The sequence below is a fragment of the Lactuca saligna genome, chromosome 6, assembly GCF_052625555.1.
Source record: "Lactuca saligna cultivar CGN05327 chromosome 6, ASM5262555v1, whole genome shotgun sequence".
Taxonomy (NCBI): Eukaryota; Viridiplantae; Streptophyta; class Magnoliopsida; order Asterales; family Asteraceae; genus Lactuca; species Lactuca saligna.
The window spans coordinates 182757900-182902078 of record NC_136422.1 but is presented as its reverse complement, the minus strand read 5'-3'; the positions used below and the strand labels follow the sequence as shown (position 1 = coordinate 182902078).

At 35.7% G+C, this 144179-nt stretch overlaps 9 protein-coding genes across 11 annotated transcripts; 3 read left to right on the top strand and 6 right to left on the bottom strand.

The window, feature by feature from the left end:
* The first annotated feature begins 16465 nt into the window (after positions 1-16465).
* On the top strand, positions 16466-20343 carry LOC145000167 (putative receptor-like protein kinase At5g18500). The gene is made up of 8 exons (XM_078959360.1): positions 16466-16849; positions 17701-18395; positions 18501-18605; positions 18863-18985; positions 19055-19225; positions 19313-19442; positions 19535-19747; positions 19931-20343. Exons 2-8 carry the CDS (start codon positions 17743-17745, stop codon positions 20015-20017), a joined length of 1482 nt encoding a protein of 493 aa, XP_078815486.1. The 5' UTR covers positions 16466-16849; positions 17701-17742; the 3' UTR covers positions 20018-20343.
* Positions 20344-54746: 34403 nt separating this feature from the next.
* On the top strand, positions 54747-59548 carry LOC145001015 (squamosa promoter-binding-like protein 1). 2 transcript variants are annotated; one of them, XM_078960333.1, is made up of 12 exons: positions 54747-55104; positions 55216-56054; positions 56134-56315; positions 56393-56532; positions 56602-56973; positions 57126-57200; positions 57275-57382; positions 57451-57568; positions 57650-57791; positions 57863-58013; positions 58088-58627; positions 58816-59548. In XM_078960333.1, the coding sequence occupies exons 2-12, from the start codon at positions 55513-55515 to the stop codon at positions 59257-59259; spliced, it is 2814 nt and encodes a 937-aa protein (XP_078816459.1). In that variant the 5' UTR covers positions 54747-55104; positions 55216-55512; the 3' UTR covers positions 59260-59548. The 2 variants fall into 2 exon arrangements, with proteins under 2 accessions (XP_078816459.1, XP_078816458.1); XM_078960332.1 differs by having other exon boundaries at positions 54747-56054.
* A 1986-nt stretch (positions 59549-61534) lies between these two features.
* On the top strand, positions 61535-64515 carry LOC145003169 (uncharacterized). The gene is made up of 6 exons (XM_078962302.1): positions 61535-61600; positions 62084-62454; positions 62496-62826; positions 62875-62983; positions 63080-63738; positions 64357-64515. The coding sequence occupies exons 1-6, from the start codon at positions 61535-61537 to the stop codon at positions 64513-64515; spliced, it is 1695 nt and encodes a 564-aa protein (XP_078818428.1).
* Positions 64516-67253: 2738 nt separating this feature from the next.
* Positions 67254-69421, bottom strand: LOC145000787 (S-adenosylmethionine synthase 5). The gene is made up of 2 exons (XM_078960064.1): positions 69281-69421; positions 67254-68672 (listed from the first exon to the last, which is right to left on the bottom strand). Exon 2 carries the CDS (start codon positions 68660-68662, stop codon positions 67487-67489), a length of 1176 nt encoding a protein of 391 aa, XP_078816190.1. The 5' UTR covers positions 68663-68672; positions 69281-69421; the 3' UTR covers positions 67254-67486.
* A 1926-nt stretch (positions 69422-71347) lies between these two features.
* On the bottom strand, positions 71348-79074 carry LOC145000078 (protein serine/threonine kinase). Its single transcript, XM_078959225.1, has 16 exons — positions 78835-79074; positions 78636-78721; positions 76164-78194; positions 75749-76076; positions 75456-75671; positions 75292-75364; positions 74986-75191; positions 74838-74900; positions 74575-74762; positions 74397-74508; positions 73830-74318; positions 72911-73206; positions 72604-72835; positions 72157-72230; positions 71887-72013; positions 71348-71653 (listed from the first exon to the last, which is right to left on the bottom strand). Exons 1-16 carry the CDS (start codon positions 78958-78960, stop codon positions 71504-71506), a joined length of 4797 nt encoding a protein of 1598 aa, XP_078815351.1. The 5' UTR covers positions 78961-79074; the 3' UTR covers positions 71348-71503.
* Positions 79075-82702: 3628 nt separating this feature from the next.
* Positions 82703-92597, bottom strand: POK1 (phragmoplast orienting kinesin 1). 2 transcript variants are annotated; one of them, XM_078959528.1, is made up of 29 exons: positions 91972-92597; positions 91720-91875; positions 91553-91636; positions 91335-91454; positions 91120-91233; positions 90948-91040; positions 90701-90861; positions 90538-90609; positions 90159-90246; positions 89998-90056; positions 89845-89908; positions 89701-89766; positions 89439-89633; positions 89102-89295; positions 88960-89029; positions 88802-88870; positions 88662-88720; positions 88152-88218; positions 85440-87971; positions 85261-85368; positions 85017-85180; positions 84867-84924; positions 84709-84783; positions 84359-84598; positions 84179-84277; positions 84021-84095; positions 83877-83935; positions 83354-83465; positions 82703-83255 (listed from the first exon to the last, which is right to left on the bottom strand). In XM_078959528.1, the coding sequence occupies exons 1-29, from the start codon at positions 92425-92427 to the stop codon at positions 82986-82988; spliced, it is 5979 nt and encodes a 1992-aa protein (XP_078815654.1). In that variant the 5' UTR covers positions 92428-92597; the 3' UTR covers positions 82703-82985. The 2 variants fall into 2 exon arrangements, with proteins under 2 accessions (XP_078815654.1, XP_078815655.1); XM_078959529.1 differs by having other exon boundaries at positions 89439-89561.
* Positions 92598-94279: 1682 nt separating this feature from the next.
* Positions 94280-95102, bottom strand: LOC145003168 (zinc finger BED domain-containing protein RICESLEEPER 1-like). The gene is made up of 3 exons (XM_078962301.1): positions 94517-95102; positions 94380-94441; positions 94280-94309 (listed from the first exon to the last, which is right to left on the bottom strand). The coding sequence occupies exons 1-3, from the start codon at positions 95100-95102 to the stop codon at positions 94280-94282; spliced, it is 678 nt and encodes a 225-aa protein (XP_078818427.1).
* A 15225-nt stretch (positions 95103-110327) lies between these two features.
* On the bottom strand, positions 110328-112609 carry LOC144999684 (monothiol glutaredoxin-S15, mitochondrial-like). The gene is made up of 7 exons (XM_078958815.1): positions 112411-112609; positions 111902-111996; positions 111653-111787; positions 111473-111572; positions 111308-111374; positions 111107-111185; positions 110328-110453 (listed from the first exon to the last, which is right to left on the bottom strand). Exons 1-7 carry the CDS (start codon positions 112598-112600, stop codon positions 110403-110405), a joined length of 717 nt encoding a protein of 238 aa, XP_078814941.1. The 5' UTR covers positions 112601-112609; the 3' UTR covers positions 110328-110402.
* A 5119-nt stretch (positions 112610-117728) lies between these two features.
* LOC145003167 (uncharacterized) lies at positions 117729-118145 on the bottom strand. Its single transcript, XM_078962300.1, has one exon. The coding sequence runs from the start codon at positions 118143-118145 to the stop codon at positions 117729-117731; it is 417 nt and encodes a 138-aa protein (XP_078818426.1).
* Between the last annotated feature and the right edge of the window lie 26034 nt (positions 118146-144179).

Here is a 144179-nt window from a genome sequence, read left to right as displayed (position 1 = left end):
ATTATCTTGTTCTGATGAGTTGCTTAGATTAATAGAAAAGTTGAGTGAAATAGTTGTTTTCAATCCAAATTAATCTAAGAGTTGATTCTAAAATGTGTTTTTGTAACTTGTCCTCAAGTTATATGAAAAGCCACATTTAAGTTTCATAAAACTCATAAAAGTTGGCAAAGGTTACAAAATGAAGAGTCTAGTTCTAATTAATTGGAGTTATGACTCCATAATTTATCCTCAAGTTATGGAGGACCAAGAGTCTCTTCATTAAATAAAAAAAAATAAAAAAATGTAACCTTAATTAATTCCATAAGTTTTAAAATAAAGAAAAGTTAATTCTTTTATTAGTTTAAAGTCTTCCATAACTTGTCCTCAAATTATGGAACTTGAAGAGTTTTTGGATTAAAACTACTTTAAACACATAAGTTATGGAATTAATTAGTTTTGAATAGTTTCAAAAATTACCCTCAAGTTTTGGAATTTGTAAACTTTTCTCTTATGAATACTTTAATTCCAAGTTATCCCTTAGAATTTTAAAAGTTAAAATTCAACCCTTATACATTATAATATTATAAGTTAATATATATATATATATATATATATATATATATATATGTATGTGTGTGTGTAAGAGTAAAGTCAGTCTTACCGCTAGTACGCCTCATTCACGAAGCCAGTCTATAAGGTGGGTATAAGGTTGTTGCCTATAAAATGGCAACTTAATGGGTGTCCACTCTCACCCACCGCTTGCTTGACTGGTGGAGGGTCGTTAGCCGAATGGGTTTGACAGGACTAGAATTCTCCCTTCATTAAAAGTATTAATGATAAATACTAAGTAACTAAACTCTTATAAATACCCAATTTTAGTTACTTAGGAAAATGTGAATACGGTGCTAATCCATGAAATTACACTTTGCACTTTGTTTAAGTCGGTTAGTAGAGCGTGTGTGGTTAACCGACACACTAACTCGTATTTAACAAGGTAGGCAAAGGGTAACTTAATGTTTATCATAGTATCGATGGAGCGTGTGTGGTTAACCGGCACATCGATTGATAGGTAAACACTTAAGCGTACCAAGTAAATTGCATGGTTACTTCACACCTTGTTTTGTGATCCTCGGCATCCCAGTCACAAAACCTGAAGGGCACACTTGAGATTGAAACATGCCATTGAACAGTTCAATGAATCTCAAAAGATCTAGGAGTTTCAAAACCAATTAAAACCTAATAATGCATTTCGTTTATCTTTGTGGAAATTGGTGAATCGTCATTCACCTACCTTCAAATTGTTTTATAGCTTGGATTATGGCATACCTCTTCTAAGTTATAAAATAGTTTGTTGGGTCCTAGCCTTAATATTTCATATTGGGTTTCATATTAAGGACTTTAAGATCAACTATCTTGAATATCTCCCAAAACATGTCTGGTTTAGACATTTATGATCTTCCCAAATCTCTTGAAACAAGCTTTCCTAAATGAAGATGATGTCCCATGGAAATCATACTTCTTTCACCTCCTCCAATTATTCTCCCTAACCCACAAGTTCTTGAAAAGTTTAAGGTCACTTGAGCCCTATTGGCAAGTAAAGGTCTAGGTGTGGTCACATCTTGGAGATGTAGTCACATATTGACAAGCCGGGAGAGTTGGGTGTCAAAGTCTAGAGAAAGTTAGTGGTTCAATCACTTTCTAACTCACATAGTGAGTTCTTTTGGAACACCTATGAAACAGACTATGACAAGACCCTTAATGATCTTATCTATTTGTTAAGATCAACTTCCTCAAAACTTGATGGACATTGACAATAGTGACACAGGAAATCCAGAAAAGCATTCTCTTCCCAATGGAAAGGGACCGGCCATAGTCAACTCGGTTGACCAAATGATAAAGAGAAAAACTAAGTCTATGATAGTCCCGTGAACCATTATCAAAGGGTCCATATGTTTATATTGCCAAAGAAAGGGGCATTGGTAGCGAAGCTGCCAAAATTTACCTAAGGATGTTAAAGTCGATAAGTTTGACTCTACTTCAGGTAAAGTCCACTATCTAACTCTGCTAAGTTTCTATTCTGAGATTCTTGATACATGATGTGACTAGGTCACATGGTGATGTTTTAAGAATCAAAGAAAAGTGAAGAATAAGTTTTTCCGCTAAGTTCTTAGGAGTTATGAGATGTTGCTTGGGAATAGATAACAACAAGTTTTTCATATGGATTGTAAGGATAAGTTTTTCCGCTAAGTTTTTAAAATAAAAAGAAAAAAAATGATATGATGATTTTATTTTAAAATATCCTTACAATGGCATTTGAGGAAAAATTATTGCTTATATGATTCCATTAATAACAAGAGTGGAAATATGAAATTGATTCCTTCATTTGTGGTAATGTCTAAATTTACCAAATAAGGAAAGATTCTCATCACCCAAAGACTCAATTGGACCGGCACTTGGAATCATGCAAGTTGTATAGCATGATGAATGAGAACTTTCAAGTATTGGAAAAATTAAGACTAATTACTTGTTCACATGGATGTGTGAGTCAAGTAATGGACTAAGGGATCGAGTACATAGTCATGTGCACTGATTAAGTCCACCACAAAAAGATTGATAAGGCTATTCATCATAGTTTACTAAAGCTCAGTAAATATGATTATACTTACAAGCTTAAGTGTAACTCTGAGACATTGGAAAAGGTTCCAATGCATGGCAGAGCGAATAAGAAGAATCAAATTAGGCAGAAGGATAGAAGTTCCTCAAATCTGAAAAGATGGGAGAGTACTTTAGTATCAGTTTTGTGATCATCTTAATGATTAAGAAACCATATCAAAATCAGTTCTCTAAGGAAGTCTTAGTGCATTCTTATGACTAAGAAGAAGGGATCTTGAATTTTTGAAATGGTTAAATCAAGAAGATGAGTCATACTTCGTTCCAATACAAGTCTTAGAGTCATACTCCAAGATTGTAATTTGAGTGACATGTCTTTAAGAAGGTTTAAAACACGTGTCAAATGTAAGAGTAAAAGTGTCCTACTCTTGTTCATTTGAAGTTGGTAAGCTGTGATGTTTTGGATAAAACAAAGACCAACTTAGGACAACTATGTGAAGCGTTTGTCTTGATAAAATTAGCACCCTCCTTATCTCTATGCTCTTTGGATCAAAAAGGGTCTCTCAAGGGAAAGTGTGGCCGCAAATGAAGGCCATAAGAGCCTTTAAATAAGTCACAAACCTAGAGAATTAGGGTTTTCCTCCGCAGCACTGACTCGGCGAGTCAGATACCCGACACATCGAGTCCATCCATTTAACACGTCACTAACTCGCGACCCTACTCGACGAGTTGAGGCACCAACGCGTCGAGTCACCCAAGAAAACTCATACTTGCATATAGAAATGTTATTCCTCTGAAATCAAGATGTTACAGGTAGGCCCTTGTGCTGCCAGAAGGCAAGAAGTTAACATATCGAAGTTCGGTCAATGAAAGATAGCCGAATTTGAATTTTGTTTCTCCTAAACCTTGTCTTATGAATATAGGTTGGAAATGAAATTTATGCATGGATAGGAACGTATGTACATTCAAATCTAGGTGGAAAAGGTTTCACTCTAATTCATGTTAATGATTATGAGGAAACACTTCCACTAATAGATTTTTAAGATCTGATAAAGATCAATAAGGATATTGGTTATGTTAATTGCATTCTTAACTTCACAATATGATTACGACATCCCTCTTCATATTTTAAATTGTGAGGAATGGCAAAGAATCATTTAAATATTTGATAGATATATCTATCAAGTTTTGAAAGGTTTAAAAACACACATATGATATCCAACTAAGGTGTATAAGATTAAGAAGTCTAGTTAGAGACTTAACGAAGCATCGCGTAACAGAAATATGCACTTCTATAACAAAGTTAAAGGGTATTGAATTTTAGAAGTCCATTTGATTTCTAGGTACATATCAAAGATAGTAGGAGCATAATTATTCTGTTGTTATTGCATGCTGACAATACTATTTGTAAGGAACAATGTCTCCAATTCGCAAACTATAAAGTTCGAAATTGTTTCTCTATGGTGAACTTGAGGGAGAGGGCACTCATACTCTATTTCAAGTATAAAGGGTTAGATCAAATGGCTTAATAGAACTTAGTCAAATACATATATGAATATCATGTTGAAATGTTTGAACATAGGAGATTCGATATATGGAAATATTATACCAAGAAATTGAACATATATCAAGTCTTTATGTAGGACATAATGAATCGAGTCCCACATGCTTCAAATATAGGATCGATCACATGTGCTATAATATTCGTTTATTCTAAATTGTTCAAATTCCTTTAGCATTAAATGAAAAAGATTTGAATTTTGTGTGACTAAATTTGTTAAACAACTGTCAAGAACATTTTGAGTTTTTACCAAAGACCGGTTGCTTAGTATGATATTCTTGGTAAGGACCGTAGTGATACATTTTGGATTAAGATGATTCTTGGTCAGAATTGATGGTCATATGGAAATATGGAAACATTTTCATAATGGGAGATGTTTGTAGAATCTACACGTGAGTCAGAAACTTTAATGCAAGATAAGTGTTCAAGGAGCGTACCTTGAATTTGAGACTTCATAACCATGGAATTGTTTCTAGTAACAAGTTTAATGGAACATTATGTAATGTTGAAGGCTCGGTCTCTATGAATTTAGAACCTCGAGATCACAGAATGACAAAAGCATGGCAAGTTAGAATTTCAATACATCTTAGAAAGTGATAAGAATTTGGAATTGTGAAATAAGCATCATTGGAGTAATATCCAATCAATCTGTTCACAAAGGAAGGACTGTAGAGAGGCATAATATACATGTTCATAACATGGTATGCCTGATGTTTTCTAATTCAAGTGGTTAGTTGATTACTTGAAACATTATACAATGAACAAATTCGTAATTGTTATGGTGATTAAATGAGAGGGATTTATTTATATTAAATGGGTATGATACCATAGTTAATTAGTTTATTATTGTTTTTCACTTTTCATGTTTACTTCCCTAAGTAATTTAAATATTATTCAAAATTTCACAGTCGTTCATACTTTCGGAAGTAAGTAGTGAATTAAGGTTGTCATGAATCGATTGTAAATTGTCCGTAGTGAATGGACATTGCATGAGATTGCTCCAATATTCATGAGTACATGGAAATATGGATTTTAAGTATTGGATAAACTAACGCTTATAGATTACTTCATGGATTTGTTCACAAGTAATTCTAATATGATAATATCTTCTATTCTTCAAACAAAGATATATAAGTCATATTTTGCAAATCAGTTATGCATTGGTTTACTCCAATAAATCTTGTAACTGGGTGTTATAAAATTCCATGCATGATTTGGTGAGTAAAATGACTGATTATATAGTCAAATTTTATTTGTTCCTTTTTCCTTAATAGGAAAAGCGATATATTTTGGCCCTCGATGATTTGATTTGATTTATAAGAACTAGGTCTGGTCTGGACTAAATTGATGTGTTCAATTTTCTAGTCTGACATTTGATCACAAATCAGGAAATCGGGAAACAAACAAAGGAACATGAAGTTGATCATTTAATCCATGACTCTATTTATATGTTATCTTTTAGAATGATTGGATAACTGATCACTTATCTTAGGGCTGATGTTTGATTTGAATCAGATTTGGGCAGTGGCTTTGGAAAGCACTCTTTGTTGTTTGTTTATACTTGCAATTGTAGTTATAGACGTATCCAAGTGGGAGACTGTTGGATTAAGGTGTCTAAGCTTATAACTAAATTAGTATAAACTTGCAAATTGAAGCAAAATCCTTTTTAGGTTGCCCGCATCACCATAATAGCTAGAAATGATATTATGAGAGTAGAAAATGATTTTTTTAATATATTAATTAGAAATAGAAATTGATTTGTTAATTTATTATGTGATTAATAAATTAATGTGAGACCAATAATTAAATAACTGATTTGTTTATTTATATGATTAATAAATTAACAAGAAATCAATTAGAATTAACTTTTTATTAATCAGAATTAATTTGGAATTAGTCTGGGATTGATTGGAACTAATTAAAGGTGCAATGGTGAATTGTAATTGTTCAACAGTTGAACAAAATAGGCAATTCTAGAACCATCTAAGGGAGTACGGGTTTGGGAGCTCTTTTAGGGTTTCCAAAAGCCTACTAATAAAGAAATGATTTGAATTGAGATTAAATCCATTATTTAATTAATTCAATTTTTTCTTTGTGCCTAAATTGCCTAAATAATAAATAGGATCCCTTGGGCATCAAATTTCGTTCATGCTCTTCTCGTAAGGCTTAGGAACGAAATTTCTATCCCTCTTATCTCTCTTCTCTTTATTCTAAGGTTAGAGGGTTTTGGGTGTGAGCCATTAGCGGCATCAACTTTTTGGTGCTAAGCTTTCCGAGACCATCAACCACAAAGGATTGAAGTGATTTGTTTACTACAACAAATATGTAACCCTAATCCCATGTATATTTTGATTATAATAGGTTTCCCTTAGGGTTCTTGATGTTCATAGTTTACTGTTATCAATTAGAGAAAACATATATCCTTTATAGGTTGCATGTGAACTTAAGGGTTAATATTTTTCTTTATATGTATTTTAATAACCTATAAAACCCTTTATCCATAAATACGATTCGTAATATGAAGAGGGATGTCATAATCACATCACGAATCTATTTTGGGTAGGTAAAGCACTTTACTGATTTCAATCAAAATGAAACTCCTTGATATTTTGAGATTCATTGAACAATCAATGGTGTGTTAATCTTAGATTATGCTATTCGATTTGTAACTGGGATGTCAAGGATCACAAATAAGATGTGAATAACCATGAAAACCCCTAAGACATCCTCGAGATCGTTTATGATCTCACATTGATGTGCGGTTTAACCACACACGTTCCATCAACAACAATAAATATCGAGTTTGTGCCATCATTTCATCTTTGTAGTCCCACATTAGTGTGTCGGTTAACCACACACGCTCCACTAACTACTCACAAAGAAATGATGTGTGTTTTCATGGATTATCATGCAATTTCACATTTTTCCTAAAGTAAATAGAGTGAGATTTTTTATAGAAGGTTCTAGTACTTTTACATTATATTTTGACAAAATTACAAAAATGGTCCATGTGGTTTTCCAAAAGTAACAAACTTAGTCCCTATCTATTTTTCTTGATGCGTTTGGGCCTTGTGGTTTGTAAAAGTTGCAGTGGAGGTCCTTTTTCATAACTCCGTCTGTTTGTATCCATTTGGCTGATTAAGTTAAAAAAATATGGGGGTATTTTGGTATTTTCACATTACCTTCTCCACCCTCTTTAAAAAGCCGTAGCCAACGTCCAGAAAAATCAAGCTACCATCTCTGAAAAATCGAAGCTCTCCTCTCTTCCAAGAATGGTGATTTGTACGTGTGGAAGTGTTGCTGTGAGAGTCACATCTTGGATGGACCTCAACCCAGGAAGGCGATTCTGGTCTTGTGCTCGAAACGGTCGAATCTGTCCATTTCTTGGATGGGTGGACGATCCAATGTGCCATAGAGTTGTGGAGGTGAATCCTGGCTTGCTAAGGAAACTGAACAATGTTCAAATGATGTTGAGTAAAGCTCGTGCAGATGTTGTGAAGCTGAAGTGGATGCTTCTTCTGTCTTGGTTCTTTTTTCGTCTATATATATGCACTAAGTAGTAGTTGGATTTGGGGATGTATTTGGTCAATGTATTTTGGGGTGTATTTCAGATATGTAATGTCGGATGGGTGTATAGAATATTACCAGTTGATTTTGGGATGGGATCTCATGTATTAGAATCTTAATGTAATGTATGGTTTTGGTTAATCAGTTTAATGGTCTTTTGTATTGTGGTAATTCTAAATCATTGTTTTTTGTCATTGAGCAAGAATGTTGGAATGGAATGGAAAGAGTTTTGTTCGTTAATCAAACATTGGAATGGAATGAGAAAAATAAAAGATCAAAACATTATAAGTAAACAATGGAATGGAATGAGTTTTGGTCATTTATCAAAAAACAATGGAATGGAATGAGCTTTGTTCATTTATCAAACAATGGAATGGAATGAGAAACACATAAGATCAAAACATGATAAGTAACTAGAAATGTTCACCGCATTGATCATTACAACCAGAAATGTAGCATGACATAATATGGATAGTATCAACTTAATTACATCACTAATTTAGGTAGTTGCAAAAAGATGTAATTATCTAGATTTAACATGTTTGAAAAAAGCATCAATAAAATTTTATAAGCTTAAACAAAAGGTATCCAAATAACTTGATTAGTCATGCTTTCATGTGTATCCAACTTCACTTAGGTCCCACTTTCTGCACTTGAGGCTTTTTTCCCTTGTCCATCTTCTTTGCTATCAACCCACCCACTAAAGCTTCACTTGATCCACCCACTGAACCTTGAATTGTTCCACCAACTGCATCTTTACTTGATCGAACCACACCACCTTGACTTGATCCACCTACTACTCTCTGACTTAACCCCCCTTGTCCCTTACATGTTCTAGAATTATGTCCTCTATTATGACACTTGGAACAAGTAACAGTCAAGAATTTCCTAGATAGGTTTGTTGACTGGTTAGTAGGCTCATCTATAGCCCTCCTCCTCTTTTTCTTGGCCCTTCTAAACTACAAAAATAGTAAGGAAATCATAAATCTGGATGAATAATAAACTATGTTAACTAACATTCAACTTACTTGTATGTGATGTCTAGCGGGTATAAGAGTGGTTGGACATCTAGATTTTGGCCACATACTCCTGCTGATGTGCACGAAAGTACCCATTAATTTTAATATTTATAACCTAACAAACTTAGACTAACTATGCACTTATAGGCAGTGTACCTAGTCAGATTACAGTATAGCTTAGGTAAGTCGGGTGTCGATCACAGGGAACGGTGGATTAATTTAATATATTTGATTATAGGTTACAGGTCACACGAAAAGAATAAAAGAAATAGTTTAATAAATCTCAAACTAATAATTAATTAACAACTCTCGATAAACTAACAGGAAAACAAATCTCTTCAGGTACTTTGGTTTAGACAAGTTACACCTTAAAAACATAGACAATTGCATACACAAGGTCATTTATTCATGTTCACCTATTCCTAAAATGATTAGATTCGCGTTCACTATAACTAATCCTTTAGCAAACAACTCAATTCAAACAGTGATCAATTGATTAAACTAACATGCTTCCTAGTGTTCAGTTCGTATCAAGCAAGACTTGCAAATATAGTTAATCAAATTAGACATTCAATTAACCTCTTGTTGATGGTCATTAAACAAGGCTCACACATTAACTTACTTATTCCCAAGTTAATCCTAGTTTCACATTCGTTATTCCTAGACTTATAATCTCGATGGTCATCAAAATCATAAGAGACAAGCAATCAAGCATATGTTCATACAACTCAATTCACTTAATAATTAACAGCAAATAATTATCATTAATACGTAAGGATCTTTAACAAGCTTGGCAAGATAAATTAAACACAAACAAACTATTCAATATAGCAATTAGTCTAATAATCAAAGCTTCATTCAATCATAAACACAAAGTATAAAAGGTTTTTACACCCAAGTCAGAAACTAAATACAGAATAGTAACACAATGGAATGCTAAACATGGTCACGTTAACAACCCATATGATTACCGACACGTATCCGCTCTCCAACCCTTCCGATCTCCGCTCCCGTTAGCTTAACGGCCTTCCGGCCGCCTTCTAGACCCTCAAAACGGCTTAACAGAAGTTAATTATCGATTAAATTAGGTTAGAATTCGAATCCCCCCTCCTGGTTATCTGCAAAATCGACTTTTATAGCCTTTGTAGCCGACTTACGTACGTTGGGCGTAAGTCGGATTACGCGAGGCGTACTAAGGATCACTACGCGATTGAACTTATCCGAGACCAACCAGTACGTGGCGCGTACCCTTTAGTTACGCGGGGCGTAAGTTGCTTTGGTCGTTACGCGGGGCGTAATCACTCCTTCAACATTTTTAATTTCTTTAAGCTTCTAAGTCCGGTTTCCGCTTCAGTCTTTTCTTTTGTGCTTTATCGACAACGAATAGCTACAAAACATAATTCAAAGCATTATGAGTACTTTTTAGTTCTAAAAGAGAATAAATAAGGCCAAAATATTAAGATAAAGTGCATAAATATATATATATATATATATATATATATATATATATATATATATATATAAATACACATATCAAAATACCCCACACTTAGCCTTTGCTTGCCCCCAAGCAAATTTACTTTTATTTTACCAATATTGCACTAAACAATCCATTTAAAACTCAGCCATTATGCCAAGACCTCAACACATGCATTTGTGTCTAAAATTTTCCTAAAGTACCCCCCCATACTTTAAATACTCACAATCTTCATAAACATTTGCCCACTTTTTCCGAACAATGCTCATTTTATGCAACCCTCCGAATCCATCCGCAGAAAACCTCCTAACCTCAAGGTATTTTTAGTTGAGCAACCTAAGCATGCATAATCTAGAATTACAATTTATGATACCACTATGGAGCTTCTTAGGAATTCTTCACTTTCTTGACAATTTGATCTTTGATTTCTTTGAATTCACCACCTTATTTGATTTGATTTCTTGGTATCTTCAACTTTTGAATTTCTTGGAATTTTGATCTTTTGATCTTCACTTTATTTTCTCCAAAATTCTTCAAACTTTTTCGTAATTCTCTCTTCTCTTTTTTTTTTTTTACATGTACATCTCTTTTTTCACTCAAAACATACATGCTTAAGCAGAGGCGCTCAACCTCAACCTTTATTGGTTAATGATAATAATTTTCCTAGATACATTTCAGGTTTAGGCTGCTAAACATATTGCATCCTTCAAACCGAGCGGGGTTATGTTTTTGTTCCATGATTTCACTAAAATAAGGGAAGCCACAAATGCACTATATATAACGTATATTGGCTCAACTAAACATTTGAGTTCTCATCGGATCATTTCATACAATATTAGCAAAATTTTAAATTATCACTAGATTTTTCTAAATTAAACTATTATTTCAAGTTTTCTTTTAAATTTTTAAATTTCCCTAAATCTAGCAATTTCCAACTATTATTTCATTTTTATAATTTACTTTTACCGACCCCCTACCCCACACTTATTTCATACAATGCCCTCATTGTATGCTAAAACAAATTAAGAACATAAAAAGGGAGAAAAAGGAACAGACTCCCCTCGGTAGTTGTGGCGAGATCGAATGGGGCTACTACAAGTTGCTCCAAATATCGCTGAAAGACTAAAAACTGGAACTGCTGCTTCTGAATTTGCCGAAAAATAAAATCAAGACCGCCATCTTCAAAAATGTGGTGCAAAATATTGCAAATAAATGCAATGTATAATAACCATGACGTGGGAAAGTGTCAACCACGTCGTCTCGTCAAGAATGACATCCTCTTCTCGCGATGAAAAATCCCCCACAACATAGGAAAGTGTCAACCATGTCGTGGCAGCCGGGATGATACTTCTTCCTCGCATCGAAATACAACTCTAATAAATATGCACCCCACACTTATGACAAATTGTGGGTCTTTACTATAATCTTCGAACTCTCACACGGCTCTCTCTAGCAACAGTTAGACCTAGCTGCTGAACTTACTGCCAGCTTTCTAAGAGCGAAAATTCTGCAGAGATCTAAACAACCAAAGAGCATCAACATGGAAAACAAAAGTAAAACAAACTAAATTAAAGATTAATTACACACCAAATAAAAATACTAAACTAAACAAAAAATAACACAAAATAAAAATAAAAATAAAAAGGATAACTAAATCACTCATCATCTCTATCATCATGCTGCTGTGTCCCAGAAGTACCGGTACCATCATATCGTGATTGAAATGGTGGTGGGTAGGGAAGCGAATACTGAAACCCCTGGTGGGCAAAGAATGCGTTCAACGCATTCCCTTGCCACTGTTGTTGCCTATCCACATGTGCAACATACTCACTAAGGTTCTGGACCCTCGTGTCAAGACGATCAATGCCCTGAGCTAGGTAGTGCATATCAATCTCCGGATCAGGTCCCTGTTGCGCTCCCCGAGTAGCAGGTCTACGCCGCTGGACCCGTCACGGCTGTGGCTCGGCGGCACCCTCCTCATCCGCCACATCATCTGCTCGTACTCTCAAGACACCATCTCCACCCCGCTCCAATACACGCATCGACTCTAACAGCTGAAGACTCATCGGCCTCATGTCGTGGAACACCATCGATCTCGTGATCTCACGCGTCAACAACTAATATGGCGGGGCTAATCGCGTGATAAAATGCCCTCCGCAAATCGGGGTGTCCCCCCGAAGTCCCCTGGCCCTCCGTCCCAAATATACAGCTAAAGCAACTGGAAGGTTCAGGTGCCTCCCTGGAGTAACAAGCACCCATAGGAAATACAAGTCCGTCGAAGGCACTCTCTCACTATTCTTGTGATGTGTGAGAGACATAGAAATCAATCGGTGCAACATTCGGTAAGTAGTCACCCGAATCATCCCCCCTCGTACGGTAGATGGTGTATAAACTGCCCCTGTAATCTCGGCCCAAAAAGTGTTCTCGTTATAGTCATCTGGCCGCTCCGTAAGACAATCAGCAAGGAATGTCGGGAAGTGGACACTCCTCGTCTCATCGGTTGTGTAAATACCCACTCGAGTCGCAAGCTCTATCACGCTGCATTCCCGGCTCACTCCACCCAGTCTGAAGGCAAAAGTTGTCCTGTCATCGGGTGCCTTCCTAGGATCATAGGAAACTGTAGCGTAGAACTCCAGCAAAAACTCCCGATAAACAGGCTCCTGGATCCTGAACAAACGTGCCCATCCCTGACACACGAACAAATCCACACCACTCGCGTCCGAGTGTGTGTATTGCAAAAATTCCTGGATCAATGCAGCTAGTCCAGTCCTGGTAGCCAATTCCCAATCGAATGATGGTGCTATATCAATCTCTTTGGTGAGAAGCAAGCTCAAGTTGGTGACATAACGCGCCCAGGTAGCATCGTTCAGCGTTTGCGGAAATTGTAAAAAACGATGATCGGTCACATCCTCGGGTGGGTTGGTCCTTTGCGTCCTTCGAGCCATAATCTGCACAAATACACACAAACACAAAACCAAACACAATTTCAAAGAATTAACAAGTTTTTAAACCAAAAAATTGGGGTTGGGTAGGGTCTGTACGCTGGGCGTACGTCCAGGTGCACGAATCTGTGTTCCAGTCCCTTTGCTTGTGCTAAAGTCATAATCCATATCCAAATAAACACAGCTGGGGTAACAACACAATTAATTTTTAACATTGCATGGTCCAAAGGCAGTAGGAGAAAAATCGGGACCACCCTTAAAAATCAATCCTTCGTAATCTCTTATCTATTCAAAATTAGTAAACATTTAACAGGGAATCTGCATAGAGTAGTCAAAGAAATCGAAGTCAACAGGTTACGCTTGGCGTTCGTCCCTGAGGTCAAATCGATGGGTGTGGGACGGGATTAAGACCATATTAGGTCCTAGGGTTCAGTTAATTGACAGAAATCGATCCATTCAAGCCCTAATCAACACATACATATACCAATTTATTTAAGACCTTAGACACCTTAATCTAACGGATATTTCAGCGGTTTGCAATCCATAAACTCTTTGAAGGTACTACCTTGACAACCAACAACCCCTCCAAACAGCTCCCTCGTAACAGGCTCGCTCGTAACCGACTCTTAGGGAACCAAGCGGCTCCTGTAAATCTCCTCAACAACTCCCCCCCCCCCCCCCCCCCTCGCGCATCAGCACCCTCTACAGGTAGTAGTCATGCGGCTCACATTGCTCGCTGCAACTGAGCAATATGTGCATCTTTAGCCTCCATCTCATCATCACATCTCCTCAATTGTTACTTGAGATCAACAATTATGGTAGCACTCCTTATGATGCGCTCTCTCCGAGAAGGCTGGTTGTGTTCACCACGAGTCAGCGATGCTCGTGGTTGACGGCCAATCGATAGGTTCTGGAAAATAAGGATCCTAGCTCGATAATACAAGCCCATAATATATCCTCAAGTGTGTAAATGGTTCTCTCGCTCTTCCAATCGATATGGGATGATACGCAGTACTGAAATGAAAATGTGTTTCCAGATCCTTATGAAATCGCTTCTAAAACATGGAAGTAAACCTCACATCCCTATTAGATACCACGGGAACCAACACCCCATGGCGAGAAACTATTTCCTGAACATAAATGCCAACCATCTTCTCCGCTAAGGAACTCTCCTAGATGGCAATAAAATGGGCACTCTTGGTCAATCAATCCATGATGACCCAGATAGCATTCAATCCACAGGCAGTCTTGGGTAGTTTGGTAATAAATCCATAGTAATACGTTCCCACTTCCACAACAAGATATCCAAATGATGTAACTTGTCGTGAGGTCTCTGATGCTTAGCCTTGACCTTTATACAGGTTAAACACCTTTCCATATACCACATGGCCTCCCACTTCATGCAGGGCCACCAGTAATCATGCCTCAAATACATATACATGTTTGTCGGCCCAAATGAATCGAAAACTTCGATTTATGGGCCTCCTCCATCAATATCTATCGAGTCCCAACCGAATAAGGGACCCAAACTCTACCATGTGAAGTCAACAAACCCCGACTGTCGATATCAAAAGTTGAAACTTGATTCTCACTTTTCCGGATCTCTTCTTTGATTGCCTCAACCTGCGCCTCCTTAATCAATTCCAACACTAGTAATTAGTCTCCTCAGATAGGAGTGTTAGTCGCTTTGTGACTCAAAGCATCACCCATCACATTGGCCTTAACCGAATGGTACAAATTTTTGCATCATAATCATTCACCACATCAAGCCACCTACGCTACCCATATTTTGATTTGGTTGATCTATTAGATACTGCAAACTCTCGTGATTTGTATGGATAGTACACCAAACTCCATACAAATAGTAACGCCAAATCTTGAGGACAAAAACCATTGTCCTTGACTCTAAGTCGTGAGTAGGGTAAGTAATTCGCCTCATGAGGCTTCAATTGCCTCGAATCGTAAGCAATCACATGACCCTTCCGCATAAGCACCGCACCCAATCCCATAATCAAAGTATCGTAGTAAACCACAAAATCTTCAACACCCTTAGGAATGGTCAACACCAGTGTCTCATATAACTTTTGTCTTAGGATCCCAAACGATGCTTGCTGCTCAAGCCCCAACTACAAGTGACATTCTTATTCGTCAAACTAGTCAGACGCACTGTTATTTTCGAGAAATCCTAAATAAACCTCTGATAATACCCAACTAAACCAATAAAACTTTGAATATTGAATGGAGACTTTAGAACCTCCCACTACATCACTTCCTTAAAAATTGTATTTCCATAAAAAAAAAATGATGTTAGTAAACCAAAGCCAATGTTGTTATAATTATTGATAGATAATAAGATGAAATTAAATAATAGTTTATCAATCAAATATCGTGTGTATTATCAAAAATGTAACTTGGACTCTTGGAGAATGATGAGATGGTATATTGGTAGTTTTTCGTTATTGGCAACCAATTCGTTGACTTTGTTCGTATAAACACTAAAAGAGGATTGTTTGATTCCAATTCCGTTGTCCATGCCCATACCCATGCCCCCTTCAAGGGTATGAAAATGTAATTACACATAATCATATAAGGGTATTTAAGTCTTATCATGACAAGTGGTAATGGTGTCCAGTCTGTTTCCTTGACCAATGCACCCCCACTGAATTTACTCACTCCGATGAAAATCCATATTTTATAAATAAAAATTCAAATTTTCACAAAACTCAAGAAGATCATTTATTAAACTAAACTTCCAATTTCCAAATATACAGTAGTTTCCCTCTATATATATATATATATATATATATATATATATATATATATATATATATATATATATATATATATCGATTTCTTAATAATTCTTGGGTCATTAGTAAATATTTTTAATATCAATATGATTGGGATATCTCTAGATTATAAAAAATTACATAAATCAATATTTCTATAAATTTCTTTTTTTCTTTTTTTAGAGTTTTAAACGAACGTATGTGGAGGTGCTTAATGTGTCCAGTCTGTTCATTTGACCTCACAACCTTCAATTATTTAATTAAAGAATAAAACTTTTTCTCTAATTTCACTGCCAACCATAATTATTTGTATGACTTTTTATTCATTTAAAGCTTAATGCTTTTGACTAAACAATTTTACAAACTTTTTTTTTTCTGCAGTGACTGTAAACACCCATATCGGTTACACAAACGTTTATAGATAGAATCGATTTTTGGAAACTTTAAAACTAAAGAAAATTAAAAAGAAAAAGAAAAAAAAAAGTTGTAGAATTTGCCCCTTTCATTTCAATTTTCATGCTTGTGTTTTACTATTTCTTTCTTAGATATCACCTACTACTGATGAGTCCATGCCTTCTTATTATCTTCCCTACCACTCACATTCTCAGAATTCCATGTGAGTAGTTGTGTTTTTCCCTGCAACAATTCCCTTCAACTTCAAAAAAACACCCCTTTTTTCATTCTTCAATTCCAATTTAAGGGATCTGTTGTTCTTCATCATAGATACATACCCTTTTGCAAAACAAATCTCACACATTCTTATTTCATGATTCTTCAAATGGGTTCATTTCCAATTCGCTTCTTTTATAAGAGATCTAGGGTTTAGACTCTTGTTCTTCATTGTGTTTGGAGATTAAGCAAAAAACTGAATATTCTTTGAACTTCTCAGATATCTACACTTTCAGGTAAAATCTACAATTAATGTTCATTCTTTTTCATACCCTTTCAGATTCTTGTTATTATTATGCATTTAAACTATTGGTTTTGGTTTTGGTTTTGGTTTTTGTTTTTTTTTTATACCTTGGAAGATCTAAGTTTCTGTAGTGTGTGAACAGAGAAATTGTGTTCACAACTGATGTTTATCTTTCCAAACCAGAACTTGAATAATTTCGGGTTGTTTTGCTTTAAAGACATGGAAATTTAAGGTGATATTAATCTGCACAAACCGATTGCATATACATTGTTTGCGATTTGCCCAAATCAATAATCAATAGTTTGACTATAAAAATTTCTGGAAATTTACAATCATATTTGAGAATCTTAATTTCAAAACTTTACATTCTGATATGACTAAATTATTCATCTTTTAAAGATTGGCAAAACTAATCATCTGGTTATTTTCTAGGTAATCTTTTTAAAATTTCTCAAAAAATATTGTCTTCAAATTTCTTCAAGATTTAATTTAACTTTTTTTTTTTGCAAAGCAAGATTTAACTTGTTCGATGGTGCATCTTTGATGAGTTTATGAACTTGATATTTCTGTCGTGTGGTACTCATATTCATCTCCATGTTTCTTGTATATCGAGCTATAGTTTCTTCTTGTTTTATGATTATAATGTTTCTGAAATTGTTCAAAGAATTTCTTTACAAGTTCATAAAAAGGATTATGATTGCGAAACAAAAATTTGGTTTTCAATCTAAATTTCAAGAAATCAAAATCAAAATGGTCCATTTGGTCAAAGAAGTTCCTTTTGACCAAATTAAAAGAAAGAGTGCATCCTCTTCCTCACATAACACGTTTTTATCATTTTTTTAGTTGCAGGGTATCTATCTCCACTTATATATACATATTTACAAAATGGGTCTGAAGAAGGAAATGACAGAAGAAATCCCAGCTTTAAATCTTAAAGTATGGCACCTTATAGCAATATTCGTAGCATTATCTATCGTTATTGTTCTTTCATTACTTTGGTGTTACACCTTTTCAAAAAAGAAATCCAAGAACATAAAAGACAGGAGGCTTCCAATTACTCAAAAGCCAACTGTCGTATCAGCAGAGATCAAAGACATAAGAGTTGACCAAAATTCAGCTAACACATTAACAGGCCAAGACGCAAATCCAAATTCTCACACTTTGTGGGACAAGTTCAGTGACAAAGATAAAGATTCAGACAAGCTTTTAACACGTCCAAGTGTTGATAAGAGTAAATTCGGTGATAACAGCAGTCAATCGGGATCTTTTAATCATTTAGATAAAGAAGAAATGGGTCTTGATTCAGGTGAAAAGGGAAGATCTTCTTCACATCCCATGAGTGGTTCTTCTCCATTATCTGGTTTACCTGAGTTTTCTCACCTTGGTTGGGGTCATTGGTTTACTTTGAGGGATTTAGAGGTTGCAACAAATCGGTTTTCAAAAGATAATGTCGTTGGTGAAGGTGGGTATGGGGTTGTGTATCGTGGTCATCTTGTTAATGGGTCTCCTGTTGCTATCAAGAAGATTCTCAATAACGTGTAAGTTTCTCTATTCAATCGGGATCTCTCAAACGTTTGCTTCCTGTATATAAATTATGCCAAATTGTCGAGTGGAATTTTATCTTTTTGATGTTTGAATCGTAGAGGACAAGCAGAAAAGGAGTTTAGAGTTGAAGTTGAAGCAATTGGTCATGTTCGCCATAAAAATTTAGTCAGACTCCTTGGCTATTGCATTGAAGGAACCCACCGGTAATTTCTTATTTTTTAATATCTTTTCATATTCTTCAATCTTTGGATTTTGCGGAAATGGTTTCTTTGAAACGGCGAATAAATGATATTAATAACCAAAAAACGAATAGCAAGATGCTATGGAAACGTACAGGAAAACGAAACAGCAACGACATAGTTACAGCAGAAAAAAAAAAAAAACATATGGAAACCATGTAACAATAGTAATCAAAATCATAGCGCACATCTTTTTGTTGATGATTTTGATAATATTTTAGGTTGTTGGTTTACGAGTATGTGAACAATGGTAATTTAGAGCAATGGCTTCATGGGGCGATGCGACAGCATGGATATCTTACTTGGGAGGCTCGTATGAAAGTTATTCTTGGGACTGCAAAGGCGTAAGTGTATTCCATTTTTTATTATATTTATAAATAAAATTGTTAAATGATGGGGGGGATTTATTGCAGCCTGTCATACTTACACGAAGCGATCGAGCCGAAAGTGGTGCACCGAGATATCAAATCCAGCAATATACTTTTAGACGATGAATTCAATGCTAAATTGTCGGATTTTGGACTTGCCAAGTTATTGGGTGCTGGGAAAAGTCATATCACAACCAGAGTGATGGGTACTTTCGGGTAAGCAAGCTAATAGTAATAGTAGTAAAAAAATTGTTTGTCATATGTTTTCAAGTGTTTGGAATCGGTGAAATATTTTATTTATAGGTATGTAGCTCCAGAGTATGCAAATAGCGGGCTTTTGAATGAGAAGAGTGATGTTTATAGTTTTGGGGTTTTACTTTTGGAAGCGATTACAGGAAGAGATCCAGTAGACTATGGTCGTCCAGCAGATGAGGTATGTGTAATGTGTTGTTGGTTTGGTTGACTTGAAAAAAAAAAAAAAAACTGGAATGGAGTTTGATGTTTTTGGGATATTATTCTTCACAGGTGAATTTGGTGGATTGGTTGAAAATGATGGTGGGAAACAGGAGGTCAGAAGAGGTGGTTGACCCTAATATTGGTACCAGACCATCAAGAACCGCGCTTAAACGGGCTCTTTTGACCGCTTTGAGATGTGTTGACCCTGATTCTGAGAAGAGACTTACAATGGGCGAGGTCGTGCGCATGCTTGAATCTGAAGACTATCCCTTAACACGACAGGTGCTAACCTTTATTTTTACCTCTTATATTTGATATTCCTTTCTTTATTTCTTGTTTCTTGCCATTATAAGTGGCCTTCCTCTCACCAGTTGAGATTCAGCCAAAAAAAATCTTCCTCATATTTAGCTCTGGCACGCTTTGTTTACCCAATTTTTTTTTTTTTGTTTTGTTGGTATTGAGTAGGGGCGAAGGCGGCGTAGGAGTCAAGCAAATGCTCAAGAACCGGAGTCACAGACTGAGAACTCGGATGCAGAAAAGGGTACCAAATAAAACTTTGAAGCCATTTGCGGAAGCTCACAAGTACAAAAATTATGGAAAACGCAGAAGAACATGATTCATAAATTGAAACCTAATACAAAACACACGTCCTTTTGTGTCATTTTACGTGTAGATGTCGTTGGAGAGATTGATTTGTGTATGAAGAAGAAAATCAGATTTAAAAGATTTACTTGTTTGTGTGTGTACAGTTTCATTGTATTGGTGTGATCAATATTAGATTGGCATGACCATAGTTTTTTGTAGTATGATTTTTGATGCAATATTTCCTTCTGCCAACAAAGATTAATGGATTTCTTTATACAATATAAATTTCATTCTATTATTTTATATGGATATGGATAGTATACTTGCTTCTTCTTGAGCTTACTTAAGGTGCAATCTGGGCAAAAAAGTCATAACTTTAACAATATTAGTAGAAGCTAAGCAATTGTTTGAAAAGAAGCATTGTTAATGCTGACTACTGACTGCTCATCTTATTAAATTTTCAATCTTGATTACTACTACATTCCTAAATCAGCTCTGTTAGAATGTCAACATCTCATTCTGTGTTAGGTCTAAATATTAAATCTTTATTTCCAATTCTATGAATCTAGTTTTCAGGAAACGTCATTCATCTGAAATATGTAAACAAGAGAATATGCATTTGTTTCAGTTTACATTTAAGATTAATCATTAAGTAAAGGTTGACCTAAATACAACTTGTTTGGTTCGTCAAACAGGCAAACTTTATAAAATTGGGTTTTTATAAATTATAGTATTTTATTGATTAGACTTGGTTGCATGAATTGTACAAGCTACCTTTTTTAAGCCCACCTTTTTTTATTTAAATTTTAGTTGTCCACGTTTTGATCATTAAAGTATATAAACTTTTTCAATTAATCTTATGGTTTGGATATATATTTTTTATTTGACCACTAAACTATAAATGTGTGAAAAGAACTTGTATTTCACTGAGAATGAAATAGGTACATATACACAGAGATCCGAATGTATTGGATCTGTTACAACAAATGTGGAAGACTAGTTCTATAGTTATCTAGAAAATCAAAAGGTAATTAACATGTGTACAATATACATGAAAGATAAACGGGTTCGGATCCGGGTTATGTGTTTATATGCTCCCGCAAGATGGACGATCGTGAGAGGAGACCAATCTTGGAGGTAAGAGTGTTGAATCTGTGGCGGAGAAGGGGTTTAGTGAGTGCATCAGCTAGCTGATCGTCCCCATGGATGTGAGTTACACGAATAGACCCTTCCTGTACTTTTTCCCGGACAAAGTGAAAGTCAAGTGCTAAATGTTTCATTCGTGAATGAAAAACAGGGTTGGCCGAGTAGTGTGTAGCACTGAGATTATCACAGAAAATGGTTGGTGTAGTGTGAGATTTGTAACCGAGTTCAGATAATAAGGAGATAACCCATTGCATTTCAGTAGTGGTGGAGGCAACTGCCCTGAATTCAGCTTCAGTGGATGAGCGGGCTAGAGTTGGTTGGCGTTTAGAACTCCAAGCTATTGGATTAGACCCAAGGTAGACTATGTAACCCGAAGTGCTGCGATAAGTTTGCTTGTCACCTGCCCAGTCGGCGTCGGTGAAGGCATGGAGTTGTAGTGGGGACTTGCGCTGTATGAGAAGACCATGATGCATTGTGCCATGAAGATAATGTAGTAAGCGTTTGAGGGCTGTCCAGTGCATGTCGGTTGGGCGTTGCATGAATTGTGAGAGCTTGTTGACAGCAAAAGCGATGTCGGGTCTTGTAAGGGACAAGTATTGAAGAGCTCCAACATGTGACCTGTAATCTGTAACATTAGAAATAGGTGTACCATCATCAATAGTCAAAGGTTGAGAGCTGGACATTGGTGTGGTTGATGCCTTACAATCAGTCATATTAGCTTTGTGAAGAAGATCAAGAATATATTTGGTTTGGGAAAGAAAAAGGCCATGAGGATGATGAACAACTTCGACTCCAAGAAAGTAAGAAAGAGTACCTAGATCTTTTAGGGAAAATCGTTTAGCAAGTGAATTTATGAAAGCTGAAACATGAGAAGTGTTTGGACCTGTAATTATAATATCGTCTACATAAACGAGGATGTAAATGGGAGAGGTTTGTGAATGATAAACAAACAATGAGGAATCAAAGATTGTGGGTTTAAAGTTGGAATATAATAAGAAGGGTTTGAGTTCATTGTACCAGGAACGAGAGGCTTGGCGGAGACCGTAAATGGCTTTGTTTAGTTTACAAACATGATCTGGGAAGGTGGAGTCAATGAAGCCCGGGGGCTGGGTCATGTAGACAGACTCTGTGAGATGTCCTTGCAAGAATGCATTGTTGACATCTAACTGGCGCAAGCACCAGTTTTGAGAAGTGGCTAATGAGAGAATGAGTCTAAGAGAGGCAGGTTTAAGAATCGGACTGAAGGTTTCAACATAATCAAGTCCAGGTCTTTGATGAAAACCTTTTGCTACGAGGCGTGCTTTTAATCGATCAAGAGAACCATCAGGATGGTATTTACTACGATAGACCCATTTGCACCCAATGACATTTGGGGCTGAATCACGAGGAACCAATGTCCATGTGTTGTTGTGTATGAGAGCATCATACTCATTCTGCATAGCTTTACGCCATGAAGGTTGTTTCAAGGCTTGAGAAATGTTATGAGGTTCTGGAAAAGATGAGGGAGTAGCATGGTAAAGAAGAAAGTCAGCATTATGGTATTTTGGGTTGGGTTTGGGATTTTTGCGAGTGATTATTTCGTGAGGGTTGAGATGGGAAGTAGGTGCAGAAGTGGTAGTGGGTTGATTTGGAGTAGGGTGTGAGTTGGAAGACTCATTTGAGTCAACAGATAAGGATGGGGACGGGTGAGAGGTGGATGGAGAGGATTGAGGTGAAGTGGATGTTGAGGGAGGTGGAGATGGGTCTGGAGAGGAGGGAGGAGATGGTGGTGGTGTAATATGAGGTGGTGAAGTTGGGGAAGGTGAAAGAGGAAGTAATTGAAGGTGGAGCCAAGTGTCTGGTGCAGGGATAGATGGTGGAGGTGTATTTGTGAGTCTGGTGTACGGGAAATCAGTTTCAACAAAATAAACATGGTGTGATGTGTATATTCTGTTGGTTAGAGGATCTAGAAGGTGATATGCACTTTGTGAAGATGAATAACTAACAAAGATGCATGGTTTGGAGCGAGATTCAAGTTTGTGGTGTGTATAAGGACGTAACCATGGGTAAGCAAGGCAGCCGAAACTTCTGAGTTTCTCATAGTTGGGAGTTTTATGAAAAAGCTGGAAATATGGGGAGGTGTTATTAAGAGTGTTTGTGGGTAACCTGTTGATTAAATAGGTAGCGGTGGTAACAGCAAAAGTCCAGAATTGTAAGGGCATTTGTGCATGAGATAGTAGGGATAAAGCAGTTTCAACAATGTGGCGATGTCTTCTTTCAGCGTACCCATTGTGTTCAGGAGTGTGGGGAGGGGAGGTGAGGTGTGAGATACCGCATGATGCAAAATGAGAAGATAGCTTGATGTATTCTCCTCCATTGTCGGAAAAGAACTGTTGAATTTTGACCTGAAAGAAATTTTCAACAAGTTTTTGAAATTTTATGAATGTGGTTAAAGAATCAGATTTGTGTTTCAATGGGTACAGCCATGTATACTTTGTAAAATGATCGACAAAAATGATATAATATTTGTGATCATCTATTGAATGAATTGGGGAGGTCCAAACATCTGAAAAGATGAGTTCAAGTGGACGTGATGAAGTAAGAGAAGTATGATGAAATGGAAGTTTGTGACTTTTATTAATGCAACAAGAATTACAATTGTTTTTCAAGGAAATAATTGCAGGAATAGAAGAAGCTAAGTGGTCTAAAACTCTAATATGTGGATGTCCAAGCCTGTAATGCCAAGGGATGGATTTATTGGAGAGAAAAGCCAAATGTGGATGAGTGGAACGCAACTCATAGATTCCTTGACTAGCCATTCCGTGGAGTAGCATCTGATGTGTTTTGAGATCCTTGATAAAAAAATAGAATGAATAGAATTGGATTAGTATATGATTATCAATGCATAAACGAGATATGGAGATGATATTTTTGGAGATAGAAGGAACACAGAGGACATTAGTTAATTTGAAAGATGTATTGGAAAACTTAAGATAAAGAGAGCCAATATGAGAGATTGTGAGAGACGAACCATCACCAATAACCAGCTCATCAGGTTCGTCGTAAGGTGTGTGGAGAGACAATGCACTGAGGTCATTAGTCACATGATGAGAGGCTCCACTATCAAATAACCAAGATGGATTGTTGTTGGGAGTATAGGGAACAGGGGCTTGAGCCAAGTTGACAGTGTATGTGTTGCGAGATATTGATGGCAAGGCAATCTGAGGATACTTATTCTTGAATGAATAACAGGAGGATAAGGAGTGACCTTGAGCAAAGCAGAACTGACATTTTCCAAGAAATGGGCGTGGTGAGTTATTTGTTTTGTGTGGAGCTGATGTAGGGGTAGGTAAGAGGGGAGTGTTTGTGGCTGTTTGTCGGTTGTTCCAGGATCTGGTAGGGGGTCGTTTGTTGGCAACAAAGGCAGTGGTAGGTTGGTGAATAGAGGTAGGAACTGAGGGTGTCTGAATGAGAGAGAGTTCATGATTTATTAGTTTTTCATGAAGTTCAGAGAAGGAAATGGGGGTATCACGGGCATGAATAGCTTCAATAACGGGTTTGTAGGCTGTGGAGTCTAAACCTGTGAGGATGGCATCGGTAATGTCTTCTTGATCCATTTTCTTGCCTAATATGCTTAATTCATCAACAATGGTTTTGATGGTTTGCATATAATCAGTGATGGATAAAGAAGATGTTTTGGTAGTTTGTTTGAGTCGGTGCTGTAGCTGCTTGATGTGGCCTCTAGAAGGCTTAGCATAGGTATTGGATAAGATTTTCCAAGCTTCAAGAGATGAGGTCGCACCTGTGATCAAAGGAACAATGGCGGGGGAAAGGGTACCAACGATGGCGCCAAAAAGAAGGCGGTCTTGGCGGAACCAAGCTGGGTAATCAGCGTGAGGGGTGGATACACCTTCTTCGTTGATAGTAGGTGATGGAGGGAGATGGGTACCGTCAATGAATTTGTAGAGGTCCAATCCGTAAAGTAGAGCTTCAATTTGGGTTTTCCAGCTCATGTAATTTGTGGAGGTTAATTTCAGCGAAGAAGGGAATTGGACTAGGGTTAGGGAATTTGTGGAGAGGGGAAGAGAATTGACGACAGAAGAGGAGGAATGTGATTCAGTCGCCATGAAATCGGTAGTGGGAGAAGGTGATTTTTAGAGAGAGAAAGGAGACCTGGCTGATACCATATAAATGTGTGAAAAGAACTTGTATTTCACTGAGAATGAAATAGGTACATATACACAGAGATCCGAATGTATTGGATCTGTTACAACAAATGTGGAAGACTAGTTCTATAGTTATCTAGAAAATCAAAAGGTAATTAACATGTGTACAATATACATGAAAGATAAACGGGTTCGGATCCGGGTTATGTGTTTATATAAACAAACATGGATGAGGGGTTTTCTTTGTCACTTTAGATTAATCACAAAAATACCAGAATGGGATGCTTGATACAATAAAATAACCTAGATTTTGAACAGTGAACACAAAATATCCATATATATAACGAAAAGGGTTTTCATCAGTCGCAAAATGCAAACCAAAGGTCCTCCACTATAAACTCCAACTTCTTTGTTATAAAATTCAACTACTTTGTTGTTATTTTGACAATATCACGAACCACCTGCTAATATATCTTCAAACACATTTTGTCAAACGATTTTACACCTATTAGGAACCATCATCGAAACTCTTCTAAAAATCTCAACACATGTAGCAATGGTTTATTTAACATTATAAGTTAAAACGATAGTTATCTACATAATCATTATCGAGATGCTAGTAATATATCATCACATTTTTTTTCAACTTATCAGTAAACCATTTAACACTTTCGCCTCGTTCCCGAATTTAACAAAAGAAAAGAAGAGAAAAGAAAAGAAAGTCACGAGAGAAAAGAAGAGAAGGGAAAGGAAAACAAAATTTCCTTTTGTGTTCCCGAGTTGGAGAGAAGTGGAAGGAAAATTAATCATTTTGTTCTTTCTTTCCAAATCCTCCCAAATCGGAAGGAAAGTTAGGAGGGAAAGTGATCCTCCCATTTCCCTCCACTTCCTTCCAATTCTCTCCTTTAATGAAACTTGGAAACACTAATTTCTTTTATTTTCTTCCCATTTCCACCAATTTCCTTTCCTTTCTCTCCTTAAGTTGAACTCGGGAACGGGGTGTTTAGGTGGATATGATGGTATATCTACATAACCAAAATGAGTTTGTGTCACGATTGGTCCATGTAGTTTGCCATAAATGGCATGGAGAGGGCATCTATGAAAACCTTTGTGTGCTTGGTCCAAGTAATTTTAAAAAATTGTCCATTTAATCTTTTTCCGCATGCTGTTAAATGTGACTCAACATTTGAAACATTCTTATGGAGCATTTGGAGCACTTAGAACTCAATGGAGCACTTAAAGTTCATGAAGCATGTGACAAATGAACATATCATATGAGGTGGCTTTGGATCATCTGAGAAATGAACAAATCAAGTGCCAAAGGAACGGATCATGTAAAAGGGGATTTCGAGCAACTTGGAGTGACTTGGAGCAATATGGTCCAACGTGTTAAGTCATGAAGATGTTGAGCCATGAGGATGTTGAATAAAGTGAAGATGTTGGACCAACATGGAGAAGTTGAGCCATCATGGAGAAGTTGCGCCACCCTTGGGAGATGTTGAGCCTATCATGAAGGATGTTGCGTTATCCTTGCACAAGATGGGCCAACATCATACATGTTGCACCATCTTGGTGCAAGATGCGCCATCTTGGTTTCTTGATGAGCCATGATATTTCTGATGAGCCATATATGCTATAAATTCCTCTACGATGCTCAAAAGTTGATGATGCTCAAGGAATACACCATTTTGTGCCACCATGATGGATGTTGGCTCAAGGTGCTCCATCATGTGTGTTGTGTTGCCAATAGGCTTGGCCCATTTGGGTTTTAGATCTTATCTCTCAAGTATAAATAGGGATGCATGCTAAGTCATTTTGTATCTTTTATATCATTAGTGAGTAGGACGAATCTCTGGTGAATTGTACTTGTAACCTCGGTTTGAGAACTCGGAAATAAAGAATACTCTCATCCCACCCATGGATGTAGGTCACCTTGAACGAACCACGTAAATATTGTGTCTTTGTGTGCTTTTAGTTTTGCTTGTTATCCGCATTACTTCCTAACAAGGTCATCAGAACCTGGCAAGTGACATCAGATTTTTTCTGAATCTTTACAAGTATCGTCTGATTTCCTAACAAGTGGTATCATAGTTGCAATTTGTGATTTGTCGATTGAAGATGACATCTCACAAATTTGATTTGGAGAAGTTCAATGGTTCGAATGGTTTCACTTTATGGAAGGTGAAGTTGAAGGATCTTCTTGTACAACAAGGATGTGTAGCAGCACTGGAAGGTAAAGCAAAAATGCCAAAGGACATGACGGCTGAAAAAAATGTGGATATTCTCACAAGAGCACATAGAGAAATTATGTTGAGTTTGAAAGATGAAGTACATAGAGAATTCGTGGATCAAACGAGTGCATCTAGGCTATGGAGAAATTGTGCGACAAGTATCAGAACAATTCTCTAATGAACACGTTGTATCATAAGCAATGTGTGTATATGTGACAACCCAAAGTCTATTCCGTTACATTACTCCGTTTCCGTTGACGGAATATTCCACATTATAAAAGTTCCGTTAATTTGAGGTCGTAAAATAAATAAATGTTTTATTTATTTATTTTTATGTCGTATAGTCGTAATAAAATAAATAAAACAATTACTTTACATTTCCATATTAATTTGGAAAAAGTTAAATTTATTACAACCACTAGATCGGGTGCGACCAAAAGCCCCGTTTAACGGCAGTATCAGGTAAATTCCCACTGAGCCCCAACTCCAACCCCTATGTAAGGGAGAGTAAACTCCATTTCCACCTTTTTACTCTCTCTCTCTCTCTCTCTCTAAACTCTCTCTCTACAACTTTTTCCTGAGCCAAAAATCGTTCGTTTCGAGCCCCAAACGAGTAGGTAAACTATCCTAACTTGTTATATAGCTTATCTAGCCTGCAAATTCGAGTTTAAAACATAAATTAGGGACAAAATGATGTGTTTATGGCCCAAGAACACTCTTGGACCGTGAACACCATTTAATGGGGTTTTTAAGCCCCAAAACCCCTCCAAATTGTCCCTAAGGCTTAGATATGACTTGTAGGCTTATGGAATCGGACTTAGAACACCTTGAACTATCATTTTGGGGAGTAAACATGAGTTTACTGCCCAAGAATATCCTTGGGCCGTAAACTCCTCATTATGGGGAGTAAACTCATGTTTTGAGTGTTTAAAAGCCACTTAAACACACCAATGGCCTTAGATAAATTCAAGAAGCAACCACCAACAAGTAAGGGACCTTTAACATGATTAAAACAACTCCATAAGGAGCTTATGGCCATAAACCCCTCAAGAATGGGTACCTGGGCCGTAAACTCCTATAAAGGGGTTAAATGGTGCCCTAAACTCCCCATTTGACTTGGGAAAATACATAGGATTTATTCTCAATCACTTAAGCCCTTAAAACACCCAAGAAAGATGTCCTTGGGAGCTTACGGCTGTAAACTCCCTTGGTTAGGGCCGTAAACTCCCATTTGGTCCATTTAAGTGCCTTAAATCCATTCATACCTTTTATATTTAGACCTAGCAAAATTCCACAATTGAGATAAAGCCTTTAAGCATCCTAAAACACCCTCACCATGAGTTTACGGCCGTAAACTCATGTGGAGTTGTCCCAGGGCCGTGAACTCTATATATAGAGTTTACTCTTGAAGAGTAAACTCCATTCCTAAGCCATTCACACCCTTAAATGTTACCCGGGACACCCCAAACACTTAACCAAAGTGTTTTCCGCTCCTTCGAGTGCGTATACTTGTTTAATTAGTATTAAATGTACTAATTATATGTGAAAATATGTTATCATATGTTAAATAGGTCACTAAGTGTGTCCAAGTCTTTACTTGACACCGAGCACCCAACCGACACCTTCGTCGGATCCACTTACACAGGTGAGTTCATACCCCTGAATGAACCTTTTATATGTTTTTACATGTTTTATAGGGGGGAATACAAGTTAAACATGCCAGTTATCATATCAATCATATGTGATTGATAACCCGCATGCACAAGATTTACCACACTGTTAACTGTTTTACCGAGAATGACACTGTAAATGGTTTTCTAAAAACGTAGTTACTTGTTCAACTTTTACTTATAATGTTTAATCAAAGTTCATTTAAATTGTTTATGAAAGGTTTTCAAAGGATTTTTAAAGGTTTTCAAACTCAATTTACAAAGGAATACATGTTGGATTAGTGTCTAAGTCCATAACTATTTTGGTATGTACTTGACCCGATGGTGCATGGTCTTTTTGGGTTGCCTTCACCAAAGCAACTTGATTGGAGAAATAAATAAAGAGAGAGAGGTTATTATGATTTATTAATATGTTATAAGAATAATATATTAAAGGAGAAATCATATTTGTTTAATTAATATTGGTCAATAATTAATTAGGAATTAATTTTGTGATCAAGTGTAATTAATTAAACTAGAGGGGTTGATTTGTAATTATGTGATAGTTACAAAATAAGGTAAGGATTATCTTAAATATATGGTGAACGAATTTGAGGTGATAAGGCCTTAGAATTCGACTATGATAAGGATTCAAGGATTATCTTATGGGTTGCTTTGTGGATAAGCAACTAGATAAGGATAATGACTGAAACCCTATCTGAACACCTATATAAAGCCTCAAGGCTCATGAATTCGTATATCCTTTCCCAAGGAGTCCTAAGGACGAATTATAACCTCTCTCCTCTCTCTTTATACCTTCTCCATTTGCTCTTGGTGTTTGTAAGCCATTAGAGGAGTGACACTTGTGACTCTAAGCATTCCAAAGTCAATTCAAGGAGGAATTGGGATTGTTATTGCTACATAACAATCAAGGTATGATCTTAAACCTAATTACATATTAATATGATTACTTGAATGCTAGAATTAGGGTTTATAGTTTTTGATTCAAAGCATGTACAATAGAGAAACCTAGATCCAAGCTTTAGGGTTTGTATGAGCACATAGGATGTCTTATGACCAAAACCCATCAGTGGTATCAGAGCCATTGGTTTGGTTTCAATTGTATGAACTTGATATATTAGGGTTATTGCCAATAAACCCTATGAGGCTAGGGTTTTTCGAGATTAGGGTTTGCAAACCCTAATTTGCAAGAGTTTGAATAAGATCTTCAAATCCTTTCCTTAAACCCTTAAATTTCGAAATCTAGGGTTTGTTATAATCCCTTGATTTTCGAAATTTGCCTCCTCCCCAAGATAAGATCATAATTTTTAGGGATTTGGATTATCCCATATGTTGTAATTATCCTTTAATTGTTATATATGGTAATTCAAGATCTTGCATTATCCATCCATATTTTTGAAATCTATATAGATATTTAAGGGATTAGGATAACTTAAATGTATAAATGGTAATTATCCTCATTATTTAGATAATCCCTTATGATTTAATAATTAAATTAATAATCTAATTCAAGATAATTATTAAATCAAGAGTTTTAATATTTAAAATTTAAATTTAAATGTCATAAATTCGAAATTTTAAGATAGATTAAAACTAAATTGTTTTGAAATGTTTCAAAACTTGCCCTCAAGTTTTGGAATTTAAAAGTTGATTAAAAAGGTTTAATTAGGAGTGTTTAATTCTAAAACCCTAGTATTGTTTTGAAAAGTTCAAATCACACCCTTATGGTTTTATTAATTAATTAAGGTGTATAATTAAAAGAGATTTAATAAATCCATAAAAGTTTTGGTTTGCCATTTAATTGAATTAAAAGTGTAATTGTTAAAGTTAACCACATAGTATTTTAAAAGTATAAAATGCACCTTATACTATATATATAACATTAAAAGTCTAACATTATATATATATATATATATATATATATATATATATATATATATATATATATATATATATATATGTATGAGTAAAAGTCAGTCTTACCGTTAGTAGGCCTCATTCACGAAGCTGGTCTATAAGGGGTGTTTAAGGAAATTGCCTATAAAATGGCGATTGAATGGGTATCCACTCTTACTCACCGCACTCTTGACTAGTGGAGGGTCGTTAGCCGAACGGGTAGGATAGGACGAAACCTTCCATTATAAGTATAATGAAATACAAAGTAACTAAATGTTTTTTCTAATTCCCAATCTTAGTTACTTAGCCAAAAGTGAATTGATGCAATTCCATGAAATTACACTTTGTGCCCTTGCGAAGACGTTAGTGGAGCGTGTGTGGTTTACCAGCACACTAAATGGTTCTAAGCAAAGGTTGCAAAGGGTGACTCAATGTTTGTCATAGTTCGGTGGAGCGTGTGTGGTTTACCGGCACATCGAATGGGTGATTGTAACATGTGAGGGCACCATGTAAGTTTGCATGGTCATTCACACCCGCTTTGTGATCCTCGGCATCCCAGTCACAAACAAGGGGGGCATATCGAGATTTAAACATGCCATTGAAAGTTCAATGAATCTCAAAGGATCTAGGAGTTTTCATAGATTTAAAACTTAAATTTCTTTTTCGTTTTTCATGGTGGAAATTAGTGAATTGTCATTCACTTACCTTCAAATATTCTGCAATTAGGGTTACGGCATCCCTCTCCCGAGTTGTAGAATATTGTGTTGGGTCCTAGCCTTAGTATTTCATTTGGGTGATTTACTAAGGACTCAATCTATCAACTAACTTGAATTCGTTTTTCTCCCGTTTTGTAGATGTCAAAGTTCGACAACTATGGTGTTCCCAAATCCCGTGGAACAAGCATTCCACATGAAGATGATATTCCACGATTCGATCAAGGAACAAGAAATCATGCTTCACTTCCTCCTCCTCCTCCAATTATTCTCCCTAACCCACAAATTCAAAGGCTTGAAAATTTCAAGATCACTCAAGCCCTTTTGGCAAGTGAACATAAAGAAGGAAAGTCGGTGTGTGCACACGTCCTAGGGATGAAGTCACACATTGATAGGTTAAGAATGTTGGGATCCGTTGTCTGTGTGGAAATGGCTGTTGATTGGGTTCTTCAGTCGCTTCCTAACTCATATAGTGAGATCGCAAGAGAGTACTATATGATAAACCATGACGTGACCCTTATAGATCTCACCTATATGCTTATTGATGCTGAATCAACAATGGTTTGGCGCAATAGAAAAGCAAAGTTGATTGGTGAATCTGCCTTCAGGACCTCTATGGATATAGACAATGGCAATGAAAGACATGCAATGATCGAAAAGTTTGATCATAAGAAAAAGGCGATGTCTGAAGTAGTTCCATGTGTTGTTCCAAAAGAGTCAATTTGCTTTTATTGCCAAGAGAAGGGGCATTGGAGATGAAGTTGCCCAATTTACCTAAGAGATCTAAGATATGGGAGAGTCAAAAGTATGACTACACTTCAGGTAAAATGCACTATCTAACTCCGTTAAGTTCCTATTCATTGATTCTTAATACATGATGTGATAAGATTGCATTTGAATGTTTTGAAGGATCGGTGAAAAGAAAGGAAGCTTGATAAGAGAGCAAGATGAATCTAATCACAAGAGATGGATCTCGATCGCATGGACTTGAAGATTGGATTTTGAACTTAGATAGTTATGATAGAGTTGTTAGAAATTTTCCTTTTACGTAGTTTTCAATAGATTTTGCATTGTAAGGACAAATGTTTTTCCGCTGCTTTTATAAATAAGATAAATTTTGTTTGACTTATTTATTTATTTGTTTACTTCCTTGCAATGAAATCGTTATGAAAATTGATGTTTTCATATTTCTACAACGAATGGATATGATTCTTAGTTATGTTATTTATGGAAATGTCGAGAATTTACCAAATAGGGAGAGTTTCTCATCGCCCAAAGTTTCAATTGGACTGAAATTTGGAATCATGCAACTTGGTTGCATGGTGAATAAGAAATTTCATATTTGGAAATTAGACAAATTCGTTGACAAAGTGTCAAGTGAAGGACTAGGAGATCAAGTACACAAAGTTGTGTGTTGATCAAGTTCACCATAAGATAAACAAAGATATTTGTCATGATTTACTAATGGCTTAGTAAATATGATTACACTTACAAGATTAAGTGTAATTCTGAATTGATTAAAGGTTTTAGATCAATAGTAGAACGAACAAGAAGAATCAAGTAGGCAGAAAGATAAAAGTTTCTCCATTCTAAGAAGAAGGGAGAGTAGCTTTTATGCTTTATAATGGGTCTTAATGATTAAGAACCATGTATCAATTGATCCTCTAAGTAAGTCTTAGTACAATTGTATGTTTAAGAAGAGGAATCAAGTATTGAAGAAATGGTTAAATCAAGAAGTCTATCATACTTCGTTCCAATAACAAGTCTTAAAGTTAAGATTGTGGCAATGAGTGAAAAGTATTAAAGATTTATAACATTCATAAAATGTGGAAAGTTGTGATGTCTTGAATAAGACAAAGACCAACTTGGACCAATTTATGAAGTGTTTTGATAAAAGCTACACTAACTCTTGAATATTTGGTTGTCAACAAATGTTTATTGACAAGAGAATCTTATATGTCAAGGAGTCAGTGGGAGTCTTAATGGTCTTGAAAAGTTTCAAGAACAAATCAAATAAACCTTATCGATCATCACTAGCACACGAGTTGAGTTTTACAACCTATCGTGTTGACAATATTTTGATTCTGTGTTGTTCCAATTGAGTTAATTATGCATGTGAGTCCTGTGAGTACTCATTTTGAACGCATAAAAGGCAAAGCACCTTGATCAATGAAAGGTACATTGATAGGAAAAGGGTGAGATGCTTAACTACTTGGAAGACGTGGTGGGCATCTGTGCTACCATAAGGCAAGAAATCAAGATTAAAAGAGTTCGGTCCATATGAGTTTGATTTTGTCGTAAACTCTGGTTTTAACAAATTCACATGGATAGGAACATAAACACCGTTTAAAATCTAAGTGTCATAAGATTTCCTCCTTCATGAAAATGATTGTGAGGAAATGCTTTCACTAAGAAAGGTTTTAAGAAGATAGTGATTGTAAAATTGCATTCTCGAATTCGATCATGGTTACGGTATCCCTTTCCATAATTTGAATTGTGAGGTTTGGCAATTAGTCTTAATTGTTAAGACACGCATATGAACTATCTAAGGCAAAGGTGTATAAGTTCAAGAAGCCTTGATAAAAGATTATCAAAGCACTAAGTATTAGAAACATGGACTTAAGAAATTCAATAGGTATTGTCTTTCTGAAAGTTAAGATGTTTATGAATACATGTCGAAGCTAGTAGGAGCATAAGTGTTATGTTTTATAGTAATCATCATGATAGTGGGAGCATAAAAGTTATGATTGTATGATTATTATGGAAAGTATTGCAAGTTGGCAATATTAATTATAGAAAAACAAGAGTTATACCTTGCAAAGTCGTAAGGGTTGTAAAGTTGTTTTGCTATAATTAAGGGAGAGAATATTATGCTTCATTTCAAATCTAAAGGATTAGGTTGTGAAACGTTAAAAGATTTAGTCAAAGGTACATAGTGTGTTCTTAAAATTTCAATTATGATTACGACATTCCTCTCACAATTCGAATTTTGAGAACATAGCAAATAAAACATTGTGCATCGTGTCCCATACGCTTCGGGTATAGGATCGATTGCAAATGCTTTAATGTTTGACCATTCTAAAATTTTCCAAATTTCTAGCGCATTTAGAGGGAAAAGGGACTAGAATCGGTTTGGACTAAAATAATTAAGAACAATCCAAAGTTCGACGAGGATTGATTGCTTGTGAGTAGTTGGAAGCATGGTATTAATGGACCATATTGACATTACGATGAATAGAAAAGATTCTATTAAGAAATGAGTTGTCATATGGAATGTATGGAAATGTATCTATATTGGGAAGTAAATATTGATAATCTATGACTAGATTAGAAACTTTTATGCAAAAGGATGTTCAAAGGAATGTACTTTGAGTGAGAGACATCATATCTAAGGAATTGTCTTGTAACAATCTCCGTTAAAGGACTTTGTAATTTCATTGGCAATAGTCTTTGTGACTTTTGTGCAGTGACATTACGAAAGGATCGTTGCATAAAGTGTTAGAATCTAGCATATTCTATAAGTAACGAGAATTTGATATTCTTAAACTTATGAAAATGGATTTGGAGTTGTGAAATGAGAATGATTGGAAATGTGTCCAATGTGATCTATTTCACAAAGTAAAAACCATAGGTAAACATTGTGTGCATGCTAGGAACATGGGACAAGTGTAACAATTCAAGTAAGAAGTTGATTACCCAAAACGACAAATAATGAGTAATCGATATGGTGATAAATAAAACATGTTTTATTTATGCTCAAAGGGTTGAGGCCATATGGGATTAGTATTATTCTTGTGTTTCACATTTGCATGTTTTGACTTCCAGATTAATTGAGTTTATTAAGAATAATCGAATTATTCAAACGGGCCACAGTCGTTCATATGTTGGAAGTAGATATGAATGAAGACTGACGTGAATTGGTGTGTGGATTGTCTAAAAGAGTATTAGACATAAGCAAATGTTTGCTGCAACATTCATGAGTGCTTATGAATATGAATTTGAGCATTGGATTAAACCCACGCTCACTTGGATCACTCCATGAATTGTATCACGAGTGATTGGTGAGACGATAACATCTTATATTCTTGAAACCGAGATGTGTGAGTTGTATCTTGCTAATCGGTTGCACATTGATAATATGAAAACGCACTAGTAACTTGGTGTTATAAAACATATTGTTGTGTGTGATTTGGTTAGTGAGTGCAAGCAAGCATTGTATCAAAGTTTATCCGTTCCTTTTATCCAAAGAAGGATAAAAGCGATATCTTTGGGCCCCTCGATGGTTTAGTGATGACAAACGTAAATGCTCGGCCGGGCTAGGGCTAATTTGATTTGTTCAATTAGTCTGTCGTCATAAATCAGAAATCGAGAAGTAGTACAAAGAGAATGATTTGAAATCATATCTCATACGATATCTAGAATGGAGGAATATATGATCCGTTATCTAAGAACACGCGTATCTGATAGGATCAGAGTTGACAGCGGCTTTGGAAAGCTACGATTGCAGATCAGGATCTGAAGTCATACGCATAATAGTTCTTAGACTTATCCAAGTGGGAGACTGTTGGATTAGTGTCTAAGTCCATAACTATTTTGGTATGTACTTGACCCGATGGTGCATGGTCTTTTTGGGTTGCCTTCACCAAAGCAACTTGATTGGAGAAATAAATAAAGAGAGAGAGAGGTTATTATGATTTATTAATATGTTATAAGAATAATATATTAAAGGAGAAATCATATTTGTTTAATTAATATTGGTCAATAATTAATTAGGAATTAATTTTGTGATCAAGTGTAATTAATTAAACTAGAGGGGTTGATTTGTAATTATGTGATAGTTACAAAATAAGGTAAGGATTATCTTAAATATATGGTGAACGAATTTGAGGTGATAAGGCCTTAGAATTCGACTATGATAAGGATTCAAGGATTATCTTATGGGTTGCTTTGTGGATAAGCAACTAGATAAGGATAATGACTGAAACCCTATCTGAACACCTATATAAAGCCCCAAGGCTCATGAATTCGTATATCCTTTCCCAAGGAGTCCTAAGGACGAATTATAACCTCTCTCCTCTCTCTTTATACCTTCTCCATTTGCTCTTGGTGTTTGTAAGCCATTAGAGGAGTGACACTTGTGACTCTAAGCATTCCAAAGTCAATTCAAGGAGGAATTGGGATTGTTATTGCTACATAACAATCAAGGTATGATCTTAAACCTAATTACATATTAATATGATTACTTGAATGCTAGAATTAGGGTTTATAGTTTTTGATTCAAAGCATGTACAATAGAGAAACCTAGATCCAAGCTTTAGGGTTTGTATGAGCACATAGGATGTCTTATGACCAAAACCCATCAATACCAAGTCGTGATTTTCTTAATATATAAAGGTTTTCCAAAGTTTCCGTCTATGTTTTTATACTTCTACTTGGTTAAGATACTACTGCTTCACTTTTGTTTAGTTAATACCTCTCCTTCGTGATACACTTATACTTGAGAACGCCTCCACTTCATGATACACTTATACTTGAGAACGCCTCCACTTCGTGATACACTTATACTTGAGAAAGTCTCCACTTCATGATACACTTATACTTGAGAACGCCTCCACTTCGTGATACAATTATACTTGAGAACGCCTCCACTTCGTGATACACTTATACTTGAGAATGTCTCCACTTCGTGATACGCTTATACTTGATAACACTCCCACATTGTTAGATGTATGCCTGTGCTTGTATAGATGCATGTAAATAATGGTTGAAGGACTTAGGAAGGCTTGTTCGCCCTATTTCCTTTTCTTCGTTAAGATGTGGTCTGGTGGGATCGGATGTCCGTCCGAAGGTCGTTTGACCATTAATTATATATTATGTATACAAGCATGGTCATATAGGTTTACATTAGTCAGTTCGGTTATGAGTCTTTATCACTAGTTCAGTATTTTTACATTAGATCTCACTATACGAGATACATCCTCAGTACACGCCCTTCTCCGTTGTCGAGTTGGTAACCAGAGTCTCTTGTAGGGAGAGCGGACATTGTGTGTATAGATCTATACAGGATTGACACCCCTGCACCCTGACTGCTAGCTACAGTCCACGACCCACCAAGCCAAGGGGTGACTAATGTCATGTTTATACCAACGCTTGCAGGGCGTCAAGATTCTCTAGTGTCTATCAGTATGGTTATGAGTATCTCGGGGTTACCTTATAATTCATGGCTTTAAGGTAACGGGTTTTATACACAGTATTCACTGTATATACTGTGTTCACTGTATTGGACGTTACTAGTTGTATCTTTCATTTGATACTGTCTAGGGTTTGTCTCTATTTTGGACCTTGCTAGCTGTATCTTTCATTTGATACTGTCCGGGGTCTGTATTCTCTGTTTTAGACCTTGCTAGCTGTATCTTTCATTTGTGTATCTTTCATTTGATACTGTCTGGGGTCTGTATTCTCTGTTTTAGACCTTACTAGATGTATCTTTCATTTGATACTATCTAGGGTCTGTGTCTCCTTTTGTTAGACTGAGCTAGGCGTATCGTTCACTCCGATGCTCTCCTGGAGTCTATGATTCTTTCTGCCTTAGTCAGTAGTCCTCACTGCTGAGGCATATGTTAATTTCCCTGATATTCTCCGACTTTCTCAAAAAGCAAATTCCCGTATTTTGATAATGAAAGTGTTTAAGGAAAAACTACTTTTTTACCACATAACTCTGACCAGTCTTGGTAGAAGACTGCTTTTTTATTTGAAAATATAGGATTTTCTGGAAAGGACTCTATTTCACTATATACTTGAAAACTACTACTTATATAAAGTTATTTGTATAAAATGTCACTAAATGCTTATGAACTCACCAGCATTTGTAAAATTGTTGATACTCGCTTTTCAAATAACTTGTATTCTCAGGTCAGCATTAGACAGGTACATCCCAGGAGCTTTTGATGAAGATAGCTTAGTACCAAGATGTACTTATATCATTACTTTTATTACCTTGATGTATTGTAATGTAAAACTATTACTATTAATGCAATGGTTGTTGTACTTTGATTTACTATACTACATATGCTGTGATACTTGACATGACGTCATCCACCCCAGAACGTTTCCGTCGTTCTGGTTTTGGGGTGTGACAGTATACTCTCATAATGCCGTAAAGTACCCAAGTGAAGGATCATCTGGATAACTTCAATAGAATCATCTTGGACTTACAAGGTGTGAATGTAAAGATTGAAGATGAATATCAAGAACTTATCCTCGTATGTTCATTGTTGACTTCCTATGAGAATTTCGTTGATACAATCTTGTATGGTAGGATAATGATCACTGTGAATGATGTGAAGGATTATTTGATGTCTAAAGAACTATAAATAAAAGTTTCATTTGGAGAAGAAGTTTTCAGTTCCGTTTTGTTCGCAGGTAGAGAAGAACATTAGATAGACATGGAGGTAACAAAAGGAAGTCCAGTCCAGAATCTAAAGACAACATCAAATATTATAATTGCAAGGAAAATGGGCACTTCATAAGAGATTGTCCATTGCTGAAGAAAGGGAATAATGATGTTCGACCAAGCAACAAAAATGTTGTTGTGGTTCAAGGAAATTTTGATGAAGAGGATGATGATGAAGTTTTGACAGTATGTACATCTAGTTTTGATGATAATTGGGTCTTGGACTCTGGAATCCTATCATATGACTTGTAATTATGAATGGTTCAAATCCTTCAAAAAGTAGAATGGCACAGTCAAGATGGGTGATGATTGGGTGAGAAGTATCAAGGGTAGCGACATGGTGCATATCAAGATGCACGATGGTATGGTCAAGAAATTGGATTGTTGGTTCGTCTCGAAGCATCGAAAGAATCTGATTTCTATTGGCACTTAGTCGAAGGATGGATTGAAGTATTCTGGAAAGGTTGATTGGTTAAGAGTCACCAAGGGCGCTCTTGTTGTTATGAAGGAGAAGTTGAATCGTAGGATTTATATCTAGAAGTTCTGCAAGGCTTTGTTTGACAACTTCTGTAAAATAGAAGGTACATTGAGGCATCGCAAGGTACGACTAACACCACAAGAAAGCGGAGTGGGAGAACAGATGAACCAAACATTGGTGGAGCATGCTCAGTGCATGCGATTATCTACTAATTTATCGGAGCAACTTTGGATGAAAGCAGTCAACACTGCTTGCCATCTGGCGAATAGATCTTCACCAACTCCAGTTGATTGTAAGACTCCTCAAGAGGTGTGGTCTGGGAAACCCTCTGAGAATCCTAGTTTATAAATGTTTGGATGCCCTGCTTACACTCGTGTGAATAATGGTAAGCTGGAATCGGGGGAAATGATGTGCATATTTCTAGGATATGCATATGGAGGGAAAGGTCATCATCTTTGGTGTACATAAGAAGGAAACTCCAAAATTCTTTATTATCAGATATGTGACCTTTGAATCTGTTATGTGTAACCAGAGAGGAGGTGATACAAGTGTTGCGGGGAAGGTTCAGGATGTTAGCCAGAAGGTGGAGTTGGAAACAAAGACACCACACAATTTTGTGATAAATGAGGAACAACCTAGACTTGAGGAATCCCTTAAGAACCCAACAAGAAGTTTTTGGAGATGTTGGTGCCGGTAAAAACAACTTGAAGAAGCTTTTGGAGAATGAGCTTGTGATGAACGATTTAGGAGCTGAAAAGAAGATAAAAAGAATGGAGATTCGGAGTAATAAAAGAGTAGGATGGTTATACATTTCTCTTTATATTGGATTGATAGACTTGGACCATGAAAATGATATGGAGATAAGAAGATTATTGGCGGTTGGTCTTATTCAGAGTCTTCTTTTTGAAGGTGGAGAAACCTATCATGTTCTTTGACAGGTTATGCATTCAAAATTTTGGTGCGAAGGAGAATCCCGAACACATGGTGATAAGGTTGTTTACTAGAGTGTAACACCCTAAACCTGGTACGTCTTGGAACCCTCAAGAATTTACGTTTTAGCATAATTGGTACCTTCAGTACGCTGTGCGTACCTATGAGTATGCTTAGCGTACTCTGCATGAATGATCGCGGAGGAGCCTCACGTACGCTAGGCATACATGAGGGTACGTCGGGCGTATATGTGACAACCCGATATTTCGGTTCATTGTAATGACTTAAAAAGTCAAGTATTATAACCACTTTTGAAAATAATGAAATTAACTTTAAAAATAAAATGTACAAAAGTCTCTATTTTTGTTACCTACTATGTTAGATATCACTAAACCATGAGCGTACATAAAAAGAACGTCCAAATCTGACCTTGTATGAGGAAGTTATGATTTTTCCAAGTTCGATATATCGGTAGACAGCTAAGAACTCGAAACAGAGATCGAGCGACTTTTGGCCGGAATGACCTAAATGAGAATCAAAGGTCTCAACCGTGGTATTTCAACGGTAAAAAGTCTGGCAAAAACAGATATCGGATAAAGGAGTTATAAATTTCTAACGAACTTTTCTTACCTCGACCTTTTAGAAATAAATAATAAAAATAATTTCAAAATTTGTCAACGGAGTCTAAACGAAAGTTGTAGAGCGTAGTCTCCCTACGCATGGATATAAAGAACGTCGAAAACGAAGTTCGTATGAAGAAGATATGAATTTTTGAAGTTTACTAAATAATAAAAATATAAATTTAAAACAAAATTCGGTATTATCCGAAGGGGGAGTCACCGGCCCAATCCAAGTTACATCCGGGGTAACAGCGTACACGAGGACTAGGCCTCGGATCGTCCACGTCGCCCCCTATGCAAGGCTATGCCCCGTCCCATCTGAGCTCCGAGGCAGTCGAGGATGTGGTCACGCATGACGCACGCGTACGCCCAGCGTACCGAGGCGGTTCCTAGCCCCTATAAAAGGGATGCGAGGGTTCCGGGGAAATTACTCATTTTCTCTCATCTTTCTTGCGTTTTTGCCTAGTTTTCTGTGCACATGATATCCCGAAGCCCCAGTGTCCATACTCAATCCCCGAGTGTCGTTTGTGCTCCCGAGATTCCCGAGAATCCCGAGAAAATCAGCTTTCTCGAGTCAAAGTTCTGCTCGGTTTTTATCTCGCCTTCTTCAATCTTTCAGGTGAGTTCATACCCCTATAAACTACGTTTTTAAATGTTTTATAAATGCTTTTTTTACAATATTAAGTGGGGGGGGGGGGGGGGGGAATTCAAGTAAAACATGCGGTTATTATCGTGTGCAACTTAACGATTCACTATCTAAACTTTTTATCTAAGTAATCATATGTGATTCATAAACTACTACATGGGTATTCTCGTATGAAATATATATTTTCAATAACACCTTGTCTTGTGGAAATAAAACATGTTTATATATATATATATATATATATATATATATATATATATATATATATATATATATATATATATATATATATATATATATATATATATACAAATCAAATGCTCCATTTTACATTAGGTATATGTGAACAGTTAAGTCACTTTACGTGTTATACTTTACATACGGAGTGAGCATTACACTAGGATTTACTATATGAACGAAACACACTTTGAAAAACTATAATAGATATAGTTTACGAGGAAATCATGAACATTTACATACCAGGTACACTACATTAAAGAAGATATTTTCATATAGTTTACGAGGAAATCATGAACATTTACATACAGGTAAACTGCAGCTTTTGAAGAAGGGACGCTGCGGTTAGGCCTGTCAAATCGGGTCATCGTGTCGTGTTTTTGTCTGACACGACACGACACGATAATGTTTTTTGTAACACGAACACAACACGACACGATGTCGTGTTTTTTTTCACTAACACGAAAACGAACCAATTAAAAAACGACAACACGACACGACACGACAAAGATAATATTACATAACTATTATTTTATTTAATTCATATTTAATCATATATAACACGATAAAAACGACAAACACGAAAACACAACAAATACATGCTCACTCATGTCAATTTCGTGTGGATTTGTAAACACGAACACGACACGACACGACATCATGTTTTTTAAACTTGACACGAACACGGCACGAAAACGAATTCGAATTTTGATTTCGTCCCGATTTCGTTTCATGTCGTGTCATAAATTGACACCCCTAGCTGTGATGTTAGTTTAATTTCACTTTAAACATCATGTTGTAATTTTTTTGAAACAAGTACCTTTCAACAATGTAAACTTTTAAATGATATATGTGATGGTTGTATTGCTTTCTTTACTATGTATTCAATTGTTATGATACTACATGAAGTCATCCACCCTCGAACGATTCCGCCGTTCTGGTTTGGAGGTGTGATAGATTGGTATCAGAGCATTGTTTATAGTGAACTAAGTATATCGAACCACATAAGATATACAAACTATAAATTCTTAGGGACTCAAAGTCTCTGACAAAACGTTTTTACACCTAAAACCTCGTTTCATTTAAATAAATTATTTTGGGTCATAAAAGTACAAAATACATGCATACAACGATATATTTTCATGGTTAGAACTATACAAGAAGTATTAAGACGAGTTGGACACTACGATTAGTCCTCGATATATGTAATCGAATTTGGGACGAATATAGCCTGATCAACTATATTTACCCGAGATTGGACTAACGTATGTTGAGGAATGGTCGTAGTGAGCAACAAGTCAAAACTTACCAAAATAAACACTAGTATCAAACATACAAATTTAAATACTATAGGAGTATTTGGTGCATGCAATAGTTTAATCGACATGTTTAGTGTTACATGTTTTCAAATTTTTTTCAATTCTTATAACCCTATTCTCGTATAGTCAAATGGCTGGATTCCACCCACCAGGGGACCCCTACTACTCGAACCAAGGCAATGGAGGATGGGTTGAGGAGGATCCCGAATAGGATGAAGAACCTATCGAGTTGGATGAATGGGATGACTCTGGTACGGACTCAGAACCAGAAGTAGTCGACCCTCCAGCCGCTCAACCTCCCGCTATCAGGAGGAACTTTCAGGGATCGACTCCCGTTTGGGGAAGTCACCTCCACCATTGGAGCCAACAACAAGGGATACGTCCTCCCTACGGTATGTGTCGGAACTTCTACGACATCAGGGACAGAGGTTCAGCCGACCAAGCACTCCCGGTCATGGTGGGCAAACTGGCCAACCAGTCCTATCAATCCGGGCTCCAAGCAAATCGACTTCGCGAAGTCAACGTGGAAGTACAAGTTCACACGTCCGACATCCGTCGACTGGATAGGTTGCAGGATGACACACATCTCCGCACCGATGCATTCCAAGCACAAATGATTACAGCCCTCGCAGAAATGAGGGAACAGCAAGCCACCTTCGACAGGCGTCTTATGGAAGCAAAGCAATCAGACGCGGAGTCAAGCTCCAAGCGCAACCTACACCGCAAGTAGTGCTTGCTAAATCCCAAAATTTTGTTATAGATTAGGAACTCGGCTAAAAGTCTTACTTTTCTTTAACTTCTGTATCGGAGATCCTTAGAAGGGTCGAAAATTTTCCTAACTCAAAATGTAACTCGGCATGTATTTAATATATATGAAGAAATTCAATTGTGTATAAATTCTTTGACTACCACTCAGATTCATAAGTTATCTAAAATTGTGCCAACTTTTATTAAGAGTCAAACTCTAAACCATGGGTAGTTCAGTCGAATTTATAAATTGATAAAAATGACAAATTTATTAACACACTAAAAACTTATGTTCTTCATTCTATTTATTTATCAGCACAATGCCGCCCCGTAGATCTACACATCGTATCAACAATGCACCACCTCCACCATCACCCCCTCCCACAATGGAAAATGCCGCATTGATAGCTATTGTAACGGCTGCAGTAACAACGGCAATGGTACAAATAAGCAATAATGGTTCTGGTGGGGGAGTAAATAGTTCTACAAATGGCCAACCTCAAGGTCGCCCAGGGGATTGTACATACAAAGATTTCATGAATAGAAAACCCATTAATTTTAATGGGGCCGAGGAATAATGGCTCTATCCCAGTGGATAGAGAAAACTGAAGCGTTTTTGAAATTTGTTCCTGTCCGGAAGGGAACAAAGTGAAGTTCGCTGCCTGTACTTTCTCTGAAAGAGCTCTGACATGGTGGAATGGCCATGTCAAGTCACTAATGCTAGTAGTGGCTAACTCTATGGGCTGGGAGAACCTAAAACAAATCTTACTTCAAGAGTACTATCCACGGGGCGAATTGCAAAAGCTCGATTAGGAACTTTGGGGCCTTACCATGGTAGGCTTAGATATCATGACCTATACCAACAAGTTCAGTGATTTGGCAATCCTTTTCCCAGGAATAGTTGATCTAGAGAGCAAGAAGATCGAAAGGTACATCTGGGGACCGTCACCCCAAATTCGAGGGAGTGTTCTATCTTCCAAGCCAATCACCTTCGATAGCGCCAAACAGTTGGCACAAGCTCTCATAGACCATATGGTCTGCCAAAACTTCGCAACTACCGCACCGGAAGATATGCTGAGAGAATGTACCCTTGAGTTCCAAGGGAACTGGGATGAGCACTTACCTCTGGTATAATTCTCATACAACAACAGTTTCCACTCGAGCATCAAGATGACAACTTATCAAGCCTTGTATGGACAAAAGTGTCGTACGTCGTCTTGTTGGCTTGAAGCCGGAGAGAAGCAGTTTATGGGCCCCGAGATAGGCCATGGGATTGTTGAAGTTGAAAGTGATTAGGGAAAGGATGTTAGCGGCTCAGGATCGTTAGAAGATCTATACTAACAAGAAAAGACGACCAATGACTTTTGAAGTTGGGGATTCAGTTTTGCTAAAAGTCTCACCGTGGAAGGGACTTATAAGATTCGGGAAACGAGGAAAGTTGAGTCCAAGGTTTGTTGGACCGTTCAAAGTTCCTCAGAAGATTGGGAACCAATATTAGAAACTGGAATTGTCTGAAGAACTCGATGGTATTCATAACACTTTTCATGTGTGTTATTTGAGAAAATTCACAGGAAAAGTTCCTAACATAATTCCTATCTTAGAGTTAAGAATAGATGAGAATAAGAGGCTGATCGAAGAGCCTGAGGCAATTGTTGATCGTAAGACTAAGAAGTTACGACGCAAGATGGTCGACTTAGCGCTAGTCCGATGGAAACATTCGAATGGGCCGAATCTCACTTAGGAAACAGAAAGTGACATGATGAGTCACTACCCACATCTGTTTGTTGATGCATGATTCCGAGACGAAATCATCCTAAGGGGGAGAGAATTGTAACGCCTGGGTTTCAGGGCTTAGCATTTTTGGACGATGTAATAGTCTAGGTCAACTATTGTAACTCTTTTTGAAGTAATAAAGATGAAATATTTGAATTCTATGTGAATTATGTGTTTTATAAATATATAGTTAATAAAGAATAAAAATAAGCGTCAAAATTAAAGTGTGAGATAAGTCTGAAATCTTTACATAAAGTTTTAGTGGTCGAAACAAGGATTCCGGGGATATAAAGAACGCCAAAATCTCAGTTATAACGAAGAAGTTATGGCTCGTCGAAGTTTTACGGCAAAACCGGCACGGCACCGGGAGACGTAAATAGTGAATTTATGATGGAGGACTTTTTAGCCTTAATGATCTAAACCAAATCTGTAGTATATGTTAAACCGAGAACATCCATAAAAAGAACGCCCAAATCTGACTTCATATGAGGAAGTTATGATTTTTCTAAGATTCGGCTTAGCAGTGCACGACCCGAAACTCGAATTTTAGTTCAAGCGATTTTTGGCTTACGCAACCTAAATGAGAGTTGAAGATCTCATTAATAGGAACTCAACGGTAAAAAGACAGACGAAAACAGAGTCCGTATGTAGAAGTTATGAATTTTACGCGGACGTTTAACAGTATAATCTCTTTGTACTGTTAAATTTAAGATCGATCGAGAATTAGCCAACGGAGTCAAAATGAAAGTTGTAGATCTTATTTTTACCTACGCGTGGATATAAATAACGTCAAAAATGAAGGTCATATGTGAAAGTTACAGATTTTAGAAGTCGGAAGTGTGCTGTGCGAAAATGGGTGATGTGACACAATCTTGGCCATTGTTTTCTCCTCAAGTCTTGCCACTAGATGGTGACATGTGGCACCAAGATTAGCCAATTTTCACCCTATAAATAGAACCTCTCCCACCCTCATTTTCTTCACACCTTTCTCATTCTTTCTTCTCTTTACTCTCTCTCTAGAACCTCTCTCTAGCCCCGAAACCCCCGAAAAGCCTAGGGAACCTCCCTAACACGAGGCGGAAGCCCCGGAGTGCTAGACGGCTCCGAGAAAAAGAGCTTTTCGGCTCAGGAACGCTGCTCCAAGCAAAGCCCGATTTTCTATAAAAACCGCTGTAAGTGAGCTAAGCCTACGCTATTTTTAATATATTGTTTATTTAATTATAGTAACGTTATTAGGAACTTATAATAAGTATTTGGGCTATTATTATGGGTTATATAAGTATTGTTTGACGCTTATATAATAGTAATAATATCTAGACTATTAATTAGTCTCGGTGAATAATAGACTAAACTTTAGTGGTAATAATACTAGGTTTCGTTGAAGGAAATTATTTTTAAGAAGCGAAGCGCTGTATGAGTTCGGATTCACCATCTTTTCAGGTGAGTGCATAGTTACTTTCAGCTTACACATAGATATGAAGTATTTTATATAAATTACGTGTTGTGTGTGCATATTATCTGTATACTTGCTATCTATGTTGGATGAATGATTTTATACATTTTTTTAAAATGATATAAACTGTATATGTATTTTATTTCTACAAAATGTGTTGGGTAAAACATGGGTAGATGTAATAGTTGTTGTGTGACAAAATAAAATAATGAGAGGCCTCGTTATAGATGTTATTGATGATCCAGTCATCTAGCGGAGTATAGATGACGACCACAGACTATTCTAGACAGTCCAGTGGAACGCTAGCAGGCTCGCAACCTGTAGGTGTTTATTTGAACTGTGTGTTTAATTGAACTGTGTGTTCACCAGGTGTACTCCATCCTCCACATGGTTGCCTTAAGGACATTTATTGTTGAGGAATCCCCTTAACAGTAGTGTCCATCCCGATGAAAGTCCTTAGACTAGGTCCCTTGTGTTATATGTTTTAGGGACGTAAAGTGAGGATAACGGGAATGGGTAATCGGGTTGTTTGGTTTGATAAAGTTAATAAACTTATTTATTGTGGGTTGAAAACCCTATGTGCTCACCAGGCTCACAAGCCTGACCCACTCAGTTTCTTGTATTACCGGTAGTGGCGCATGAGCATAGATATGATATCTTGGGATGAGAAATTAAGAAATTTTAGGTCTGTAAATACAGAATAATGTAGTAAGGCCTATGTTGTATTGTTAATGCTAATGATCTGTATCGAACATGACATCCCGAGTCTTTTTAATGAAATGCATTTCTATGGAAATGCTTTTGATAAATCTTTATCATATTTTGTTTTGGGACAAATTCCACAACACTTTTATTTAAAATGTTACTCTGATTTTTAAACAAAACATAAACAAAATCGGTCTTTTCTAGCCATGAAAATGGCCATGTCACACACTCTGATGATTTGATTAAGTTGTAATGAATCGTTGATTGAAAACAAATATATTGGGATTTCATGGTTTATGCAATTGTGTTTTATTAACTAAAAGTGAAAATTTTCTTTAAAAATTTGTGTCGTTACATAGAGAGAAGTCCAAGCTTGATGTTCGCAGGAGGTAACCCCTTCGGGGCTTGATGGTAGGAAGGGAGAGGAAGTTCTTGTTTAAGGTGGAGTTCAAAGAATACTCAAGTCAAGGTGGAGATTCTTAAATGTGACTTGAGCATTTTGAGCATTCTTATGGAGGATTTCAAGCACTTACAACTCAAGGGAGCACTTGAGGTTCATTAAGCATGCGATAATGGAACAAATCATCTAAGAGGGCATTGGATCATTTAACAAAGGAACGGATCAAGTGCCAAATGAATGAATCGTCTAAAAGGGGGTTTCGAATAACTTGGAATGGCTTGGACCATCTTAGAGTGACTTGGAGCAACATGGTCCAACATGTTGAGCCATGAAGATGTTGAGCCATGAGGATGTTGAGCCAAGTGAAGATGTTGGACCAATATGGAGAAGTTGTGCCACTTTTGGGAGATGTTGAGCTAAGCATGAAGGATGATGTGCAATCCTTGCACAAGATTGGTTGCCATCTTGGTGCAAGATGTGCCATCTTGGTTTCTTGATGAGCCATGATATTTTTGATGAACCACATGTTCTATGAAGTTCTCTATGATACTCAGAAGTTTGTGATGCTCAAGGAATAGTGTAACGTCCGTGTTTCGAGGCTAAGCATTGATTCGATGATGTAATAGTTGTTTATAATGATATAATAAATTAAGAATGAAAATAAGCGTCAAAAATAAAATGTTATATAAACCCGATATCTATGAAGAAAGTTGTAGTGGTCATGACAATGATTCCAAACATACAAATAATGCCGAAATCTGAGTTATAACGAAGAAGTTATGACCTGTCGAAGTTTCGCGACAAAATATGCATGATTTTGTGTGACGTAAAAAGTGAGTTTACGATAAAGTTCTTTGTATCCTTAGCGATCTAAATGAAAGTCGTAGTATGCGTTAAACCAAGAGCGTGCATAAAAAGGACGTCCAAATGTGACTTCGTATGAGGAAGTTATGAATTTTCTAAGATTTAGCATATCAATGCACAACCCGGAATTTGAATTTTAGATCGATTGATTTTTAGACGACACAACCTAAATGAGAATTGAATATCTCATTAATAGGAACTCAACGATAAAAAGACGGTCAAAAATAGAGTCCGTATGTAGAAGATATGAATTTTAGACGGTCGTTTAACAGTGTAATCTTCTCGTACTGTTAAGTTTAAAATCGGTCAAGAATTAGCCGATGGAGTCAAAAGGCAAGTTGGAGATCTTGTCAATACCTACATGTGGATATAAAGAACGTTAAAAACGGAGCTCGTATGCAAAAGTTATGACTTTTTTTTAAAATTGACTGTTTTACCTGCGTCCGGCGCCACGTGTCAGCACCAGACGAAGCCATGGTGCCTACGGAAAGCTCACGACGTGAGAGCCAAGTCTCACGACGTGAGAGGCCCCATACAGCTTATAAATAGAGGCGTATATCACCACCAAAACCATTATTTCTCTCCGATTACCCCCAAAACCTCTCTTCCATTCCATAGTACTTCCTAAGTGCTAGAAGCGAGTCCCGGAGATCCCGAAGGCTCCAAGAAAAAGAGTTTTTTTGGCTTGGAACTCTACCCCTACAAAGCTCGGTTTTCAAGCAAACCTCCAGGTTTCATCGAAGCGAAGCGCTGTCCAAGTTGGAATCACCACCTTATCAAGTGAGTGTATGGTTATTTTCACCTTACACATAGATATGAAGTATTTTATACAAACTACGTGCTATATGTATATATTATATGTTTACCTGAGATCTATGATGGATGAAAGATCTAAACTTCTTTCCTTTCAGATCTTAACTTTTCTTTCAGATCTAAACTTTTTCCTTCAGATCTAAACTTTTTCTTTCAGATCTAAATTTTTTCCTTCAAATCTGAACTTTTTCTTTCAGATCTAAACTTTTCCTTTAGATCTAAACTTTTTCTTTTTAGATCTAAGACATTTCTTTAGATATGAACTGTATATGTATTTTTTTGTCAGATCTAAACATTTTTCTTTAAGATCTAAACCGTATATATATATATATATATATATATATATATATATATATATATATATATATATATATATGTTATACTTTTAGATCTATACTGGATGAAAGATTTAAACTTCATTTTTTTTCTCATATCTGAACTGTATATCTATTTTATATCTACAAATATATTGGGTAAAGCATGGGTAGATGAAATAGTTGGTGTGTAATGAAATAAAATGATGAGAGACCTCGGTTGTTATAGATAGTTGCAATGGCATAATTGGATGATATGACGAGAGATTACTGATTATAGGACAATAGAAAATAAATAGAATGTTGTAAGGCATATGTTGTTTTTTTAAGGCCAATTTTGTTTTATGGCATATAATGTTTTGTTTATGCTTTTGATCTGTATTGACAATGGCATCCCAAATTTTTTATTGTAATGAAAGTGGGTTAGATCTGATCCCACATCGGCCGGGAAGGAGAACATAGCATTCCTTATAAGGGGTGTGCGTACAATATTGTGATACGTGCCAGAGGTGGGTGTTACACTTACGTCCAAACTGTAGATCCAGGTCCTTTAAGACCTCCGAAACCATAAAGTCACAAAGTTTATGTGCTTACATGCATGGTTGGGGTCAAAACATAATTTTGGTCCATTTAACAAGCTTCAAGACCAACTAGCACTTGCATAGTTGTGGCTTAACCATCAAGATCCGATTTTTATGACCATATATGCTTCTAAGAGTCCAAATGAACAGCTTACATGCATGGTTGGGGTCAAAACATGATTTTGGTCCATTTAACAAGCTTCAAGACCAACTAGCACTTGCATAGTTGTGGCTTAACCATCAAGATCCGATTTTTATGACCATATATGCTTCTAAGAGTTCAAATGAACAACTCTTATGCTCTGAAGCCATCAATACTCAAGCATTCTCAACAATGGAGTCTAAAGGTGACAAAAATACCCACATAAACAAATCTAAGCATACAATGGCCAAATATGGAACTTGATACCTCAAAAGGGTCAGAAGTCAGGGGTGGATCTATAATGGTGCACGGGGTTGCACCGGCAACTACTAGATTTTTTTGTATTAATTTAAAAAAAAGTTTTTTTTATTATTATGCACCTATAAAGAAACAAGTTTATTATTATTGCAATCCATACATTTTATCAAAAGTTAGGATAGTTCAGTTGGTCAAAGGCGTAGATTAAAGTTCCCATTTGTGAAATGGCTCAAGTTCGAATCTGGCCCAAAACAAGTATTTTTTTTATTTATTTATTCTTACATTCACTTGTCCTTGCCCACAATAATTTTTTTTTATTTATTTTTACATTTACTTCTACTTTTATGTACAATTTGTTATTAGCCACCAAATATATCTAGCCAACAAAAAGGGATTGGTGAATATAGCTTGTTAAAATTTAAGTCGTTTTCAGTAAAACTCAATTAAATCATTTTCTTCGTTGTTTAAAATTCATATCTTAATCGTTTGCTTTTTCATTAACTTGACAACCATTTAGTAAAAAATCACTTTTTTTTCATTAGCAAACATATGCTCCCTAGAACTCAAAATCATTTCAACCTTCTTCGTATTTAATATATATTTTTATACACAATTGGATATGTTAGAGCTACATACAAATTCTTTGTGACCCATGACCTTTCATAATTTTCTATTTAATTTCTTTTCGATGTAATAGCTTTTACATCACAAAAAAAAAAAAAAAAAAAAAAAAAAAAAAAAAAAAAAAATCGATAAAACAATAATACAATAATATGATAAATTTTGTGAGAATAGTTTTATGTTTAAAAAACATTAATTTGTCGATATATTCATAGATTGAAACTACGTAATTTTAATATGTTCTATATGTAAGGTTTCATACACATTACACACATATGTGTATAGATGCATTACATATATTTTAAACTAAACAACTGCTTCTCTTCATAATTATTAAAACTAAGGTTAACTCAATTCATGTCTCATTCTATATTTTGAATTGATTCATTTGTTTTGTCAAGCAAAATGTATCGAACTTATACAAATGCATTTATTAGTTGGCATTTGTATAATATATATTGCTCCAATTGAACTTATAATAATGCATTAATTCATAATGAAATTTTGGTAATAAGTCTTCAAACCTTTGTACGACCACGACCAAAACGGAAATAAGCTCCACGTGACCAGGAACCTACCTATGAAAAAAACAGTTTGCCCTTCACGAAGTTTGTCTACAGAAATTTGTTTTGTTTAATGCACTCGTAACTTTTTTTGTTATATTTGATCGGAATTTTTTTGTGCTCCTACTACTACTTATTCCTGCGTCCGTCCCTGTCAGAAGTGATGCCAATCTCCTGGATCTATAAGCTCTTAGTGGATCCTTGCTTCTTCTTCAAATTCTACTCTTCCCTTCTTACTAACACAACACACAAACACTGTCAAATGGCTTCCAAATCACAAAGGCACACAAATATGAGCTAAGGTTTTCGTGGTGGCTGGCTATGGGTGAAGGGAGGCTGAACAAATAGGGGTAATGTTCTTTATATAGGGAGTAGACCCTAAATTTTAGGGTTTAAGGAGCTACACACGTACGTTGGGCATACGTGCATGGCTTCCGCGGTTCATTCTAACATGTACATTGGGTGTACATAGCAATGTACGCCCCGTGTACGCAGTTTCCTCAGCCCACTTGAAAGGCCCAAAGGTCAAAGCCCAACCAAACAATTCCACAATTTAATTAAAGATAATTAATCATAATGCCTAGAAAAATTCCAGATGTTACAAATTCTCACGTCATGAGTTTGGTTTTTTGCTAAAGTCTTCTTCTTTTAAACTCCGTTAAGCTCTTGTTTTAGCTCTAGTCCTTCCAAGCTCCAATATTTATCACTCCTGGTCCTTATTCTTCAAGAATATCATATTTGGCTGCAAAATGTAATTTAATTTAATAAGTATCAAATATCTTTGCAATTAACCAAAATATTACTTAAAATGTATTAAAATAATATCTAAATATATGTATAGATATGACAATATCAATGATTGATCAACACGAGAGCTGAGAGCTAAAGATACCTAAGGGGCGAACCAAATATAAGCTGAAGGTCAGGGGCAAAGCAGCTTCAAGCTGAAAGGCTATTATTTGTATGTATTATATATATATATATATATATATATATATATATATATATATATATATATATATATATATATATATATATATATATATATTGTGGCATGTGGTATTTTGAAAAACTCATTAAACTTTGTGTTTACTGTTATGGATTAAATGTTTTTCAAGTTGTGTTTCTGGCAGTGGGAAAGCTCCAGCTTGACCCTGTTGCATGTGCGTCTCCTATCTATTATGTTATTTAGCTTCCACATTTTCGAATACATTTTACTGGTTTATCATGATTCGAAGCTTTTGTCACTTGAGATTTTTATTAAAAAATAGTTTGGAATGTTTAATTTATATTTAAAAAAAAAAAATTGGTTTCAAAATTTAGAAATTTACATACCTTAATCTTAATACCATGTTTCAATCATTATATATGTTACGTACCGTAATCTTAATGCAAGGAAAGTTTCCATCATTATATATGTTACATACCCTAATCTTAATACCAAGAAAAAGTTTCAATCATTATAGATTTCTATTTCTATGCATGGACTTTTTCTTATGTAACTTTTTATATTGTAAATTTATTATATCTCTTGAGCTTTTCTTATCCAAATACATTGGTATTTTATAGTCTCAACAAAATTATGCCTAATTAATACGAAGCGTTTTAGGGGTTTTTTTTATTATTATTATTTAAAGGAAATTCATTTGCAAGATAAAGTTAGGCCAAAAAATAATAATCGTATAATAAGATTAAATTAAGGTTAGGTTCATCCATTTTATCACCCTTTTCTTTCTCTTTTGAGATGCAATTTTGTTTGTTTTCACATTAAGTAGTGGTTATACTTATACATTCTTAATTCCTTTATCATAATAAAGACTCTGAAAGTAAAGAGATTAAATAAAAGGAAAAAAAAAAAAAAAAAAAAAACCCTAAAGATTCTAAAGTTTGTTTACACATGATGTATCAACATTGTCCAATAAATACAAAAGTAAATATAAAAACTACGACATATGTCATATGTCCTGTTTATTCACAAGGACATTGCACTATGTGATATGCCCTCGAACCACAATAGAATGGTCTCCATCGACATGTCCTACAACCAGTTTTCTTTGGACACATACGTCCTTCAACTTGATCCTCTTCCCCACTTTTTTCATTTCCCCCCTCCAAATTACCCTTTTCTTGCAGCTTTCCTCCACCGTCCCCCACAACCCCGTCACCATATCGCCGGCGATCTCCCTTCTTTCTCAATTCTATCTTCAAGATCAACAACTCCTTAAGACTAAATCCTTTTCCTTGTTTTTCTCCATACGAACTAAAAAGATATTAACTCCAAGTAGTAGTTGTTGCTGCCTTGATGAGATGAAAGCTCTGTCCTTTTCTGATTTCAGGTAAATTCGTACTTTTGAAGGGGTTTCCTAGCTGGGTTTTTTTTTATTGTGGCATGTGGGTTGTCGTTTGGCTTCTTGGATGTGTTGATGTACTGTTTACGTGATATTTAGGTAGGTACGAAATGATCCTAACCAAGAGGATTTCGTTTCTTCGTAATAATCTAACAAAAGTTGCTCTGTTAGGATTCTTAGTTGATAAGTGCAGTTCAGGATTTGTTTGAAGGAAATTGAGAATCTTTTCTTGTGTTTGGTTGGAATTTCCCCCAAAAAAAAGATTCCTTCTTTATTTTACGATCAATTAAGCAGATCCAAAATCCGCTTCCATGAAGTTGATCTTAAGATCGTGAAATCCCCCCCAAAAAAAAGAAGCCATCTATTTGGTTAGTTGTGAGCTGTGAGTTTTGATCAATGGAGGCTAGATTTGGGGGAAATCCTCATCATTACTATGGTCCTGTGGTACCGGAATTGGAGGGTGTCGGAAAGAGAAGTATGGAATGGGATTTAAACGACTGGAAATGGGATGGCGATCTGTTCACTGCCACCCCATTAAACACAATTCCATCGGATTGCAGAAGCAGACAACTATTTCCTGTTACGTCAGGTGGCTCTTCGTCTTGCTCAGATGAAGGGAAAAGGGAGTTGGAAAAAAGGAGAAGAGTTGTGATTCTTGATGATGATGAAGAAGTTGGAGGTCTTAACTTAAATCTTGGAGGCCAAGTGTACCCTATAACAGAAGACGATTTGGAAAGATGGGAAGGGAAGAGTGGCAAAAAGACTAAAGTAGCCCCAGCTTCATCAAATCGTGCAGTGTGTCAGGTGGATGATTGTCAAACCGATTTGACGGGTGCAAAAGATTATCATAGAAGACATAAAGTTTGCAATTTGCACTCCAAGGCCACCAAAGCATTGGTTGCAAATGTGTTGCAAAGATTTTGTCAGCAGTGCAGCAGGTCAGTTTCTTGTTTGTTAAAAACACTTTATTATTATTTTTTTTTTTTTATAAAATGAATTATGGGTGTGTGTGGACAGGTTTCATGCACTTGAGGAGTTTGATGAAGGAAAGAGAAGTTGTCGCAGGCGATTAGCAGGACATAACAGGCGAAGAAGAAAGACACATCCAGAAAACACAGTTAGTGGAGTGTCACTAAATGATGAAAGAAGCTGTAGTTATCTGCTTGTTAGTCTCTTGAGGATCCTCTCTAATCTACAATGTAAGAAGATTTTTATCATGAATGATGTATTAGAATTTGTGTGGTTTATATAGTTGAAAATTTTGTTGGAATTGCAGCTAATACATCGGAGCAAAACAAAGATCAAGATTTGGTGACTCATCTTTTGAAAAACATCGCCAGTCTTGCTGGTAATGTGAATGAGAAAAACTCATCTGGAATGGATGCTGGAACATCTTTTGCAACGACCCCTGAAAAGGTGAAAAAAACTTTCATTGACATGTTTTAATAATATAATCCAATATCTAACTCATACGAGTCTCTGCAGCCTGTGAGACAAATTGAAAGTGTGAATCCTTCAATGGTGGATAGAGATAGAGGGACTCCAGCTGCTTGCCAGATCACACATCCGTCAAACAACAAAGCTCAAGCTCAAGCTCAAGCTCCCATTGAAGTTGAAGCTGCTAATAATAATAATAATGGGATGGAGGGTAGAGTTGGAAAGATGAAATTGAACAACATTGATTTGAACATGGTTTATGATGAATCTCAAGATGGTATGGAGAGGAGGTTTGAAAACATAGACAATGTGCCTTTGTGGTTGCGTGGACACCCTCACAAATCAAGTCCTCCTCAGACAAGTGGCAACTCTGCTTCAACAGCAACACAGTCACCATCTAGTTCCAGTGGGGAACCACAGGTATAAAATGTTAATTGTTGCTTGCAAAAGACATGAATGCCCTCATCATCCTCAACATTGAAATAAAAGCTTCTCCAAACCCTCTTTTAGCATGTATTATTTATATCTTTCATTAAGAGTTTGTTTTTTTTTTTTTTGATATTATAATTCAGAGTCGTACAGACCGAATTGTATTCAAGCTATTTGGGAAAGATCCTAATGAGTTGCCTCTTGTTCTCAGGAACCAAGTACTCTTCTTTCCCTTTTGTAGACTTTGGGTTTTGGTTATTCTTGGATTAGACTAATCTTGTGTAAATTTCAGATCCTTGACTGGTTATTACACAGTCCTACTGATATTGAAGGTTACATTCGGCCTGGATGTATCATATTATCAGTTTATCTTCGAATGGACAATTCCTCTTGGGACGAGGTAAATCAATCTATTCATCAAAAATCGATAAAACAAACTTACAAGTGTTTTGTTATGATGCACTGCAGCTTTGCTATGATTTGAGCACCCATTTGAGGAAGCTTTTGGATGCATCAAATAATTCTTTCTGGAGAACAGGATGGGTTTATACTAGGGTTCTTGATCATGTTGCCTTTTCTTGCAACGGTCTGTGTTTACATGTTTTTAATTCTTTCTTCTTCTTTTCACTAAAAAGTAAAACTCATCCAGAATTTTCATGTGTTACAGGTCAGATTGTTTTAAACACAGCTTTGCCAAATAAACGCCATAGAAACTCCAGCATCTTGAGCATCACACCCATAGCAGTTTCTGCATCTGCCAACACTCAATTCTCTGTAAAAGGCTTCAACATATCATGGTCAACCTCAAGGTAATGTCTTAATGAGAAAATAAGGGAAAGTTTGGTAAGCAAGTAATTTAATGTCAAAATGCGTGCTGTAGGATGCTATGTGTGCTAGAAGGGAGTTACCTTGTTCAGACAAGCTGTTCAGAGTTGTTAGATGCAACAGATTTGATGATGAAGCATGAAGATATCCAGTCCCTTAGCTTCTGTTGCTCTGTACCTAATATTTCTGGGAGAGGATTCATAGAGGTGAGGTTGATTTTGTAGTTGATTGAATCTTAGGCACTTGAATAACCTTTTGGATTGTGTGTGGATTTGATTAGATTGAAGATGATAGCCTCAGCAGCAGTTTCTTTCCATTCATAGTTGCAGAAGAAGATGTTTGTTCAGAAATCTGTACACTGGAGAGTGATATGGGTGAAGAGAAGACAGAAAGAGGGGCATTGGAGTTTGTGAATGAGATGGGGTGGCTTCTTCATAGAAGTGAGTTAAAACTGAAACTGAGAATGGAGGATCCAAACACGGATGGTTTCTCGTTTAAAAGATTCAGGTGGCTGATAGAGTTTTCAGTGGACCATGATTGGTGTGCTGTGGTCAACAAACTGTTGACCATCATCCTGGGTGGGACTGTGGTGGTGGATCATGATGGCTCGGTTGAAGCTGCTTTAATGGAGGTTGGGTTGCTCCACCGAGCCGTGAGGCGAAACTCCAACAGCATGGTTCGGCTGCTCTTGAATTACCACCAACAAAATTTGTTTAAACCAGATGCTGTGGGGCCCGCTGGGTTGACTCCTCTTCATATTGCATCTGGTAAAGATGGTTCGGAGAGTGTTTTAGATGCATTAACAGATGATCCTCAAATGGTACTTTTTCTTCTTTTCTCCACTTACAATGCCCATAAAAATAAACTTGTCTTGGATTTTCTTCTTCTTAAAGAAAGTTTGTTAGCTTTTTTATGAAATGTTTTGAGCTTAGGGATTTTCTTGGATTTCTCTTTGTTCCTGAAGAAAGAAAGTTGTTTAACCTGAATAAAATCTTGATTTTGGTTCAGGTGGGACTGAAAGCATGGAGGAACTCTAAGGATAGTAGTGGCTTGACACCTTATGATTATGCATCAATGAGAGGCCATTATAATTACATTCATCTGGTTCAAAGAAAGATGAACAAGAACAAGAACAGATCAGAGAAGGGGGGGCATGTGGTGGTGAACATGCCTCCTCCGGTGGTGGCTGAGCCGCCCCATAAAGTTGCCGGATTTGAAACGGAGAAGGCTGTGGTGGTGGTGGTGCAGAAATCGTGCAGCCGGTGTGAGCGGAAACTGTCATATTATGGTGGTGGGCGGTCTTCACTGGCGATATATAAGCCGGCAATGCTGTCAATGGTGGCAATAGCTGCAGTGTGTGTGTGTGTGGCTTTGCTGTTCAAGAGTTCACCTCAGGTTATGTATGTGTTCCAGCCCTTCATTTGGGAGAGACTCAAGTATGGAGCAAGCTAAAGCTAATACAAGTCTAGGATTTCAATTTTTTTTCTTCTTCTTTTGGATATAATTTTATTAACGAAGATATGGTTATGATCCTTTATATATATAATATATATATATTCTGACTGGAAAATTTATATGTAATGTGTATATGTCTGTATTGATGTTATTCCATCCAAATACAAGCTTTTCTTCCATAGGTGATTGGGTGATACGATAACTTTTTATATTTGAGGTAGGGTCAATTTATATGTAACGTGTATGCGTCACTTTTTATATTTATAGCATTTATGTTTGTACTTCAGACTTGTCTACCAATTTCCCTATATCCACTCATAAGGAAATTCCTCTCATGAATCTCAAAACATCATCATTACTTTGTATAATTACAAGTGTTTGGAACCAAGTCAAATCTCCATGACTCCGTGTGACATAATCTTGATCTCGTGATATGTTAACCGTTGAAACAATCATGATGTGATTGATATTAGAGAGCATGTTTATTGCAATAAAATTGAGTGGCTTATGAAATGCTAATATAATTTGAAGCATTTGGAATGAATGAGATGTGTTGCATGTATGATACTTGTATTACATCAGCTCACGTTTTGTCGTGAATTTTTACGTGTTTTTGTTACATACTAGAAAAGTAGAGGAGGAAAAAATGATATTATATATATACTATGGGTAGTGGATATTGTCCTCAAAAGAATTAGTTTTACTATACAAAAAAGATTTATCGATCCAACTTGTTGTCCGTTTGTTATCCAACTCGTTGTACGATGATAACGAAGTTTTATTATATATTGAATTATGGCTTTTATAAAAAAAATTATAAATATTGCATTTTTTTAATATAAATATGGTACTAAATACAAAAACTAAATCAAAATATCAAATAATTATAAAATATTCAAAAACTATTTTTCATAATAATTGAAAAAAGTTTAATGTGTTCAATATAAAAATCTAAATTAAAATGTCAAAGCAACAAAAAAATCAAAAAACTATTTTTTATCAGTGAAAATATTTCAAAGTGGGTTTTAAATTAATTAACAATAATAGCTAACAGTACCAATCATATATAATTTTTGTTTAAAAACGCAAGTAGTAATCAATTTAATAACATTACACAACTCAAATGTAATATCACAACCTGAAGCCTTCAAAATATCATCGATATCTAAGCAACTCATAAACCTTCAATTTGAGGACTAGTCAAAACATCTAAAATCAATATAAAATAATTAAAAGAAAAAATCAATGTAAACTTAAAAACTTTTCTCAATTGTTTTAAAAAGTCCCTAATTTATTTTTTATTTTTGTTGTTGTTGTTGTTGTTATTATTATTATTATTATTATTATTATTATTATTATTATTATTATTATTGTTGTTGTTGTTGTTATTGTTGTTGCATTCTTAGAGCATAAATTTAAGTTTAAAGTGCTAAAAAAGTCATTGAACCTGTTATAATATGTTTTCTCAACCACGTAGGTAAATTTATTCTGATGTATATGCATAATCAACACTTCGTTGGCATAATTCATCTTCCCATAGAAGTATTCCGCCGAACACTTTGAGGGCAAACTCAATGATGTTTAAAGAAGGTTGATTTGTTGGGGTAATCGAGGGTAAAGTTGTATAAAGCCAATCGGTTGTCAACCATACATAATCATAGTGTATCCCAATATTTTTATTAAATTGCCATTTGTAACGAGCCAAACCTTGTACTTATCATCTTCGTTTCAAGTGTTTATCCTCTTCTTGGATACCGGTTTCACTTGTACGGGTTGATGAACATTCGACAATTCCATAAGTTCCATGTTCTGTTTTCTTCCTGGACGCCAATCTAACACATGCAAATAGCAGTGGTTTTGAAATAATTTATAGTTGTATCCTTCACTTAGCATTTAATCTCTAGCCTGAGGTAGATCGGGGAAATCGACACAGACCAAGAAAAAAAATAAGGAGTCAAATCGCCAAACACTGTTAAAATTAAGAAGTTAAAGGCAACCACTCTTAACAATGGAGTTGTAGGAGAGAGTATCCTACCAACGACGATGGGTGATAGTTTTATTTTATTTACTTCTTTTCCTAGTTTATTTTAGCTAATTTCATCTCATTTTAGTTAATTCTAATGCATATTTTCTCTTTTTTGTTATTTTCATTTTTATCGGGTACTTTCTAGTCTTTTGAGCTTAATTGCAGGATTTAACAAGACTATTCAACACGGAGGATGGAAGGAATACGGAACTTTTAGAAACTTGCGATTTACTTATGGGCTAAGCTATGGAACTCTTGGACTTAGATTGCAACGAAGAAGACAATCAGGCTTATTGCCAATATGATGATGGAGTAAGTTGGACTTAATCTTTATTTAAGAATGATGAAATACAACCTTTGGACAAACTCCACAAGTGATGGTTTGTGGAATATGTGCAACAATGTGTCATCCCACGGATATGTGTCACATTCTTCAAGAGGATGTTGAACATGTAAATGCCACTAGAGAATTCCAAAACTACCACAATAAACCATCTGGTTACCAAAATATATACAATTAAAGTTGGAAGTCATATCCCAACATAAGGTACAACCCAAGACCATTACCTCAAAATGCATTTGTTGGACCTTCTAACCCCCCCCCCCCCCCACACACACACACACACAACACAACAACAACCCCACTACCAACATCTATAACCCCATTATCAACCCAAACCACACCCTCCACATCATCACCAACAACCTCCTCAATCCCAACCTAGTAGCTCTGTAATGTCCCTTGAATACATTGTCAAGTCTCTTGCCACTAGCACCCAACAATTCTGAAAATAGACAAGAACTAGTATTTCCAACCTTGAAGCACAAGTGGGAGATATATTTACATCCTTAAGCAAGTTGGAGTCTCGTGACAAACTACCTTCTCAAACTGAAAAGAACCCCAATGTCAATGTGGTGACCTTGAGTAGTGGCAAACAAACCGGAGAGAGTAGCTCAAAGAAGAAGTCAAGGGAAGATGAGGAAGAAATAGATATCACTCTTATTGAAGTTCATATTGTCAATAATGATGCACAAACTGAAGTTCCAAAAAAGACTACCTCTCTAGTGACTCCAGTAACCACTCAACCACCAGTTCCCTCCCGACTTGAAACTTCAAAGAAGAATGCAGAGGAGAAAGAGATCTTGGACACCTTCAGAAAGATGAGGTAAACATTCTTTTGCTTGATGAAATCAAACAAATCCCTAGATATGAAATTTTTTTGAAAGAACTTTGCACAAACAAAAGAAAATTGAAAGGGAATGAAAATATTTTAATGAATGAAAATGCATCCGCGACGTTGCAAAGAAAACTTCCACCTAAATGCAAAGACCACGAAATGTTTACAGTTCCTTGCAAAATAGGGGATGTCACTTTTAGCAGTGTCATGCTTGATCTTGGTGCTTCTATTAATATCATGCCATATCCAGTATACAAATCGTTAAATGTTGGTCCTTTAAATGAAATGGATGTCATAATTTCACTTGCGGATAAATCAAATGTTTTTCCTACAGGTGTTCTAGAAGATGTTTTGGGGCAAGTGAACCAATTGGTATTCCCATCGTATTTCTATGTGATTGATTTATAGGAACAAGTTTCCTCCAAATCGATTCTAATCTTGCTCGGAAGACCGTTTTTGGAAACGATTAGGACAAAAATCGATGTGTATGTGGGTAGTTTAACAGTGGAATTTGATGGTGAAATAATAAGCTTTAATATTTATGATGTTATGAGATATCCTAGTGATGTATCATCTTTATATTTTGTTGATGTTGTTGAACCACTAACCCAAGAGTTGTTTGAGTTGACAAATGGTGACATGTTGGAGATGATTCTAAGCAAAGGGTTCGATTGTGGGAAACTAAACAAGAAACTAAAGCTCTATTCTCTAGATCCGGAAGTTGAAAAGCTAGTTAACAACTTGGAGGTCAAGAAAACTACACAATTCGATGTCAAGCAAATTGAGTTGCCTCAAACTTACACAAAGTTGCCACCTTCCTTTGTTCAACCACCAAAAATGGAATTGAAGGTCCTACCTCAATACTTGAAATATGCTTATCTGGGAAAGAATGAGACTCTTCCAGTTATTATTTCCACTCATTTAACCGAATTCGAAGAAGAGCAACTCCTCAAAGTGTTGGAGGAACACAAAGAAGCCATGGGTTGGACGATCGTGGATATCAAAGGATTTAGTCCCTCTACTTGTATGCATAAAATTTTGATGGAGGATGAATACAAGCCAAGCCGGGATGCACAAAGAAGATTGAATCCGCCTATGATGGAAGTTGAGGAGAAAGAAATAGTAAAGCTTCTTGATGCGGGGATGATCTATCCTATCTCGGATAGCAAGTGGATGAGCCAGGTGCAAATGGTACCAAAGAAGACGAGAATCACAATCATCAAGAATAAAAAATGTATTATGGTCCCCACCCGTGTGCAAAACGGGTGGAGGGTATGTATTGACTACCAAAAGCTTAATGCAAGCACGAGAAAAGACTATTGCCTTTCATTGATCAAATGTTAGAAAGTTTGGCCAGTAAATCTCACTATTGTTGTCTAGACGGTTATTTCTGTTTTCACCAAATTTCGATGCCATTGGAAGACCAAGAAAAGACAACCTTTACATGTTCATTTGACATTTTCGCATACCAGAGAATGTTGTTTGGATTATGTAATGCCCTAGACACTTTCCAACGTTGTATGGTTAGTATTTTCTCAAAATATGTCGAAACATAATTGGAGTTTTTATGGATGATTTTACAGTATGTGGAAGCTCCTTTCAAGAATGTTTGACTAACCTCACACAGATTTTGAAAAGATACGTTGAAACAAATTTGGTTTTGAATTTTGAAAAATGTCATTCTATGGTGAGTCAAGGTCTTATTTTAGGTCACATTGTATCAAAGAAAGGAATCGAGGTAGATAAAGCTGAAATTGATGTTATTCAAATCTTACTTATCCGACTTGTGTTCGGGAAGTTCATTATTTTTTAGGTCAGGCAGGTTTCTACGGAAGGTTCATCAAATATCTTTCAAAGATAAGAAGACCAATGTGCCAACTCTTGCAAAAGGAAGTTGATATCGAGTTCAATGAGGCGTGCAAAAAGGCTTTTGACAAGCTTAAGGAGTTGCTTACATCCGCTCCCATCATACAAGCACCAAATTGGGATATCCCCTTTGAGATCTTGTGTGATGCAAGCAACTATGCTATAGGCGCCGTTTTGGGTTAAAATAATGGAAGAGTCGCCTATATCTACCCCTGAAGGTTAATCTGGGTTCTTCCCCATTATCTACCTCTGAAGGTCCTGAAAAATGTTAGATATCAATGAGTAAGTGAAACACTTAGTAAGCTCACAAAACTATAAATTTATCATATATCACGGAGCATACAATTCTTCAATTCATCAGAATGTTATAACCTTGATTCTAGTCTTACATCAATCATCATCATACATATTTTATAACTCACATAACACATAACATCATATATAAAAAAGTGAAACTCACCTAATAGTAGCAATCGAAACAATATAGGAATCACTACAATTAAGTTTCAAGGAGGATTATGCATCTCCGGAACAACTTATACCATATAATCATACACATGACCATGTATTGGACGTCTATACTTTTCCTATAACTATCATATGAGTTCTCATCAATTCAATGGGTCAAGTTGTCTCAATTAAACATGATGTATACATCCTGCTTAAACAATGAGTTGCATCTCAGCATCTCGATGTGTCGTGTTCTATACGTACTGGACAAGGCTCATTGGTTCCTAAGCCCACCGTGTCACATGTTAGAATCAAACACGTCACATTTTAGGGTCAGGTGAAGAGGAGTACCAGGGTTTCTTAGGGACTCCAAGACATGTAATACTAACCTAGGGTTAGGTGGAGAGGAGTACTTACTGGTATGAAGTCGAAAACTAGGGCAAAGCTCCAAGATTCTCTTCTTTTTTTTGTCCTATTCAACGTCTCTTTGGATATGTCGTTCTCTAGTCATCTCTTCGACGATTTTCTCCACCTCTTCCTCCCAAATCTCCAAAAATGTAGTTGGACTTATGATTTATGGAATATGCTAGGGATAATTTGAAAACCTAGTCCTTAATCTCATTGATTCTTTTTTTAATGACTCATGTATTCTACTCTTGAACCCCATCGATGTTCCTCCTTTTTTCCTTGTGTTACTCAGGTTCTTAGATTCCAGGAGGAGTTTAAGGCTTATTATACATATGAGATATAAGGTAAAAAGGCTTGGATTCCCCTTTTGGGGTTGAAGCTCGTTTTCATGCAAATAGACACACTTTTGACAACTTTGGTCCCGTTGGTTTAGGTTTATCACATAATAGTATTTATCTCTAAGATTATAACATTAATTGTTGGGAATTTGTTCAAGTTTAGGTATCAAAAACTAGTAAAATGACAACGAAAGCTTAAAATTTATTTCACCAAGGATCATTTTACATGATATTTGCAAAGATAAAATAAACAATCGTAGAAAGATTTAAGGATTACAATCTTTGAAGCCTTTGGATTTTTTGACAAAGATGGTTGTTGTAGATGGCAAGAACTCAAACAAGAGCTACTCTAGAAGTATCCACCATAAGCTCCAACACATATTAGGCTATGTTTGGCGTACTAGCTAAAAAACTAGTTGTTAGCTGAAAAGTTAGCTGATAGCTGAAAAGCTAGCTGTTAAATAAAAAATTAGCTGATAAAAAATAACGTTTGGTAAAACTAACTAAAAAGCTAGCTGAAAAATGTGAAATGATGTAAAATTACATTAAAAAGAATGTGTTTTTAATTAATTAAAGGGTATATTTGGGAAATTTTAAAAAACTCCTAAAAAGCTAGTCTAATTAGCTTTTTAAAAAGCTAGTCTAAGTAGTTTTTTAAAAAGCTAGCTTATAAGCTATTTGTTGGTTTGCCAAACATGACAACTTAAAAAAGCTCGAAAAATAAGCTAGTTGTGACGCACCAAACATAGCCTTAGTATCCTAGTTCCAGTCTTGTAGAAACTTCAATCTCTTAAGCTTGAAAACAAAATATGATTTTACCTTTAGAGGAAGGGATGAAATGAGCTTTTTCCTTCTAACACTTAAAGAGAAAAAAAAATAGAGGATGTATGTATATTTTTGGTTTTGGAAAGCATCCAAGTAATGTAACACCCTATTTTCACTTTTAAATATAATAAAGTATAAATGTTTGTTTATAAAATTCAAAGTGAAAATATGTTATTTTTAGCAAAAGTAATCAAAATGAAAGTTATAGCCGACGAAATTATGAACGTGCGGATATATAAAGAACGTCGGAAACCAAGTTCGTATGAAAAAATTACGATCATCTAAAGCTAACAAGAAAATAACATCTTCCAATCACCACTAGACGGACATTTAATGCAAAACTATTGTGTTATGAGTTTTTTTTAGAACCAAATATTTTCAAGGATTTGTAAATTTATAAGTTATCGTTATGGTCTTTTTCAATTATGATGGTGAATCCAATTTCTACCGTCTAGAAATAGACGACTTACACAATTTTTTAATGTTACAGCGAATTCATTATCAACCAATTATAAATTGACAACTTATATAAAAAAAAAACATTGTTACCCATAAAAAAAATTAGAAAAATAAAACTAAAAAGTTAACAAAAAAATCTTCAGTTATGGATGTTTAAGTTTAAACTAAAATAGAAGTTTCTCACATCAAGTCCATGGAAGACAAGGACAAGCGAGTCTTGAATCCTAGTAGCCATTAAGCCATCTCCATCACATCTAACAACCATCCATCACCATATTATAACCGTCTCAAGCTGGCCTATACTCATTTAGTATGAAAGACTGCAGAAATTATTAACATTTAAATCTTACACTACACGCTGCAATCTTTGGATAAAAAATGACACACCCAAATCAAAAGCTGCTTCTATCTCACAAAACAGCTAACTTATACAAATGAAGATGAAAGCAAAACCAGATTAGATTTTTGTTATTAATGGCAATGCCTCCAAATACACTTCTTATACATCATATATTATATAGGCCCTTCCACCTTCTTCCTCTTTAAACAAACACTAAAACAAATCATATATTAAAAAGAAAAAACACATACACACACACACAGACAATCACATTTAACCAAGCAACCAACCAAGAAAAGCGAAAACACCACATAATTGAATTTCCTTCTTGTTTTTATGGCTTGTCCCACTTAAGTTCCTTGACGACCTCCCATGTGAAATCCGGATCTGTCCTACCAAAATGTCCATACGCCGCCGTTTTCAAAAACCTCCCATTTCCACCTCTTTTAAGATCAAGATTAATGGATATCATTCCAGGCCTGAAATCGAAGTTCTCCTTCACAATCTTCAAAATCTCCTTATCAGGAATCTTACCAGTTCCATAAGTGTCAACAAACACCGACAATGGCTCAGGGACACCAATGGCGTATGACACCTGAACAATCGCTCTCCTCGCCAACCCACAAGCCACAATACTCTTTGCCGCCTGTCTCACAATATACGCCCCACTCCTGTCCACCTTCGTTGGGTCTTTCCCGGAGAAAGCACCACCACCGTGAGCACCCCAACCACCGTATGTGTCGATGATGATTTTCCGTCCAGTCAGTCCGGCGTCACCATGAGGACCACCGATCACAAAACGACCAGAAGGGTTGAGATGGAAGATGGTTTTTTCATCAAGGTAGTTTTCAGGGACGACTGGTTTGATGACGTGTTCCTTGAGATCAGCTGCGATTTCATCGTTTGTTACAGTTTCATCGTGTTGGGTGGAGATGAGAATGGTGTGGACACGAAGAGGAACCATGGCTCCGTTGTCATTATGGTATTCCACCGTCACTTGTGTCTTTCCGTCGGGTCTCAGCCATGCACAGGTGCCGTTTTTCCGGACTTCAGTCAATTTGGCGCCAAGTTTGGTGGCGAGGACGTGACTGAGGGGCATCAGTTCAGGGGTTTCATCAGTGGCGTAACCAAACATATGGCCCTGGTCACCGGCGCCGATGTCTTCAGGCTTCTTGGTTAAATGACCATGGACACCTTGGGCGATATCTGGGCTTTGTTGCTCGATGTTCACAAGGACCTTGCAGTTGTCGGCGTCCAAACCCACGTCATCAGAAACAAATCCAATCTCCCGGCAGGTGTCACGGACGATCTTTTCGTAGTCGATGTTAGCTTTAGTGGTGATTTCCCCGAAAACCATCACCATGTTGGTTTTCGTGCAGGTTTCACAGGCGACCTTGCTGTCGGGGTCTTGAGCTAAGCAGGCGTCAAGAACTGCATCGGAAATCTGATCGCAGAGTTTGTCTGGATGTCCCTCGTTGACAGATTCGGATGTGAACAAGAAGGTCTCCATTATTGCAAAGCTGAATATTCGATCAAATTGGTCAGTAAGTAATTAAAACAAAAAAAAAAACACTTAAAAACGAAGCTACAAAACCTTTAATTACGAAATTGTGACATGATTTCAACTCAAAACTTGGAACCCTAAACAGACTGAGTAAATAATAGGTAGATCAATGAAGCATACGACACGGAACAATTCCTAATTCAAAGCATGATGAAGTGATAGATCTGTGCTAATTTGGTGTTAGAACAAGCAGAGTAAACTATGATTCAGCTCCAGATCTGAGTAAATTGCTAGAATAAATCAAATTCAACCTAAGATAAACAGTTTTTCATATCAATTTCAAACCTAATGGAAACTCTAACGAGAAGAATCAACAAAAAGCACACACTTCAACAGCAACTTAGCATGTCATAGAGATGATTAAAAAACCGGGAGAATCAACGTAAGCATATAATCCACGGCTAACGAGTTAAACAAAACCACAAATACATCGCAAACCGACACAGTTTTAACATTTGGCCTTGGATTTTTCAATCACCGACAAACGTAGAAACTTTCCGGCGTTGCGGCGGCCGTGAATCCAGAGAAAGGGAGTAGATTATTAGATTAGATTAGTCCAAATACCTTTGGGAAGAGTAGAAAGGAGAGGATGAATCTGTATGGTTTGATCTTCCTCTTCTTGCTCTTCTGAAAGCAAAGGAGCTAAGGGCGAGGAGTAAAGGCCGTGGAGGTGTTGCTTATATAGGCGGGGATGGAGGTGGGAGTGGTGTAAGATGGAACGTACGTGCCAGATTCATTCTGTGTGTGTGTTGGTGGAATCTTAGATTAGATTATATCTTGGCCCTTGGTTTGCATTTTTCTTTTCATATTTAGGACTTAGGAGTTGGTGAATGAAAATGATATTATTTTCTTTTAATTTCTTTTTGAGAATGCAAGTGATATATGAATACTTGTGTGTTTTTAGTCTGTATACTTAAACCAAATAAAAAACTAATAATCCCATGTTGTATTGGTAATAATGATATTAATTGTATTATTGCTATTTAACTATAAGCAGAAGAGCCTTGTTTCAGTTAACCTTTTATCCTTTTTCTTTTCAGTTAAGCATTACTTATCATTCCATTTCATTTTTTAATTTTCTTTTTTTTCAAATATGATACACTCGTTTAATACTTCATTCATAATTTAATATTTAATACTTAAAATTAAAAAATCATTCATATAATTTATATGAAGCACATAAGTTCTTAAATACAAATAAAATCACACATTAATATACACTATTTAACACATTCGGTGTTTAAACTTTTACACACTTCACTGAGATGAAAATCGAACACCATGTGTCATCTTGTTTTCATAACTTTCTTCTCGAAACTCTACAATCGAAGAACATGTTAGACAAAACGAGGATAATGAAGGGGATAGGTAGAGGTAGTGTAACATATTTGATACGTCAGTGGCTTAGCCACCGGCACCAGTGTCGCTGCTAAGCTCTAGATCTATATACATGAAATGCACCAAACACAACAAATTTGAGAGTGTTATCTTCCCTAGATCTAGATCCACGAGAACCGGTGGTTTTCGCTGGTGGTCAGGAAGCGACGGTGTGGTGTGGCTCCAACAGTAGGAGGGAGCAAAGGGGATGGAAGGAAAGCAGTGGTTTCATTAATGGCGGTGAAGGGGAGGGTGGTCCTGGTGGAAGCAGTGATTGTGGTAGATGCAATAGTAGTGTTAGAGTTTTGATCTCTTGGTGACAGTTTTGAGTGTATGAAGCATCAAATTTGATTTTTTAGATATGCTGTTAGGATCATCAAAATGACATGTGATTCTATGCACCATTTTGTTTTTGGTTATTGATCAGAAAGTAAAAGTGTTAGTTCCCATTTTAAATATTCTCTCTCTCTCTCTCTCTCTCTCTCTCTCTCTCTCTCTCTCTCTCTCTCTCTCTCTCTCTCTCTATATATATATATATATATATATATATATATATATATATATATATATATATATATATATATATATATATATATATATATATATATATATATATATATATATATATATATATATATATATATATATAAAGACGTTGGTGATTGATATGAAATTTTATCCTATTTAACTGTCCCATTTTAAGAATTATGTCAAAATAATATGATAAACCGCAAATTGTAAGTATTTTATTTAATGATGAGGTAATATTACATCCGAGACGCACATTTCATATTATCCGTGATAAAACAAAGGGGAAATCCATTTTATATTTTAGTTTGTAATATAACTACTTTTTTCGACGTTTCTAAATAAAGTTAAAGTTTGATAAATATTGTATTCCTTGAAAGTGCAACATGAGTCAATTACTTAAACCACTCGGTATGATATGCATATTTAATGCTTACAGATTTCGCATGCAGCACGACGTCAAGAATATAATATTAATGCAACAAATATCCTCCGTGGGTGCCTTTAATTACAGTGCATATGCAATTATCAACCAAATAAGCTGTTTAAAATATGATGTAATGATTGATTACCGATATAATCTTTTGGTTGGTGAATTAGTCGAATATTTACAAGTAAACGATAAGGATCTAAACTAATATGATTCACCATTTTGACTTTTTCACCGCTTACCAGGTTTGACCAACCCAAAAGGCCAATTACATACCCACCCGTTAAGCCTTTGACTTTGACCATCCAAGATGCTTGCTTTACTCCATATCCACAAGTATTATTTATATACAGTAAAATCTAATGAACAAACATTTTGCTAGTAAAAAAATGCGTCTTTAAATGCAATTCTTTAAACGAAGGTAATATACAAAAATACAGAAACAAAAAAATCTAACAACAAACTTTTAAATAACCATCTTCAGTTCCCACTAAGAAAAGGCGTGAAAACGGAAAAATGGTTATATTGGACAGCACTGACATGTTCCTCGATTCACGGTCCGCCATATACAGGTATTGTGGCGTAATCCGATGTTGCCCGTCCTGTGCCACGTGTCAGTGTCATATGGTTTAAGGGCATATTAGTCATTTTACATGGACTTACTTAGCACCATAGTAGTTAAGGTAAATACAGTATTGAAGGACGAAAAAGGATAAAAATTTATTTTTGCAGGGACCATACCATATCCGTACAATTCTACAAAGTACAGGGACGAAAACTGTAAATTAAAATAAGAGCACATGCATGATGCATGATGCATGAGTGAAGAGTTTACCTGTTGAGATAAGGAAGAAAGTCCGATCTTAGTTCTGGATATTGAAATAACATCTTGTCCCCAGACAGAAAAACCAGATACACCATCACTGTGGCCTCTGAATAGAATCAGAGGTGATGCCAAATTCCTGAAGAAAAAAAAAATGCGAAATGTTGGTTTGCTTTCATTTTTTAAGGTAGGTAAAATGATAATTTGCATATAAAAATTAATATTATTATTATATATGTATGGTATGGTTAAGACTTAAGAGAATTGTGAAGATTAGATTACTTTCTGAGGTCCCAAACTCGCAAAGTCTTGTCAAGTGAGCTAGAAACAAGCAAGTGGTCCTCCGGAGAAGCTATCTGCATGAATTGGATTTGGAAGGGAAAATAAGCATTTGTTTACTATAGCATCCTACTTTCATTTTTTCCTATTACAGCGTTGTACTTTGAGAAATCTACCAAGTTCTCCATATTCAGAGCTGCTATAATTTGAATAAACTTTCAAAGTATGATGTCCTAATATGAAAAATAAAATGCTATAAACAATTACGTAGAGTTTTCAAAATACAATACCTTAATGAGAAAAAAAGATTGGAAAGTACAATACCATAAAAAAAAAAAAAAAAAAAAAATTTAAAGTAGGATGCTATGATAAACAAATAAATGAAAGTACATTGGCATATCTTGTGAAATTGGCAAGAAAAGTAGATAACCTAAGCAACCAATACCATACCTTTGTGACATATCCATCATGAGCTTGCCATGAGTTGATGAGATTTCCACTCCTAATATCAAGCAACCTGCAGTGACCAGAACTTAATCCAGCTGCAATCCAAGATGCTCCATTAGATTGCATCTTTGAAGAACCACAACAACATATGGAAGAGATTAAAGAAGGAAAACTTGATTCAACAGAATCGCTCCTCCATAAATGAAGCTTTTGACCTTGTTCAACATCAATGAATCTGAATACCACAATAAAAAAAAATGTTTAATTTGCTTGAAATGATATGTTGTCAGAAAGTGATTTAATTATTTACCTGAGAGAAGCGTTTCCAGTGCCTACCACAAGCCTATTTAGTGTTTGTAGGTGATGCATACAAGTATATAAACTCCCATCATAACTAGTGCTTAGAATCCCATTACTAAGGGAGCTGAAATCAAGCATATTAGCTTGCTCAGAATGTATCTTCGATGTAGATGTCAGGGAGGAGGTTCCGGTATTTTCACCAATGACGGATATAACCTTTCCTGATTGGCTATTCCAAATGTGAATTGTGCCATCACAAGAAGCCATTCTTTCTGAGGAACCCAGGGCACAAATGTCATTCACAACCTGACCAATATCAACATATACACTAACATTAACCTTTACCCTAACCCAATATAATAAAACAAGGCTAGATTACAATTTTAGTCCCTATGCTATAATAGCCTATACTAGGTTTTTGTGGTACTATTTTTGGTCCCTGATCGTTTATGTTTAAAGGCCATCATTTACTTTTATAAAAATACACCATATTGCCCTTCTCTCTCCATTTTCTTCATCTCCTTTATCTTCCTTTTCAAGAAACTCTAACCGAATTCAACCAAAACTCCATAAATCAAAACATTGGATATCAAAATTCAAAATCACATAAATTATATCATTTTGTATTGTCATGTTTTGTACTTTACAGTGTTATTTTACATAGGTTTAATAAAATTAACAAATATATATAATGTAGGGTAAAAAGGTCAATTTGCATGTGTATAACGTACTTCTATAAACGGCATCAGCCTCGGACCAGAAAAGGTTGATCAACTAAGTCTAAAAATACCACAGGGACCAAAAATCCTAAAAGATACTTTTTTTGACCACAGGGGGGTGGAAAGGTAATGTGCTCAAAAAAGAATGAAAAGATTTATGACAAAAATTTAATAAATAAGATAAGAATTAGGTATTAAGTAGTAAGAAACCTCTTCATGGGCATGATACCCAGATGAAGAAGCAACTCTTGATAGATCCCACTTGAGGACAGATCCCTTGAACCCTGGACCAACTCCGGCCGTAAAAAACGTAGATTCATCTTGGCAAACAGCAAACGACCGAAGTGCCCCATGGTGGGCACGGATCGAGTGTATCACAGACGCACTGATTTTCCATGGACCTTCATTACTCGAAGCCCCAATTCGACCAAGAAAATCAGGTCCATCCCAACTAGGTGCAGGACTAGGGAACCAAACCCACGGTTCCTGCTCTCTAGACATCGATGATGCTGATGCTGATGTCACCTGCCGCTTATGATGATGTGGCGATGAGTTTTTCGGACCTTTTTCTCCCTGTGACTGGGGAACTGACCATCCGAATCCATGAAGCAACATTTTAGCAGGACTGTATTCAGACATTGGATTCTTCTTGTGATTCCCCCTTCTCCCACCACGACAACTTTCCTCTGTGTTTTCCCACTAAGGCGTGCAACTAATGTGTAAGTAAGCAACATACTGTATTTTTTTTTTTTTTTTAAATAAAAAAATACATCCCACCTTCCAATTATGATTCCACAGAAGAAACTGTTCAAGAATCAACCATGTGGTGCAACACTTACGAAGTGTCTCTATGCCAAGAAGTGAAGCAAAAGGTGGATACAGAAGCAACCTGTCAACATGAAAATGCATCATATTCATATTTATTAGTTAAAGAGGGCAAAAATGGAAAACCTACACAAGATCCATTCTGTTTTGTGTCTGCTCTTCCTCAATTCTAATTTTAGAAACTTTCTGGCTTCCACTGCGAGTTTCCTCGGAGAAGGCGAGTCTTTCAAAGAGTTCTTTAAGTTTTGGCATCACATACATTGATGTTAATTCTGGTCCAATCTGTTGGGAAACTGTAACAAGACTTGTAGCAGCCACCTGCCAAAAATAAAACCCTATTTTTATACTTCTAACTAAAATAATAATAAATAAAAGTAAGAAAGACTACAACACCTGAAGTGCAGGGATTCCCAAATTGGGTATCATGAGAAGCTGAATATAGAGGCAACCTCCATCCTGGTAAGTCATAAATGCAGCCGTCAATTCATATCACTTCTTGAATCAGGAATATATTATTGACAATTTAACAGTGTTTACACACCTCGATTAGCTCTTTGACAACCACCTCATTTGGCAATAATTCCATTATTCCATCTAGTGTCATCAGACAATCCATAAGGGCCAATGCACTCCAACTTTGCATAGGTTCAGGCCTACTCACTTTACAGACATCCATACATGATCGTATAACGTTTTTTAATAATGGAAGAATCTGTTTAACAATGAAAGTCTCCCCAAAAAGACCACCTGAATGTTAAAAAACAGTTAGTTTTATAACATTAAAAAAAAAAAAAAAAAAAAAACACAATCATTTGTTTACAAAAAAAGAACCATGGTTAACACTTACCAATTCTAACAATGACATCAATTCCATCACTGCAAAGACCCTTTCCGAAGCAGTGAATCAGGGGCAATATTGTCTGGATAAGGAGTGATGAATTAGTTAACTGATATGGACAGATTGTATAAGTTATAATCAAGAAAATTTGACAAGTTTATTGGTTATTAAACCTGATGAACAGTAACTGGAACACCAAGCTCTTCACTTGAGCCAATCAAAAGCACAGAGGCAGCCCCAGATGAAGTCTTATGAGGAGAAACATATAAATTTGATAAAACCACAGAATGTATGTACTCTAAATACATCTGTTTACCAATCTTGCTCCATAACTCACGTACAAATGAGTCTTGAAGAAGAGAGACCTTCATATGTGAATAACCTGTCGTCTACACAAGAAGCTTTAAGTCAACAAAAACTTAAATTTGTCCAAATCAAGAATCAAAGAATAAGATTTGAAACCAGCCTGCAGAATTTTCTGGATCACAGGCAAGATAAGTGTCTTCACGGATACCAAATTCAGACACCTCAAGAATTCTTTCAGCATTATATGCGCGCATTCTGCTTCTGTGTCAGTTAAAGGTGTGAGTAAAAGAGGTAGGCAGTGGGGCGCACACATTTCAGCTGCAAAACTTCCCATTGATTTCAAAGCTCCAGATTTTGCATAACTTGCAAGATAATGGAGTCGAGAACCAGCTTTTGCTAAAAGTTGAAGTGGGGCAAGAAACAGGTATGATGACCTCACTGTTGATGAGAAGTAGGGAGATTCCAAAAGAGACTTAATAGAAGGCCTCCTGATTATTATTATAAAAAGAAAGTCATGTTCCTAATTATTACCTGAAAAAGTTATAGAAAAAAGGATAGTAATTCAAAAAGGGTACCTCTTCCAGTCCTTCTGAATGCATGCTTCAACAATAATGTTCACTTGAGGGGGCAGTTCATGCATCAATTTAGGCAGAACACCACTAAGTAAGTACTGTGCTAATGAAGTTGGATTAAAAAGTGGCTTTCTCAAATGTAGTTCTGCTAAAATACAACCAGTTGAGAATACATCATTTGCAATATCTACAGAAAGATTTGCTGAAGAAGATAGTTTTTGTCTCCACAGAAGGAAATCTTGGTACCCTGAAGTACTATCATCTGTCTCAATCGTCTGAAGAAGGAAATTTATATCAATAACTGATGCCAATTTCGAGTCTCTCCCATTTTTAAATGTGTCAGATCCGACTTCTTCTAAATTGTCCTTTACAAGATCATTTCTGTAGATAGGACTTATATGGGAAGCATGTTCAATGAATGTAGCTGCTTCCTCTAATGCTTGCAAGTTAAATGTATCATGAAGCAGATTCTTCTCACTGTTATGTTGACTAGTCTTCTTTATAACACACCAACGAGGTGGATGGGGTATACTGAAGAGCTGGCGCCGACCTGCTGACCTGGCATTTGTAGGTTCTGAAGGGGGCAACATGACATTTTTTGCAGAAATGGCTGCTTCCCCTGACATTTTGTGGCCAAAGATAATATCTATCCAATGATGAATCTGAGTTGATACACGATCACTTTCCAAAGCCTCCCGATGCAATTTAATAAACTCCTCGGGCCCACCAGCCCATGAAGGTACTGCCAGATCAGACATTCCAGAATGTATAGAACGGAAAATCTGTGGATCTTGATAAAATTCAGGAATGCATTCATCAGGGGTCCATTGATAAAGCCTGTGCATTGTAGAGGGGTATTCATTTGGTTCATAGACCGAACGGACAGCTGTACGCAAAACACTTAAAGGCAACCTTCTTGCTTTGTAACTACAAACAGCAAGTTCTGAGAGGCATTCATCTGACACATGATGTGGGATTTCTGATGTTAAGTATGTAAAGTCCAACTGTTCATCACCTTTTGCCAAACGCCATTTACTTTTACTTAAATTTCTCCAACCCATGTCGTTATTTTCATCAGGTTTTACACTAAAGTCAATAACCCATGGCATAACAGTGTGGAAAGTATGATCACCCCATCTCCTACCAGCTATTCTGTTTAACAACAGGAGATACTCAAAGTTACTCATTTCTCCACTCCACCAACGAATAAAACCAGTATGCCAATCGGTTAGCTTCAAATCAGCATAGACTTTACTTGACTCACAGGTGTCACTGCAACAACCAATCTTACTTCTGGATATGTTGGAGTTTGATTGTAGGGTATCACCAATATGAAGCCAACACCATAACGAATCAGTTAGCAATACGTTTGATGGAGATATGCTGCCATGGGCAATCCCTAATCCGTGCATGTATCTCAAGGGAGAGAGTAGTTGATACATCAAGAACTTGATATGCCAGTTTGACTTTAAGGCGTCAGGGCTGTAGTGAAGAATGTTTTCCAAGGTGTAAGGAGTTTTTGGTAGTATTAAACTGATATGGGTGGATGATTTCATTATGCTCAAGATTGGTACTATGTTTGGGTGTCTTATGCATCCAGGAAAAGTGGTTTCTGTAAATGAGGGTATCCCAATTAAATCAAGAAAGTTAATGCTATCTCTTCCTGTTGGTTTTCCTTGTATCAGAAGAGTAAGTGAGTGAAGTAAATGATCTTCTGTAATCCCAGATGAGAAATTTGAAGCTAGATTCTCTAAAGCAGGAAATGATATGGGACCAATTTGAGAGATTGGAACCAAGGCTGTAAGTGTCCTCAAGCAAGAAAAACTTGTTGAGAAGTAGCAGGTTGAACTGTTGCACTCTAATCCAGGTAAGGATGTTTTTCCCCCACTATCTGCCAAAAACAGAGCTTCATTTGGTTTATCATGAAGATCCCCAGTGGTAACCTCGTGTTGATCTTGAGGTAGAATTGATGAAGGCGTGTTATCCTTTGCTTTATAGTCATTTCCAGTTGGTTTTTCTGGACAATGCTCGTTACTGTAGAAACAAATGGAGATCCAGTTGTATTATAATTAAATAAACTCTATAAGATGGAAATTAGTTATTAGTTATCTGGTGGTACAATATTCTTGAGAGCTATAGAAATTTGAAACTTCCAAAGATGAATACTCACTCATGTAACAATACAAACTAGATGCAAATCAATAGGGCAACTTTATATGATGTGTTATTGTGATCTATTGGTAGAGATTTAGGAAGTTTACTTTCATTCGGGAAATCGAATTAGTAAACTGTAATGTACAACTGGATCATGTAATGTACTAACCAACAGTTTAACTTAGTGGGAGAATTCGCCACAAAAATGGATCATGTAATAGCAAAATGAACATGTCAATTCTAGTAAAAGAAACAAAAAAATAAAAGCTAATTCCTAATATTAAAATCCCCAAATTATAGAAATGGCGCAGATGATCATACATGTAATTGGTGAAGCAATCATCTTGATTAATCGGCAAATACATCAATATGAAGTGAGGTGAAACCTCCCCATCAGAATTTAGAACCTGCATCAAGACCCTCAAATTTTAGCAATCATACATGACACATAACATAGTTGGCTGACTGTATAATATATATATATTAACATAGACAGACACAGCGAAGGAAATGATATCACCTGAACAACGGCGTCGGAGCCGAATGGAAGGGCGGAAGCAGCAATGGCATAATTGAGAAGGAGTTTGTCAGAGAAATCGATTCGAAGTTGACGTTGAAGACAGTCGAAGCACATTTGAAGTTCCATTTACTCGATTAATTTCATGGGAGGGGCATGTTAACACTGCTGATTTCAATGGATCGTTTGTTTATTTAATTTTGGCTGTAACACCAAATTAATCGATTTTGCTACTTCAGAAATCGTGAAACTTGTACAACCAAAAATACACACAATTACCGATTACTTTTTCTTTTTCCTTAAACATATTGTATAACAATATATTGACAAAAATAATAAAAACAAGATATTTAAAATTAAAAATTAAAAAAAAAATAAAAAATAAAAAAAATAATAATAAAAAGGGTCATATATGCTATTTTTTATAGTGTTGATTATTGAACCTATTTTTTTATAGTATTGAACTTTTTTTTTTTTTTTTACTATTGGTGGAGCTTTATAAGGGTAAGGGGCTGAGCTGTAGACCCTCTGAGTTTTTAGTTATAAATAGTTCTCATATTTTCATTTTATACATTTTTTGCCCAAAAATATAAAACTTTGACTGTGACCCCTCCGCTTAACAACTAACAAATAAAATATTGTTGTTAAATTTGAAATATATGGAACGGGTAACAAGAGATAAATAAAATCAAAAAACAAAAACTATGAATATTTAATACTAGGGGTAAAGCAAAATGAATTAAACAAAAAAGATGGATTTTTGAAGCTTTTATAATCTTATAGGGGTTAATTAAACAAGAACATATATTTGAATAAAATAGGATAAGTTAAAATAAATATCAAATGTTTGAAAATATTTAGAAACATGGGGTGGAAGTTGTATAAATTAAATTATAATTTTAGAATTTTATATGATGAAAACATTATAGACTACTCTTTGGAGAAGAAAAAAAAACATTATAGATTAAACTAAGAAATTGAAACTTAAGATATTAGAATCTAAGGGTAAAACAAGATAAAATAAACTTAAATAATGAAAAAATTAGTGGAGGAGGTCAATATATATAATTATTCTTATTTTAATATAAACTACTTTATATATATATATATATATATATATATATATATATATATATATATATATATATATATATATATATAAAGTAGTTTATATTAAAATAATAATAATAAATTGTTATGTTGCTTTTTGTTAACATTTATAATATGATATGAATGTCTTATGTTTACATCAAATATTTAATTAAAATTTATTGGTAGGTCTTTGTTCTAATGGTATGGTTAGATTCTTCATTCTATTAGGATAAAGTATCAATGAACAAATGGTATGGTTAGATTTTTCATTCTATTAGGTTAAAGTATCAAATCATGTCTATATAAAAGTAATTTATGAGCATATTAGAATGTGTGTGGATTATCGTTCTAAAAATATAATTAAAATATAATTCACTTTAATATTCTTTTGTGCTTGTGGGTCGTATTTTGAAACATTTTAATTGAACTTACTTTACGTTAATATTTCTTTTTTAATATATAATTTGTTTGATTCTATATTAGAAAATAAAACCGTTAGTTATTAAAATCACATTTATTTTTCAACAAAATTTACATAAATGAAAACAAAAAAAAGAGTTGTAATTACAAATTATAAGTTCCTCAATGTTTTATTTAATTAAATTAACACCATCAAATAAACAATCATATACCAAAAAGTAAATATGCAAAAAAAACTAGTTTCAGTCTTATCATAAACTGTTCCTCTTTTTTTGTACAAAAACAAAACAAATCTTTTTAGGAGCAGACGACGGTCTATGTCCAGTGCTTTTCAATTTTTATAGTTTTTTCTCGACCAATTGATTAGTTTCAATTCAATATTTTTTATTGTTACAAATTTTTAGGTCAAAAAGGTTGATAACCGATTAGTTTTAATAAATTGTATAAAATATAATATACTTAGTAGTTCGTAATATAATAGATTTAAAAAGAATCCAACCAAAAATAACTTTTTATATAATTAACAATTACAAGCTACAAACAAAAAATAAAAATGTGATCATATATTTTTAATATTTAATTCTCCAATCTTAAAAATATGTAAAATATTAATTGTCTTTTATATATTCTTTTATATATATATATATATATATATATATATATATATATATATATATATATATATATATATATATATATATATATATATATATATATAGGGAAAAGTGAATATACCCTTAAGGGTATATAAGCTTAGGTACCCAAACTCACCATACTACATCATTTTGTATCATATATAGACATTGTAATTGTCCAATGTTCTTATAATTCAACTTCTAAATTGAATTACTTCAAAGATTTTTATAAATTTCATATTTATCTTCCTATTACATAATTATCATTTTCAACAATAATATATATAACCTAGTAATTGTTCGATAAAAAGATGTGATGTAAAAAGCAGATAGTAGTGAAAACTTAAAAATATTGAATATAAATCAAGTTAAGAATTGAAGTTTAACAATATTATAATGAATATATTAAACAAAACTCCTTATTATTATGAGTTTGGGTACTTAAGCTTATATACCCTTAAGGGTATATTCATTTTTCCCATATATATATATATATATATATATATATATATATATATATATATATATATATATATATATATATATATATATATATATATATATAATTGTTGGAAATAATTTGTTGCCTTTTTTCTATAATATAAAAGTAAATTGGTGTATATTTTATTTATAAAACTTGAAAGGTCTAGTTATGTATTAAATTACGGTTTGAAAAGTTATGATTAGAATTTTGGTATATAATTATTTTTAATATTTATAGATTAGTTTAGTTGTGAAACAAGATATGAGTCGATCATGTAATTTTTTTTCTTTATTTCTTTCTCGTCGTTTGAATCTCACATAAGAGTGTAAGTAAACCAAGCTACTCGTGAGTTATTTGGAATCAACTCGTTAAAAACTTGACTCGAACTCGAGTTAAACGATCCTGAACCGAACTTGAGCTTTACTTGGGGCTCATTTATTAAACGAGCTCAAGCCCGAGTTTTTCTTACCGAGCTCGACTAGACTCGCGATCTTAAATGAGCCTATATGTATTATAATATAAATATATTTTTTCACTTTATATATTATATTATTAATAACTAGTTTTATTAATTCCTTTGAAATCAAAGCAATGAGCCTTCATTATTGATTCTCTTGTTTCCATTTCAATTTCTAACTTTCCGCATACTTCACACGACATACCATCTAGGGCTTTGAGTATTCAATGATTGATTTCATTTCAATGATTGATTTCATTCCGTCTTCGACATTGAATTTTGTAGACATTAAAAACCATAAATAATCAAACGGGCTCAAAAACCATAAATGAGCTCGAGCCGAGCCTAAGCTCTCTAAGCTCGCCTGACAAATGAGTCGAGCGAAGCTAAGCTCGAGCATGTTATTTTTACAACAAGCCGAGTTCGAACTTTGAAACTATGCTTGAAAAGAGCCAAGCTCAAGGTCGAGCCTAGATGAATTCAAATGAGTTGGAGTCGAGCTTGGGTATGTTGAGGCTCGGCTTGGCTCATTTACACCATTCTCACATTTCTATCCTGGACTAGAGTACCGGTCTAGGACTGAAGTTTGTCTTTTTTAGGACCATCTTTGGGCTAGTTGAGCACAAGTTTCAGTTTTGAACTATTTTCTCCATCTCTACCCAATCAGAAGTCAAAAAAGCTTAAATTAAAATTAGAGAAAATCCGGTCATGACAAATCATAATTTTATGACCGTTGATAGACCAACAAAAAAAAAACCATATCTCATGGTGTTTCATGAGTGATTTGTTAAAATACATTGATTGAAACGCAAACCTTGTTACATACATACATGCTGCTTAATAAAAAAAAAAAGCATTGATTCGAAATCACTGTACAATTACATACCAATCATATACATTCATTCATTAGTCCTTTTTAAGTGTAGCAAGAATAAAGTCTGTAACCCAGAATTATGGAGCTCGCTTACTACATAAATAGATATTGACACATTCTCCCTCTGATAACCAATAATAAAAAACACTCCCGAATCAACAAACCAATCTTAACAACAACCTCAGTCACAGGTCACAACCCGTGCCTTTTTTCGGTGCCATTTCGATATTGATATTGATATTGAGCAAGTTCATTGTTGACACGTAGAAGCAGCCTCTCTGAGTCAGCCACCCTCTTACCAAAACCAAACTCACTGCTGCTGCTGCTGCTTGCTGTTGGTTTTGGTTTTGGTTTTGGCATGGGAATGGGAATGGAATTCTCATGCTGCCCTCCTCCTCCGAAAAGCTTCTTGATCATGTCATCTAACTCTGCAGCCCGTTTCTGTAGATTGGTTTTATCAGCCTGCAATGCATTATGAATTATGCTTATGCATCATCAAAAATTCAAGTGCTTCTGCTTACAGAAAAAGAGAGAAAGAGAATGAATGTACAGTACAGTACCTTGAGCATTTCGTTTTGTGCTGTCAGCAACTGGTCCCGCCCTTGCAACTGTACCACACTCATTTTACCAGCAAGTATGTCTGCTTCTTTCCTATCTATCTCCGAAATGCATCTGTAAAAATAAATAACTTTATCCCCTTACACTTTTTTTTTTTTTGCTTTTATAGAATGAAAACTATGTTTAAAAATGGAACAAACTTTCCTTCATTTCTTTATTACAATTTACATTGCACCATCCTACTTCTTCTTACAACTTTGTATTTGTATTTTAAAAAACCTATCCAGCTATAGGCTATAGCATTGTCACCCAAATAAACCAACTTCTTTTTTCCACCATAATTGGATAAATTTTTCAAACTATAATGTCCATGTCCTAATAACAAAAAATTGAAATTATAATAATTGGCTACATTTTCAAAGTAGAATTAATGTCACAATAAGGACAAAAAAAAGGTTTCAAGTAGAACGTTGTAATAAAAAAATAAATGAAACTACCTTTTACTACAAAAACAAAAACACGCACCTGTCTCTTTCTTCATGTAAATCATTAATTTGTCGCTTGAGTTTCCGAATCTCTTGCTCCTGATTCAGTTATTAAGCATTATATTATATTATACTATTAAATTCAATTTCCATCACTCAAACTCACAAACTAATTGACACTCACCATGGCTATGAACTCCTGTGTTTGCTGAGCAGCATTCTCAATCAGTTTTTGAAGCTGCTTTTGGTTTATCAAGTTCTACATCATTCACACCAACACACACACACACATTACTTAAAACTCAAAACTCAAAATTAAAAATCAACAAACTCAAAACTTACTGCATATTTAGTCATGTCTAATTTCACCCCAAGCAGATCCCTGATCACATCATGTGTCATACTCTCTGCTGTTGCCAGTTTAGTGTTTAGCATACATATCTGTTAACATAACATAGCTTACATCATCATTCATAGATGCAACAGTGTAAGAGAATCTATATGAATTATTAAAATGATCACCTCTTTTTGTCGACTTGATGCTACTGATTCTAGCTCATGTAGACGAGCCTTGGCCAATGACAACTCCTGATCCTTCTCTGTGTTCATCTGTTGGACTAAATTCCCAATGCATCTGAATGGTGAACTACCCCTTCCTCCTCTCACCATGCTTTTTTCACTCTTCTCCAATAACTGTGCTTCTAAGCTAGACTTTGATGGACCTGTCTTCATTAAACTAACCATTGCTTCCAACGACTTGTACTGTTCAAACAAATTGCATAATGAAAACATTTACTTTGTATCGTATTGTTATGCTTGGTATTAATGCATAACATTCAGGAACAACATAAGAAAGTCAGATGCTTTTCTACCTTCTGCTGATACTGTAAAGCTTGAGCTTCTGCATGGATTACAAGTTCAGATATATACTCTTTACATTGCTTAATCTGCAAAACAATTCCCAAAAATGTGATAAGAAATGAATCATATAAGTGATGGTTTTCCATTTTTTAGGGTCCAAATGTTCCACCTCATTAGCTTGTTCTGCTCTTTCATCTTCAAGATCTTTTATCCGTGCTTGAAGTTTCCTGTGACCCCACCAAACATACCATTATCCAATTAAATCCAACAGAAAAAGAAAAGGATCCTTGAGATTTTACAAGAGGCCACAAATCCAGACCTTGAAATTTGATACTCATATTGGTCAAGGTTACTGTTATCAGAATCCATGCAGTCTCTAAAGCTTTCAACAGTTAACAGTCTTTGACTTAATGATTGGAGTTCCACTTCCAGTGAATCTCTTATCTTGTGTTGTCTTTGTAGCTCCTCTTCCATGTCATTCACCTAAAGGAATGTTAAAAGTATAAGAAAGAAAACCCAACAGCTTCTTGAATTTTCTTCATGTCAAAATCACAGAAACTAACCCGTTTCTCCAATACGTTTATGGTACTGTCAAGTTCTTCAACAGAATTTTCTAGAATCTTAATCTCCTCATCCTTTTGTTCAGCATATATTTTGTTTGCCTCTGACACCTGGAAAATGGTAAAGAATAAATAAATTATAAACAAACACTGATATAATATGTGTCACAAAAACTGGTTACCTGGCGTGCTTCTACAGCAATAGCTTCGTTTTCATCAGCTATGGAGTACGCCATTTCAAGCTTTTCTTGTAAAGAATTAACTTGTTCACATAGCTGATCTCTCTCACTGGAAACCCTCTTCAGATCATCTGTAATCCCTTCTAAAGAAAATAAGAACTGTTCTTGTACCGAAGAAGCTCCACAATCAATTTCCTTTTCTAAAGATTTAACAATCTCCTTTTGTTCTTCGAGTTTCTCTTCGGTTTCTGACTTTTTATGATATAAATCCTCTAAAAGACTTCTCAATTCACCATTTTGGTATGACAGTGCATTCACAGTTTCTTCAGCATGTTGTAGACAAGATTTTGAGGCCGAAAGAGCAGATTCGGTATCAGATAAACAAGATTCGAGTTTTTCATATCGAATCAGCATATCATCAAGCTGAGTCGTTTTCATCTTTAGCTCATGTTGTACTTGTCTTAAATCTGCGAATAACTTTTCAGCTTCATCTTTCATGTCTTTTCTTGTAGAAGCTGATTCTTGTAACAAGCTTAAATCGAAAAGTAAACCATTTAACAAAGTGTTTTTCCGTTCCAATTCTTTATTTAGCTTTAAGTTTTCACCAATAAGATCACGTTCACCCAAATCCTCTGATTCCTTGCTAGCAGCCAGTGCACTATAATTAACCTCTTCTTCACTATCATTAATCGTTGAAGGGTTTTGTCTGAATCGAAGGGTTTCAACATGTTTTATAAGCTCTTCATGAAGTCTGGATCCCAGTTTGGATTTCTTGTTATATTCTCCAATCTGGCATTGTTGTACCACAAAAGAGGCAAAAGAATTTTCCATTCTTTCGGCATAGATATCTTGCAATGATGATCTTGATTCACTGATGTCATGGCGGACACCATGGAACATTGCCAATGCATCTGAATACATTAAGTGGCATGAATTCTCAGCCTCCTTTTTCAGGTGATGGAAAGAACCTTCTAGAACAGACACCGAATTTGCAAGTTCTTCAACTAAGCTTGCCTTATCCACCATTACATCTTCTGCAGCTTGTTTCCATCTACCAGCTAACACTTTTGCTTCTTCATTTGCTTTCATCAACACATTCAACATATTATCAGCTTCATTCATGGTTGCACGCGCCTCCTCAAACTTGCTGAAAAAGCTATCCGCTTTAGGTGTCTTTTTCTCATCGATCTTCATACAGTTGTGTACATATTCTTTGTCCTTGAAGACTGAAGCCAATTGAACATCTAATTTGATGAACGCTTCATAAGCCATCGTGAATTGCTTCTTCAAAAACAAATGTGTCTTTTTATCTTGCTTCTCTGATTCTTGATTGCTTGAATATTCTATGTTCTCTTGCAGATCTTCGTCATCAGAAAGATTAGAGCTAGAAGTAGAAATATCAGTCGAAAAATCATCCAAGTCTTCAAAATAAGCCTTCATGTTATCAAGTTTGTAATTTATTGAAACAAGTTCAGTTATTATACGCTGCACCATTAACAACTGGTTTTCTTGCATTTGATGCGTACATCCCCTTCCCTCCACCATTTTATTAGTTTCTTTGAGCTCTAATAAGTTTTTCCTCATCTCACAAATCCCTTCCATGAAGTCTTCAACCTGATTTTCAATTTTGGTCCTTTCATCATGTTGTGTTGACTGAATTTCGGTCAAAGCAATTGTTGCAGTCCTTAACGAATTCAGTTTCTCCTGCATTTCTAGTATTGTAGTTTGAGCATCCACCAGGTTCTTTTCCAGTCTTAGAATTGTTTCTTGTTTCTCAATACAAACAATTGCAGCCTTCTTAACATGTTCAGTAACCGAAACATTATAGTGTGGAAATGAACAGGCAATAGCTTCTATTTGACCAGATGCATCTTTGAGAGATTTAGAACCATCTAACAGAAAGCTTGTGAGCTCTAAACTTGCCCTCTCCCACTCAGTATGCAACGTATACACCTCATCCTCTTTTGCTTCTATAATTCTTCTTAGCTTCTTGTTTTCTTCAGACATGCTACACAATCTTCCGTGATATTTCACCTGAAGAGATGCTAATTCTTCTTGTAGATTAAGAATCGCGTTAGTTGCTTCGTTCTCAACTTCCTCATCAACTAAACGAACTTCGTTCTTGAGAGATGAATGTGATGAGCGATCCTCAAGATCATCTTCAAGGTCTTTAGCCATCTTGTCCAATCTGGCTTGTAAATCCATCATGCTGTTGTCAGTGACAGGTGGCAGGTTTTGGTTTTGGTTTTCTGAAGTATGGGTCTCATGTGTTTGTGCATTGTTGGTGTTGTTTAAGGTTTCCACCAACCTATCATTCTCTTGGCGAATATATTGTAGCTCTTCAACCAATCTGGCCTGCTCAGATTTCATGGCACCTAACAAGGCTTTTGCTTCCATTAGCTCTTCTATATTGTCACTCGATTGCAACATGTTGTCCCTTTTGAGACAATTACTACCAGGTACTACTCCTTTCACTAACTCGTCACAACCTTCCATCCCATCTCCTAAACCAATGCTACTCAACAAGCTTCCAACCTGCAAAATCAATAAATTAAAATTATTGAAGCTAAAGATGCTTTGAATTGATATAACAAGGATTTTGAGCTAAATTTGGCATATCAAGAATTCTTTGGAGTTTAGATCTTTTAGCTTCTTGAAGAGAAATAGAATCCATAAATATCCAATTTAAATTAAAGTTGAATATATCGTGCTTACAGGATATGCTGCTGTTTGGTTATAGCTTATGTATTTGCTCAGTTCTGTTTTCAGTTCATCAACCTTCCTGCAAATTACGGAATTAAATTTGAAGATTAGCCACAAGCCTCAAGATCATATACAATCTTAGGCCCAGAAAAAAGAAAGATAATCAACATAAACTAGGAAACTATATCAATCAGTATCACCCTGAGATTCAAGCTATATCACCATAATTAACAGCCTAAAATTATGTAACCAAGTACATACGCTATATCTAACAAAGACCAAGATCCATATATTTATTATATATGCTTCAGTGAGTTTAGTCAATAATTTAACGCACAGAGCAAAAGACAAAGTAAGATGCACAACTTTATGAAAAAGTTCAATAGGTAAGAAGCAAAGAAAGTCAAAGCAAGTGAAAACTGTTCAGGTGTGTTCATTGATTGGCAACTCAAGAAATGTATAAGGTAAGCAACATAAACTACATAGCAGAGATGCTAAAGAAGACTATAAGTTGAAACGCACCTAATCAATTTGGAATTGGCACACTTGTACTCCTCTAACTCCATTGATGATTTGTCATCCTGCATTAACTCAACCTTAGCGTTTAGTTTTCAGTGAATATCCCAAAACTAACGTTAACCATGAGAGGATGCACCACAAACCTCGTTTTGTCTTTCAGTTGGAAAATTTTGCTCTACATAACTTTCTTCAACCTCCAGTGTTTTCAGAAGCTTTGCATAACAAGAAAAAAAAAATGTTTCAGGGTTCTTTCTCAACTGTATATGATTTTGTATTTCTATTTTTTTTAAAATCAGTGTACCTGATCATGCAATGCTAAAACTTCAGCTAACAAAGCTCCACGCTCACCGTGTTCATAGCAATCCTGGAACCTGATGACAATAGGAAAAGATGTTGAGGATGTAAAAAAAATCAAATTTTTGAGGCATAAAGGTGATGCAAACCTTGTTACTTGAGAATTTTTATCAATCCTAGCTTGTAGCTGATGAATTTCTTCCATTAAAGCCATATTTTCATCCATGAGATAATGGTCAGTAGAAATGATGCCATTTGCAAGCAATTCCAAGCGTTTAATTTTTTCCTCCCGAAATCTTAGCAACATTTTGGTACACTGAACATCTTTTTCTTTTGGAAGAGCCTGCAGTATGAATATGATGAGACCATAAAATATATTCATCTCCTGTGTTATAAAAACATGACATCAAGCAAAATAATGACACAAATATCAATTACAATAGATAGAATTAGATGGTAAACTAGAATGAAAGAATCATAACGTACAAGTCCATTTATGGGTTTGGTTTGAGAGTGTAAGGTCCTAAAAGCTGGAAAGTTGTCACAGACATCTTCGCCACAACCACAAGCCTCTTCTTGTCTTTCAAAAGACTCATCACCTAAGCTGGGCTGGAAAGTCGTTCCAACATGAAATACAGGTTTTAAGATTCTTTGATGTTTCACTAATAAGGACATCTGCTCCTGCAATTTCACCAATATAACTTGACTCAAAAAATCCCAACACATTTGGCTCAGCTTTTCAGCATACCTTTAACATTTGAATTTGTCGTTGCAGTGCTGTCACATCGCCTGATGCATCTTCATTTACTTTTGCCTAAATAAATACAACAAGTTCATGCATTTGGGATTTCAGATTTGTATTGGAAGAGAGATAAGACTTGAATGTTCGTACATTGTTCTGAATAAGCTTGGCACGCTGAGCAAACTTTAGAGTGCTTAATGTCTCATTCGCAGCACTGCATACAAATATGTTATAATCACACATACAAATAATGCCCTAACATTCACATAGATATAGCCATATTTATAGGAAACAAATACTGACCACATTGAGGGGCTGACATTTGCTATGATTGTTGTTTTTGAGTTCCCACCAAGAGAATCCTGCATTTAGATAGAAAAAAAAAAAAAGTGGTGGTGTAAATGAGCATGTGAGGAAATCATATTATGGAAAGACAATGTGTATTCATGCTTTAAGCTGCTGACCTGGAGGAGGAATGTAAGTCTTGAATCCCTGTAAGGTACATGTCTATGTTTCCCATGTGCAACATCAACCAGGGACATTATTACCAGACTACAATCACAAAAACCTGTGTTTAAAATCTTGTCCCAAACTCAAGAGCATGCATTGTAATTGTATGCCTCCATGTATACATATATACAATATTAGTTCTAAACAAAGAAAGTAAATCAATCATTATCCCTCTGAATGGCAACCTATTTACAACCTATATTACCATAACCAACAGCCGATAATTATGTAAGAAGATACATACACTTTATCTAACTGTCAGTAGCTCATAGTTCAGTAGTGTTTTTCATAATTAATTAATATATACATACAATTGAAGTGTTGACCACCTACCCGAGAGTTGATAGTGATTTGTTTATATAAGATGCCTCCTTCACACGTTCTCCTGCTGCAGAGCTTCTCTGCCTAAATGACAGGTAGTTTCAGTTAAGGAATGTCATAGTTATGAAATATATATATATATATATATAAAAGATGGTTTAAGCTACCAAATTACCTTTCAGAACCAGCCAGGTCTACCAAATTCAACCTTCCAAACCGAAGGTGAGTCACGGAATCCTTTTCCCACCGACTTTCCACAATGCAGGTGAAGACACTATGTGACCGGCTGCTCTCACTGTTCATATCTGTTCCTGCCACTTTCCTGTTTGCAGCACCCTGATACACCATGCAAACTAATTTTAAATCCGATATAATCATAAATAAGCAGTAACAAAGTCTAAAGTTTCACTATATTGACACACCTGCAGTAAAAGCTTGAGGACTTCATCAACGTTTTTAACATTATACTCTGTAAGATTTTCAACATATACTCCTTCCTTTAAATCCTCTCTCACCTATAAAATAAAGAGATCATCATGTTGGGCAAGAAAAACTGACATTTATGCACAGAATGAAGAGATGAATGATACTCACTTGGAGATTAGTGGATGAAGGCTCCAGGAGATCAGTGATTTGCTCATTGTATATCTCCAAAAAGGAACATTTGCAGCTATATTTTAGTCTTTCATCCCTCCTGTTCTCCTCCTCCTACAAATAATTGCCCGATACAGTTTAGGCATCAAAGGGAATGAGGGTGTGTTATAGAATCTAGTCATACATGGTACAATGTTTTATAATACATATCTTACCAATTTAATCCTTGTGAATAAATATTCAAAAAGACGTGGAGTTATCCCACAGTCGTCAACAAGCTTGCCATCCTCTTGACTTATCTCACCCATCATCGTATATGTTTTGCCACTACCAGTCTGAGTTCATGATTCATGAAATTGGGAGATTAAGAAATCAAAACCAACCACATAATACATCAAAACAATATAACAGCATTAGTTTTTCCAAGCCATACCTGACCATAAGCAAACATACAACTATTATAACCAGACATGCAATTATCAACCATGGGCAATCCAGCAACCCTGAAAAGCTTTTCCTGAAAATAACTCAAACATGCGGTTAGTTTTCGTTATTAATGTAATAAGTCAAAAGTGGAAGCAGATTATGAGATTATAGTACCTGTGATATCGTCTCACTCACTATGTGATCGAATGTGAATCTGACTTCAGGTTGGCCAAGCCACGCTAAGGTCTGCAAACTCTCTTGCTTCAAGCACCGAACATACCCTTGTCCCATCTTCTCCATATTGCTCAATGGTCTCATCCTGATTAATACCTGCACATTAAAAAAAATCTCACCCCATCAAGACATGGATATACATTTAATAAAGTTTCATCCATGGAAGGTATAAAAAGTAATAATGCAACTGACCTGAACATTGTGATCGTTCCAAAAGGAAGGATCCTCGACAAGCTCAAAATGTGGAACCTCAGTAGGTGGCGGCTCGCAATTCACGTTTGAAATCCTTCTCGAAACCCTAGAGCTGTTCGCTCCTCTTTCCCCTGTACTTTGAAGAGCCCTTGGCCCTGTACAAGCCCCCAATTGACCGACATAAGTGGTCCTCGAAACACTCCTAGCTGGTGTACTATGCGCCGAATCAAATTTCCTTCGGTTAGAAGTAGAACCAGCTTCTAGAGATTTGTCCTTAAATCCATTATGAATCATAACCTCTTGAAGAAATTCCTTGGAGAATTGTGACGGATCTGGTATCGCATTCAATGGAGTTCTTGAAAAGGGGATATCTAATGGATTCGAGTTCGACAGTGTCTTATCGAACTGATTCTCATTTCCCTCAGCTTGACTGCTCTTCAAACTGTCTTTCACCATTTTCAAATTAAAATGAAATAATCTATCTTCTTGAAAACTAATGATCTTGAAGGATTCAATAATGATGAATCATAGTGGCGAGCATGAAAGCAATACAGGAAACACAGAAAGGTATCATCATCAGCTAAAAAGCTGAAAGCGGGACGATGATAAGAAAGAGAGAGAAGCGCCTGTTTTCAAATTAAACAGTGATCGATCGGCTGGGTTTAAATTGTTTACTTTTAACCCTTAAAAACTCTCTTAATTGTAAAATGGACCCCATCTATTTTAAACGTTGGATTATATAATGCGGCATTGGATTTTCAAATTTCTTATCATGAGTGCTTATGCTTTTAAATATGTTTATTTTAGATTGAGTAAATTATAAGCTTTGTATTTTGAATTATATGTTTACTTTACAAAATTGTTATTTTATAATTATCGTTTAAGTTAACTTTATTTTATATTTATCAAGCACTTATACTTAATAATATTAGTAACGTTTGTTAAAAATAACGTATAAATGGATGCCATAATATCTAGTTATATTTCTTTTTTCATCTTCAATTGAAAAAAGTCAAACGAAAACTTAAATTCTTGAACACATCTTCAACACAAACTAAAAGAAAAAACAAATAAATGTACAAAAACCCAAACACTAAAGGCCATTGTATGTAGCATAATAATTAACTTTAGTCCATTTTACAAATTTGATTGGATAATCTTTTGTTCATAGATACGTTGTAATTCCATGATTGGAAACTTGATAATTGCTTCTTTAATTTTGGTTTTGAAATGAGTTGACTTGTTATGCTAATAATTTTGTGATAAATGTGTAACGACTCAATTTTTCAAAAGAAATTTTTCATTTTTAATTAGTCAAAAACATTTTCAATATACCATAAAATCTTAAGTACATTTGTTTTCAAAGTCATAACATCAACAATATTATTCTAAACATCAGAGTGCCCTATAAAAACGTTTGAGATAGAATGCATGTCGCACCATCAAGTCTTGCCTTTGCCCTTAGGCTCAAAAATACATGAAACAAATCAACAAATTGTAAGTTAATGCTTAGTAAGTTCCCCAAAGCATACTCCACACAATCCACATAATTCATATTAACTATAAAAGGTACATAAACCATATAAGTCATGCATACAAACATATAAGGATGCAGTGGGCTCCTCCCAAGGTCTTACTCCAGGATGTCATGGCCTCCCCCACATAGTCTTACATCTAAGTGATATGGACTCCCTCCATGGTCTTTAGCTGGAAAGCCAAAGGCTCCCCCACATGGTCTTACATACAGGTGTCATGGGCTCCCCCATAGTCTTCCCAGCAAGAATCACACATATAACTAGCATACCACTTAGCATAACTAACTATCATACAACGTATCACTACAACAACGAATGTACCACATATCACAAGTAGGTCGGCCTTGGTGCCTTCGACCCATAGGTATGGTGAGTATGGATGCAAACGGGGGCGGATAGTGGCGGGTATTGCGACCCCGTCCCTGTCCCCGACCTCCGCTTCCAGCATCCATCCCCGCCCCCACCCCACTAAATCCCTGACGGAGTTGGGTAAATTAATCTCCGTCGGGTTCGGGGAACCCAATGGATATCCGTTTAGTAAATACATTCCATTTTTTATAAATATAATAAATTAAAAAACGTAAACAATAATCACAATAACTAAAAATTTCAATGATACATATTTCATTCTCAATGATGACAAAATACAAAAAGATGATCACGAAATTCTTAAGTTTTGATAATAAACTAAAATAAAAACAACTTCACTTGAATCTTATTCAAAAAAAGTCTTTGGTCTTCATCACCATCAATCGCCAACAAATATTCATAAACTAAGTATCAAAATCCACGTAGCTTGGACCCTAAACCATCAATTAAAATTTGAAGTCAAATATTTGATTACTAAAAAAAAGATAAGCATGACAAACTTACCAAATCATTATCTTTAACAACTTCAAACTTTGCAAGATGTTTCTCTCTATTGGAATGTGTACCTAGAAATAATCAAATAATTAGATATTAGTATGTTTATAAAGTAAAGTAAAAAGTTTAAAAATAAAAACCCTTACCAAGCTTATCATCCCATAGCCAATCTTGAGCACAAATTAATGTTTCCAATAGATCGGGATGAAGCCTATTTCGATGAGGAGTAACGTGTCTTCCACCGGTACTAAATGCTAATTTGGAAACAACGGTAGACACTGGTATAGCCAAAACATCTCTAACAACTTGTTGCAAATTAGGATACTTAATACCATTACTTTTCCACCATGCTAAAATGTCAAAATCTCCGGTCCTTGGCAAAACATTCTCCTCCAAGTAATAATCTAACTCGGATTTGTAAGTATCAACACTTGAAGTGAAACTCACAAATAAATCAAAACCAGCCAAAGAATCTCCAAAATCATCAATATCCATGCCAAAATCAAAATTAGTAAATGAAGAATGGGTTTCATTGGCATCATGTGGCTTGTATTTGTTTACCAAATCATAAGTCAACTTTCTAATTCGCTCAACTTCTTTTTGGGACTCACCACCATAAATTTGGGGGAAATAATACTCAATCAATTGCATTTTGAATCCTGGATCCAAAATAGTGGCTATGACTAATACTCCATGTATAAGAGACCAATATTGGTCAAACTTCTCGATCATATTGGTAATAATTGCCTTAATCTCCACATAAGGTGAGGTAAGACACTCTTTGAGCAACAACCGAATCTCACAAATTTTTGGGAAAAAATATTAGCAGTTGGATATTTGACACCAGAAAACATCTCGGTCACACTATAAAACACCTTGAGTTTTTCACACATCAATTTTGCCAAATGTCAATCTTGATCACTGGGTGCTTACTTGTAGTTTTTATCTTTGTGTACTAGGCGATTGAAGACCTCCTTGTAAACAATTGCACTCATAAGCATGAGATAAGTGGAATTCCATATGGTTTTACAATCCAAAACTAACTTTCTTTTACTAGAAAGAGATAATCCATCTTTCGCTTCCTCAAAAGTTTCCACTCTCTTTGGAGTGGCAGGCTAATAAACAACACTCTCACGAATACACTCAACCTCACTTTGAATTGCACTTTATCCTTGTTGAACAATCAAGTTCAAGATATGTGCACAACATTTCATGTGAATAAATTTTCCTTTCAAAATTAAGTTATCAGGTCTTAACTTTTCTTTCATTTTTTCAATCATGGAATTATCAACACTACAATTATCTAAAGTTAAAGTATATAACTGTCACACCCCAAAACCAGAACGGCGGAAACGTTCAGGGGTGGAGGCCGTTATGTTTAGTATCAAGAGACATGTATATGGTAAGCAAGTAATAAACAACCATTTCATTTCGAAAGAAAGTGTTTAAAATGTGTGTGTTCACAAAACATAGAAGTCATAAACAAATAACAAAACAAGACTTGAAGTTATAATGCTCCATCTTCTGAAATTCCCAGCACGAGCACCTGTCTAATAGTCTCCTGAGAATACAAGTTATTTGAAAGAGTTGATCAGCAATTAAGCTGGTGAGTTCATAAGATGTTAGTGATGTGAGTAAGTTGTAAAGCATTGTGGAAAATGTATAAGTAAAAGTGATGTACGTTGTAAGTTCTATTTTGAAAGGTTCGTTTGTTCTTCTAGAAAATCATATATTTCCTACTCGAATGAAAGTTAAGTAAAATGACACTACAAGCCTTTCTATGGGTACTAAGTGGGTATAAGTTATATATACTCAGAGTAAACAAACAATCGATTGTGCGCATCTGCCCCAATCTCACAACCCAACGGGGAACAGAAAGTAAGGCGGATAGCACACATTCCATTGGTTGTTAGATCGTTGTCATATATAACCCTGGTGTATTCACTTGTTACTCATGGAGTTATTTGTAATGGTTGAAAAGTTTTTTTAAGAAAACCTATATTCCTTATAGTAAAATAATGACTACGGTGACTACTTTTATAATAGATTTGTTTATACTGCTATATATAATCTGATACCGGGTAGAAAGTTAATTAAGTGAATCTGCCCTACGCCCACAATCCAACAGGAACAGGAAGTAACGCGGAAAACACACATTTAACTATCTATTGGATATTAGTTTTATATATAAACATGGTGTATAAACTAAGGTGTTATAGAGTTACTCACCTAAAGTCTCTAAAAATGTACTGGCTTAATAAAATGGATTAAGCCCTTATTTGGGAAAATCTCTAGTTTTGTATACCAAAATACTGACTTTGAAAAGTAAGTTTTGTACTAGAAAAGTTGTGCGTTGACTCTGTGTCCTATAACCTGATCCATACCCGGTACCCTTATGATGACTTAATGGATACTAAGCATATATATATATATATATATATATATATATATATATATATATATATATATATATATATATATATATATTCGGGTAGATAATAGATTGGGTGACCTCATTCCAAGCCCACATCCAACGGGAATAGGAAATGAAGCGAAGAGCACACATTCTATTAGTTATCGGAATCTATTAGTATATATGTATCCTATAGTGTATACATTAAGGAATCATAAAGCTAGCATTATGATCCTAACCTTTAATCGTAGCCTTCTACCAAGGCATCTTTTGTTCTGTGTTAAACCCGACCATTCCTTTGTCAAATGTAAAAGTATATTCTCCCTAGTTTATAACTATCTTGACTAGAAAATAGATCAACTTTCAAGTGGTACTAACACTTTATGAAAGTAATGGGAAAAGTAAGTACACAGATGTCGTTTATAATGACATGCGGATGTACTAATAACCTAAAAACATATCTGTTTTATTACAGTCATAATGTGAAAGCTAGAACCCCTACTAAACGCTCTCAATGTAAAGAGATTTAGGGAACCAAACGCGACCCCAACAATTTCTTGCAAGCCGTGTAATTCACATTTAAAGTTATATGATCATGTATACCCAATATAATTATCACTAATGCGTTAGTGATTCATTGATATAAATAGATCATGTTTGTGTGTTCTCATTCTATAGCAACTTAACCCGTTTGTTATGTTCTATTTTGCTATTGTTTGATTCTCTTCACTGTTTGTTCTGTTATGGTACTGTTTGATTCTCTTCACTATTTGTTCTGTTATGGTACTGATTCTTTGTGTGCTTCATTGTACTAGAAGTAATGAATAGCATTCTCCTAAACTATACCTATAATAGTTTACTAATGTTCTACCTAGACTGTTACTGAAAAGACTCATTTATCTACTAAGTTATGCTTATGCTTTAAAAACAGAGTTTTGTATAACTATAAAGTAACATAACTTTAAAAGAGTTTTGAAATGGTTTGACAACTTATAAATAGCATAAGTAACATTTTGAAAATTGTTTAAAAACAAACATTTACACAATTATCATTGTGTTCAACCTGTATCCCCCCCCCCTAAAACAGTTAAAATAGTTAAAAGATTCATTACGGGGTATGAACTCACCTGATGTGGGTGATTCAAACGGGTATGCGCGTACGGATGAGAAGTTCCACGAATGAAGTCCTGTGACAATCGTCAAACTTGAGTCAAGTCAAGTCATCAAGTCAAGCCGGTCAACTCTATTAAACCTTGTGTATTAGGGTTTGTGTTATGTTCGTACTGTATAACTTGCTATATTAATGGGAAAACATCACAGGAGAAAAGTTTTGTGTTAAAAATTTCCTAAGCCTTAGTACTAATCAATGAATTAAACTGATGAAAACCATGTTGCATACTCATTAGGAGTGTGTGGGATCCTTAATCATGACTTAACGGGCTCAAGAGACTCGCATTACGGAACCAAACACTCACAAATGCCACACTTGAAATCTCTCTCAAATATCTCTCTGTATGAGAAATCTCTCCAAGAATGTCAAATCTCTCCTAAATCTCTCCAAGTATGTGAAATCTCTCTCAAATATCTCTCTGTATGAGAAATCTCTCCAAGAATGTCAAATCTCTCCTAAATCTCTCCAAGTATGTGAAATCTCTCTCAAATATCTCTCTGTATGAGAAATCTCTCCAAGAATGTCAAATCTCTCCTAAATCTCTCCAAGTATGTGAAATCTCTCTCGAATATCTCTCTGTATGAGAAATCTCTCCAAGAATGTCAAATCTCTCCTAAATCTCTCCAAGTATGTGAAACCTCTCTCAAATATCTCTTTGTATGGGAAATCTCTTCAAGAATGTGAAATCTCTCCCAAATCTCTCCAAGTGTGAGAAATCTCTCCCAAATCTCTCTCAAAAAGTTTCCCGTAACTTTTTAGAATCATTCGGGTCATTCCGGCCCTTAACCGGGTCAAAAACGGCTTAAAACGGGGCGAAAACGAGAAAATTGGACATTAGGAACCGAAGGTCCTCTTAGGGACCAAGAGCAAGGAGGAGCCGAACCCTCCTGAGCCGAAGGACCTCTCGGGACCGAACCTCGCCCAGGAGGAACCGAAACCGAGAACAAGAAGCAAGAACCGAAACTACTGTTCACGACAGAGCGCTCGGTGCCTCTCGGTCCGCCCCCACTCTCTGTTCGCTATTTAGCCTCTCTGTTCGCTAACTCCGCCTCTCTGTCTCTCGCGCACTCTCGGTTCCCTTCCCTCCGCCTCTCTGCCTCTCGCGCACTCTCGGTTCCCTTCTCTCCTCTCTGTCTCTTCGTGCTCTCGGTTCTTCCCTCCTTCTCCTCTCCTCTCGGTTCCGCCTCCCTCTCTCTCTCGGTTCAGCATAAGAGGGCCGAGCCTCGGCCAGATTTCGCATTTTTGTCATTTTCAGCCCATTTTTGATATTTTTAACATTTTAAGCCCGTTTTTCGTGATTTTAAAGCGGGATTTTCTCCAGAAATTTTATTTTAACATAATAAACTCTAAATATTCATAATTTAAACATATTTTTATAAAAATCATTAATTAAATAATAAAGATCTAATGGGGGATTTATTTAAGGTAGAGTGTTGACTTTGCCTTAACTTATGACACAAGCAACCACCCCACACCCACTCTATGACCAGCCATACCTCCCCACCTTACCTATGTCACTTCAATGTTCCCTTACACTCAAATTTCACTCACTCCCACGTTTTTGAGCTGGAACAATCAACCACACTCCTCATTTTCTCTCATTTCTCTCATTCCACTAAGTAACAAACATCACTTTTTCTCTCAAACTCTTCTACACAAATTTTCGAGATCCAAGGCTGATTTCAAGTGTTCTTCCACACTTAGTAAGTAAAAAAATTCATCCTCCCTATTATTATTTCACTTCATTCTACTCAAATCTTTGGTTGCTTACACAAACTCCCTAACTATGATGTTAGATTCTCGAAAACCTTCAAGGCATCTCCAAGTGTTCTTGAATTAAACACTTCCATTCTTCAACAATCATCTACTGAAATCACTCAAGGTGAGTTCATACCCCTACATTTTCATGTTTTCTCAAGTTTTTAGGGGGGGAATACAAGTTAAAACACTAAGAACATAACTAAATTTTGCTAACAGCTTACATCAGAAAAGTTCAACTCCATTCACGGACTGTTTTGGGCATCTTAAACATTTTTGTTTTCAAAACTGTACAAGGTGCAAATAGTTCAAGTTGTTAGCTTTAAAATGGCTACTTGCACATCTCCATACGATTTTTCTACAATTTATGGTGATTTTTACAAAACTGCCTATCATTTCAAACAACAATCCGGACCAGTCTGTGATTTTGGACTTTTTCACCCAAGTTAGAGGTCATTATAAATTGAGATAAAATTTATGAGCAAACTAGACACATTTTGTGAACTCTCAGAATTTACGGATCTAGTTTTCGACTTCGTATGATTTTTCTATGATTTTTCCAAATACAGGGCAGAATGGCTAAAGTTAGCCAACAGCATGTAAATATCATAACACTTTGTATTATGTTGAGCAAAGTGTATAATCATAAGTTCTAATATTTGAATGTGTTTCCATGTTAGTTTATCATTATGAACTGAAACTAAGACATTCATATTAAATATTATTCTTTCATTTTAGAACACGGATTATTTAACTATAAAAAGTATAGTTTGATAATTTCATAACACTAATACATTTCCATAAAAGAGTTTATACATATCACATACACTTTAGATAAACTATAATAGGTATAGTTTGTGATACATCACTCACGCACTCGTACAAAAAGGGTACATTCATACAAGAAAGATTTATATTCACACCCATTTCAAGTAAACTTGTTAACCTATGTTGTGAGACTCTCTCTCTCTCTCTCCCCGTACGTCCGAGTGCGGGATATAATTCCTGGTAGTTATAATCAGAATCTCCTTGAGGGAGAACGTGATACTTGTATATAGATCTATATTGGGTTTGACACCCCACACCTTGCTGCTAGCTACAGTGGGACCTGCAGGTCTACGGGTGACAAATGTCATTTCATTTTCGCGACGCCTGAGAAACGTTGTGGCAGGTTCACATAGTCACAGTATGATTATAGCGACTCACTTAGGGAGACAACAATTCATAAAGTTTACGGGGTTTCATAAAACCGAAGTAGGTTTTAGGTTGATAAAATAAATTTACTTTCCATTTCATTTTAAACTCACAACATCCCTACTAAGAAACGATGATTTCTCATACATTCTAGTCTTTGGTTGTAAGGCTACATTTTTCGGATTTCAAGGAAAATATCAGATTTTTCTGAAACAACGCGACATTTACATGTGAAAGACTTCTACTAAGATTATTAATAAAAGCTTATGAACTCACCAACCTTTGTGTTGACACTTTTCGAATAACTTGTATTCACAGGAAAACACTAATCAGGTTATCAAGTGCTTTTGAGGATGGGACGTTAAGGCGTCAAACTTTTCATATTTTGACAACATATTGTAATTGATTTTGAAACATGTAATTCATACAAGTGATGTAACTTTTTCAATTATATATATGTTGGTTGTGTTTGCTTGAATTACTATTGAAATTATGGTTATGATGCTATACATGAAGTCCTCCACCCCCGGACGTTTCCGCCATCCTTGGTTTGGGGGTGTGACAAGTCCCGAGACACAATAAGTCCTAAATGATATATAAGGACACATATTGACATGAATATAGTGTTTATAAACAACTATATGAAAGGAAACACCTTCCGGGACTAGGAAAGACCTTGACCAAGTGTTGGAATCACATGTGATTCAACAAAGGAAGGTAGAATAGCACTCACATGAGTTTACTACCATGGGTTTACGGCCCAAGGGAGTTTACGGCCGTAAACTCATGGTTACTCATGTGTAAGTGCAAGTTTGAAGGCTATGGGATGCTTTAGGGACCTTAGCTCTACCCTATGATGAGGAAGACCACTTTCTTTGGAGTTTTTGAGGTGTTCACGACCCTAATGAGTTTACAAACGTAAAATCATGGCCATTTATGTTTATTAGGGTTGTTTAGGGTCCTAAAGGTCATAATGAAGCATCCTAAATTCAAGTCTAAGCCTTAGGAAGTGTTTGTGGCATCAAAACACCCCTAACTTGAGTTTTCGTCCCTTGGACCATTTTGGCATGTCTTTGCGGCCGTAATCACCTATGGGTGATAGTATTTTGATTGTTTTGAGTCCTAAATACATCAAGGTAAAGTGTTAGGCTAGTCTATTGGCTTAAGGAAGGAATTTGGGGCATCTTGGCACCATAAAAGGGAGTTCACGGACCAAGAACATCCTTAGCCGTGAACTCTCTTCTAACCCTTGTTTCTTAATGTTTTTAAGGTCTAGACATGTCAAGGGTAGTTATATGTTTGGTTCCAAGGTCTATAGGGACATAGGGCACACTTTTGGCCTTATTTTTAGTGTTCACGGTCCAAGAGGATCGTGGGCCGTGAACACCTTTTCCTTGGGATTTATGGATGATTTCCATGTTATCTAGTCATGTAGTACCCTTTAATACACTCTAGGGTTGAAGTACTTACAATTGGGGGTGAACGGATGAAAATCCTTGGGATAGAAACCGAGTTTTCTCTAGTTAGAAATGAAAGAAATGAACCAAAATGGCTAAGTCTTACTTATATAGTCATTAGGGTTTACGATCCCAATACCATTTTTGGACCGTAAATTCCAAACTCTTGAAGTTTTGGGCACTTATTGCTACATAATAAACCTTAGGGTATCCTCTCTCCTGATATCTTTTAAAGCACTAACTTTAAAACACTCAAACTTATCCCAAAAGCTTGAAAATTAGCAGAAACAGATTTGACTTCAATCGCAGTGGATGGTTTTACATAATGAAAATTTTTGGGTTGTCACAATAATTTGCAATCAATTGACCATGAAACTAAACACCCCATTAATGCTTTAGTTAGTGTTTTAGAATTATGAGGGGCTTGAACATACATAAACCTGCAATTCAAAATAATAATAAAAAAACTAATCAGAACACAAGTAATCAAGATTGTATCTACATAAAAGAAAACTAGTTGATTACCTTAAAATTTCATTGCACGAGAATCCATGAATCATCAATGTAATGTGCAGTAACAACCATGTAGCCTCTTTTTTGGTTAGAGGTTGTCCACATATCAGTAGTCACTGCAACTCTACCTTGGTTTGCACTCAACATCTTTTTTATCTTTGTTTTCTCCCTGTCAAAAATGTTCATTATATCACTCCTAATGGTAGTTCGTGACACATGTTTAAACAGCAGGTTAACCGAGTTAACAAAACTTCGAAATCCAACATCCATTGGTGCAACATTATTTGTTCCAGTTCCAGCAGCCTTAGAACTTGGTTGAACAAGTTGTTGATTTTAGTCTTGAGTCTCACTACAAGAGCACATCAAACAAATAACATTAAGTTAATATCATATAACCAAGAAAACATGAATTTCATATCATACAGATTACATTAAGTTAATATTATGTAACTAAGAAAACAGGAAATTCATATCAGATAACTAAGAAAACAATATGAAGCAGATAATAATCAAGAAAAAAAAAAGCAAACAGAGAATCTGGCTACAGGAGAACATCAAACAAATGACATTAAGTTAATATCATATAACTAGAAAACATGAGTTTCATATCAAACAGATTACATTAATTTAATATTATGTAACTAAAGAGAACAAGAAACAGATAACAATCAAGAAAAAAAAAAACAGAAAGCAAACATATTACATTGGTGAGTTTTTGGTAAATAGCAAACGAAAAAAATCCTAAGTTTTTTTCACAAACATGAAACTCATATCAGTTATCAATCACTATGATTAAAATAATGGGTTCAATGTTTATATTTTTCTTAACTGGATTGGTAAAATAAAAATAAAAAGATTGTTTATGTATTGTTCTTATTATATACAACAAGCCAACAACTAACTTACCGATTGAAGGATGATCGATTATTGAAAAGACCAAGTAGATGAAATCGATTATTACAAAAAACGGATTATAGAAAAAAAAAAGTTACAGATAAATGATTACAGGAAAAAACGATTATAAATAAACCGATTACATGAGATCGATTATTGCTTAAAACGATTGCAGAAAATAGATTACATGAAATCAACTTTAATAAATAAGTTTAATAAGAAAAAGAAACTCACCGATGATAATCGTTCATGGTAACAACCATTGGACAATTTTGCCCTCTTGGTGATCAATCGGAGAAGAAGAAGTGCAGCCTGAATCAGATTTCTTGAGTCTTGAATAAAAGGATTTTGCTAATTGATTGGAGAATGGAGAATGAGAAGGAGAAACGCAGAAGTGTAGAAGTAGAGACTAGAGAGTAGACTGGAGTTAAATCGAAATGCACTATAGAGAAGTATATGTATTCAATTTTTATAGTCGATGTGTTAACTGTTAACCCTCTCTCACAAGTCAGACATGCTCACAGATTACTAAGAGGTACACGACGTTTCACTATTCTATGTATTGTAAATTGAAAGCTACTAATAGTAATAAATAAAATTGAAAAACTATTTCGGATATATATATATATATATATATATATATATGTATATGTATATATAATATCGGGTCATAAACAGGGCGGATAGTACTATGCCCGTCCCAGACCCGTCCCCGCTTCGAGTAAGATATCTTATCCCCATCCCCGATCCGTTACCCATTAAGGCGGGGAATCCCCGATCCGTTTGGGTCGGGTCCCTGCGGGTAGCAGGGAATCCCCGATCCGTTTGCATCCCTAATGGTGAGGAGACTCACTTCTCAAGAATGTTAAATTGCTAAGATCAGATAAGTCCCAACGTGCAACTCCAACTCAACTGCCTATAACCAACATGTGATTAACTTGTCAAATCCCGGAATACCGTAAATTCCCTCACATTCAAACTTGGTCAACCCTGGTCAACAGTTAAGGTCAACAGTCCATGTTTACCCAACTCGTCGAGTGCATCTACCAACTCTTCGAGTTCCTTCAAGGTCCATAAAACTAAAATCTCGAGTCAACTTGGCGAGTTACCCCAGTAACTCGTCGAGTTCTTCAGTGTCTAAGGGCCGAAAACTCTAAGTCGAAATCTCTAGTCCAAAACCCTTAATCAGCTCATTGAGATCCCTCAGGATCCCGAAAATGGGTGAACCTTGCCTGACTCGTCGAGTTGGCTAAGCAACTCATCGAGTCCCTTCATTCTTTTTCATGTTCAGTCCTTTCCAGTGGAATTCAAGACTCCAAACTACAAATCTAGCCCCCTATGGTGTAGTTTCCACCTAAAGTTGCCAACTTTACGTGCATGCATGGCCTTAAGAAGCTAAAACAATCAAAACTAAGGTTTATACCAAGTTTAAGACATGGAGAAAAGGCTAAGGTTGGATAAAGTGAGCAACTTTATGTCCATAGAGGTCTAAGGATGTCCATATATGAACCCTATCCTCATAACAAGGTCCAATCCAAAAAGTGACACCATTGTACATCAAAGGTGAACATTTACTTCCATGAAATGAGATCTAAGCAACTAAAGGTCAAGATAGCGACTTTATACCTCAAGATGGTCACCAATACAGAGTAGATGTCGGATCTACTGCTTATCTCTTTACTCTTTCTTCTTCAAGCTTCAAAATTCTTCACAACCACACCAAAATCACTCTCAAAAGCTCTATCTCGCACTCAAGAAGGTATAAGACTCGAACTAGGGTTTCTCTGGGTTGTAAGGACGATGGAAGAGGCTACAAATGAGCCAAAAGTTTTTTAAATAGGGTACAAATCCCTGAAAATTAGGGTTTCTCTTTACAGTGTCTATTCATCGAATTGGGGCCTTCCAACTCGTCGAGTAGACCCTAAATCCCGCGTCCAAAATCGATCTCTACTCGTCGAGTCGGGTTCCCCAACTCATCGAGTCCTAACACAAACCCTAAAAAATTATGCCATTTGAACTAGACTTCATCCTCGAAGTCTACCGACACAGATAAGTTCGGGTAGTGATCTCACATCTCCTATTTCGGTTCCCATGTCCATTAGGAGCCTCTTCGGTCCATGCATGTTCTAGTTGGAGTTTATTGGGTCCTTTATGGATCAAGATGATTATTGGATCCCATTGAGACATGCAAACTGATAAAGTCGACAACTTTATAAGTTAAGAGCTTATTATGAGGGTTCCATGAGGTTTTGGGGCTAAGTGCTTAAGGGATTACGTCACAAGTTGTTTTTGGAAGAAATCGCAGTTACGCCCAGCATAATTGACTCTGCACCCCGCGTACTATGGACTTTGGGTATACGCCCAACATACCGGTGTGTGTATACCCAGCGTAAATGGTCCAATGCCATTTTGGGTCTGTTTGTCACCTTTGGACTTTGAGCCTTGGTTTTGGGTCTTGTGCTTTGAGTGTTGGACTTATGGATTGAGGAATTGTTTTTGGAATTGGACTCATTCTTGGACTAGGTTATAGGAATTCTTTGTTGGGCCTTGTGGCCCCAATGGGCTTGAGCCTCGTGGTGTCTTTGGGATTTCTGAGATTTGTTATTGACTAAGGAATTATTGGGCTTTAGGATAAGGCCCATATGGGGTTGGGCCCAATTTGGAAAATTGGGTAATTAATGGGCTTTTATGGATCTAGCAGTTTTAGGCCTTAATTTTGGGCATGGGCCTCAGTTTGGTTCAAGATGAGTCAAGGGTAAAATGGTCATTTTACCTTAATTATGGATTATGGATCATAGTTTGGAACCCAATTTCTAATTGGGTGTTATTTGTTTGATAGCGCATGGATTTTAGCGGATCTGCAGTTGGAGAGTATCTGTGGGATTCAGCTTCCCGAGGTGAGTCTTTTCATTATATCCATTAGGGGTGTGCGCGATGCGGTTTGGTGCGGTTTCGAGTCAAAACCGCAAACCGCACCACAGATGTTCAAAACCTCATGATGCGGTGCGGTTTGATGCGGGCGGTTTATGCGGTTTAGTTGCGGTTTGTGCGGTTTGATGTGTTGTTTAACATTAAATCTATCAAAAAACTAAAAACCTGACCAGGTTAAAAAAAATGATTGCTTTTATTTTATAAAAACAAATACAATTTTCAAGTTAAATCGTTTTTTAATAAATTGTGACTCATGTTACTATAGTTTTGTAAGTATCATTGTTATTGCTTTATATTGCCGTTATAATTTATATATTATTGTAAACCATGAGATCTTGATCTAATAGTGATTTAATGTTACGTTATAAATATTTGGTTATTGTAAGAAATATATTTATATACATCATTTCTAAATCGTGATTTGAAGTTATAACAAAATAAAGAAAAAAAAGTATATATAACATGCGGTGCGGTGCGGTTTGAACCGCAGTTTTATAAATACAAACCGCAAACCACACCGCATAGTGTGGTTTGATAAAATGATGAACCGCAAACCGCACCGCGAAATTTTAAACCGTATTATGCGGTGCAGTGTGGGCGGTTTGTGCGGTTTTTTGCACAGCCCTAATATCCATGGGTCGAAGGTACCAATACCGATCCATTACGTGTTATGTAATATGCTAACTGTCTTTGTGATACTTGCATGGAAGACCCCGGGGTAGCCCATGGTATTTGGATATCAGACCATGGGGGGAGCCCATGACATTCCTGGTAAAGATAATGGGGGGAGCCTATGACATTCCAGATAAAGACCATGGGGGAGGCTATGGCAGTTATATATATGTTGAATGATAATTTGTGGTTGTATGTTGTATGGTATTTTGGGGAACTCCCTACGCTTTGTGCTTACGGTTTTCAGTTTATGTTTCAGGTACTTCAATTTTCAATTGGGAGAGCTCTGGATGATTGCAGAGCACACACCACATGTTTTCATATTATGCGAACTACTGTGGTTTGATGATGCTATGTTAAAGTTTTGTTACATTGGTTTTTGGGAAGAATATGTATTAACGATTTATAAATCTAAAAATAAAATATTTTATGGCATGATTTTTCGGATCGTTACTCGCACTCTATAGCCACGTGTCTCGGTGACTCGTCATATGTCACGTCGTGATGCTCAAAGATTGACCTTTGACTTGACTTTCTTGAAATAACAACCTACCTTCATCTCAACTTCAAGTAGTCGTAACTTTCTCATACGAACTCTGTTTCAACAAACTTTATATCTACGAAATCATCATCACACGAACTACAACATTCCTCAACTATATTTTGTTAAATAACATTTCTCGAATTAGAGCAACTCTGGGCTTTATCTCATTTGTTCATCACACAACAATCTATATCTCTTATGGTAGTGCCTGTTTAGAAAATAGGTATTACATATATTTTGACATGTGTTCAGATCGAAGACTATAGAGATAGAGTAGAAGATAGCAAGTTTATTTTGAAGACCACGACTTGTGTACTAATCTTGAATTATGTTATAATAGTGAATTGCCGCAACCTCTATTTTTTCACTATTAATTGTTGTTTTGGTATTTGGGATTGTATTTTGCGCACTAATAAACTTAAAAACCATTTGGAATTTAAAATTAAATGATTTCAAAAGTAATTTAAACTACCATAGCGATGGGTGTTTCATTCTTAAAATCTGATAAACAATGTAAAAAGTTTTCTTTTTACGTTGTTGATTTATTGTTAAAAATATTTTTTATGTGTTATGTGTAGCAAGACAAAGAAAAAGAAGATAAATTTAATTAGTATTTTTCAGTATTATGCGGGTGAGAAGTGGTTGTCTTAAAACTAAATTTAATTATATAAATTACTTGTTAAAGAAGTTAAACCTATATAGGTTGGGATAATATAATTTATGTGCTCAGATGAGAACCAAAATTTTAAAAATCTTCTATATTTAGGGACCGCAAATGTAATTTACTTTTTTTATCTAATATTCTATTAAAGATTCTTAATGATATATTTTGTAGTTTTTTATACATTTTTGTAACATAAGTATGAGGGTATCAACACCATGTCCATGTCCGTATAACTGTTTAACACACGATCGGAGGATATTGACACTAACTAATATGATATCAATATTTGTTTGGTTTCTACCCATATCTTTCTTTCTTCTTACACATATGTGACTAAATTTGTGATTTTTGTGAACTTGGTGATAGATCGAGGGCCTATTTGAGCATTTAATGTTGTGCGAGGGCTATTGGGCAAAGAAACTTGATATAGATTGCATAACCGTTTCAAATTAGCTATGAGAAAGTTGACTACCTCATCCTCTAAGTAAGCTGGTTTTTGTAAGTTTGCTCTAGAGAAGTAATTTTTCTTGGTTTTTATATTGAGGTTTCTTAATGATTTTAGTCCATGTGTTGAATTTCAAAGTACATTGCCTTAAATGGGTTAGAAATGCAAGAAACAACAATGTGGCTTTGTTGAAACTTGAAAGTTGTTTTTAGCATAAATTGCAAGAAATGGCAACATAGTTTTTATGCTTTTTTCTTATGTTATATATCCTACTTTTGTGTCCGTCAATCTAGGTGGAGAGCAACACCTTCAAATTGATGCAGTACCACCCATACCAACCCATATCTAAGAGGACTTGGTCATATTCATTCCACTATCCATTTTTTTTTTTTTGAAATAGGTCAGAGCTGTTTTTCTTTTTTATCTGATTTTTGGTTTTCTGCACATCACTAAAACAAATAGCAACGTGCTTTTGTTTGTTGTCTGCATGGAACTTTCTTTAAGCAATCCATTACTTTCTTGCTCACTATAAAGTAGGATGCTATTTTATAAAATCAATTGCATTATTTTTATAATAGCATCCTATTTTTAATGTAATTATTCACAACTAATAATCAGAAATGACAAGAGGTAGAAGTTATAAGGCAACCGCTGAAGTTTTCTCATATTGGCTCATCCTTTTGGAGCTTTGTTTGGTTGTACTAGAATAGCATCTTCTTTCTTTGTTTGAGATATAAATAGTGAATGTGTTCTCTTAACATTGTACTTGTGTTATTTATCCGATTATAACAATATTATTTTACCCATTATATCAATGCACTTATAACAATGTACTTATTTTACTTAACCGATTATAGCAATGCATTTCAACTGCTCTAAAACTTCATAGAAAATGAGTTTAAAACTTTTTGAGTGTCTCAATATAGCATCTAACTTTCAATTCTAATTGTTAATTTTTTTTTTTCTGTTTTGTTTTCTTTTTTTATTTAAGCGTTATACTTTAAAAGCACAATGCTTTAATAAGAAAAAACATTGAAATAAAATTTTAGAAAACTAAGAAATAGAAACAAAAGTATGATGCTATATTAGACAAACAAATGGAAGTACATTGTTATATTTTGCATTTAGCCCCTGGTTGGGCTACATGCAAGAAATATCAATGTATTTTCATTTGCTTATCCAATTTTCATTTCTAATTCTTAATATTTTCTTTCTTTTCTTTTCTTATATAAGCATTGTACTTTGAAAGTACAATGGTTTAATAAACATTAAAATAACAGCTTTATAAAAACAACCAAAAAAAAAAAAAAAACTTTACACTTTATCTGATACAAATATCTAACAACTTGAACACAAGGACTCTATATTAAGACCGGTCACTGCTTTGATGCAACTGCTACCTTTAGCTTTTCCTCTAACTCACCCTTCTGCAGACAAATTTGTAAAAAGTTACAACTTAATGAGAAAAAAAAACACCTCTATATAGCTTATTCTCTATTACAGGGTTGTTTCTTTTTTACTGAATGGGTTAAGCACTTAATCTAGACAGCAATACATGGTTGCTTCTATTAGACTTAATCTGGACAGAAGGACTAAAGGGGTTAAGGAAAAAAAAAAAACTGGTTTAATGTATTAATACACCACCTATTTTCCCTTCTTTTTTTCCCTCACATGTTAAAATTGATGAATATAGTAAAAACTATTTGGTGGAATGTAAGGGTAAAACGGTCATTTAGGTTCATTCTTTCATTAAGATAGTTTATTTAGTCCAGAGAAAAAAAAAAAAAAAAAAACAGACCTTATGCATGCAAAATTTTATCCATATAGAGTTACAAACATCATTACCTATACAGGACTTTGTGTGTGTGTGTGTGTGTGTGGGGGGGGGGGGGGGGGGGGGCACAGCAACTAAGTATTGTCCCCATTAAGTCAATAAGAAACGGGAACAGTAACCAACCTTTTCAATTGCTCAAAAGGCTAGCCCCCAAAAAATAGGAACCTTGATGATGTGAGATGGAATGTAAGGGTAAAATGGTCATGTGGTTTCATTCAGATGGTTTATTAAGGAGAGATCACTTGCCTTATGCATGTCAAGGATAATATCCGACCCTCCACTGAATTCTCCATTGATGAATATTTGAGGAAACGTCGGCCAAGTGCTACAAAACAAGTAAATATATATCATGAATTTTGGTCATTTAAAGATTACTATGAGTTCAGAAATCAAAGAAAATACCAAACTATACATTAGCAAAACAAAATTTAAGAAAGTGTATATTACCTGAAAGCTTTTACAGCACTCTTAAGCTCAGAATCTTCCAATATGTTCCTGGAACTTATGGGAACTCCTACAGAAAGTCAAAAACAAATGCACATTTTTCAATGGTTAAGCAATTTTAGCCAAAAAAAAAGTAAAGCAAAATTGTCATGTGATTTGAGCACTTACTGTATTCTTGCAAGATTTTGACTGCTAGTGAGCTGAATCCACAGAGAGGGCGATTAGGATCACCTTTCATGTAAACCATCACAGGGTTGTTCTTCACATCCTACACACCAGGTTCATGTTGTTCAACAACTTAACTAAATGACAACTTTATCAATACAGTCACTTGCAACTACAGATTACCTGTTCAACGATGTCTTTCAGAGTGACTCCTGAATTCTCAAGCTTATTAGTTGGCTTAAAATCATCATGTGTATCAGGATCATTGGGTGCAGTTGTTGAGAATCCCATTCCATAATGATACAATGATCCAGAAGCCTGAAAATTAGAAGAAATACGAATTTTAATCTTGTGTTGATTAGAAAAGGTTACATGGATATGGACGACATGATTTTTGGTAAAGAGTTCAATGACTACTATATCATGTCGTACCATTGATGTTGCACGAGAAGATTTGAACGATACAATCCCATTTAAGACCATCTTAGATAACGCCTTTGCCATCTTAAGAGACAAAATCGGTGAATCTACAGCAAAAAAATCAAAATTCTTTTCAACTACAGAGTTCAGAAATATGAGTAGATTGTCGTAGTTCAGTCGAAGAAAACGGAACAGCTGAATAATCGTATATCAGAATTTGAGAGATTCGTAAACCTTCACGAGGAAACAGAATAATAAAATCCACTCTCTATTTACCTGTCGTGAGAATATTTCTTAAATCGAACATTCATGCTAGGAATAAATTCCTAAACTAGAATAAGTACCAGAATACGAGAATATTGTCCATGAACTCATAGCAACGAATAGTAATTGAACACTGAGGGGGAAATTGAACATGTATGCTTCAGCGTTAGAACGATATGTGCCAGGATTTCACTAGCCATGTTTATGTTGCAATGATTTCAACAAAAAGAAGATGAAAGAAGAGGGAAAAATGTTACCAACAAACGACGGAAAGGTTGTACAGCCAACTGATCCTGCTTTGCTTCTGCGTTCTTGGAATGTGGTAGATGTTTCCCTTCTCCTTCTACCAGACGTTTGTTCACCTTCTATTGGAAATGAAGTGGGCTTTAGGTCGAATTTTTTGAAAAGGAAATCACAAAAATGCCATTTTTTTAAGTCCATGTTCATGTAAAATTGTCATTTTGTCCGAATAAGTTTGGACTCACAGTTGCGGTACAAAATTTTGATTTAATGGTGAGTTTGGTTTAATTATTTTGAATTTTTTTAGATAAAATTGAAAAAATGGTTTCTGTGGTATGTAATTTTTCGGGGTTTAAATCCAAATCCCGAGTTTTTTAGATTTATGGTACTTTTGGAGTGGTTTGTACGTGAAAATAATCCCTCCGAAAATTGAAATGACTATAATATCCTTGGGGTATTTATTTTTCATTTTTTTAAAATTTAATCTTTATTTATTTATTTTAACAATTAAAAAAATAATAAAGAACATCTCTCTCCCTGATGATGCATCACCCAAAACACCCACTCTCATTGTAGAACCAGCGAAGAAGAAGGAAAGGACCGGTGATTCTTCGTCGGTAGTAGCAGGCTCAACTGTCTCCGCCTATTTCCACCGAGCACCCGCTGTCAAACACCCCCAAAATTGTTGTTGTATTATCCTGATACCCCTTCACAACCCTCTTAATGACTGTCATCCCGTTCGTCTCCTTCCCCTGTCGAAGAACTAGAATCACAGGTGATGTTTTCGCGATTCCCCACTGTCACCACCTCCATATCCCCTTCCCTTCCTCCTTCCGCCGAGAAACACTACCACATGCACCCTCTTTGATTGTTGCTACCCTTCTCAACCCCCACAACCCCAATTGAAGGCTTGAACCGTCGGAAAAATCGACTCCTCCTTCGTGCTTCATAGCGAATCAGGAAAAGAAGACAGAAGGAAGATTGTTGTTCGATTAGATGGGATTCGAAGACCCATTCCCTTTCATTTGACTGACATGCCAAATACAACCACCACAAGTCTCGATTTTCACTCTTTTTGCTTGATTAAACTCCTCAGGACCACCAACAATCGATTTTCCTTCCTATGTTGCAGTTGATTTGACCAAAAGACGAAGTAGGTCGTCGGAGCGGCCCGGCAATGCCAACGCCCTTCCTCCTCCCCTCTCCGCGATTCGTTTTTAACCACGACCCGTACCCGTCGATTGTGGCCTTGTTTTTCTCAGCTTTCGCCCGTCACATTCCCACTGCTCCTTTAACCAGATGAAGACAAAGAGAGAGAGAGGGAGGGAGGGAATGAGGTGTGGGTCCTATTTTATATTATATTAATAAAACATTAAATTAAATAGAAAAAAATATAACAAATATATCAAGAGGCTAATTTAGTCATTTCAATTTTCGGAAGGACTATTTTTACATACAAACTAGTCCAAAAGGACCAAGAATCCAAAAAAAGTCATGGTTTGGACGAAAACCCCAAAAAATGCATACCACAGGGACCATTTTTGCAATTTTGTCTTTTCTTAAATGAAATATTTGCCCTTTATTACTTATTTTCTATTTTTTATTTTGTTATATTTCTGATTTAAATTAAACAAAAAAGAAAAAAAATGTTTTCAGTCCTCCCTCCGGTAAACACCACCACCATCTCTCTCTCTCTCTCTCTCTCTCTCTCTCTCTCTTTTTCTCTCTCTCTCACTCACTCACACACACACACGCACACATTGGAACACCTCCGATCAGAACCCTCACCAACATGCTCTTTGTTTCCTTTCTGACGATGGAAACAGATCTACACAATGAGGGTTTGCTTTAAGCTAGGTTTTGTTGAGGAATAATCGAGTCGGAGGGGAAGACGAAGGGCGGCGAGAGGCGATATGTTTGCTTTTGACGGTGGTATCCTACAAACCGGCTTCCAGATCTGAACGGAGGAGGATCTGAGGCGTCGCTATCTGATCTGTCGATTCATGCTTTGTAAGGATGCATTTCAGATTCTCGAAGGTGGCTTCATCGACGACGTTCCAAATCTATAAATATCGTCGTCTTCACAACTTGACGATAGCTTCGTTTGGAAACTCGAGCCACAAATGTTGCTTCTGTCTCTCGCTCATTCTACAGCGAGTCTCGTCTCTCTCAGATCGAACGGCTAGTTAGGGTTATAAGATCCGACAAGTTACAATTTCAGATCGCCGACGTCCTTCTTCTTCACCGAAGGTGTGGCTGAAGGCGGTGACACCGACGATGAAGACTGAAACATCCCAAAAACACAGCCTGAAAATTTTGTTTAATTTAATAATAAAAATCATAGTCGATAAACCTCATATAAAAATCATAAGCAATGTATCTCAAAATATCATAACAACTGTCAAGTATATCAGAGTATGAACATCCCAGGCTGAACAAATGGTGTGTGCACTGCAATCTTCCCGAGCTCCTCTTTTGAAAACTAAGTACCTGAAACCAAAACTGAAACTGTAAGCACGAAGCTTAGTGAGATCCCCCAAACTACCACATACTATACAACAACATGTAAACACATACCGGGCCTTGCCCACTGCATCGGACCCAAGTCCGGAAACTGCATCGGGCCGAAGCCCGGACTAACTGGGGCATTGCCCCCTGCATCGGACCAAAGTACAGAAAGTGCATCGGGCCGAAGCCCGGACTAACTGGGACCATGTCCCCTATATCCGACCGAAGTCCGAAAACTACATCGGGCCGAAGCCCGGACTAACTGGGACCATGTCCACTGCATCCGACCGAAGTTTGGAACTGACTGGTCATAACATAGCATAAACACATATCAACTAGTATAAACACATATATTGCGTACTGCATCGGACTGAAGTCCGGAACACGTAACACATAAGCATGCTTGAATCACAGAGACATCAAGCACACTAATTACTGCATCGGACCGAGGTCCATAACTAACTGAACATAGCATAACATAATCATAGCATATAACATGAACACATGTACTGCATACTGCATCGGACCATAATCCGGAACACATAACTCATACCGTGCCTGTATCACAAAGACTCCAAACATACTGGACTACTGCCTCGAACTGAAGTCTAGAACTACTGCTAACTAAACGGGTCGACATTGTGGCCGTAGACCCGTTCCTACTGGAAGGAAACTCACCTGGTGCTGCTGAACCTACTGATAACCCCCTGGCTGCTAGCTGACAACCTTCTAAGCCGCTGCTCCTCTAACTCTCTGAGCTACCAACATCAAAATGATACTTAGTCTGACAGTCCTTCAAAAGTCAACTAAGTCAACTCTGGTCAAAAGTCAAAGTCATGGTCACAGTCAACCTTTCAGGTTGACCCTACTTGCCGAGTTAGCCTACTGACTCGCCGAGTTCATAAGCTCTGAAATCCCTTTCATTCGCGACTCGACTCGCCGAGTCTACTGATTTCGGAGTCCTAACCTATCCACTCATTGGGTCCCCACTAAACTCACTGATCCGAGTCTTAACTCGAAGGGTTTGGGGTTTCGCGACCTGACTCGCTGAGACCACGAATAGACTCTCCGAGTCCAAGGCAATCTTCAACAGACTCGCCGAGTTGTTCATCCAACTCGTCGAGTTCATCTCCATCTTCATACTACTCGTCGAGTCCACTCGAAGGACTCGCCGAGTCTATTCAGTCCTTCACATAAGAAGAGGCTTTTAAGTCATGCATGGATTCCAAACTGTAGATCCACTCTTCTAAAGCCTATTCCTTATGTAAAGTGGCAAACTTTACGTGTAACTAAGGAGATCTTGGCTCAAAACACTATAAACTAGGGTTTAAGACAAAGGGGATTAACAATCAACCCACAGAATGATGCTTTATGATTCTCTAGACCAAAATACACTTAGATCTGAAGTAGCAACTTCAGATATGGGCTTCTAACTCGAAATGGTTTTTAAACTTGCCCTAAAAGCCCCAAATCTCATGATAAAGGTTGATCTATATGCAAAGGAGTGAAGGTAGCGACTCATTACCTTCAAATGCTCTGGAAAATCCCACAAACTCTGGATCTACTGCCAATCCTTGAATCTCCAATGGTTGCCTTCTTCCTTCTTCCTTCAAATCACCCATAATGGTAAGAAAGCTTGAACGAGCAACAATGGAGGCTTAGGTGGTGTTTGTTTTGGAAGTGGTCAAATGTCTTTTGTCTTTTTCCATGTCTGCGGAAGAAGACGTGGACTAAAAGTCTTTTTTTATGTATTCATACAAAAAGTCTTAATGCAAAAAGATTGTTTGTTTTTTAATTAGAATGAACTAAAACTTAAGAGATCTTGTAAAAAAGGAGATTAATTAACCATATTTTTTTCTCATATTAAAATACGAATAATTCATGTTGGTTTTTAATAAATTGAAAAACCTATCCATTTAATAATATTTACGAACAATTTAATAGATTTATAGTATTTTGTAAGAAAATATTAGATAATATAAAAAAGCAACGTAAAAATACACATTAGATTTTTTCTTACTAAGAATTGTATACTTACACGTTGCCACCCGATTTGCATTAATTTTCATTGTTCAAAAACAAAACCAATCTTTGAAATTAATGTTGAAACAACCAAAGCTCAAATGCTAAAAACTCAGCATCTCATACATTACTAATATATTAAAATTTATATTTGACTTAAACTTTGCCAATATTTGACTCAAACTTTGCCAATAAAAATTTCATACAATTTCAAACATATAATATTTTTTAAAACATTAGATAAACTATATATATTTCACAAAACTAACATATTTTTATGAACCATATATTCCCGGTCTCTTGCACTTCCGTGTGGTTATACCTCATCCACGTCATCCTCCTCCTCATCATCATCATCTTGTACATTGTTGCTTTGAAGTGATATATCGACTTGATTATCTTGAGAAAAATACTCATCACTTAATCCCTCTTTTATTATATAATTATGAAGCGCAAAACATGCAATGACGATGTTTCTTTGTGTAACCAATGGAAATGGAGCCATTCTCTTCAATATAGGGAAACGTGCTTTCAAGAGACCAAAAGCACTTTCAACGACATTTCGAAGTTTTGCATGTGATTGATTAAATTTTTCTTTGTTGGTTAATGCACGTCTTCGATGAAAATCTCCAAGCCAATACCGCACATTACGATAAGGAGCCATAAATCCTCGAGTGTGTGTATACGCGGCATCACAGAGGTAATACTTATCTGTAAATATAAGGAAATAATTAATTTAAAAAAAGTAGAAATATTAAATTGAAAATGTAAACAAACCTGGTGGTGGAAATGGAAATGGTGCATCTCAATCTGTTAAAGCTTCAGATAATATTCTTGAATCATGTGCTATCCCTTCCCATCCAGCCACGACAAATGTAAAAATCATATTGAAGTCGCATATTGCCAATACATTTTGATAGCAGTCGCCTTTTCCCCTTCCTCTATACAAATGTTGTTTGTCGAGAGGGACAATAGCATGTACCAAAGTTCCATCAAGCGCACCAACCGCTCCTTTGAAAATCCTTCGTAACCTCCTATTATGTCCCGGGATGTTTGGATTTGGATTAAAGGAAGTTGGTACTATTATATCTTTTGCAAACACCATCATTTTATCCAATACTTCATAAAAATACTTATGAATCGTTTGTTTTGAGTGTTGAAATCTACGTTTGATGATTACATAACGTTGATTGTGACCAATCATCATAAAAAACATCGCCATTTTCTCTTCAACCGATATATGTTTACTATCCTTTAACCAACTTTTTACTCTAAAATGTGTGCAAAGCCGAACATAAGAATCACGTGACATACGTAAGAGTTCAATGCATTGATTATTAGTTCCTTGTAATAACTCTAATGTGAATTGATGCCCAAAAGTTTTTGAGGTATTATCTCGCATTCTTTTCAAACCTCTTCTCCAAAAAAAGCGAAGATACAAATACATAACAATTAGGAGGCGCAACTTTTTATCGTAATCCATTGTGAACCTGTTAAACCATCAACACTTGTTAAACCCTAATATGCTAAATCAAAAAACATAAACATTTGTATCATATTCAAAGCATACATTTTGTTTAAAATAAGTATATAATCCCAATACTAGCAATATTTGTGTCAAATAAGTACACAATCATTCAAATGACAGCAAAAAAACATAATGTCAAACATAAGTTCAAGAAACACATAATTGTTCAAAATGAAAGAAAAAACATAAGCATAAAAACTACTTAAACATCCCTAATGTGGTGCCAGTCATCTTTATCCACCCTTTTAAGACCCCAGGTATCGGTGGCAATGTCATCCATGCCTCTCTCATATTCATGGACATTCCAAAAAGGTGAAAGGCTGCCAAAAATAGAGGATCCATTGGGTCTAATTCAACTAGCTTCAACCTTTCATAACATTCTTCTACTGTTGGTCCTTCCTTGCTATTCACCATATGTTGCAGAGCTTTTTGCATATCAAGACTCAAATCATCAAGACTAACAGAGGTTTTAGAGGCTTTATCCATATCGATCCTATCGGTCCTATCAGTAGAAGCATCACTAGTTTTAGCCCTTTTATCGGGCCTCTCAGTAGAAGCATTAGTGGTTTTACTCCTTTTATCAGGCCTCTCAGTAGAAGCATCATTGGTTTTACTCCTTTTATCAGGCCTCTCAGTAGAACCACCATGAGCTTTATCACTAGGAGCTCGAGCACTAGTGTCATTGGAAGCGTCATCATCATCATCATCATCTTCTAGGCCATTAAAAGGGTTGTCATCAATTAGAAGTCTTTGCACACGATGAGAAGAAGATGATGTATCTGCGGGTGCAGTTTGAGTAGAGGTCCATTTGATGCTACCGGTGGCACTACTTCCATCAAACAAAGATGCACAAAGGTTGGGATAAGGCAATGGGTGTGTCCTCAATGATCCTGCCTTTGGATGACCCTAAACCAATATTAATAGTAATTATAAGTATTTTGACATTGTTATTAAAATTGGACATAAACTAAAAAAATTAAATTATATAGACACACCTTCTTGAATTCTTCCCATTCTGTGTTCACTAAGGCAAATGAATTTGTTTGAGCATTGTATAAATTCCCTGACTTGTTTCTCAAATATTTCCACCCTACGTATTTAGCTTTTAGATTATCAAAAGCATTTTTCAATTGTTTTTGTGAAGTATCCATGTCAAACTTTTCTTTTAGAGCTTTCCCTAACGTAACCCAAGACTCCTTGTGCATGCTACCTCCTTTTCTACCAATTCTGTTGACCTCATCGATACACGTATCTAATAAACATTTTACTTGCTCGTTCGACCATTGTAGTTTGTCTCCCATTTAGACAAGCTATATATAATAACTTTATAAATTAAGTCCATGAAAGAATCGACTTAAAAAACTAAAAACTTAACGATTCATATCTATAGATTACAACATGTTAGACAAACAATACCCCTAATGGCCAGATTCGGTGCCAAAAGGATTTCAAACAAGAAACATGAAAATTACTTATTCAAACAAGAAACAACTAATAATTTTCTGGTATAAGAGAAGTAAACTACATGAAATTTACATCTTAAGCAAAGCATAATCAATTAGATCAGGTAGAAAACAAAACAAAATCAAACAGATTAACAAGAAGTTATTTGAGAAATCAACAACAGGAAGTTATTTGACAAAATGGTTGATGGGTTTCACCAATAATGGAGTTTAAAGTAACAATACAAGTTGAGAGGGAGATAAGAAAAGAGAAACGAGAATGAGGAGTGACAAAACAGATTAAACTCAAGCATGTACAAAATTCCCAAGAAATAATGTTACAAATCTACACCCACTATCAGAAAACAGAACCAAACACAGGAAAAATGAAGAGCTGAGTTACATCTTAAACTAAACAAAATCACAAGAGAGGAACAGATAAAGCTTAGATGAACAGGAATAGTTTGATTCTAGTACCAAACCAAACAAAATCAAAGATAAATAGATGGTATCTGAGAAATTAACAACACAGATGGTTTTTAATTGACAAAATCATAGATGGGATTTCACCATTAATGGAGCCTAAATTAAAAATACAAGCTGAAAGGGAGATAAGATAAACGAGAGAGGAGAACGAAAAGGGACAGAACGAACCTGATGAGTCGGCGGCGGCGATGACGACTTGGAGCAACGAAGGACGAGCGAGGAGCGTCGTAGGCGGAGGGCGTTGGCCGGAGGTATGGATGGTGCGTAGAGATCGCCGGTGGGAGTAATTTCAAGTGAAAGGGGAAAATCGTATGGAGGCGATGAGAAAGCGATAAACGTATTCAGCAATTAGAAGAGGTGCTGTTAGGTCTTTCTGAAAAAGAGATGAAAAAGTCTTTTTAACTTCTTTTGTCTTCCAAACATCAAACAATCTTTTTATCAAATATCTACCCGCCGGCAGATGTAATACCCTAAAAAGTCTTTTTGACAAAAAATAAACGAGCCCTTAGGGTTTTGGGTTCTGGACTATATGGGGCGCAAATGAGCCCTAGGGAAGAGAATAAGATGCTTAAATAGGGTACCAAGTACCGAAATTAGGGTTTCCCAAGCCAGACCAGACTCGTCGAGTCCACTTTCCGACTCGCCGAGTCGGTCACTTACTTTACACCCGGATCCCGCTCCGACTCGCCGAGTTCCCCCTGGACTCGATGAGTCACCCCTCTTAACTTAGGGTTTTTCCTTTCCTTTCTTGAACTTTCTGATTTCGGGTGTTACAAAGACGATGGTGGCGTCGACAATGTTGTTGGTTGACGGTGGTTTCCGTCGATGGCACCGGTGGTTTAGTGAATAGTAGAGGGAGAGATTGAAGATCGAAGGGATGAGGGGGCATAGTTTAGGTTTTATATTTTCTTTTTATTTTTTCGTTTAATTATGATAATTGTAAAATTAATAAAAAAAATGAAAAAAGTAAGGGCAAATCTGTCATTTAAAAAAAATTAAAGCAAATTAGACCAAACTCGCAACAAAATCAAACTTTTGGACTATTGGTGCTAGTCCAAATTTTTTTGGACTAAAGTGACAATTTTCAACAAACCACACGGACCATTTGTGCAGTTTAATCTTTTTTTTTATGAGAGACATTTAATAGAGGTAAAACTGAGGTTTTGGGCTGGTTTCCGGGTCTTTATTTCCCACTAAATTGGTTTTCGTTTTTTCAGGTTTTGGTCTAAAAGCGGGACTGATGCTCGCCCCTAGTTTTTAGCGCATTGCATTCAAATAACATTTTTTGTATTTTGTTACACACAACATATACAAAACACATGAGTTCATTCTTTAGTTTTGACCAAAGAGGTATTTTTACAATTGTGGATAAGAGATAATGCTATAAAAAAAAATAAGTTTGACAGAAAATGTCGATTTTATCCTTTGAGAAATTTTTGGTTCGTTTATGCCGCAAATTTATCATTTTTTTTGTTGATTTTACCCTTTTTACCTGTAATAACAACAGGTTAAAATAAATTATTTTTTGCAAAAAAACTCTGAAGTATCCAAATATTTTGCTATCAAACCCTTAAGATTATAAACATATAAAATATAAATTTATATTCAAAATTTGATAAAACTAAACAATTTTTAAAAATTTAAATATCAAAAGGTTATATAAGACTCATATAAGTTTTATTGTACTTATATTATGAAGCTAAAACTGAAACATATTTTTAGCTTTACGTACGATAAATTTTATATTGGTTCGATAAAAAGTTTTTATATTTAAATTTTAAAAAAGGTTACCTAATTTTTATAAAATTTTGAATATATTCCTTAAATAATACTTAAACTTTTCGAAGCAAAATAAAAAAAATGAAATAATTAACTATGTTAAAATACTTAAACTTATGAATAATATGACATTAGTTAACATCATAATTTATTTTGAAAGGAAAAAAATAATTTAGATGTTTAAAAGGTTTGTATTTCATAAATAATAATGTATCATATTTTTCATAAAGATAAATATATTTATATAACAAATTAGACAAATATATTTATATTTTATATGTTTAAAATGTTTATGTTTGTGTTTTAGAAATAATAACATATACAACTATATTTATTTTTATAAAAAAATATGGTAATATTATTATTTTTGAAATACAAACCTTTTAAAAGTAAAAAAAATATTTTACTTTAGAAAAAATAATTACATGGATATATACAACGAATCCAAAAAATATGACACATTATTATTTCAGTGATATAAACCTTTTAAACATATAAATATTTTTATTTTCTCTTTAAAAAAAATTAATTGAATTTAATTAATATCAGATGTTTAACTATTTTAGCGTAATTAATTATTAGCTAACATATGTTTTTTTAATTTTACTTTGAAAATTTTAAGTATTAATTATGGAATATATTCATATTTTGATAAAACTAGGTAACTTCTTTAAAATTTAACTATAAAAAATGTAATCAAAGCAATATAAAATTTACTGTACGTAAAGTTAAAAATATGTTTCAGTTTTGATTTCATAATATAAGTACCATAAAACTTATATTAGTTTGATATAAACTTTTGACTAGGCATGAGCAAAATGACTGAACCGGTCCAAACCGGACCCGACCCGGGAACCAGCTTCGGCCAAATCCAGAATTGAATCGGCCTGACAGTTCTACCGGTTCCGGTTCTGGGTTCGGTTTTTGACGGTTTTTCGATTTCGGAACCGGTCTTCGAGAAATAGCAATATATTTTGGGGTTACAGTTTCGGTTTATGCCCGATTATTGAATGTGATTATAAGCTCAAATGTCTTTGTTTACAGATATTTACGTTTTTTTCTCGACATTTCCTTTTCTGTCTTTTCTTTATCACAAGGAGCTGGATGAATATAAAACGAAAACGAAGGTTTATGGTTATGACTAAGTACAACTGCTATGCCACTATTGTATATGGATGATGGAAAGGGTTTGTAGAGTGTTGAATAAATGCGATTAAAGGAACAACATAAAACAATATTGGTGGTCTTGTATTTCCCTTAATTATCAAATCTATTATTTAGTTATTTGTTTTTGAATAATTTGTCAAATTGAATTTTGAAATTAAATATCTCCAATTCTCTGTTTTTCCTTTGTCATGCCCTCACCGAATCACCCATAGTATTCACGTCCTTACTCCATTCTTAATAATTCGGTAACCCTTTCTTATAAATTTTTAAATGTGTTAAATCTGTTTCCTTACTTCTGAAGTGACTTTTTATGTTTGTCTTTCTATTTTCCTTCTATACCTTTAAATGCTTTTGTGTATTTTGTTGTGGTAATAGATTGGTGATCCATGCTTTTTTTAATTGGATTTTCTTTTGTTTTTTAGAGTTTAATTAGCATCATATTCAAGTATACGATGCAACTAGCAATTATATTGATATTTTGTTGTGGTAGCAGATTGGCTAACGGAGAAATATGCTGCTACCTTCCTTTATCTTGAGTGAGTGGATGAATAAATAAATAATCTCAAGAAACTATTAGAAATTAGTGGTAAATGTCATCAAAAAATATCATATAAAGTTGAGCCTTAAAGTTAAAATTTGTTTCATGATCTGTCAAAAACATGTGCTTGAATACCAATATATATATATATATATATATATATATATATATATATATATATATATATATATATATATATATATATATATATATATATATATATATATATATATATCCAGTTTCTTGATAAATAGTCGAAAAACCCTCTTATAAATCAAGTCCCGTGTCAATAGAACACCGTGTTCAAGAGACAAAGGCATGGGGTTTTTTGTAAAGACTATCCGGTCCAGTTGCCGGTTTTGGGTCGGTTCCAACGACTAGTTCTTACCGGATCCCGGTTCCAAATATTCACGAAATTGTAGTATCAGTCCCGGTCCGATCGGTTCCATCGGGTACCGGTTCTAGTACCAGTTCTTGTTCTGGGACCGGTTCCGGCCGGTTCCCGGTCCGTTTGCTCATCCCTACTTTTGACATTTAAATTTTTAAAGACTATTTAGTTTTATCAACTTTTGAATATATATATATATATATATATATATATATATATATATATATATATATATATATATATATATTTATGTTTTATAAGTTTATAATCTTAAGGGTTTTTTTGCAAAATATTTGAAAACCTAAGGGTTTTTTCACAAAAGATAAGTCTTGGTAACATGGAAACGTGCTGTTACAGGTAAAAATGGCAAAACCGATAAAAAAAATGAAAAATTTGCGGCATAAACGAACCAAAAACTTGGCGAAGGGTAAAACCGATATTTTTCTACCAAACTTAAGGCTTTTATGGCATTATCCCTGTAACATCCAAAAATTGAGACCAAAATTTTTTGTTTTAATTATATTTCTTATAAAATTTGTTTGAGGAAAACATTATTGATATCATATGATTTCATAAAACATAGTTACATTTCTCAAAACCATATCATCAAATAGTAATAATGTAAGAGTACAATCCTAGAAATCTCAAATGCGGAATCATGTGTGTGCGATGCGCTGCTACCCTGCCAGCTGCTTCCTCTTCGACAAAGAGGTACCTGAAACAAAAACTGAAAACCGTAAGCACAAAGCTTAGTGAGTTCCCCCATCATAGTTCATACCATACAATCATACATATTGTCGGGCAATTTTGGGGTGCCCGACCTACCCATGTCAAGCCATCCTGGGGTGCTAACCTACCCGTGTCAGGCCATTATGGGGTGCCTGAATACCCACCGTTTATCTCAACCGGACACAGGGACTGTTTCACCCCTACCACTATCACATAATAACATATCATAATCAAGTTGGCAGACATGTTTGGGTGGTCCGACCTACCCTTCGGTCCTAACAACCAAATCGAGGGACTATTCCCTTCCTACTACCACTATTACATATAACATATCATATTGGTACATAAGACTCATCAGGTAGTAGCAAACCTAGACAATTGTCATAAAGAGAATCATCTAAAGACAATTCCTGCTGGGGGGGCCGACATTGTGGCTGTAGACCCACCTCTACTGGAAGGTAACTCACCTCGATGTCGTGTAGTGTCTGCACTGTCCTTGATGTGAAAATCAACTCTTCTTGACTCCTCAATCCCTACACAACATCCTTTCTACATTACCATTTCATACTCATAACCCTTACAAGGGTCACTAAATTCCAAGTCCAAGTCAATGTCAAAACCATGGTCAAAGTCAACTTTGGTCAAAGTCAACATCTGGTTGACTAGACTCGCCGAGTTGGTTCACCAACTCGTTGAGTCCCCTCATCCATGAAAAGCTACAACTTCATCCCTACTCATTGAGTCTAGCAAGAGCTCGACGAGTTCGCCTTCAACAACAAATCGGACCTTCTTCAACCAACTCACCGAGTTCATCCTTGAACTCGTCGAGTTCATCTTCATCCGTATGAAGGAGTTCAGTCTATGACTCGTTGAGTTCCCCTTAAACTCGTCGAATCCGTCTTCATGTGGTTGGGACATTGACTTGAACTCGTCGAGTTCGCTCATACACTCGCCAAGTTCCATGATTTCCAGGTCCCTAATGAGCCTAGAAAACTGAGTGTTCTTCTATCTTGGCATCTGGTCCATCAACATAAGGATTTGATGGGAAATACGGCCCGACTCACCGAGTTCCATGAACAACTCGCCGAGTCCCTATTTTTCCAAAACTATACAGTTGATTTCAGTGGGTTTCAAAGCATTTAAACCATAGATCTGACCTCCTAGGGTCCATAATACACGTAAAGTTACAAACTTTATGTTCATGCATGTGTCATTTAACTCAAAAGGCCCTAAAATGGAGTCTTCAAGATGCACAGGGATCTCATGGCAGTAAAGTTGGCACCTTTATGCCATTAGAACCCTCTTAGGTTCCAAATCTAAAGTTATTTCTCTACATAATGACCCAAAACCGAAGGTAACTGTACCACCCCGAGTTCATAACTGCAAGTTCAGGGTTCTAAGTGTAAATAAGGAGGGTCGACTCGACGAGTCGATGGATAGAATCAACGATTTGGGTCGCGATTCTGGACGCGTGATAAGTGACTAACTCGACGAGTCGGCATCTGGACTCAGCGAGTTGGTGCTGAATGGAGAAAAACCCTAATTCCTGGGGCTTCCACCCTATTTAAAGAATGATATGCCTTCATTTCAGCCTCTATCTTCCCTGAGTGTTCCAGTGAAACCCTAAATCATGAGAGGCTCCATTGTTGATAAGATTAAATCTTGGAAGGAGAAATTTGTGTAGAGAAGCTGGAGGACATTGTGTTGGGTTTTGAGCAATCTAACACTTCCTAAGTGTGCATGCAACCCTAATAAACCTTGGATCTATGTTTGTCTAAATACATGCAAAATAATAATTTTCCAAGGTTCATAACCTATCTAACATGACATGGGGTACTTTTAAACATAAAAGAATTAGATGAGATTACATACCTTTTGATGATGAGTTTGATTCCTAAGGAGTTTGAGGGCCAAGCACCAATAGTGTGAATGCCTCAAATGGAATCACAAATCACCACAAACTCTTGAAAAACTTTGAGAGAGTGTATACACACTATAAAATCGGTCACACATAAACACACATACTCTAGTTACACTAGTTTCACTAGTGGTTATTTCATGCAACATAAGCATGCTTATATAGTGTACATGATTAGGGTGAAACCCTAATAAGCCATGACCTTTCCTTTTCTAATGATCCATGGGTTAAAAGCTCCATGGATCATCCATGGACTTCCATACAAGCCTAGCCCATTAACAAATGAGTGTTAGCCCATACCATATAAAACCAATAGCCCACAATCTAACTAGTCTTCCTTTTAATCTCTAAATTAATTCATAATTAATTTAAGACTAAGACTAATTAAATAACATGACTTCATATTAATATATTATAACTTATAATATATTAATAATCATATGTGTATAACTCTCATAAAATTATCCATAAATAGTTTGGATGAAATGCAACCCAAATAGACCATGCCGGGTCGGGCCAAGTATATACCAAATAAGTTATGGACTTAGACACCTTATCCAACAGACTCCCACTTGGATAAGTCTAATAACTGTATTTGCGTATGTTACTTCAGGAACCAACTAGCAATCGTAGCTCTCGAAAACTCTGTTGAACTATGAAGCGCCATTTTAGATAAGTGATCGTATAATCCTCTGTTCTCATGATATCAGCCGGACAAATACATGGAACAACGTCGTACTTATTGTCCAGCAGTTTGTTTCCCGATTTTCGATTTGTTTGACAAAGAACTTAATCGAACACATCAATTTAGTTCTGACCGGCCGGTACATAGGTCACAACAAAATCATCGAGGGGCCCATATATCGCTTCTATTTCTAGAAGGAACATATAAACTTCGACTCATATGCTTGTTCTACTACTTGTTGAGAGTCAGAATTGTTGGACTCGGCGAGTCATCGGGCGACTCGGCGAGTTGAGTCGCGTCATGGGAGTTTTCGGAGCATAGGGACTTGACGAGTCAGCAGGTTGACTCGGCGAGTAGAGTCAGTCAGGAAGGTTGAATTTGACTGAGGACTTTGACATTGACCAAGAGTTGACCGGTTGACTTCCAAAGGTATTTTGGTAATTATTGGTATTTATTGAGTTCAGTCTTTTGGTATTGATTATTGGTGGAGTTCGTGTCGAAGGTTGGAGCAGTGTGATCTTATCTCTTCAGTCAACAATTGTTAGGTGAGTTATCCTCACTATATCGACATGGTCTAAGGTACCAAGGCCGACCCTTTATCGGATGGAAATCCGGGTAGTTGTTATGTTATTGTTTTGCTATATGTTTGCATCCTGGTAGTTAGGATGGTATATGTTAGAGACTTGGTTAAAGTCGGAATCTTGGTATATAGGATGATGCTATGTTAGTGAGCCGTTAGGTCGGTATCCTGGTTAGAGTGTGTTATATATTTTATCTGCTAAATCGATTTATTAGTGATGAATTGCTATATGATTATATGTTTATGTGCACATGGTTGGTTGACTGGGGTTGGGTTGAGGCGGGCCCTGCTTTATGCTGTAGGCCAACATACCCAAGGCGGACCGAATATCCCGAAGGCCCAGCGAGCTGTTCGGATAGGCTGTAGGCCCCACAAGGGCGGACCAGACGTGCCGAGGCTCGGAGAGTGGACTAGGCCGACTGAAGGCTCGGTGCGGGTGCACCAATCATACTGTAGACTCAGAGAGTAGACCAGGTGGGTTGAAGGCCCGGTGCGGGCAGACCAACCACACTGCGGACTCGATGTATATGGCTAGACTCGGAGGGTGGACCAGGTGGACAGAAGGCCCAGTGTGGCGGACCAGTCACACAGTAAACCCGAAGTGCGTGGTTGTTCTGTTTATGATATGATATGTTATGCGTATGGTATATGTGGTTGGTATTTTTGGGGTAACTCACTAAGCTTTTAGGCTTACAGTTTTCAATGTATTGTTTCAGGTACTTCAGGAGATCGTGGCAAGTCGAAGGCGTGATCGTACCGCTCCTCATGTTTTATGTATTTATGATGGTTCTGGGAAAATGCTCTGATAATAAATGAATTGAAAACCTTTTTTTTTTTTCATGAATTAATAAATATGGTTTGTTTTTGAAAAGTTTAAATTGGTTGAAAAAATTTGGACGTTACAAGTTGGTATCAGATCCTTGGTTTGAGTGAATTGGAGGAACATTCGTGTGAATCCAGTCTCAAATCAAGGAGAGTTTTCAAAGCGAAATTAAAAATGGTTTTAAAAAATAAGTAAAAGAGGACGCAGAGGGTACGATCAGCCGGAGCCAGTAAGTTACCCCAAAATTACCATACAAATTATTTGTTTATGTGATATGTTAGAATAACATGCTAGTGTTAGGCTAGGGATCTTCAGGAAGTGCATGATATAGTTGCCTGATTGTGATGCCTGCTATCCTAAGGTCTCCTTTTATGAGAGTTTCAGTGTTCCTCTAGGAGTGAGGATAGAGTGCTTGCTAGGGTCTCCTTTTATGAGAGTTTCAGTGTTCCTCTAGGAGTGAGGATAGAGTGCTTGCTATGTTCGTTAGTGCTTGCTATGCCTGCTAGCCTACTATAGTTCAATAATTTTAAAGATCAAAACCATTTGTGTTTTTAACAAATTGTAAAATATGTTTTGTACCATATTAGCTCAAAGGATTCTTAATGCGGGTGATGACACATGATCTTCCCATTGAATCAACCTTACTGGAGAATTACATCTGCTGTTATATCCCACGTAGATCCTATATAACATATGACAATTCTATTAAGTATAGATGTCCACATAAAAGGTTACTTATTCTATTAAGACTTTTGTTATGTATAATTGCTAAGAGAAAGGCACTTGGATGAGGACAACAAATTGAGATGAATTGGATAATAAACCAAATTGAATCGAATCATGTGAAGGCGGGTAACAAAGGTTCGGTTCAAGGGTACACGCTAAATTTAAAAAAAAAATTAGAAAACAAGCATGTGAGAAGTGGAAGTGCAAGCAACCAATCAGATGGTTTAATCAATGATAATGCCAGATGTGTTTCTGCTGGTAAGTATATTTCTTAATATATTCCTCTTTTCTTTATATAATTATGCAATGACGAGGTCATTTTTAAGGTTTATTACCTCAAACAACCTTGAGCTCACAGATGATATTTTTGCAACCTACGCAGATCAACTCTACTTCAAATCAAAAACCAAATTTTGTAAAAAATTTATGACCATTTTAACCTTTTGATGGTGGTTATATTCATTTGGGAAAAGATAAAGGATCAAGTAAGAACATCATACGTAGCTGACTATGCAATGCTTGCATGTAATGCTTTGAAGTTGGATAACGTTATCATTTTTAAAGGTGTTGTATCAAAAATAAAAAAATAACGACTGACATGGAACTTTTTACTTGATTTTTTTTTAAGGAGTGACGTAAAGCATAGATGCTACTCAACTTAGAAATTGCATTGTACTATGAATGGAATTGTTATTTAGATGGAAATTAAAGTAAAATGTAATGATAAGAATAGATGAAAGTGGAAAGCTATAATAAACAAATATGTAAAGGTATGCTGTTGTTTCTTATATTCACTATTTCAAATTTAAGGTAAATGCCAAAAACAAATTCATTAAGAAGAAATGAAAGTAAAATGCCTTAGTAAATAAGTCAACAAAAGTATCATTTAATCCCTTTAAACCTTCCAGGAAATCTACCAAACGTAAATTGTCATCCGCAGGGCCGGTCCAGACGGTGGGCAACCCGGGCGATCGCGCGGGGCCCATGTCTCTAGAGGGTCCAAATTTTATGGGCTATGTAGTTTATGTATATAAAAATTATTACCTAGTTGATTTTTAAGCCCTAAAGTTGGTTCAAACTCAAATTAGCTCAAAAGATAAACAATTTGGTTTGATTGTTATTGCTAATAAACATGTCTATAGTGAATAATAAATGATATTTTTTTTAATCTTTATTGTATTTGTTTTTTAGGGGCCTTTTCTTTCTTTTTGCCCCGGATCCCATATACATTTGAACCGGCTCTACTCATCCGCTCCGGGTTTTGTAGAAAACTTCATGATGAATTGCATTTTTAACTTTGTGACATGAAGCACAGATGCTCCTCAGCTTGCTGAAACTTTAGCTGGAGTAAATTGCTCTACTAAGGTAAAAAAATTGTGTTATTTTTGTAATATAACTATAATTTACTTAAAGTAACTTATCGTGGATAGATATCAACAATTTTATCAGAATTGAACAAATATCTTCAATTCTTGATATCAACATTTGGAAATATGTATTTTATTTTCCAAATTTATCTTTTGGCTTTTATGCGCCCTTTATCACTTGGATGTTTCTCTTTTGTTCCGGTTCAGGTTCATGTGTCGAGGTCTTCCGATGTCGATGTTCCTTTTGAGTCCATGTGTCAAAGTGTTTTCATGTTATTGTTTACTAAATTGTGTTGATTGTCGTGTTTTCATAAATAATTTTGTATGGTTGCTTTGCAGCAATTTGTATTTACTGTATACAAATAAATATTGTCTAACCGCCGCAACACGGGGATACATCCCTAGTTTCATGTATTTCTTAAAAAGGCACCAATTCTAGAATATATTTTTTCTCGCACAAGGATATTTTTTGTCGTTTTGTCAATTCGAATATGGACCATTTATGTAATTTATGTAATTACACATGGACTATTTCTTTGAATTTGTCTTAGACAGCCATCGTTGGTTTACACAGAAGCGAAAGACGATGTTTTGGCATAATTAAATGGTCGACTTGTTTTAAAATTTCAATCAATATGCTATGTCAATGCCACGTTGATTCCATCTAGACCTGTCAAACGTGTCATGTCAGATTCGTGTTGTGTTAAGACATTAAATGGGTGAAGATGGTTTGACCCTAACCCGACCCAATTAGTTATTGTGTCTTGTCGTGTCAACCCATTTATTTTTGTGTCGGTTTCGTGTTGGGTACCAGGTTAAGGTTTATACCTTGTAAATATATTATGTTATGTCGGGTTACAACATTTTAAAGTTTGGAAAGTAGGAAACGAGGATGCGGAAAGGAAAAAATGAAACACTGGAGTTGGGAGGTAGAGCGATAGAATTCATAGTAAGTTTAGATGACTAAATGAAAATAGTTAAAGTTAGGGAGCAAAAGGGATAGATGGTGAGGATGAGTAAAATTAAGTCGCTTTGAAAATTTAAATTTTACTCTTATTTGTTGAGTTTAACCCACTACAAGTCTATAATATATAATATATTTTTAAAAATATGAAATTTATAAAAAATGATATATAATTAAACGGGTCATATGAGTCATCTTTGAATTGAAACTCTTGACCCTAACCGTACCCATTTAATTATTGTGTCTTGTCGTGTTAACCCATTTACATAAACGTATCGAAATTTCTTACCTAAACTTGTTAATTTGTATCGTGTTGTGTTGGGTTTTGCCATGTCTAGTTCCATCTAAGCAAAGAAAAGAAACGAACAAACCGAAAGTAGGGAATTAATTATAAGAGGAAATATAAAAAATAAAATGATAGTTTAATGACTTAGTTATCACGATTTAACTTTTGATAATTAAGATTTCTCGTAAATTAAAGGGAGTGGTTGTAAGTTTAGCATTTTGCCACATCATTTTATTTGGTGCCACCTAAGCATTTGGCAAAACAATATGTATACCTTGTAATTCTTAGGGAGTGGTGGTGAGCTTGAACTTGATTTTGGGAGAAAAAAAACTATAATAAAAAGGAGCCAATGACAACCCACCAACACACACACTCTCTCCACCCCCTCTCTCATATCGTTGGTGAATTGGCGTATTAGCCTTAACAAGGACCCTTGACGTGGGCCAAGGTCGTGCGGTGAGCCTAGCATGCTTGGCGCACCCCACCCCCCTCTTAGGGGTTGTGTGATAGGTGCTGATTGAGTTAGATCCGAGTAAGTTAGAGGTTGATATAGTTAGAAACTCTTATTAAGTTCGTCTCCAAATAAAATTGGTTGTTTGAGTATGTATCTGACTGACTGATTGCATTGAGTGATGAAAATTATCATATTACCCTTCTATTATATCTTGTCATTCTTGTGCCGGATAAAATGTAACCGTTTATTTTTGTACGATATTTTGTTATTAAATAACTTGACACCTTATATATTGCAAAAAACCTTCAGTCAAATATTAAATATAATTTTGTAACATCCCAAAAATATTGATAAAGTTTTTCATTTTTAAAATCATCAAAACTATACATCATATGTCTAAAACCCATCATAATACAAATATATCGAACATGTAAGAGTAAAATGATCATCAGTATGGAAATCATAAGGGGATGTTTTGCAATCACGTCGGGCCATTGCTTTTCAAATTGGATGTACCTGAAAAAGTTAAGCCTTAAAATTGTAAGCACAAAGCTTAGTAAGCTCCCTAAAATTATAACATCTCAAAATCAGTGATAGAAATTTTCATTTTTAAATTCATTAATCTCACACAACAAATGTTTCGAGAACATCCAATATACAAAATATCCAAAAAATCAAAATAAAATAAGTCATGATTGCGGAAACGTGAGGGGAAATAATGATGTGTCATCACGTCGGACCCTTCCCTTTCACATAAGAAGTACCTGAAACCATAAACATAAACTGTAAGCACAAAACTTATTGAGCTTCCCCAAAATTACCACATACAACATACACATAAATATAACAACACGTGGTTGTGTCGGGTCCGTATCACCTCCGGGTACATATCAAACCCGTGTCACAACAAGTAGTTGTCGATGGAAAACATAGGTTACAAAAATTCTACACACTAAGCGGAAAACGATTAAATGATTAGGGCACATACAACCTATGGATGATTTATGTCTTTCACGTAAAGACAACATACTATGAACTATTAAAATTGTTGGATTGGGTGTCTAAACTCATAACTATAATTGGTATATATTTGAATTGATAGTAGCACAGTCATTTTGGGTTGCCTTCATACTAACAACTAGACATGATGATTAATTGAGAAAGTTGAAGAATTTATTAATCCGATTAATAAATTGAAACAAATGATTTATTAATGTAGTATGGAAATAATATATTAATTAAAAATCATATTATTTAATTAATATTTAATCATAAATTATTTTTGGTATTAAAGGAATTAATTAAAAGTGTAAGGGTTGTTTGGCAAATTTATTGATAGTTGTGGAATCGGGCTCTAGAATCTTCCTATATGGATTGGACAAAATCTTCTAAGGAAACCCTATAAATTTCGTCTAAGGGCCTCATGGATGAGGTTCTTGGGATGCTTAGACCGTAAGCTAAGGAATTAGGGTTTCCTCCTTAAAACCCTAGCTTTAGCCCCAAGTTACCTACAATTATATAAAGAGCATACCCCTTTGATATTTAGGCCACCATTCCTAACCCTAAGAAGAGCCAAAATCTTGAAGTTTCCTCCTCCTCCTCTCTCACACATCCTCTTGCTAAGTGTGTTTGTGAACCATTAGAGGTGTTACACTTGTAATACTAGTTCTCAAGCTTCAATAACTTAAATGAATTGTTTGTTATTACTATATAACACCCAAAGGTTAGTTTACTATATATTATTATGAATTTTGATTATAGTAGATGCCTCTTAGGGTTTATTTTTTGTGTTCAATACTTGCATGTCCAACAGTGAAAACATAGATCCTACAAATTAGGGTTACATGCACACATATGGATTGCTTGTTATGCTCAAAACCCATCAAAAACTACAAAACTCTTTATCTAAAATTGAATTCATAAGATGAAATACATACCTTATTGATTTGTGTGAGCAAACAATCAAGAGACCTTTTATTGATTTATTTGGAAGCAAGCACCACAAGGGTCGTATCTGTATCAACCCTAATTCCATAATGACCCCGAGGTCGTATCGGCACCATGCATATATCATACAATAATATTAGTAATAATAACCTAGTCACGTGCATCCTATACATACAAATAAGTGGTCTGACATTGGTGCCTTCGACCCACTGGTGTAGTGAGAAGACTCACCTCACAATCTGTAACACCTGGTTCTTAGTATGTATTTTAGATAAATTTATTCATTTTTGTATAGAAACTCGACGAGTTAGAGGCCTCAAACTCGTCAAATGGGAACGGAAATTGGACGTAGAACTTAAAGCCTACTTGACGAGTTGAACGACACAACTCGATGAGTAGTGCTGCTAGAATGAAACCCTAATTGTCAGTGTTTGCACCCTATTTAAACACCTTAACCTCCAAAGGGTGGCCTCCTCCATCATTCCAAACCCTAGCCACGTTGAAGTTATTTTCGGGATTTTAGTGTATCATGAAGTTGTGACTTTAGATCTAGGAACTCTGAGCTTATGAAGCTGAAAGTTGCCAACTTTATCAAGCCTTAGCCCTTCCCCATGCCCTAGATCTCTTATATAGCTTAGTTTTGGTGTTTCTAGCTTCATGACACCATGCATGAACGTAAAGTTAGCAACTTTATGTGGTAACTTAGTCCTAGGGGACCAGACCTATGGTTTGGGAGCATTGATGTAACGATGTGAAAATTTAAAACAATTTTTCATTTTTCAAACATAACATATATCATTTAAATCATCTCAAAACTTAAGTGTATCAAATGTTATCACTGTAAAACATATCCCATAATCTCAAATACAAAATCCTACGTCAGTGTGTACAAATCATGTTGGCGCCTTCCCGCGATCCTCGCTAGTACCTGAAACACATATCACATAACACGGTAAGCATAAATGCTTAGTGAGTTCCCCAAAATGCTACATACAACGCATAAGCCACTTGAGGTTATAGCTCTACGAGACCTTCCGGTCAATGTGTCTTAGGGCCCTTCCGGTACCACAATCCGAGTAGACCTGTCGGTCCTACTTTGTCGACCTTCCGGTCCATACCATATTGACCTTCCAGTCCATCCACTGTTGACCTTTCGATCCATACCCTGTTGACCTTCCGGTCCATACCATACTTGTAACGCCTGTGTTTTTGGGCTTGTCATTAATGTTGATATAATAATCTAAGTTAACCTTTGTAACCCGTTTTGAAATAATAGAAGTGTATTATGTGTTTTGTCATTATTTTTATTTGAGTATTATGTGTTTTGTGCTTAATTGTGTGTTTAAATTTAATTAAGAATAAAAAAACAAGCATCAAAATGAAATATTAGATAAAGCCGATATCTATGGATAATGTTGTAGTAGTTGAAACGAGGTTTCCGAATATATAAAGAATGCTGAAATCCGAGTTATAACGAAGAAGTTATGATATGTCGAAGTTTCGCGACAGAATGGGCACGACGTTGAATGACGTTAAAAGTAAATTTACGATGGAGCGATATTTAACCTTAGTGATCTAAATGAAAGTCGTAGAGTTCGTTAAACTGAGAGCGTGCATAAAAAGAATGCCTAAATCTGACTTCGATGAGGAAGTTATGATTTTCCTAAGTTTCAGCTTAGCAATATGCAGCCCGAAACTCGAATTCGAGGTCAAAATGATTGTTGGTCGAAACAATCTAAACAAGAATCGAAGATCTCGTTGATAGTAGTGCATTGGTGAAAAGACAGACGAAAACGGACGCCATATAAAAAAGTTATGAATTTATAACGGAGTTTTCCTATCTCGGCCTACTAAAAAAAAAGTCAAAATTAGCCGACAGCGTCTAAACGAAAGTCGTAGAGCGTAGTTTCACCTACGCGTGGATATAAAGAACGTCGAAAACGGAGTTTGTATGAAGAAGATATGAAATTCTGAAGTTTTTAAATAATTAATATTTATTATTTAATCTTTAATTCGGATGGCTATCCGAAGGAGTCACCGATCTGATCCACAGTACGCCCAGCGTAGTTGAGTACGCACAACGTACATCGAAGAGTGACCCGCCTCGCACTCAAGTGCTCCAATGATGCATGCAGTGACGAATCTGGAGTACGCCCCGCGTACCGGAGCATTACGCCCAGCGTAATGCAAGGCTTCAGCCTCTATAAAAGGGCATGCGAGGGCAACTGATCCTTTTGCTCAATTTCTCTTCTCTCTCTCCCGTTTTGCATCATTTTGTGTGCAACTTATATCCCGGAGCCCCGGTATCATTCCCGAGCCCCGAAGCAAGTCCTGAAGCCCTGAAGATCCCGATAAGTGAGAATCCCGAGACGAAGATCTGCCCGCGAGAAGCCAATTTTTGTGAAGATATTCCAGATCTACTGAAGAATACTACTTCTACAAGTCGTAGTGATGTTCGATCGTCTTGTGATCAGGTGAGTGTGTAGTTAGTTTCTTCTAACGCATAATTATGAAGTATTTTATACAAAATACGTGTTATGTGTATATTTTTCTGTTTATATGTGTGGATGTATATTCACTTTCTTCTATCTCATAGACATGATTTATTCTCTATGAAATACGTGTTATGTGTATGTGTCTCATCTATTGTTTGGAATATGTATTGAATGAGAATGTTATACAGGTTTTAAACTATGTATAAAAATATATATTTTTATCTACTAATATGTTGGGTAGAACATAGGTAGATAGTTGATGTGTTATAAACAGATGAGAGGCCTCGATGTTGTTGTTGTTGATCTAGTTATTCAGCGGAGTATGGATAACAACCACAGACTCTTTCTTGATAGTCTTGTGGAATGCTAGCAAGTTCATAACATGTAGGTGTTGTGAACGATGTGTTCACCGGTGTACTCTATCCCGCTCATGGTTGCCTTAGGACTTTTATTGTTGAGGAAACCCCTTGTGGTGAAGTCCATCCCGATGAAATTCCTAGATTAGGTCCCTTATAATAGATGTTGTTTTAGGGATGTAAAGTGAGGATAACGGGAATGGGTAATCGGGTTATTGTTGGTTGGTGAAATTAAATTAAATTATTTATTGTAGGTTAAAAACCCTATATGCTCACCAAGCTCCCAAGTCTGACCCACTTAGTTTTGTTGTATTACAGGTAGTGGCGTGAGAGCATAAGTTGGATAACTTATCAAGATCTTTTGATATTAGACTAGTTGTTATATGTAACTATTGTATGGTCTATCTATTGTTGTTTATGCTTTTTGTCTGCTTATCGGAACATGACATCCCGGATATTGTTGTATAATGAAAATGCATCTCTTGATGAAATCCTTTGATAAACTTTATTTTATCATATTTTGTTTTGGGAACAAATTCCGCAACTCTTTTAAACCAATAGATTTACTCTGAAACTATTTTAAAATCATAAATGACCGATCTTTTTTGGCCATGATTTTGGGGATGTCACAATACTACTCATAACATACATAACATATACATATCACATAGAAACATATATCACATACTCGTTATAGCACATAAGACCTTCCGGTCACACATAATTACCATTCTAGGTAAGGTATAATGAGAAGACTCACCTCGTATGATGTCTAGTAACTCACGTGCTCAATATCCCCGAACTCGAAACAATGACCTAGCCCCCGCCTAATTACATAAAGTAATTATCTCAAATCAATAACGACTCTCAAGGCTAGACCAATCCCTTCCTATGTTATCTCAGAAGGATAAAAGACCATTTTACCCCTCTAATGGTCCAAAAGTCCACACGTTTACCAAACCTTAAAAGTCAACGAAAGTCAACTGTAAGGAGTTACGATGCGCGTACCAACTCTGTACACGGGGTGTACTCCGTGGTCATCCAGAATTGGGGTACTCGACCCCCTACGCGGCGCGTACTAGGATTACGCCCAACGTAATTCCCAGTTTCATACTTTCATAATTTTTGGTCTGAATAGATTAAGATATAAGCTCATATCGCAGATCCAGGCATTCTATTGTCTCTTAATACATAAAGTCGAAACCTTTAAGCCTTTGCATGGCTGTGAAGGTCACCAATCACTTCAAACACATATCCTATTTCCCCATTAAGCCCTAATCTCATGCATGACTTAATCTTAACGTCCAAGATTGGATTTTTTATGGATCTACAACACAAAATACACTGAAATGGAGTAGATCAAGGTCCATGGAGTTCATTTGCTCAAAAAGTCTCCACCTTTGGGACTTAAACCCTAAAAATGCTCCTAAATGATGTTTATAACAAAAGAGTGGTAAAATTTGAAGCTTTTTACCTTTGTGAGACGCTCCCCACTCACTTTAGCTCAGATCTAGAAGCTTGGACTCCAATCTTTCCTCTTCAAGGCTATCTCTTCTTCTTCACAAGAACACAAATACACACACACACACAAAGTTTAGAACGAAGGTTTAGCTCTTTTAGGGTTTCACTCACTAGAAATGGTGGCTAGGATGGAGGCCATAACATTCCTTTTATAGTACTCAAGTCTCATTTAGGGTTTCATGTATGAGCCCAGTAGGCCCAACGTACACTATGGTACGCCCAACGTACCGGGTAGCATCCGCGTCAAGATCACACTCATGAGTACGCGCAGCATACTCATTTCCTACAATTTCCTTCCATGGGCTAGTTTTGACAACTTGGAAAAGAAGAGGGATTAAATAGTTATACCTGATTTCTGGATGTTACAATTAAACTCGATTGGAAATGACTGAATGGATTTAGACTAAGGGGGACTCAACGACTTGTTCATTTAACTCGGCGAGTTGGGTCGTGGTCCCCCAACATTTTCTGTTACTGAGAAAACTAGTCGAGTATAGGAGATGACTCAACGAGTTGGCCATGTTTTTGGGTTTTAAAGAAAGAAAAACTCAACGAGTTCAAAGAGGAGCTATGCAATTTGTGAGTGATACGTCCTGTGACATCCCCATTTTCACGGCCAGAAAAGACCGATTTTGTTTATGCTTTATAAAAATCAAAGTACCTCTTTTAATAAAAATGTTGCGGAATTTGTTCCCAGTAAAACATGATAAATACGTTATCAAAGCATTTCCAAAGAAAAGTATTTTTAATTCGTTTTAAAACATTTGGGATGTTATCGTCAATACAGAAACATAAGCATAAACACAACTTACATTTATTTACACTAGTGATCTACATATCTTTAATCTCTCAGTGTAATGTGACTTCATCTCAACACCTGTAATATAAATAAACTGAGTGGGCCAGGTTAGGAAACTTGGTAAGTACATAGGGTTTTCAACCCACAATAATATAATTATTATGTTTAAACAATCAAACAATCGAACCGATTACCCATCCCCATTATCTTCTTTACTCTTAAGGATCTATCCTAAGAGTCATCTATCCCGCATTCGTTCATTCTGAAGTCCTTTGCTTCCAGAGTTATAGGAATGGCACTAAATCCATAACCGTCAATGCTCTTTCGTAAAGCACTAACTCCATAGTTGTTGGGTACTAAATCCATAGCTACCAGTGTTTATCTAATAGGTACTAAGTCCATAGTGACCAATTCCTAACAGGTACTAAGTCCATAGCTACCAGTGTTTGCCCAATAAGCACTAAGTCCATAGCTACCGATGTTATTTGTTAGGCACTAAGTCTATAGCTGCCAATGTTTACTCACATCATCTTTTATCTCTCATCATTCATCTACCCATCTCATACCCAACATACTTGTATATTTAAAATACGTATACAGTTCAAATCATTTAAAACATGTATAAAAAACGTTCATCCAGCATAGACAGCAAATATTCAGATAATATGCACACATAGCACGAAGTTTATATAAAATACTTCATATCTATGTGTAAGATGAAAGTAACTATGCACTCACCTGAGAAGGTGGTGACTCGGTACTCGGACATCGCTTCGTTTACTTTAAAATAATTTTCTTCGACGAAACCTAGTATTATTACCACTAGATTTTAGTCTAATATTTACCGTGACTATTTATTAGTCTTATTATTATTATTATTATTATATAAGCGTTTAAACAATACTTTCCAATCACTATGTACAGATAGGTGCCAGACATAAAACACCGTAGGGCAAGACCATTTTGGCGTATAACACTTCTGAAATCCAACAACCCTATGCAACCCTTTAAACCATATTCCCCGTACTGCGAGTAGTTAAAAATATATTATAATGACACTTATATAAGTCATAATAATAGCTCAATTATTTATTATAAATTTATAATAACAATACTAATTTTAAATATAAACTATATTTAAAATAGGGTAAGCATAACTTACTTACAAGGGGATTTTAGCTAGGAGTCGGGGCTCTGGAGGGGCAGAACTTCGTCGTTGAATCATTCTAAGAAAGATTCGTGCAACGCTTCATCACTCACCTTACTATACTAAAACTACAGAAAGAGAAGTCGAATCATGAGGGACCGAAATGCTCGGGGGATAAGGAGAAAAAAAACTCTTGAATCAAGAGAATGGTGCAATAAACATGAGAGCCCAAGGCTCTTATTTATACTAATTAAATTTTCAAAAACTACCCTCCATAATTACTTAATAACCTTTTAGTTATATAAACAACTAAACACCCCTTTATAATATTATTTTAAATAGATTTAACGATATTTGTACCAAACTAATGTTGAAAGAACTCAACATTAGTCTTATAATGACCGCATCGTCGATACCTTTCTAATGATATATACATATGTATATATATATATATATATATATGTGTGTGTGTGTGTGTGTACGTATATATGATTTATATTTTATTTTAATACGTAAATATGCTATTATAATTTGTAACTCATTCATACGAACTCCGTTTTTGACATTATTTACATCTACGCGTAGGTGGAGACGTACTTTACAACTTTCGTTTAGATTCCGTCGGCTAATTTTGATTTTATTTTTAAAGTTATATTTTTAATAGGCCGGGACATGATTGGTCCGTTAAAATCTCATAACTTCTTCATCTGATGTCCATTTTCATCTGTCTTTTTATTGTTACGCTACTAATAACGAGATCTTCGATTTTCGTTTAGGTTGTGCCGGCTAAAAACCGCTCGATCTAATATTTGAATTTCAGGTTGTACATTGCTAATCCGAAACTTCGAAAAATCGTAACTTCCTCATACGAAGTCAAATTTGGGCGTTCTTTTTATGGACGCTTTTGGTTTAACATATTCTATGACTTTCATTTAGATCACTAAGGCTAAATCTCTATCTATCGTAAATTCACTATTTACGTTTCCTGGTATCGTGTCGGTTCCGTCGTGAAACTTCGACGGGTCATAACTTCTTCGTTATAACTCGGATTTCGGCACTCTTTATATGTACGAAAACCTTGTAACATATACTACAACTTGGTTAAGATTATTTATTCTAAATAATATTTTGCTGAAAAGTCATTTTCGACACTTATTGCCTCTAAATTGACTAGCCCGAATCTACGGGCGTTACACGTCCTGACTCTGTTATGAGGAGGAACTCGATGAGTTCATGAAAGAACTCGACGAGTTAGATCAAGATTTACAGGGTTTTATGGATCATGGAACTCGATGAGTTGATGAACCAACTCGGTGAGTTGAGTCTACCAGGATGTTGACTTTGACTTTGACTTTGACCATTGACCAAAGTTGACCCTTGGAAGGGTTATGAGTATAAAATAGGGTAATTAAAGGAAATGCTTATGTGTAGGAGTCTGAGGGGGATTGATTTCAGAGCATGAGCCTTTGTAGTTATTTCCAAGTTATCGAGGTGAGTTACCTTCCAATAGAAGTGGGTCGAAGGCACCAATGTCGGCCCACTAGTAAGAATTATAGTAGAGATGATTGCCTTTGTGATAATTCTCTGGTATGCCACTATATGTGATGCTTTATGTGCTAGTATGCTATGATATTATGTGAAAGTAGTAGGAGGGGTATGATAGGCCCCAGTACCGGTCGAAAGGACTGAAGGGGTAGGCCAGCACCCTGATATACTAGGCAATATGTGACTTATGTGTTTATGTACTAGGAGATTACATGGTATAAGTAGGGGGTTAAATAGTCCCCGATACCAGTCGAAAGGACCGAAGGGGTAGGCCAACACCTTGATATGCTAGGCAAGGTACCGGTCGAAAGGACCGAAGGGGTAGGCCAACAACCTAATATTCTAGGCAAGTTACCGGTTAAAAGAGACCGGAGGGGTAGGCCAACACCCTGATATGCTAGGCAAGTTACCATTTAAAAGAGACCGAAGGGGTTGGCCAATACCCAAATATGTTAGTGTAACAATTGATAAAAATAAGAACGATCGTACAACGCTATGTCTTGATTATTAAGCAGTATGAGTATTTTTATCAAAAGTGGTTAAAGGAATTTATCCTGCTTAACTTAGATAATTTATTGTGAAATATAAAAACAAGTATCTAATGATAAATTTCGTTACGACGTATGACTACGAACCATCACCGGTTTGTGAAAATTAGCATATAACGTCGTTGGAATGCAACAAACTTAATTTTTGTATCAACATGTCTCCAGTTGATGAGTAAGTTAATATATATATATATATATATATATATATATATATATATATATATATATATATAGAGAGAGAGAGAGAGAGAGAACTTCTGCTCAACAGTGGTGAAGGATCTAAATTTGACAAATATACAAACCAAAGTGACAAAATGTGTTTAATGATATGGTTAACCGGTTAAATGTCATGAAATTATACCTTGGTCAATAAATTTTATATTTAAATAAATAAAAATACAAAATGAATTATTATAAGTCAGAATTAGAATGTATTTAAGTGTTTTCGAATAAAAAGAATATAACATAAACATTTAAGTTCAAATACACAAAAACTACATTGTTATTATATACTAATTATACATGTATGTATTTGTACATATGTGTTATTATCTAGTGGATGAATAGTTGTGGGTCATGACTTAAAGTGATTTCACGTAAGGAATACGGTGTCTAAATCAATTAAGGTAAGAGAATTTGTTGAGATAAGTGCCAACTTATCTAATAGGTGCTTAATCACTCAAGACATTTTACTAAGAATACTTCTTAATCCCTCATCTAATTTTCGAGATTAACACATTCCCTCTCCATAACTAGAACTTATAACTAACTAACTAACTAACTAACTTGTAGTTAGTTAGTTAACTAATTATATCCTTAACAAACCAACCAAGCAAGTGGCTAGACAAGATCACATCACTTAAACTCACATTCCATCACAAGCTAGTCTAGGTTTGTCTCCTTATCCTCTTCCACTCTTTCCTCCTTCATAATTTCGAGATTCTTCTTCATTTTACTCTCATTTATCTAGCCAATATTTCTAGGGAAAAAGCTCTCAACCTCGATCTCATTTTCAGCCACAAGAACTCCCCTCAAAAG

Coding starts and splice junctions, on each gene's coding strand:
- LOC145001015 (XM_078960333.1), top strand. CDS start 55,513: ATGGAGGCTAGATTTGGGGGAAATCCTCATCATTACTATGGTCCTGTG. Junction 57,201..57,274: donor CTCTTGTTCTCAGGAACCAA/GTACTCTTCTTT, acceptor TGTAAATTTCAG/ATCCTTGACTGGTTATTACA. Junction 58,014..58,087: donor CTGGGAGAGGATTCATAGAG/GTGAGGTTGATT, acceptor GGATTTGATTAG/ATTGAAGATGATAGCCTCAG.
- LOC145003168 (XM_078962301.1), bottom strand. CDS start 95,102: ATGATCGAGAAGTTTGACCAATATTGGTCTCTTATACATGGAGTATTA. Junction 94,442..94,516: donor GCTATGGGATGATAAGCTTG/GTAAGGGTTTTT, acceptor GATTATTTCTAG/GTACACATTCCAATAGAGAG. Junction 94,310..94,379: donor TTGTTAAAGATAATGATTTG/GTAAGTTTGTCA, acceptor TTGATGGTTTAG/GGTCCAAGCTACGTGGATTT.
- LOC144999684 (XM_078958815.1), bottom strand. CDS start 112,600: ATGAACATGGACTTAAAAAAATGGCATTTTTGTGATTTCCTTTTCAAA. Junction 111,788..111,901: donor CTTCTCGTGCAACATCAATG/GTACGACATGAT, acceptor TCTAATTTTCAG/GCTTCTGGATCATTGTATCA. Junction 110,454..111,106: donor TTATCCTTGACATGCATAAG/GCAAGTGATCTC, acceptor ATTTGTCTGCAG/AAGGGTGAGTTAGAGGAAAA.
- LOC145000787 (XM_078960064.1), bottom strand. CDS start 68,662: ATGGAGACCTTCTTGTTCACATCCGAATCTGTCAACGAGGGACATCCA.
- LOC145003167 (XM_078962300.1), bottom strand. CDS start 118,145: ATGGCGATGTTTTTTATGATGATTGGTCACAATCAACGTTATGTAATC.
- LOC145000167 (XM_078959360.1), top strand. CDS start 17,743: ATGGGTCTGAAGAAGGAAATGACAGAAGAAATCCCAGCTTTAAATCTT. Junction 18,606..18,862: donor TGCATTGAAGGAACCCACCG/GTAATTTCTTAT, acceptor ATAATATTTTAG/GTTGTTGGTTTACGAGTATG. Junction 19,226..19,312: donor AGAGTGATGGGTACTTTCGG/GTAAGCAAGCTA, acceptor TTTTATTTATAG/GTATGTAGCTCCAGAGTATG.
- POK1 (XM_078959528.1), bottom strand. CDS start 92,427: ATGGTGAAAGACAGTTTGAAGAGCAGTCAAGCTGAGGGAAATGAGAAT. Junction 83,936..84,020: donor CACAGGAGTTCATAGCCATG/GTGAGTGTCAAT, acceptor TAACTGAATCAG/GAGCAAGAGATTCGGAAACT. Junction 83,256..83,353: donor CACAAAACGAAATGCTCAAG/GTACTGTACTGT, acceptor AATGCATTGCAG/GCTGATAAAACCAATCTACA.
- LOC145003169 (XM_078962302.1), top strand. CDS start 61,535: ATGGAACTCTTGGACTTAGATTGCAACGAAGAAGACAATCAGGCTTAT. Junction 62,455..62,495: donor GACACCTTCAGAAAGATGAG/GTAAACATTCTT, acceptor ACAAATCCCTAG/ATATGAAATTTTTTTGAAAG. Junction 63,739..64,356: donor GTGTGCAAAACGGGTGGAGG/GTATGTATTGAC, acceptor CTCTTGCAAAAG/GAAGTTGATATCGAGTTCAA.
- LOC145000078 (XM_078959225.1), bottom strand. CDS start 78,960: ATGGAACTTCAAATGTGCTTCGACTGTCTTCAACGTCAACTTCGAATC. Junction 72,231..72,603: donor ATGATGGATATGTCACAAAG/GTATGGTATTGG, acceptor CAATTCATGCAG/ATAGCTTCTCCGGAGGACCA. Junction 71,654..71,886: donor TTTCTTCCTTATCTCAACAG/GTAAACTCTTCA, acceptor CACGTGGCACAG/GACGGGCAACATCGGATTAC.